The sequence below is a fragment of the Ranitomeya imitator genome, chromosome 3 (assembly GCF_032444005.1).
Source record: "Ranitomeya imitator isolate aRanImi1 chromosome 3, aRanImi1.pri, whole genome shotgun sequence".
In the NCBI taxonomy this organism is placed as follows: domain Eukaryota; kingdom Metazoa; phylum Chordata; class Amphibia; order Anura; family Dendrobatidae; genus Ranitomeya; species Ranitomeya imitator.
The window spans coordinates 224,604,197-224,748,375 of NC_091284.1; the positions used below are offsets into that span (position 1 = coordinate 224,604,197).

The window sequence follows — 144,179 nt, forward strand, 5'->3', positions numbered from 1 at the left end:
AAGCCATGGGACTTTATGAGTTGTCCTAGGCCAAGAGTATAGATGGGAAAAAAGTAGGGGCCCTAGGACAGAGCCCTGGGGACTCCAACAGAGAGAGGGCGTGATGAGGAGGTGGTGTGGGAGTGGGAAACGCTAAATGTGTGGTCGGAAAGGTATGAGGCAATCCAGGACAGGGCAAGGTCTTTGATGCCAAGGGAAGAAAGAATCTGTAGCAGTAGGCAGTGATCGACTGTGTCGAAAGCAGAGGACAGGTCAAGAAGGAGGAGGATGGAGAACTGTCTGTTAGCTTTGGCTGTGAGTAAGTCATTAGTAATTTTTGTCAGGGCAGTTTCGGTGGAGTGGTGGGGGCGGAAGCCAGATTGGAGGTTGTCAAGGAGAGAGTTAGATGATATGCCTTGTTAAGGACATATTTCGGATATCCTCTTTCTAGGAATCTTATCTGTAAATCTTTGGACTGTTCTTGAAAGGAACCCATATTAGAGCAATTTCTCCGCATTCTTAAATATTGGCCTTTTGGTATGCCTCTCTTGAGTGGGATGGGATGGTTATTTTCCCATCTCAAGAGGGAATTTGTTGCTGTGCTCTTTCTGTGGGTTCTAGTTGAAATGGCTCCATTCCCATCCTTTTCAATGCATATATCCAAAAAGGCCAATTTTGGAGGATTGGCTTCAAAAGTGAAGCACAGACCAATACAGTTCTGGTTCAAGCTATCAACAAATTGTTCAAAATCAGTGATATTGCTCTTCCAGATGACCAGAATATCATCTATGTATCTCAACCATAGAATTATTCTGTCATTGGTATATGGTGTAGAGTCCCCAAACACAATTGTCTCCTCCCACCAGCCCAGGAGCAGATTTGCATACGAGGGCGCACATGGCCTACCCATCACAGTGCCCCTGAGCTGGTGGTAGATTTTGTTGTCAAACAAAAAGATGTTTCTTGTAAGGCAAAACTCCAAACCCTTCATTATGAACTCCTTGTGTTTTGTGTATTGTATACCTCTGGTGTTCAGGTAATAGTTCACAGGCATCAAGCCCATGTCATGTGGAATAGAGGAGTATAACGCTTCCGCGTCTATACTCCCTATTATCATATCTAGGTCCAGGAAAACTCCATCCAATTTGCCCAGGAGGTCAGTGGTATCCCGCACAAATGAATTTAAAGACCCAACAAAAGGTTTAAGAATTTTGTCCACGTAAATCCCCAGTTTTTCAGTGAGACTACCATTACCAGACATAATGGGCCTCCCTTTTAGAGGGGTTGTACCCTTGTGAATTTTCAGACTCTGAAACGGGGGAGATACAATTACTCAGTAAGGGCTTATCATTTGTACCCACATCAGACATGGACACTTTTGAGACAATTAAAGATTTGAACCTCTTCATAAGATTGAAATGGAAAAAATTCTTCCCCAATAAGGGGAGGGGACTGGTACGAATTGATATTGCAGAAAGAGAGCAGATGGATTTTTATCCTAAGAACAGTACGACCAGAGGGGTTAAATGAACAGTTATCAAATAGCTGCTTTTTATAAGCCTCTCCCCCCCCTCCCCCTCACATATTTTTCTCTACCTACATAGGGCGACTATGGATAGGTCTTTAGGGATAGCCGCCGTTGAGTGGGGGCGCCTTTTGCGCAGGTTTTTTTAGGGTGCCAACCTCCACGCTAGGCAGGGGTATATAGGTACAGAATTACACTAGAAAATAACGTGGCTGAGCAGCGGCATCCCATTAACCTCTATGGCGGCATATATAATTCTCCCCATTTATCCACACAGCTTTTCTATTTATTATAGGGCTCTTCAGGGTCAGTTATATAGGGACAGCCGCCGTTGAGTGGGGGCGCCATTTGCGCAGGTCTTTAGGGTGCCAACCTCCACGCTATGTAGGTTCATGTGAGTATAGATTGATACTAGAGGACAGTGCAGCTCTTCCATAATGGGCAGTGAATTATAGAACACAATGCAACCAAGAATAATTAAAATAATAAAATAATAAATTATTATAATCTAAAATAAAGCGGTAATCAAAACCACCAAGGTGCGTTGTGAAAAAGTACAGTGAAGGGACCACTGTGAGGAAAGACTAACAACCAACGTAATGTATCATGGAACAAAGTATACAAAATTAATATCAAGGCAAGGGATATGGAAAATTATGGCTTTATTAACAGGGTGCCACTGATTACATATCAATCAAAACTTTGTATAATAGATATAAAAAATATTGTAAACAAAAGAATATTTTAATTATACAATAATAAAATACGAACACTGACAGATTATATATAAAAAAGGGGGGTTATATGTATATCTTTTTAGCAATAGAACCAACCAACAGGATATAATATATGTCTTGAAAGATTACATAAATATTTTATATTGCTGCACCAAAATTATAAAGGGGAAAAATAAAAAGAAAAAATGGACAAAGCATTATATATAGCACTAAGAATCTACAGGGACCCCTGACGAAGGAAGAATACACGTTCCGAAACGCGCGTCGGGTAGCGCGAACACTGGCAGAAGCACCCCAGGTATAGCGATTACAATTGTGGCACCATTTTATTTATAATTTTTTGATCATGGGTACTTGGTTAGGCTAATTATCATTTGCACAGGTGCACCTTATCTCTACTATCACCACCAATCACTATTATCGTCAGTTACTACCATATTTACTCCGGTTGGAGTCTTTTCCACCTACATAATTCTCCTTGGTAATTTATTCATAACCTTCGGTATCGATATAGATTTATCTTAGTCGGAGTGGCGGTATATAATTAATTAAATTCTTATTTTGGATTTTCTCCATTTTTTCCCGGTTTGCACTCTGTCACTTTAGTTTGCACATTGGATTGTGTGACATATATTTTTTACAAATTTGCTTTTTATTATTATATATATATATATATAAAAAAAAAATTTTCACCTTTGTTCACTTTAATATAGTTCTTTAGTAGTTTAATCAGTGGGATATTATAGCGAGATTGATACCAGCCAGTAATTTGATTATATTATTCAATACTCCTTTTTGCACCTGTCACTTTATTGAGTACTATTGCACATGAATATAGTTGTAATAATAACATTTTTGTTCAGGTATCAATACACAGAGTGCTACTTATGCAAACCATAAAATCTGATTGAGTACTCTTCCTCTACCTCTCCCTGTTGCACCAGCCACTTTATTTAGTAATTTGTTTGATTCAGGTGTGTGTACATTTTTAACCCCCCTCCCTCCCCCCTGTAGATTCTTAGTGCTATGTATAATACTTTGTCCATTTTTTCTTTTTATTTTTCCCCTTTATAATTTTGGTGCAGCAATATAAAATATTTATGTAATCTTTCAAGACATATATTATATCCTGTTGGTTGGTTCTATTGCTAAAAAGATACACATATAACCCCCCTTTTTTATATATAATCTGTCAGTGTTCGTATTTTATTATTGTATAATTAAAATATTCTTTTGTTTACAATATTTTTTATATCTATTATACAAAGTTTTGATTGATATGTAATCAGTGGCACCCTGTTAATAAAGCCATAATTTTCCATATCCCTTGCCTTGATATTAATTTTGTATACTTTGTTCCATGATACATTACGTTGGTTGTTAGTCATAATGGGCAGTGGTATCTCTCATTGACTTTTTAATGTGGCATTTATGATTTTTCATATTTGTATCCACTTCAACAATCAAACAATTTTTTCCTCGGGGGATGCATGGATGCTAAAGCATGCATGTGTGATATGCCGCTGGTAGTGCGATACCTGTCCTCTACGCAGGCGCACCACACGCTCTCCAAATACTATGAATGCGGTCCAGCTCTATGACATATCGCCAGCCCGGGATACTGCGCATGCGCACTATGTGCGTTCCATAGTTGTATGAATGTGGTCCAGGCATAGGAAGTGAGTCACACGCCATATGCAGCTGACAGTTGGCGTCTGGCGCACTTCCGGTTCCATAACTATCGCTTACACTCCCATGATGAATCCGTGAGAGAATGAAGCACGTCGGGAGACGCTATAGGGGCCCGAGATGACATAAAACCGACTGGCACATCCAAACTAGTGTGAATAGGTGCATACCAGGAGCAGCTACCTCCATACACAATATACAACAAAAGGTTGCACTCTATCGTGCCAAAGCATGGCTAATATGGAATACATGAAATCTGAATAGCAAAATGGCTTTTTAACATTAGGAAAATATTTGAGAGACGCTTTGCACAGAATTTGATCAAATAGTGTGAGCCCATCAACCATCGTCTAGTTGGTCTCATTAAAACTGATGGGTCCCTGACCTCCCTGTCCAAATGTGAACACTTACCGAAGGCCAATGTCTGTATGCCTGGGTGAATGTGGACACCTCTGTCAGAAAGGCCTACATATGGGTTGGCCGGAACCAAGTGTGAATAGATGTAATTAAAAACCACATGGTGATGGGAGTTATAGGGGCCCATCATCCGTTTCCTGTATTTGAAGGCGCATGCAATTTAAAGGAATATGGTACAGCCTCTTCAGGAAATGGGTGAGATCTAACCGTATCACCGCTTCAAATCGAATGTGACACAGGTTCTGGTGCTAATAAGGGATGTCTAACCCTATCTATGATACTGAAGCACATACAGTGGGGCAAAAAAGTATTTAGTCAGTCAGCAATAGTGCAAGTTCCACCACTTAAAAAGATGAGAGGCGTCTGTAATTTACATCATAGGTAGACCTCAACTATGGGAGACAAACTGAGAAAAAAAAATCCAGAAAATCACATTGTCTGTCTTTTTAACAATTTATTTGCATATTATGGTGGAAAATAAGTATTTGGTCAGAAACAAACAATCAAGATTTCTGGCTCTCACAGACCTGTAACTTCTTCTTTAAGAGTCTCCTCTTTCCTCCACTCATTACCTGTAGTAATGGCACCTGTTTAAACTTGTTATCAGTATAAAAAGACACCTGTGCACACCCTCAAACAGTCTGACTCCAAACTCCACTATGGTGAAGACCAAAGAGCTGTCAAAGGACACCAGAAACAAAATTGTAGCCCTGCACCAGGCTGGGAAGACTGAATCTGCAATAGCCAACCAGCTTGGAGTGAAGAAATCAACAGTGGGAGCAATAATTAGAAAATGGAAGACATACAAGACCACTGATAATCTCCCTCGATCTGGGGCTCCACGCAAAATCCCACCCCGTGGGGTCAGAATGATCACAAGAACGGTGAGCAAAAATCCCAGAACCACGCGGGGGGACCTAGTGAATGAACTGCAGAGAGCTGGGACCAATGTAACAAGGCCTACCATAAGTAACACACTACGCCACCATGGACTCAGATCCTGCAGTGCCAGACGTGTCCCTCTGCTTAAGCCAGTACATGTCCGGGCCCGTCTGAAGTTTGCTAGAGAGCATTTGGATGATCCAGAGGAGTTTTGGGAGAATGTCCTATGGTCTGATGAAACCAAACTGGAACTGTTTGGTAGAAACACAACTTGTCGTGTTTGGAGGAAAAAGAATACTGAGTTGCATCCATCAAACACCATAACTACTGTAAAGCATGGTGGTGGAAACATCATGCTTTGGGGCTGTTTCTCTGCAAAGGGGCCAGGACGACTGACCGGGTACATGAAAGAATGAATGGGGCCATGTATCGTGAGATTTTGAGTGGAAACCTCCTTCCATCAGCAAGGGCATTGAAGATGAAACGTGGCTGGGTCTTTCAACATGACAGTGATCCAAAGCACACCACCAGGGCAACGAAGGAGTGGCATCGTAAGAAGCATTTCAAGGTCCTGGAGTGGCCTAGCCAGTCTCCAGATCTCAACCCTATAGAAAACCTTTGGAGGGAGTTGAAAGTCCGTGTTGCCAAGCGAAAAGCCAAAAACATCACTGCTCTAGAAAAGATCTGCATGGAGGAATGGTCCAACATACCAACAACAGTGTGTGGCAACCTTGTGAAGACTTACAGAAAACGTTTGACCTCTGTCATTGCCAACAAAGGATATATTACAAAGTATTGAGATGAAATTTTGTTTCTGACCAAATACTTATTTTCCACCACAATATGCAAATAAATTGTTAAAAAAACAGACAATGTGATTTTCTGGATTTTTTTTTCTCAGTTTGTCTCCCATAGTTGAGGTCTACCTATGATGTAAATTACAGACGCCTCTCATCTTTTTAAATGGTGGAACTTGCACTATTGCTGACTGACTAAATACTTTTTTGCCCCACTGTATATGTGCTGTGGTCACACTTTCTTTGCAGGTGAAAACAATGTGGATCTTTGCATTACTATACAAGGCTTCCTACTGACAATGGACTAAGAGATGGGCATATAGCCTGTTACAAAGTAGGAGTCTTGGTTTGCTATTCATCATTTTGGGCCCTCTAGTTTACTACATATGCTGCAAAATTATATGCTGATGGACAATAGTGTGCCAAATATATATTCTTGTTACAATTTTGAGCATGGTAATATGATGGAGCGGTTTGTGCTTTTCGGAACACGGCTAAATAAATGATAGGGGCAAATTGTTATTACTATATAATGCCCAATAAGTACGGTGTGATATAAGACAAACGGCACGATTGTAAGCTCCTCAAGCTCATTTGCCTTTTGTGGCAGCCCTGATTATAATATGCTTAGTGTTGTGGTTCGTTCGTCTCTGAGTTGGAAAAATTATTTTCTTGAGACCTATCTGTAGACAAGTTTGAAAAGAGCCACTTTTTGGTACACTTTTGGTATAGGTGCCTATACAGGACTATCAGCCTCTTAACACCTTTTCCCCTTTTGTGTCTTGTAGTGTCATGTTCATTTTTTTTTCACTTAGATAGTTTGTTTGGCACTTTTTTGTTTGTATCTACTTTTGGAGATAATAAAAGTTACGTTTCAGGTCCATTGCTATATATATATATATATATATATATATATATATATATTGTGGATTATATTCTGCTTTATATAAAGTCACAGGAAACTTGGTCAAGGTTGTAGGAAATGTTAATTCAGTGTGTTATCAGCAAATCCTGGAGGCAAATTTGCACTCATCAGCCCGGAAGCTGCTCATGGGACATACTTGGATGTTCCAACATGACAACGACCCAAAACACAAGACCAAGTTCGCCTGTCATTGGCTACAGCAGAACAAAGTGAAGGTTCTGTAGTGGCCATTTCAGTCTCCTGACCTCAATATCATTGAGCCACTCTGGAGAGATCTCAAGCACGCAGTTCATGCTAAACAGCCCACTAATTTACAGGAACTGAAGGCATTTTGCATTTTGCTTTACTATCTGAGAAAATAAAGAACCTCATCCACAACTACCACTAAAGACTTCAAGCTGTCATTGATGTTAGAGGGGGCAAGACACGGTATTAAGAAATGGGGTATGTAAACTTTGGATCAGGGTCATTTGGATGTTTTGGGCTGTCATTATGATTTAAAAAGAGAAAACATAGTAGTTTGACAATAAATGGCATCACCCAACCACTAACCCAACCACTAACCATCAGTGGAGAAAAGGTTTTGGTGTTATCATTCATATTCTCTGATAAAAAGGCCAAGAAAGCAAAAAATCTGCCGGGGTATGTAAACTTTTGAGCACAACTGTATAGCGAAGCGTGGTGGCAGTGTCCTTATATGGGGCTGCATGAGTGCTTCTGGTGTCGGAAGCTACGTTTTATTGATCACATCATGAATTTACACATTGACTATTCTATACTGAAATAAGATGCTACCATCACTCCTTGTCCTTGGTACATATGCACTTTTTGCAATATGTCAATGATCAAAAACACATCTGTTTTATTTCTCAAGAACGGGATGAAAGTGATTTTGTGGGCAAGTATGTCTCCTGATCAGAATTTCCTATAAGTGATGATTTGAGTTCAGAAGAGACAAGTTGAGCATCATCCAGGCTCTAAAAGAAGTCACTCTTGAAGAATGGAAAAAGATAGATGTTGTTAAATGTTCTATGACACTCGGTCTTGTCAAAATGTTGGAAATTGTTCTGGTGTTCAGTGAGATATAGATTGAAATCTTAGTCGCATGTACACACACGTCCAGAACAGTTGGGCACTGAAACAAATTTTGGCGTTTTAGCAGTTTACCAAAACATATTCAAGATGCAGTTATATAATCAATATTGGCTTAAAGTTCAGACTCTCCGCTTTAACTGGAGGCTATTCACATTCTAATTAGAGTAAAGGTATGTTTCCACGTTCAGGAAACGCTGCTTGTTTGACGCTGCATAGACGCAGCGTCAAACACGCAGCATCCAGATGTTACAGCATAGCGGAGGGGATTTCATGAAATCCTGTCTCCACTATGCGTGGTAACACGCATGCGGCGGCCCTGCGATTCCGGACATGCGGCGCGTCTTTTTAGATCGCAGCATGCCCATTTACCTTGCGGCGACGCTGCGCCGCCGCCAGGTATAACACAGGGCCCTATGTGTGGGGTGCGAAGATACCGGATGTGTGCAATGAACACATTTGGCATCATCGCGTCTCCAGAAGGGGGTGGAGCTTTGGGCGGACTAAGTTTGCCGCTCCGTCAAAACCGCCGGCCATCCTGAACGTGGACACGTACCCTAAGGGTTTAGGAATTAAAGTGCTTAATCAATTAAGCAGGTAAAAGGTCTGGCACTCATTATAGGTATTGCATTTGGACGCTGTTCCTGTGAGCGTGGTCAAAGAAATTCTCAATGTAAGGCTAGGTTCACATTGCGTTGGTGCAATCTGTTTAGCGCATACGCTAATGGAATGCGCTAACGCAATGTCCAAAAAGGGATTGCGTTTGGCGATCCGGCTAGCGCAGATGCCCGATCTGCGCTAGCGAAGAACGGACCCAAAAACGCTGCAAGCAGCGTTCGAGGTCTGTCCGAAAATAACGGGACATCGCTGACGAATGCCAAAAAAGGCATACGTTAGCGATGCGTTAGCACATTGCAGTCAATGGGTGCGCTAACGGATCTGTTACATAGCGTTAATTGCGACAATTGCGCCATGTAACGGATTCCGTTAGCAGACACCCACTAACGCAATGTGAACCCAGCCTAAGACAAAGAGACAATCAGTACTCTGAAAAGAAAAATATCAATGAGAAAGCAGAAAGATTAAAAGTGGCAAAATCAACAGTTTTGCACACTCTACAGCAAAAAAAAAAGTGCACTGGTGAGCTTGGGAACTCAAAAAGGCCTGAATATTGTTGGAAGAAGACAGCGGTGGATGATCGCAGAATCCTTTCCATGGTGAAGAAAACCCTTTTCACAATATCCACCCAGGTGAAAAGCAACCCAAGAAGTAGGTGTTTCCATATCTAAGTCTAACATAAAGAGACCTCATGAGAACATATACAGAGAGTTCACCACAAGTTGCAAACCATTAATTAGCCTTAGAAATATGCCAAAATAGCCAAAACATTTAAAGAAGCCATCCCAGTTTTGTAAAATCATTCTGTAGACAGATGAAACAAAGATCAACCTGTATGAAAATGATGGGAAAAAGAAAACCTGGAGAAGGCATGGAACGGCTCATTATCCAGTGCACACCAAATCCTCTGTAAAACATAGTGGAGGCAGTGTGTAGGCATGGACATGCATGGCTTCCAATGACACTGGGTCACCAGTGTTTATTGATGATGTGACTGAAGACAGAAGCAGCTGGATGAATTCTGAAGTATACAGGGCAATAATTTCTGCTCAGATCAACCAAACGCAGCAAGGTTAATTTGACGATGCTTCACAGTTCAGAAGGACAATGACCCAAAACATACTCTGAATTTTTTTTAAGGCAAAGAAGTGGAATATTCTTCAGGAGCCAAGTCAATCACCAGATCTCAACCCCATCGAGCAGCATTTCACATGCTTAAGAGAAAAATGAAAGCGGAAAGACCAACAAACAGCCAACAACTGAAGTCAGCTGCAGTAAAGGCCTGGCAAAGCATCACAGAGGAGGAACCCAGCGTTTGGTGATGTCCATGGCTTTCAGACTTCAGGTAGTCATTGCCTGCAAAGCATTCTCTACAAAGTATTAACCCCTTAGTGACAGAGCCAATTTGGTACTTAATGACCAAGCCAATTTTTACAATTCTGACCACTGTCACTTTATGAGGTTATAACTCTGGAACATTTTAACGGATCCCGCTGATTCTGAGATTGTTTTTTCGTGACATATTGTACTTCATGTTAGTGGTAACATTTCTTCGATATTACTTGCGATTATTTATGAAAAAAACGGAAATATGGCGAAAATTTTTAAAATTTTGCAATTTTCAAACTTTGTATTTTTATGCCCTTAAATCAGAGAGATATGTCACTGTTTGGGCGCACGGCAGAGCTCGGAAGGGAAGAAGCGCCGTTTTGGAATGCAGACTTTGATAGAATGGTCTGCGGGCGTTATGTTGCGTTTGCAGAGCCCTGATGTACCTAAACAGTAGAAACCCCCCACAAGTGACCCTATTTTGAAAACTAGACCCCCCAAGGAACTTATCTAGATGTGTGGTGAGAACTTTGAATGCCCAAGTGCTTCACAGAAGTTTATAATGCAGAGTCGTGAAAATAAAAAATATTTTTTGCCACAAAAAAGATTTTTTAGCCCCCAAGTTTTTATTTTCAGAAGGGTAACAGGAGAAATTGGACCCCAAAAGTTGTTGTCCAATTTATCCCGAGTACGCTGATGCCCCATATGTGGGGGTAAACCACTGTTTGGGCGCACGGTAGAGCTCAGAAGGGAGGGAGCGCCATTTGACTTTTTGAGCACAAAATTGGCTGTCGTATTTGGAGACCACCTGATGTACCTAAACAGTGGAAACCCCCCAATTCTAACTCCAACCCTAACCCCAACACACCCCTAACCCTAATCCCAACCCGATGCATAATCCTAATCACAACCCTAACGATAATCACAACCCTAACCCCAAAACAACCCTAATCTCAACCCTAACCTCAAACCTAACCCTAATCCCAATACACCCCTAACCCTAATCCCAACCCTAACCTTAACCCTAATCCCAAACGTAACCCTAATGCCAACCCTAACCCTAATACCAACCCTAATCCCAATTCTAATCCTAAATTTAGCCACAATCCTAGCCCTAACTTTAGCCCCAACCCTAACTTTAGCCCTAACCCTAACTTTAGCCCCAACCCTAACCCTAATTTTAGCCCCAACCCTAGCCCTAAATTTAACCCTAGCCCTAACTTTAGCCCCAACCCTAACCCTAGCCCTAAGGCTACTTTCACACTTGCGTCCTGTGGCATCCGTCGCAATCCGTCGTTTTGGACATAAAACGGATCCTGCAAATGTGCCCGCAGGATGCCTTTTTTGCCCATAGATTTGTATTGCCGACGGATGGCCACACGTCGCGTCCATCGTGCACTGGATCCGTTGTGTTTTGGCGGACCATCATCACAAAAAAAACTTTCAATGTAACCTTTTTTTTTGTACGTCGCATCCGCCATTTCCGACCGCGTATGTGTGGCCGTAACTCTGCCCCCTCCTCCCCAGGACATAGACTGGGCAGCGGATGCGTTGAAAAACTGCATCCGCTGCCCACGTTGTGCACAATTTTCACAACGTGTGTCGGTACGTCGGGCCAACACTTTGCGACGGCCCCGTACTGACGCAAGTGTGAAAGAAGCCTAGCCCCAACGCTAACCCTAAATTTAGCCCCAACGCTAACCCTAAATTTAGCCCCAACCCTAACCCTAAATTTAGCCCTAACCCTAAATTTAGCCCCAACCCTAAATTTAGCCCCAACCCTAACCCTAAATTTAGCTCCAACCCTAGCCCTAACCCTAAATTTAGCCCTAACCCTAAATTTAGCCCCAACCCTAACCCTAATTTTAGCCCCAACTCCTCTCTCACTGCGCATGCGCCCGCCATTTTCTTTCCCAATGAATAAGCCGGAGGGCAGGAGGGGACGCAGGAGGACCCAGGGACACCGGTAAGTATGATAGGGTCCCCGAATCCCCCTATTTCTCTGTCCTCTGATGTGCAATCACATCAGAGGACAGAGAATGACAAAAAACCGACCCTGATCATGTTCTTTGGGGTCTCGGCTTCCCCCGGCAGCCGAGACCCCAAATAACCTCCGGGTGCCGGCCGGCGGGCGCACTGCACATGCGCCCGCTATTTTTTTGCCGGAAAAAGATGGCGGCGCCCATCGGGAGCCACGAGGAGCACCGGGGGAGACAGGTGAGTATCGGGGGGCTATCGGGGACCCCATTTCTCTGTCCTATGATGTGCGATCACATCGGTGGACAGAGAAATTAAAAGGGAAATCGCGTTTTGTTTTTTTTTGCGATCGCCAGTAAACGGATAATTACCGGCGATCGCAACCCGGGAGTCGGTAAAAAAACCCCGAATCATGTTCTCTGGGGTCTCGGCTACCCCCGGCATCCGAGACCCCAGAGAAAATCTGACTCTGGGGGGCGCTATTCACTTTTTCCACAGCGCCGTTAATTAACAGCGCTGTGGTTTTAGTACCCTTAACTGCCGCCGTTAAAAGGGGTATCGGCGGTCGTTAAGGGGTTACAAATGAACATTTTATTTATGGTAAAGGTAATTTGTCCAATTTTAAGACCCTGAAATTAATTGCAGAGCAATGATTGCAATTCCTAAACATTTCCCGGAATATTTTTGTTCAACCCCCTTTAATGAAACCTTAAAATCTACACTTCAATTGCATGTCAGTTGTTTCATTTTACATCCAAACTAGTGGCATAAAGAACACAAATCACAAAGATTCAATTTTTTAACTGTATATACTCTTCCCAGTATTGAAATTGCAAACCAAGAAGGAAAAGTGTTGGAGTTATTGAGATTACAGGATCAATAAACACGTTAGTAATATGCAAATGATGAAAAAGTGGAAACCAAAATGTCAAAACATCTCGATTTTTACAGTATAGAGTATGAGTGCCATACACAAAGACGTCTATTGCCTCCCCCAATGTTAAACCCCTAGCAACTCCTCTGATGGTTATAAACTGTGTTCCAAATTATTATGCAAATTGGATTTAAGTGTCTTAAAGATTTAATTGTTTTGTTTTTCAAATAAACTCATGGATGGTATTGTGTCGAAGGGCTCAATGGATCACTGAAATAAATCTTAAACACACGCGATATTTAGTTTTCCAGGTGATTCTAATTAAAGGAAAACTACTTAAAAATGATGTTCCACATTATTAAGCAGGCCACAGTTTTCAAGTAACATGGGAAAGGAAAAGGATCTCTCTGCTGCCGAAAAGAATCAGATATTGTAATGCCTTGGTCAAGGGATGAAAACATTAGATATTTCCCAAAAACTTAAGCGTGATCATCGTACTGTTAAGAGATTTGTGGCTGAATCTGAGCACAGATGTGTTTGTGCTGATAAAAGCATAATGAGGAAGGTTTCTGCCAGGCAAGTTAATCAGATTAAGAGAACAGCCGCTAAAAAGCCATTACAAACCAGCAAACATATTACATATTTGAAGCTGCTGGAGCTTCTGGAGTCCCTCAAACCTCAAGGTGTAGAATCCTTCAAAGGCTTGCTTTGGTTCATAAACCTACTTTGTGGCCACCCCTAAACAGTGTTGACAAGCAGAAACGGTTGCAGTGGGCTCAGACATACATGAAGACTAATTTTCAGTCTTGCTTACTAATGAGTGTCGAGCAACCCTGGATGGTCCAAATGGATGGAGTAGTGGATGGTTGGTGGATGGCCACCATGTCCCAACAAGGCTGCAACGTCAGCAAGGAGGTGGAGGAGTCATGTTTTGGGCCGGAATCATGGAGAAACAGCTTGTAGGGCCCTTTAAAGGGAACCTGTCACCTGAATTTGGCGGGACTGGTTTTGGGTCATATGGGCGGAGTTTTCGGGTGTTTAATTCACCCTTTCCTTACCCGCTGGCTGCATGCTGGCCAAAATATTGGATTGAAGTTCATTCTCTGTCCTCTGTAGTACACGTCTGTGCAAGGCAAGATTGCCTTGCGCAGGTGTGTACTACGGAGGACAGAGAATGAACTTCAATCAAATATTGCAGCCGGTGGGTAAGGAAAGGGTGAATCAAACACCCGAAAACTCCGCCCATATGACCCAAAACCAGTCCCGCCAAATTCAGGTGACAGGTTCCCTTTAAGGTTCCTGAAGGTGAGAAAATGACCTCTGCAAAGTATGAGTTTCTGACTGACAACTTTCTTCAATGGTATAAAAAGCAGAAACGTGCCTTCAGGAGCAAAATCATCTTCATGCATGACAATGCACCATCTCATGCTGCAAAGAATAACTCTGAGTCATTGGCTGCTATGGGCATAAATGGAGGTAAACTCATGGTGTGGCCACCATCTTCCCCTGACTTCAACCCTATAGAGAACCTTTGGAGTATCATCAAGCAAAAGATCTATGAGGGTGGGAGGCAGTTCGCATCAAAACAGCAGCTCTGGGAGGCGATTCTGACTTCATGCAAAGAAATACAAGCAGAAACTCTTCAAAAACTCACAAGTTCAATGGATGCAAGAATTGTGAAGGTGATATCAAAGAAGGGGTCCTATGTTAACATGTAACTTGGCCTGTTAGGATGTTTTGGAGTTAAATAGCTTTTTTTGTTCAGTGAATGTGACCTCCTAATACTGCAAATTTCACAAACGAGCATTTTCAGTTCTTTAAAACATCAAATGTTTAGAAATTCTACTGTGCCTAATAATTTGGAACAGTGCATTTTGAGTTTTTATTTATTTTGGAGATTATACTGTTATCATTGGGAGGTTTCTTCAATAAAAATTGATGTATGCTCTAACGGGTGATGACTTTTATTAGACTGACTGTCATTTGCCCCAACCATTTAGGAAAATCTGAGAAAAATATTATTTGCATAATAATTTGGAACTTGGTTATATGAAAAAGTTTGGGCACCCCTATTAATGTTAAGCTTAATGTTTTATAAAAATTGTTGTTTTTTTTGCAACAGCTATTTCAGTTTCATATCTTATATATTTTTGTCTAAGGCTATGTGCACACGTTCAGGATTTCTCGCAGAAAATTCCTAAGAAAAACCGGCCATTTTCTGCAAGAAATCCGCAAGAAAACCGCATGCGTTTTTGCCGTGGTTTTTTTCAGACATTTCCCTATGCATTTTGTAGTGGGAAATCTGCAAAAAACCCGCAAAATTAATGAACATGCTGTGGTTTTTACCGCGATTCATTTTTTTCGCGGAAAAAAACGCATCATGTGCACAAAACATGCGGAATTCATTCTAAATGATGGGATGCTTACTGTCTGCGTTTTTTTGCAGTTTTATAGCGTTTTTATTGGGAAAAACCGCAAAAAAAACGCAACATGTGCACACAGCCTAAGGGTCACTTCCGTCTGTCTGTACTTCTGTCACGATTATTCATTCGCTGATTGGTCTCGCGAGCTGCCTGTCATGGCTGCCGCGACCAATCAGCGACGTGCACAGTCCTGAAGAAAATGGCCGCTTCTTACTCCCCGCAGTCAGTGCCTGTCGCCCACATACTCCCCTCTGGTCGCCGCTAACACAGGTTAATGCCGGCAGTAACGGACCGCGTTATGCCACGGGTAACGCACTCCGTTACCGCCGCTATTAACCCTGTGTGTCCCCAACTTTTTACTATTGATGCTGCCTATGCGGCATCAATAGTAAAAAATGTAATGTTAAAAATAATAATAAAAAAAAAACCTGCTATACTCACCCTCCGTAGTCGCTCGCGCCGGCCGCCATCTTCCGTTGCAGGTTCCGGTGGCAAAGATGGTATGGCAGAAGGACCTGCCATGACGTCACGGTCATGTGACCGCGATGTCATCACAGGTCCTGCGCGCCTGCGCTTGAAAGACCTGCCATGACGTCACGGTCATGTGACCGCGACGTCATCACAGGTCCTGCGCTCATACCAACCCTGGGACCGGAAGCTGCCGTGGACTACAAGGGGCCCTCAGAAAGGTAAGTATATGTTTATTTTTTAACCTGTGACAAACCTGGCTGGGCAATATACTACGTGACTGGCCAATATACTACGTGGCTCTGTGCTGTATACTACGTCACTGGGCAATATACTACGTCACTGGGCAATATACTACGTAACTGGGCAATATACTACGTGGCTCTGTGCTGTATACTACGTCACTGGGCAATATACTACGTGACTGGGCAAAATACTACGTCACTGGGCAATATACTACATAGCTGGGCAATATACGTGTCTGGGCAATATACTACGACACTGGGCAATATACTACGTGACTGTGCAATATGCTACGTGGCTCTGTGCTGTATACTACGTGGCTGGGCAATATACTACATCGCTGGACATTATACTACGTGGCTGGGCAATATACTACATGGCTGGGCAATATACTACGTGGGCTGTGCAATATACTAAGTGGACATGCATATTATAGAATACCCGATGCGTTTGAATTGGGCCACCATCTAGTATCTAATAACTGTTGGACACAGTAATGTTTCTGCCTTGAAATGAGGTTTATTGTACTAACAGAAAATGTGCAATCTGCATTCAAACAAAATTTGACAGGTGCATAAGTATGGGCACCCTTATCATTCTCTTGTTTTAAATACTCCTACCTACTTTTTACTGACTTACTAAAGCACTTTTTTTGGTTTTCTAACCTCATTGAGCTTTGAACTTCATAGCCAGGTGTATGCAATCATGAGAAAAGCTACTTAAAGTGGCCACTTGCAAGTTGTTCTCCTGTTTGAATCTCCTCTGAAGAGTGGCATCATGGGCTCCTCAAAACAACTGTCTAATGATCTGAAAACAAAGATTATTCAACATAGTTGTTCAGGGGAAGGATACAAAAAGCTGTCTCAGAGATTTAACCTGTCAATTTCCATTGTGAGGAACATAGTAAGGAAATGGAAGAAAACAGGTACAGTTCTTGTTAAGGCCAGAAGTGGCAGGACAAGAAAAACTTCAGAAAGGCAGAGAAGAAGAATAGTGAGACCAGTCAAGGACAATCCTCAGACCACCTCCAGAGAGCTGCAGCATCAACTTGCTGCAGATGGTGTCACTGTGCATCGGTCAACTATACAACGCACTTTGCACAAGGAGAAGCTGTATGGGAGAGTGATGCGAAAGAAGCCGTTTCTGCAAGCACGCCACAAACAGAGTCGGCTGAGGTATGCAAAAGCACATTTGGAGAAGCCAATTTCTTTTTGGAAGAAGGTCCTGTGGACTGATGAAACCAAGATTGAGTTGTTTGGTCATACAAAAAGGCATTATGCATGGCGGCCAAAAAACACAGCATTCCAAGAAAAACGCATGCTACCCACAGTAAAATTTGGTGGAGGTTCCATCATGCTTTGGGGCTGTGTGGCCAATGCCGGCACCGGGAATCTTGTTAAAGTTGAGGGACGCATGGATTCCTCTCAGTATCAGCAGATTCTTTACTATAATGTTCATGAATCAGTGACAAAGTTGAAGTTACGCAGGAGATGGATCTTTCAGCAAGACAATGATCCAAAACACCGCTCCAAATCTACTCAGGCATTCATGCAGAGGAGCAATTACACTGTTCTGGATTGGCCATCCCAGTCCCCAGACCTGAATATCATTGAACATCTGTGGGATCATGTGAAGAGGGCTGTCCATACTCGGCGACCATCAAACTTAACTGAACTGGAATTGTTTTGTAAAGAGGAATGGACAAAAATACCTTCATCCAGGATCCAGGAACTCATTAAAAGCTACAGGAAGCGACTAGAGGCTGTTATTTTTTGCCAAATGAGGATCTACTAAATATTAATGTCACTTTTCTGGTGGGGTGCACATACTTATGCACCTGTCAAATTTTGTTTGAATGCAGATTGCACATTTTCTGTTAGTACAATAAACCTCATTTCAAGGCAGAAACATTACTGTGTCCAACAGTTATTAGATATATGAAACTGAAATAGCTGTTGCAAAAAAAAACAATTTTTATAAAACATTAAGCTTAAGATTAATAGGGGTGCCCAAACTTTTTCATATAACTGTAAATATACAAACTCTATACACATGCATATGTTAGGCACCCATCTATATATACACATACAACACATACTATTCACATGCATAAACACAGGATGAACTTGACACTTGGTCATGTCCCTGTCCACCATGCATTTGCCTCCTTGCCGTATTCTCAGCAGCCTCTGCCTCTTCCAATCAGTGGTGTAAGGCAGCATGGGGGCACATTTAAGGTCCTTGTTCACATTAGGCTGGGGTGAGAAGGATTTGGATTTCTGAATGTCTATAGGTGATCATTTTTGGTTCTGCAATGAGATAAACCACTGCCAAAGAAGACTGGCAGCAGCCGTCTAGAAAACAAATGTTCAGCCAAGCCGAATGTTCGTGTGTATGGGTGAGTCAGTAGAGCTGGCTGTTGGCCGACAGCTATCTCATTGGTTTGAGGGACTTTAATAATGGTGCAGCCATGTCTGTTTTCTGAAGGCATCTTTTGGTTTTAGTAGAAACTGTCCTAGACACATTATCTGAAGGAACTCTTCCTGTGCTTCCTGGACTTTGTTACGGACTTATCAAACAAATCATCTGATTTTGAGGACAATCTTCAGCTAAGTAAAATATTGATGTCAAATTACCTTATTTAACACTCCTGACGAACTTGTTAGTTAAAGGTGAAACGCGTTGAGTTATGTGATAGTGATAATGATATATGAGAGTCACGCGGTAAGAGAGTATTAATCATGTATGAGCAACATGTTAACAAGAGCATGAAAGTAATAAGTCTCTATGGTGAAATGCATTTATCATTTTGCCTGATTCCGGTAACAATGACGATATATTGACAAGAGCATTATGGTAACCAGCTTCAGATTATGATATGCGTTCTTTATATTTGATCTTTTTGCAATCTAATTCCCTATGGTCTTTTGTCAGACAATGTGTTTGCCAGCATTATTAGTATATGTATCTGCCACTTTCTGAGGTTTTTAAAAGTGGTATTGGCAGCTATAATATTACTTGAATAAGCACTTGGCACATTATCTGTTGGTACATTGGTTTGACATTGGGTAGCATATTATAGGTGTATCATTGACTCCATTTGTCCTTTCTGAATATGAGGACTTAGAAGGGCCAGGGGGTCAGTCGTCGGAGAGTGGGGGCGCCATTTGCACAAGGTGGTAGGATGCTGACCTCTCCTGCAAGGCAGGATTGTGGTAGTACCTCATTATGGCGAGACAGCCCCCTGCCATTCTTAATTTTGTTCGGATTTATATTTGACATAAATCAGCACGACCAGTTCATATATATTGATTTTGGAGATGGCATCCCTAAAGTTAAAGATGGTATCCTCATTATTAATTTTTTGGACTTGGCACTTTTTTAGTATACTAGTGTGTTATTTGGTATTTAGTATGAGTTTGTTGATTTTTACCCCAAGAATTGTGGCCAAGAGGGATAGCTGTCAGTGAACGAGGGCACATTTTGCTCAGTCCTTTAGAGTACAGACCTCTGTGTCAAGGCAGTGATTCAGCAGGGCGAGACATGGTCCCCCTGGTATTATTATCCTGGGCTAAGTTATTTGGGTATGGTTCTAATTTCTATTTTCTGTTTTTCAATTACTAATTAAAGTTATATTTTTAATATATCTTGCAAGTGCAGAGTTTACGGTGAAATAGAAACAGTCCTAGGGTAATTTGGGGTCGCAGAGGGAAAGCAGTGATGGATTAGTGAATGAACTTACTGCAGAACGTTCTGCCTCACACTTACTGATCTGTAGAAACTACTTTTCATCAGTCATTTCATTATCGCAGGATTAAAATTGTGAGATCACCTATAGATAACAAAGGAAAACATCATTCAGCATAATCACAACTCAACCTCTCTGCATAATGATCTCTGCACAGATCACAGGGCCTGCCTAGAAAACTCTTCATCAGAAGTAAATCTTCAGGCTACAGTTTCCCTTGTATAAAATAGTGTATCAGAATCTTATTTTAATTAGATAATGGGATTGTCCACTACTAGGTCAACCGCAATCCACTAAAAAATTGGACTGCACTCTGATCAATGTTGCTCATCTGTGTATTCGAAATCTGATGGGTGTGAGAAAAAAAACGGATGACATACAGTCCATCAGTATGGCATTTGATTTTTACTGATACATTGAGCATTGCGGTTTTAAGTCTCCTCATCACGGCATGCTTAACATGTCACTCTCCGCAACGAGAAACGATACTTCTTGGTTACTGATACATTGCAATTCTTTAAGATGGGAAACTGTAATTGTTCCATTCAATGATTAATACCTGCCGAGTAAAAAAAATGGTTTGCACACTGACAGCACATGGATGACCAGGGAGAAAAAAAATCGTCCTACTCTCCTGGACCGATCTTTTTTATACGCTAGTGTGAGTGAACCCTTGCACTCACCACCCATGCCTGCGCCAATTCAGTGATGTCTGCACTTGCATTCCTGGGACTTGTGCGGTTATGACATGTGAGCACTGCGCCCAATCACCGCTGGCGTCATTGTCACCTACTTCGGACATTTACGTAATCAAGAGGAAATGAGACCTGCAGCTGGCCACTCGCTTCTTCTTGATTACTAATATGTCTTAAGGCAGAGACTGACGCTGGTGACATTTAGGGGCAGGGCCCACATGTCTTAACAACCGCACCTGAGCCCTTGGAATGCAAATGCTGACACCATCAGAACAGCGCGGACATGGGGGTGAATATAAGCATTTTTATTTTATCGGTCTCAAACATGGGGATTGAGAAGGTGGGTTATCCAAAAAGTGGACAACGTCTTTCAGAAAAATCTAAAGGAATCAGAATCCAGTGGTTCAGGAGGCAGAGAGCCAGGTTGCTGAATGTGTGGGGTCCATGCACTATCAGACTGACTTATTTTGCTGCTTATTTGCCTATATCCCATGTGGATATAATAAAAATGGTGAAATCACTTCCCAATTATCTTTTCTTTTTTTACAGCATGACAACACAGTATTTATTCTTAACAAATTGTCCGCATGGCGTATTTTTCAGTAGGTCAAGACACATAAGCTATTGTTCATATGAGCCTGAAAGTTGACTCTTGAACTGATGTTTGTTGATTTGATGAATGCTTGTTGGCTGCCTATTGTATACATCCCTGCAGCTTATTTTTCTGCTATCCTTGGGGAAAAAAGGTGCAGGTTAGTTGAACAATCAATGTTTGTTAATATGTTAATTACCCATCGTATCAGTCCAAGAAGCTTGTTGTTCTGCAATATAGAAGGAAAAAATAATTAATGTTAATTGAACACTCAAACAATGAGATGACCGCCTCCTGCCTTCCTCCAATCCTGTGGAAAAATGTCTGAGTAGGAGCTGTGAACTATAAAAGGGGGATCTGCCTCTGTGTCCAAACACAGACTCTACATGACAGTAGTCAAGGCACCATGGCTCCATCCGGAGGAATACAGAATTGAGTCTTGGAACCCATGGAGATGTTTGGAGAACCGAGGTAACCACAATCAGGTCACCTGGCCACATACCTCAATGGACTCTGTCAGTTTCCTAAGCTTGCCGCTACCTTCTCTCTGTTGGTGCCCTCCAAAAGCGAGGTGCTTCTGGTTGGGTTGTTGGCCCTGGAAACCCAGAAGTCACAATGTTCTAATTCCCAGAGATCCACTACCTTGTGTACTTGCTGGGACTGTACTATGTCTACTTGACTGTTAATGATCCAATAAATTGTTACTGTAGTATGTTACACTAACCCTGTGTTGTCTGAGTAGAATTATGTCCACAGTGATGAAGTATGGGCAACTGAGTGGGATGAGCTCTGGTCCATGCGTTTTTTCTAAAGTCAACCAGGCCAGCGGATGAAAACACCCACTAAGCCTTGTGTCTCCACACTTGGTGGTAGCGGTGGGATACTACTCAGCCCAGTGGATCCGGGGAAGCAGCAGGAGACAGGTGTTCATAGACATCATCAAGGGCTGCACAACCAGTGAGGCAGATAGACTGACCATAGGTGAGGCACACATAGCAGGTCTCAGACACCACCATTTCCAACCCAACCAGCTCGGCCTTGAGAAGAGGAACAGTGGATATACAGCCTCAAAAGGAAATGGCAACTACAGGAGTTGTGCCATCTTCGACAGGGCTATTGACACTCTTTGTTGGGTTGATCCAGGAATTGGTCCTTTAGGATGACGAGAACATTGTGTTAGATGATGAGTTTGACCAAGAGGAATTGAACTGACTACCAAATCAAGAATACAGTGGCAGTTTGGGATCAAATACCAGTCTCCAGCAGCCTGAATCCCGGAGTTGTTGGTCGCATTGGGACCCGGAGCCTCAAGCTGGAGAATGAGCTGGAGAGATTATTCCATCGGTACTGGCAGATCCATTCCATCTTGCTGAAGAATCGCTGGGGAGGCGGTGCCACACTATTTGCCTTCAGCTTCCAGGAATCACGGGATGTGGAGGGTGCCATGTGTGGACACAATGGATAAGAGTTTGCCGACGGTCCAGGGGTAATCACAGTAAGAAGCACTTACTCTGGTTCAGGAAATGAATGGGAGCCCTGGGCGAATGGGGGTGGGATGCACAGTATGGGATCTGTGGGGTGGGAGACCCGATGCCAGCGCTGGCACGGGCCCCCTACAATACTCACCTCTCCTCATTCATGGCAGCTGCACTGTATTCAGTGCCCTCTGACTCTGCGCTGTCTCAGCATACAGGGCACGCTGGCGTCCTCACTGCGCACACAGCCTCTGTCCTGAGCACTGCAGAGTCGGGAGAGACGCTGAGTGTACCGGACCTGTGGCAGGAACAGGAGAGGTGAGTACTTGATTTTTTTTTTATGTATGCAGCATTACATGGGGCCCATGACGTGCTGCATGGAGGAGCATTACATGGGGCCCATAATACGGTATGGAGGAGCATGAGGCCCATAATACGGTATGGAGGAGCATGGGGCCCATAATACTGTATGGAGGAGCATGAGGCCCATAATACTGTATGGAGGAGCATTATATGGGGCCCATAATACTGTATGGAGGAGCATTATATGTGGCTCATAATACTGTATGCAGGAGCAGTATATGGGGCTCATAATACTATATGGAGTTGCATTATATGGGGCCGGACAGGCCATCTGGCAATTCTGGCAAATGCCAGAAGGGCCTGTCTGGTCGTGGGCTGTCTTATCCGCAGTGTTGTTAACAGAATCGGTGTTCTCAAGACACCCATACTGTTAAGAGTTGTGACAGAACACAAAGTCGCTAATTCTATCACTTACCCCAGCAGCAGTAATATTGGTCTTGTACTAAATCTTCCTTTCATCCATCCAGGGTAATATATCCCCATCTGGTACTTGAGGACAGGGATAACATGGGCCTGTGTGATTTCAAATGCCAGGACTAAATTTCAATCTCAGTCCGTACCTGTATGGGGCCCATAATACTGTATGGAGGAGCATGATATGGGGCCCATAATACTGTATGGAGGAGCATGATATGAGGCCCATAATACTGTATGGAGGAGCACTATATTGGGCCCATAATACTGTACGGAGGAGCATTATATGGGGCCCATAATACTGCATGGAGGAGCATTATATGGAGCTCATAATACTGTGGAGGAGCATGGGGCCCAAAATATTTGTTACACCCGGTCCGGTCTCTGTACCTTTGCGGGGTCAGGAATCCCGCTCTGTGCTGGCTCCAATCTGTCACGATGCAGTTTCCCCTCCTCCTCCCTCTCCTGCTTCCTGGCGTGCTTCCAGCAGATTCTCAGGCAGAGTGTTTAGGGCACGCGCTCGTTCCCAGTCTCTTAAAGAGACAGCGCGCATTTTTTAAAATATGCTTCTAGCCAATGGCGTGTTATCCTTTGCTATTTCTAGCTCCTCCACCATAGGGGGGGCGCCGGAGCAACAAGTATCCATTGTTGCTTACTTCCGGTTTCTGTCTGCATGTGCTCCTGTTTCTGAAGTGCTTTCGCTTGTTCTCCGCTTTTACTGTCTGTTTCCACAGATCTTCAGCTACCAGTTACCCGGCGATCCTGGACGACGACTGTTCTATCTACGCTATCCCGTCTCGTCCCGCCAATCCACCAACATCGTCTCCGGACAACGTCAGTTCCATTGGAACCAGCTTCTACCCGTACACACGGTATCACCTGGTTAGCTCCACGTCTCCCGCTAACCCTGCTTGTCCGATTGTCCCGCTGGGACAGCTGCCACGTGTTCGGGGTCTAACTGGAGGTAGCACCCGTGTCCTCCAGGCTTCCTACACTGTCTCTGTTCGAGGGGACTTACCACGGGTGTCTGGGGCATTACATGGGGCCCATAATGTTGTATGGAGGAGCATGGGTCCCATAATACTGTATGGAGGAGCATTATATGGGGCCCATAATACTGTATGGAGGAGCATTATATGTGGCTCATAATACTGTATGGAGGAGTATTATATGGGGCTCATAATACTGTAAGGAGCATTATATGAGACCCATAATACTGTATGGAGGAGCATTATATGGGGCCCATAATACTATATAGAGGTGCATGGGACCAATTATACTGTATGGAGGAGCATGATATGAGGCTCATAATACTGTATGGAGGAGCATTATATGGGGCCCATAATACTGTATGGTGGAGCATTATATGGAGCCCATAATACTGTATGGAGGAGCATTATATGGAGCCCATAATACTGTATGGAGGAGCATTACTTAGGGCCCATAATACTGTGTAGAGGAGCATTACATGGGGCCCATAATACTGTATGGAGAAGCATTACATTGGGCCCATAATATTGTATGGAAGAGCATTATATGGGGCCCATAATACTGTGTGGAGGAGCAATATATGGGGCCCATAATACTGTATGGAGGAGCAGGGTGCTCATAATACTATATGGACTAGCATTATATGGGACCCATAATACTGTAGGGAGGAGCATTACATGGGGCCCATAATACTGTATGGAGGAGCATTACATGGGGCCCATAATACTGTATGGAGAAGCATTACATGTGGCTCATAATACTGTATGGAGGAGCATTACATGTGGCTCAAAATACTGTATGGAGGAACATTACATGGGGCCCATAATACTGTATTGAGGAGCATGGGACCTATTATACTGTATGGAGGAGCATGGGGCCCATTATACTATATAGAGGAGCATTACATGGTGCCCATAATACTGTATGGAGGAGCATTATATGGGGCCCATAATACTGCATGGAGGAGCATGGGACCCATAATACTGTATGGACTAGCATTATATAGGGCCCATAATACTGTATGGAGGAGCATTACATGGGGCCCATAATACTGTATGGAGAAGCATTACATGTGGCTCATAATACTGTATGGAGGAGCATTACATGTGGCTCATAATACTATATGGAGGAGCATTACATGGGGCCCATAATACTGTATAGAGGAGCATGGGGCCCATTATACTGTATGGAACAGCATGGGGCCCATTATACTGTATGGAGGAGCATTATATGGGGCCCATAATACTGTATAGAGGAGCATGGGGCCCATAATACTGTACGGAGGAGCATTATATGGGGCCCATAATGCTGTATGGAGGAGCATTTTAAGGGGAACATAATACTGTATGGAGTAGCATTACATGGGGCCCATAATACTGTATGGAGGAGCATTATATGGGGCCCATAATACCGCATGGAGGAGCATGAAATGAGGCCCATAATACTGTATGGACTAACATTATATGGGGCCCATAATACTGCATGGAGGAGAATTACGTGGGGCCCATAATATTGCATGGAGGAGCATAGGGCCCATAATACTGTATGGAGGAGCACTATGTGGCTCATGATACTGTACGGAGGAGCATTATATGGGGCCTATAATATTGTATGGAGGAGCATTAAATGGGGCCCATAATACTGTATGGAGTGTATGGAGGAGCATTACATGGAGCCAATAATACTATATGGAGGTGCAGGGGCCCATTATACTGTATGAAAGAGCACTATATGGGGCCCATAATAATGTATGGAGGAGCATGATATGGGGCCCATAATACTGTATGGACTAGCAATATATGGGGCCCATAATACTTTATGGAGGAGCACTACATGGGGCCCATAATACTGTATAGAGAAGCATGGGGCCCATAATACTGTATGGAGGAGCATTATATGGGGCCCATAATACTATATGGAGGAGCATTACATGTGGCTCATAATACTGTATGGAGGAGCATTACATGGGGCCCATAATGTTGTATGGAGGAGCATGGGGCCCATAATACTGTATGGAGGAGCATTATATGGGGCCCATAATACTGTATGGAGGAGCATTATATGGGGCCCATAATACTGTATGGAGGAGCATTTTTTAGGGGCCTGTAATACTGTATGTAGGAGCTTTATATGGAGCCCATAATACTGTATGGAGGAGCATTACATGTGGCCCATAATACTTTATGGAGAAGCATTACATGTTGCTCATAATACTGTATGGAGGAGCATTAAATGTGGCTCATAATACTGTATGGAGGAGCATTACATGGGGCCCATAATACTGTATGGAGGAGCATTATATGGGGCCCATAATACAGTATGGAGGAGCATGGGGCCCATAGTACTGTATGGAGGAGCAGGGGGCCCATAATACTGTATGGAGGAGCATTACATGGGGCCGATAATACTGTATGGAGGAGAATTACATGGGGCCCATAATACTGTATGGAGGAGCATTATATGGGGCCCATAATACTGTATGGAGGAGCATGGGGCCCATAATACTGTATGGAGAAGCATTACATGGGGCCCATAATACTGTATGGAGGAGCATTATATGGGGCCATAATACTGTATGGAGGATCATGGGGCCCGTTATATTGTATGGAGGAGCATGGGGCCCATTATATTGTATGGAGGAGCATTACGCGGGTCCCATAATACTGTATATTGAAGCATGGGGCCCATAATACTGTATGGAGGAGCATTATATGGGGCCCATAATACTGTATGGATGAGCATTGGGCCCATAATACTGTATGGAGGAGCATTTTTGGGGACCATAATACTGTATGGAGTAGCATTAGATGGGGCCCATAATACTGTATGGAGGAGAATTACATGGGGCACATAATATTGTGTGGAGGAGCATTATGTGGTTCATAATACTGTACAGAGGAGCATTATATGGGGCCCATAATATTGTATGGAGGAGCATTACATGTGGCTCAAAATACTGTATGGAGGAGCACTACATGGGGCCCATAATACTGTATGGAGAAGCATTACATGGGGCCCATAATACTGTATGGAGAAGCATTACATGAGGTCCATAATACTGTATGAAGAAGCATGGGGTCCATAATACTGTATGGAGAAGCATTACATGGGGCCCATAATACTGTATGGAGAAGCATTACATGAGGCCCATAATACTGTATGGAGAAGCATGGGGCCCATAATACTGTATGGAGGAGCATTATATGGGATCCATAATACTGTATGGAGGAGCATAACATGTGGCTGATAATACTGTATGGAGGAGCATTACATTGGGCCCATAATACTGTGTGGAGGAGCGTTGCATGGGGCCCATAATACTGTATGGAGGAGCATGACATGGGGCCCATAATACTGGAGGGTGTCAACACTTTTGGTCATGACTGTATGTGCGAGAGAACTGTATTCAGATTTTGCTTGTATTCCTCTGGGCTTGCTGACCTGTCCATTGAAATGGTTATAGCACAACCGTGATGACACACCATATTATCTTAATAAACCAGACGTCTATTTTTTGCAAGCCAGGAGGAATAGATGTGTTATATGTTGACTTTTGAATTTGTGTTTCTTTCTAGTTGGTCAAGAAAACAGACTTTTGTTCGTATAAGCCTGTAATATTGACTTGTAAGTTGACATTTGATGTAACATATTGTGCTGTTATCCTGCATGACTAGTGATGTTTGCTGATTTGCTGATTACGCATTGTCCAAGCCAGCAAGATTGTTGACTTGCAAAAAAAGAAGAGGAAATCTATGCAACCAGAATGCATTATCAAACAATGCGAGTTGGTCTCATCACCATTCTTCCCCTTTACCTGTGAATCCTGACTTGAAGGATGTTTGTTAACTATAAAAAGGTAATATACTATAATATTACGCTTGTCATTACCTCCTCTCTGTGTGCGTGCCACAGGTGGAATAGTCGGCCCTGGAAGCTCTGAAGTCACAGCTACTCTTATCCTGGCGAGTCAGCGGAAGGGTGAGACTCTGTTATTGTGCACCATCTTGGGTAATGTGCTGGGACTGTTCTACCTATTATTTGCCTGTTTTGTGGTTCAATAAATTATTGCCACACTTTTTTACCCTCACCCTGTTTTGTCATAGTAGTGTTACGCCCACGGGGAAAGGAGAGCAGGTGTTCGGTGGTATGATCCAGTCCCTGGTCTGTTTGGTTTCGGCTAGTGAACCAAGGCACCCACTGACCACTGTTTCTCTACAACAACGTATTTAAGTTGCTATACCCACAAAGTGTTTAATTTTTTTTTTTTTTACAGTTGGTAGGAATTGTAATTGTAATTCAGCAGAGCCACTCTAAAAGGCGGTGTAGAGCTGCCTAAATGATTTTGTATGATAAATGTATGTGAATGACTTTACCAATGGGCAACAGACTATTTCTTGCTTCCAGAAATGTAAACTGTTGTGTTTTTTAGGAATATAAAGGTCCGTTTACAAAGACTGACCAGTGACATGATACGACAGCCAATCGGAGGGTGTTTGAATGCCTGTTTCTACAGTTAGACCAAAGTAAACAACGTGTACTGAGCAATCTTTGCACAGTCAAGAATGATGTTCATTTATGCTGTATAAAAGATCATTTTTAACAACACTCATTCACAATTATCTTGCAGTGTAAATGCCCCTTAGGCCGGGATCACACATGCGAGAAACACGTCCGTGTCTCGCATGTGAAATCCAAGCTCTGGCGCCGGCACTCCAGAGTGGAGCGTGCGGCCGCATAGCAACACATGGAGCTGCACGCTCTGCTCCGAAGTGCCGGCGCCACAGCTTGGATTTCACATGCGAGACACGGACGTGTTTCTCGCATGTGTGATCCCAGCCTTAAAGGGAATTTGTGATGTGAAAAAGCACAATTAACCTTCAGAGATGTGGTTAATCTACAGGTTGTTCTATAGCTGTGCGGCTGCTGCACTGAAAAAATGATTGCTGTGAGGAAATAAACTTAATTCCTAACGGCAGCCACCAGCTTTCAGTCATAGAGGTGCAGCTTCAGTTACTGTTCAGTACATAGTGAGTGGCGGCTCTAACCACATTCCGACAGCGACTGACCACCGGCTTCTGATGTACTGCTGAGCTGGCTGTCAGTTAGTGCCAGGTCGTGGTTACATCAGCCTCTTGCGGTGTACTGAGCGGTGACTGTAGATGCACCTCTACGACTGAAAGCCTGAGGCTCTTGGGAGGAATAAAGTTAATTTTCTGTCAGTAGCCCCACGTTCAGTACAGTGACTGGACATCATTGTAACTCTATTAATCTGCAGATTAAACTCATATCTAAACGTTTATGGAAAATGATAGGCTCCTTTAAGGGTGCATTCAGATGTCAGTGCAAATTCTTCTGAAATCGTTCTGCAATGCACGGAGTGGCCATGGATCTACCGACCCAAGCCTGACAGCTCATATATTTCTATGAAGCTGTCATGCTCAGGTCGGGAGACCCCCAGTCCGTGCACGGTGATCTGATCTCAGACTAATTTGCATGGACATCTTAATGTGTCTTAAGTATTATAGTATATTTGGCAGAAACTGGGCAATCTTTTGCCACTTTGTGCAAGCTCATTATGTTATTTTTAAATTGTGGAAAAAGGGCTATACACTTAAGTATTGCTTTATTTTACTGGTGGGTAGTCGAATGAAGTTAGGAAGCCCAATTGTGCTGCCAAACGGATTCCTGGGTGGTGTGGAGAAGAGGTGGCAATAAACCATTTGTGTATCCTAGAATTTGTATTCATCATCAGGATAAGAGTGCATTCACACAACTGGTTTTTACGGTCCATATTTGGGCCACAATACCCATTCCATTTGGCGGTCTTCTGACCTGAACTATCAGCCTCATATATACTTACTACAGTCATGGCCAAAAGTATTGACACCCCTGCAATTCTGTCAGATAATACTCAGTTTCTTCCTGAAAATGATTGCAAACACAAATTCTTTGGTATTATTATCTTCATTTAATTTGTCTTAAATGAAAAAACACAAAAGAGAATGAAGCAAAAAGCAAAACATTGATCATTTCACACAAAACTCCAAAAATGGGCCAGACAAAAGTATTGGCACCCTCAGCCTAATACTTGGTTGCACAACCTTTAGCCAAAATAACTGCGACCAACCACTTCCGGTAACCATCAATGAGTTTCTTACAATGCTCTGCTGGAATTTTAGACCATTCTTCTTTGGCAAACTGCTCCAGGTCCCTGATATTTGAAGGGTGCCTTCTCCAAACTGCCATTTTTAGATCTCTCCACAGGTGACCTATGGGATTCAGGTCTGGACTCATTGCTGGCCACCTTAGAAGTCTCCAGTGCTTTCTCTCAAACCATTTTTTAGTGCTTTTTGAAGTGTGTTTTGGGTCATTGTCCTGCTGGAAGACCCATGAACTCTGAGGGAGACCCAGCTTTTTCACACTGGGCCCTACATTATGCTGCAAAATTTGTTGGTAGTCTTCAGACTTCATAAGCCATGCACACGGTCAAGCAGTCCAGTGCCAGAGGCAGCAAAGCAGCCCCAAAACATCAGGGAACCTCCGCCATTTTTGACTGTAGGGACTGTGTTCAACCCGTACTATCTGAATGAAAAGGGACTGTATGGTAGGAGACCCAGGAAGACCCCACACTTCTTACCCCGAGACATAAAAAAGCCAGGCTGGAGTTTGCCAAAACTTACTTTAAAAAGCCTAAAGCGTTTTGGAAGAATGTTCTCTGGTCAGATGAGGCAAAAGTAGAGCTTTTTGGGCAAAGGCATCAACATAGAGTTTACAGGAGAAAAAAAGAGGCATTCAAAGAAAAGAACACGGTCCCTACAGTCAAACATGGCGGAGGTTCCCTGATGTTTTGGGGTTGCTTTGCTGCCTCTGGCACTGGACTGCTTGACCGTGTGCATGGCATTATGAAGTCTGAAGACTACCAACACATTTTACAGCATAATGTAGGGCCCAGTGTGAGAAAGCTGGGTCTCCCTCAGAGTTCATGGGTCTTCCAGCAGGACAATGACCCAAAAAAAACTTCAAAAAGCACTAGAAAATGGTTTGAGAGAAAGCATTGGAGACTTCTAAGTTGGCCAGTAATGAGTCCAGACCTGAATCCCATAGAACACCTGTGGAGAGATCTAAAAATGGCAGTTTGGAGAAGGCACCCTTCAAATATCAGGGACCTGGAGCAGTTTGCCAAAGAAGAATGGTCTAAAATTCCAGCAGAGCATTGTAAGAAACTCATTGATGGTTACTGGAAGCGGTTGGTCGCAGTTGTCAATACTTTTGGCCATGACTGTAGCTATTGAACCCGTTCTACGCCCGGGTGGCTAGCATCTATATTGGTATATGGTCTCCATCCTGGTATGTGCTGCTCCATCCTGCGTCCCCATCCTGTCATGAGCTGCTCCATCCTGCGTCCCCATCCTGACATGTGCTGCACCCATCCTGCACCCCCATTCTGACATGTGCTGCTCCCATCCTGCACCCCCATTCTGACATGTGCTGCTCCATCCTGCGTCCCCATCCTGTCATGTGCTGCACCCATCCTGCGCCCTCATTCTGCCATGTGTTGCACCCATCTTGCGCCCCCATTCTGTCATGTGTTGCACCCATCCTGCGCCCCATTCTGTCATGTGCTGCTTCCATCCTGCGCCCCCATTGTGACATGTGCTGCTCCCATCTTGCGCCCCCATTCTGACATGTTCTGCACCCATCCTGCGCCTCCATTCTGACATGTTCTGCTCCCATCTTGCGCCCCCATTCTGTCATGTGTTGCACCCATCCTGCGCCCCCATTCTGTCATGTGCTGCTCCCATCCTGCGCCCCCATTGTGACATGTGCTGCACCCATCCTGCGCCTCCATTCTGACATGTACTGCACCCATCCTGCGCCTCCATTCTGTCATTTGCTGCTCCCATCCTGTCATGTGCTGCTCCCATCCTGTGCCCCCGTTCTGTCATGTGCTGCTCCCATCCTGTGCCCCCGTTCTTTCATGTGCTGCTCCCATCCTGCACCCCTGTTCTGTCATGTGCTGCTCCCATCCTGCGCCCGTTCTGTCATGTGCTGCTGCCATCCTGCGCCCCCGTTCTGTCATGTGCTGCTCCCATCCTGCGCCCCCGTTCTGTCATGTGCTGCTCCCATCCTGCGCCCCCGTTCTGTCATGTGCTGCTCCCATCCTGTGCCCGTTCTGTCATGTGCTGCTGCCATCCTGCACCCCCGTTCTGCCATGTGCTGCTCCCATCCTGCGCCCGTTTTGTCATGTGCTGCTGCCATCGTGCGCCTGTTCTGTCATGTGCTGTTCCCATCCTGCGCCCCCGTTCTGTCATGTGCTGCTCCCATCCTGTGCCCCCGATCTTTCATGTGCTGCTCCCATCCTGCGCCCCTGTTCTCTCATGTGCTGCTGCCATCCTGTGCCCACGTTCTGTCATGTGCTGCTCCCATCTTGCGCCCCCATTCTGTCATGTGCTGCTCCCATCCTGCGCCCCCGTTCTGTCATGTGCTGCTCCCATCCTGTGCCCGTTTTGTCATGTGCTGCTGCCATCGTGCGCCCGTTCTGTCATGTGCTGCTCCCATCCTGCTCCCCCGTTCTGTCATGTGCTGCTGCCATCCTGTGCCCCCGTTCTGTCATGTGCTGCTCCCATCTTGCGCCCCCATTCTGTCATGTGCTGCTCCCATCCTGCGCCCTTGTTCTGTCATGTGCTGCTCCCATCTTGCGCCCCCATTCTGTCATGAGCTGCTGCCATCCTGCGCCCCCGTTCTGTCATGTGCTGCTCCCATCCTGCGCCCCCGTTCTGTCATGTGCTGCTCCCATCCTGCGCCCGTTCTGTCATGTGCTGCTGCCATCCTGCACCCCCGTTCTGCCATGTGCTGCTCCCATCCTGCGCCCGTTTTGTCATGTGCTGCTGCCATCGTGTGCCTGTTCTGTCATGTGCTGTTCCCATCCTGCGCCCCCGTTCTGTCATGTGCTGCTCCCATCCTGTGCCCCCGATCTTTCATGTGCTGCTCCCATCCTGCGCCCCTGTTCTCTCATGTGCTGCTGCCATCCTGTGCCCCCGTTCTGTCATGTGCTGCTCCCATCTTGCGCCCCCATTCTGTCATGTGCTGCTCCCATCCTGCGCCCCCGTTCTGTCATGTGCTGCTCCCATCCTGTGCCCGTTTTGTCATGTGCTGCTGCCATCGTGCGCCCGTTCTGTCATGTGCTGCTCCCATCCTGCTCCCCCGTTCTGTCATGTGCTGCTCCCATCCTGTGCCCCCGTTCTTTCATGTGCTGCTCCCATCCTGCGCCCCTGTTCTGTCATGTGCTGCTGCCATCCTGTGCCCCCGTTCTGTCATGTGCTGCTCCCATCTTGCGCCCCCATTCTGTCATGTGCTGCTCCCATCCTGCGCCCTTGTTCTGTCATGTGCTGCTCCCATCTTGCGCCCCCATTCTGTCATGAGCTGCTGCCATCCTGCGCCCCCGTTCTGTCATGTGCTGCTCCCATCCTGCGCCCCCGTTCTGTCATATGCTGCTCCCATCCTGTGCCTGTTTTGTCATGTGCTGCTGCCATCGTGCGCCCGTTCTGTCATGTGCTGCTCCCATCCTGCTCCCCCGTTCTGTCATGTGCTGCTCCCATCCTGTGCCCCCGTTCTGTCATGTGCTGCTCCCATCCTGCGCCCCCGTTCTGTCATGTGCTGCTCCCATCCTGCGCCCCCGTTCTGTCATGTGCTGCTCCCATCCTGCGCCCGTTCTGTCATGTGCTGCTGCCATCCTGCACCCCCGTTCTGCCATGTGCTGCTCCCATCCTGCGCCCGTTTTGTCATGTGCTGCTGCCATCGTGCGCCTGTTCTGTCATGTGCTGTTCCCATCCTGCGCCCCCGTTCTGTCATGTGCTGCTCCCATCCTGTGCCCCCGATCTTTCATGTGCTGCTCCCATCCTGCGCCCCTGTTCTCTCATGTGCTGCTGCCATCCTGTGCCCCCGTTCTGTCATGTGCTGCTCCCATCCTGTGCCCCCGTTCTTTCATGTGCTGCTCCCATCCTGCGCCCCTGTTCTGTCATGTGCTGCTGCCATCCTGTGCCCCCGTTCTGTCATGTGCTGCTCCCATCTTGCGCCCCCATTCTGTCATGTGCTGCTCCCATCCTGCGCCCTTGTTCTGTCATGTGCTGCTCCCATCTTGCGCCCCCATTCTGTCATGAGCTGCTGCCATCCTGCGCCCCCGTTCTGTCATGTGCTGCTCCCATCCTGCGCCCCCGTTCTGTCATGTGCTGCTCCCATCCTGTGCCCGTTTTGTCATGTGCTGCTGCCATCGTGCGCCCGTTCTGTCATGTGCTGCTCCCATCCTGCTCCCCCGTTCTGTCATGTGCTGCTCCCATCCTGTGCCCCCGTTCTGTCATGTGCTGCTCCCATCCTGCGCCCCCGTTCTGTCATGTGCTGCTCCCACACTGCGCCCCCGTTCTGTCATGTGCTGCTCCCATCCTGCGCCCGTTCTGTCATGTGCTGCTGCCATCCTGCACCCCCGTTCTGCCATGTGCTGCTCCCATCCTGCGCCCGTTTTGTCATGTGCTGCTGCCATCGTGCGCCTGTTCTGTCATGTGCTGTTCCCATCCTGCGCCCCCGTTCTGTCATGTGCTGCTCCCATCCTGTGCCCCCGATCTTTCATGTGCTGCTCCCATCCTGCGCCCCTGTTCTCTCATGTGCTGCTGCCATCCTGTGCCCCCGTTCTGTCATGTGCTGCTCCCATCTTGCGCCCCCATTCTGTCATGTGCTGCTCCCATCCTGCGCCCCCGTTCTGTCATGTACTGCTCCCATCCTGTGCCCGTTTTGTCATGTGCTGCTGCCATCGTGCGCCCGTTCTGTCATGTGCTGCTCCCATCCTGCTCCCCCGTTCTGTCATGTGCTGCTCCCATCCTGTGCCCCCGTTCTTTCATGTGCTGCTCCCATCCTGCGCCCCTGTTCTGTCATGTGCTGCTGCCATCCTGTGCCCCCGTTCTGTCATGTGCTGCTCCCATCTTGCGCCCCCATTCTGTCATGTGCTGCTCCCATCCTGCGCCCTTGTTCTGTCATGTGCTGCTCCCATCTTGCGCCCCCATTCTGTCATGAGCTGCTGCCATCCTGCGCCCCTGTTCTGTCATGTGCTGCTCCCATCCTGCGCCCCCGTTCTGTCATGTGCTGCTCCCATCCTGTGCCCGTTTTGTCATGTGCTGCTGCCATCGTGCGCCCGTTCTGTCATGTGCTGCTCCCATCCTGCTCCCCCGTTCTGTCATGTGCTGCTCCCATCCTGTGCCCCCGTTCTTTCATGTGCTGCTCCCATCCTGCGCCCCTGTTCTGTCATGTGCTGCTGCCATCCTGTGCCCCCGTTCTGTCATGTGCTGCTCCCATCTTGCGCCCCCATTCTGTCATGTGCTGCTCCCATCCTGCGCCCTTGTTCTGTCATGTGCTGCTCCCATCTTGCGCCCCCATTCTGTCATGAGCTGCTGCCATCCTGCGCCCCCGTTCTGTCATGTGCTGCTACCATCCTGCACCCGTTCTGTCATGTGCTGCTGCCATCCTGCGCCCGTTCTGTCATGTGCTGCTGCCATCCTGCGCCCATTCTGTCATGTGCTGCTGCCATCCTGCGCCCCCGTTCTGTCATGTGCTGCTCCCATCCTGCGCCACCATTGTATTATATGCCCCCCATAAGATGCTCCATTATATATGCCCCGTATGCTGCTGCCATACATAAAAGAAAAAAATACCATACTCACCTAGGGCGCCGAGTGCTGGGGGCCTGAGCAGGTGGGGACACCGGCGCGCTGTGGGGGTCAGGTGCCGCAGTCACCGCTAGCTCAGGCCCCCAGCACTTGCTATACTCACCTGTCTGTCCCGTTCCAGTGCTGCGTGCCATCTTCCGGCTCCTCTGGCTGTGACTGTTCAGTCAGAGGGCGGCGCCGGCGCGCATTAAGCGCGTCATCGCGCCCTCTGAACTGGGAACGTCACAGCAGAGGACCCGGGAGACGGAGCCGCACGCAGCGCTGGAACGGGGGACAGGTGAATATACCCTCCTGGCGGTCCCTGACTCTCCGGTGGAGATCGCGGTGTGCGTTCAGTGTTTACGCATACCGCGATCTCCTGGGAGCGTCACTCTGTGAGGCCCAGACTGCGCCGGCGCTTGCGCAGTCTATAAAGGCTTCGGACAGAGTGACGCTCCCAGCGTTATATTATAGACTAGATTGTGGCCCGATTCTAACGCATCGGGTATTCTAGAACATGCATGTCCCCGTAGTATATGGACAATGATGATTCCAGAATTCGCAGCAGACTGTGCCCGTCGCTGATTGGTCAAGGCAACCTTTATGACATCATCGTCGCCATGGCAACCATTATGACATCTACGTCGATACTGTGCCCGTCGCTGAATCAGAAACGCGGGATTTCTACGTCCTTTATGACATCATCCTCGCTGTGCCCGTCGCTGATTGGTCGAGGCCTGGTAACCATGGCAACCATTATGACATCTACGTCGATACTGTGCCCGTAGCTGAATCAGAAACGCGGGATTTCTACGTCCTTTATGACATCATCGTCGCTGTGCCCGTCGCTGATTGGTCGAGGCAACCTTTATGACATCATCGTCGCCATGGCAACCATTATGACATCATCGTCGCTGTGCCCGTCGCTGATTGGTCGAGGCAACCTTTATGACATCATCGTCGCCATGGCAACCATTATGACATCATCGTCGCTGTGCCCGTTGCTGATTGGTCGAGGCCGCCAGGATGTCTACGTCCTTTATGACATCATTGTCGCTGTGCCTGGCGGCCTCGACCAATCAGAGACGCGGGATTTCCAGGACAGACAGACAGACGGAAAAACCCTTAGACAATTATATATATAGACTAGATTGTGGCCCGATTCTAACGCATCGGGTATTCTAGAATATGCATGTCCCCGTAGTATATGGACAATGATGATTCCAGAATTCGCGGCAGACTGTGCCCGTCGCTGATTGGTCGAGGCAACCTTTATGACATCATCGTCGCCATGGCAACCATTATGACATCTACGTCGATACTGTGCCCGTCGCTGAATCAGAAACATGAGATGTCTACATCCTTTATGACATCATCGTCGCTGTGCCCGTTGCTGATTGGTCGAGGCCTGGCGGCCTCGACCAATCAGTGACGCAGGATGTCTACGTCCTTTATGACATCATCGTCGCTGTGCCCGTTGCTGATTGGTCGAGGCCTGGCGGCCTCGACCAATCAGAGACGCGGGATTTCTACGTCGATGCTGTGCCGGTCTCTGATTGGTCAAGGCCTGGCGGCCTCGACCAATCAGAGACGCGGGATTTCCAGGACAGACAGACAGACAGACGGAAAAACCCTTAGACAATTATATATATAGATGCTGCTGTTAGTTCAAGTTGGGAGACCAATGATCAGGTGATCGGGCCAGGCATTGTGGATGTCACATGGTCCATAAAATACAGTTGTGTGTATGCACCCTAATAAAGATAATTGAGGTGATGTAATATTCATAGGAAGCCCTGATTATTTATCTGTATGGGTCTGAAAAGTTCCAAATATCTGACCGGTAGACCCTGATGTATTCTGTAGGAAACGAGGTTCATCAGCAGAAATATTTAGTAGCTTAGAGTAATCCATAGTCAAAACTGAATTTTCAGGTTCTCAATGAAGTTTACACTTTTTATATTTCTGTCTTTATTATAGTAATAAAATAACTTTTCAGAGAACGCAAATTACAAATTATAAAGATATGTTCCCACGATGAGTTTGTGATGTTGCAGATTTTCTGGACCATTTCTGCACCTATTAAGTAAATTAGGTTATGTGCGTTTTTTCATTGTTTTTCTGAGTGTTTTTACATGCTTTTTTTAATTGTGTTTTACATGTTTTTTATTGTGGTTTTGCCACTATGGTTTTGTCTTTTTGGTATGTCAAGTTTTTGATCCTTCTTGGTATTTGGCTTTGATACATTCATGTGCGGGTTACATGCGTTTTTCATGCCTTTCCAAGGTGGAAATACACTAAAAACGCACTTGCGTTTTTTTACCTGCAAATTTTCTGCATCTAGCAAGTTGATAGGAAAAATCTGCACATAAAACTCTGCGTGCCTGAAAGAGAAATTGACCTGTTGCAGATTTGAAACGCGCCGCAAGTCAGTTTACCCTGAGTATAAAAAAATAGCACAGTGGGCAGGAGATTTCAATAAATCCCATCCACTCTGCTGGAACTGTAAGAGAAAATATGCAAAATCAAAAACTCATCGTGGGAACACAGCCTAACTCTTACCCTGTTAGAAATCAAATTCTATGAACCATTCTTTTTACTGCATAATAAGTACACCGGCAACATTTCAAACACAGCAGTCCAATTATTTTTGCTGCTTAGAGCTTTATTATAACAATCACGATTGTACATATTTGTTGGGAAAGGATTTAAAGAGGAGTCTTGTTGCCTTTGATTATAAAGTCCAAGATTCCTTTCCGATCCAGTGACCGTTAAAGCCAAGGTGACCCTACACCACCACCATTTTTTGGAATCAAATGGATTTGAAAGGTGGGGCACTGCCTTGCTTTTGAAATGTAGGTTTTTACTGTTTTTTTTTCTTCAAACAATTTTTAGTAGTTCTGCATGGGCTATAGTAAGACCGTTTGTACTCCAGTCATAGAAAACTAGCAAAATGATAACCCAGTGTTTGGTGGCCCTGATGCTTCAGGAGTCCAAGAAATGTGCTGGAAGTTCAAGTGTATGTATCCGCACAGCAACTGATTCACAGCATTGTGTAGCATTTACATAACTATACACCGTTTGTATCATTTTGTGATTTAACAAGATGTTAGGATTCTGCTTTCTTTTACAAAAATGCAATATGTGTATTAGCTGCAAGAGTGATATCTGTTGTATCTACTGATCGTGTCCTTCCATGCTTGTAAAATGTTTGTGTATGTTTGTTTTCTTAATTTTTTTATTACATCTTTTATTCTTTGCCGGTGTACATTGATTCTTCCTTCATTTGTGCAGCTACACATCTGTGTGAGTGTACACTGGGTTTTCAGGTTTCTTGGTACATAAATGTTCTTGAGTATTAGTCTGCACTTTTTTTCTACAAACATCTTTGTGCCCACATGTCAACTTTGTCTCTTTTGCTGTCTGCCTGTGTTCTTTAAGGCATTCTCTCACTTTTAGATTCCCTCCAAGGCACTACTCTTCAAAGTCTATGTGGGAAAGTCTCTGAAACAACTTAGGCAAAAGTTCATTAGCACAGAGGAGTAGCTGGCACATTAATGCCTGACAAAAGGTCTTCTTTTTTATTCTGGTTCCATTGGTATATAACTGGAGGGTGAATAACTCTGCCAGAGAGAGACCATGGCGAGGAAGGGTCTGATCTGCCACCTGGACGATATCGGGCAAGTAATCCAATCACGACCAGTAATGAGCAGAAAGCTAGTGCAGTTAATGCTTTTTGTCCTCTATGTTGGTAACCTGTGCCAGTTTCCCTAGTCCTGGCACTAGCACAAGCTGTTCTCACTCTGCCCCCAAGAATGGAAACACGTAGGCACACCCTGCATTCTTCTCCTGGAAGCAGTCTTGTGACATTGTAGGAGTTCAAGCCAACAGGAAGCCTTGCACGTTCCACACTGGCACCAGGTGTTAGGCAACTCCAGCGCAGGCTGCATCCAAGTGCATTAAGAGGTGGGACCCAAGACAGCAGTAAATGACGCTCACCTACTTCTCCAACATGAAGTTGGACAGGATCATCTCTAGCTGGGTATAGTTGGTTGACCATGAGGTGAACACTCTTGTAATCTGCTCCAACCAAATTCTGTGCTACACAGGTATATACACCAGCATGAGCGGATGACACCACCTCTATTTCAAGTGTTCCTTCTTCTTGTACTTTATAACCTCCCCAGTCTGCAGACACTCCTAGCCTCTCTCCAGAAGGGGTGACCCAATATATTTGTGGCTCTGGCTCTGCAACTGCTCGGCAGTGTAAGGTTATGCTTTGTCCACTCGATGCCCGAACACGGGGTGAAAAACTGGGTACTGGAATAAGGGGAAGACACCTGTCACTCATCTCACGAAAAGGGACTAATCTTAGCTGTGTGCGCCTTAATTCTGGTGGCTCAGCACATAGTGTTGATTGAGGTTCCATAAAACGGACATGTGAGGCTGTGGCATTGACCCAGCGGATAACACAATCACATCTCAGAGGATTTCCATGCATAGCAATTTCCTGCAAGTTTGGCAGTGACTCTACAGTTTCTCTGTGTAAAGAGCTCAGAGCATTGTTGTTCAGCATTAGTGTTTCCATGCGTGGCAGTTTCTGGAAAGCTCTGGGATGGATGAAAGAAAGCTTAGGATTGTTAGTGACTTCTAACTTGGTCAGTTCTGGCAGGTTCACTAATGCTAGCTCATCAATAGATACCAGCTCTTCCATGCTGTTTAATCCAAGTTCCTTTAACTGATCCATATTTTCAAAGTCTTTTTGTTGGATTCTACTGAGTGGATTTTTGTTCAAATCCAAAAACTTCAGGCTTGGCACCCTCTGCAAAGCACCTTTTGGTACTCTGATTAACCTGTTATCATACAAGCTAAGACTTTCCAAATTAAGTAATCCCTCTAATGCAAAGTCTGATATGTCCTTCAATGCCATACCTGCCAGAACAAGACTCCGTAAATTGGAAAGGGCCTTAAAGTTCATGTCTAGTATTGAACTAACCTTGTTGCCACCAACCATCAAGACTTCAAGGGATGGCATTTCTTTAAACCATTGGTTATTCAGTCTGGACAGTAGGTTTGAGTTCAGATGAAGACGAAGTAAACGTTGTAGACCAGAAAATGCTTGGGGAGATATGTAATTCAACTGATTGTGATTTAAGTACAATTCTTCAAGACTCTCAAGTCCAGAAAAGCTATGGTCTGGCAAGTTTTCCAATTGGTTTTCTTCAAGGTGGAGGCTTACAAGTTTCGGTAGGTGCCTAGCATTAAAGTCTCTAATATGGGAGAAACTATTCTGAGACAAATCCAGCTCTGTTAGGTTTTCCAAGTAACCTAATTCTTCTTGCTCCAGGCGTGCAATATTGTTGCTCTGCAGGAGAAGCGTATGAGTTCCTGCTGGTAGTGTATTTGGAACAGCAGTATCAAAAAGATCATTGCAGTCCACAGTATTGGCTTCTCTGTAAGCTGACCTTGGAGTGTACCAGGGTCGTATCTGACAGACACATTGTGATGGACACTGCACCTTCCAAGGCACAGCAGGGATGCCTGCTAGAGCTGAAGATGCCCAAAACAGGATCAATTTGACCACAAGAAGTCTCATCCTGCAGCCAGGAGAAGGATAATCAAAATTCATTTTCCACATAGATCAAGCGTACAAATTAAATTTGTTTACAGAAAGTGAGGCAGCAGATGCATCCGGAATACTTGAGTGCCAGCTAGGACCACCCATGAACACCAAGCTGCTGGGGTCTTCCTCTTGACAGTAAAAGCATCATTTAGACAATCCAACATTTGATAAGATCTGTGGAAACAAGAGATGGTTGTTAGAGCTGTACATGCAGAAATCAGATTCAGCACATTGTATGCTTTGTTACATTACTGACCATCTTTTCTCTTGGCAATGGTCGCCTTTTTCACCACCTGCCCGTTGCCTATTCACACACCTCTTTACTTTTATGTGTTTTCCCCTCTTCTATCTCCCTCCTTCCCTAGTGTTTTTTTTGTGTTCTCCATCTCCTCTTCCCTTTGCATCGCCCCCACAAGCTGAGCCTTTTCTTCCATGGCCCTTCTCTTTGCGGAGAGCCTCTTGCTTGTCACCATGGTGATGGACCAGCAAGTATTAGACACGTTCACTTTGGCCCGATATTGTGCTGGCCTCAAAAGGAAAGTGCTGAGAGAAAAAGGAGTTTGTGAGATCTGGAAATGGCTGAAATAAGGGTTTATTATTTTAGTTGCTGCTTTATACAAAATGTATAATGCTGATAGATTATTTCGGCTTCTAGATTATTCTAACTGAATATCCCCACATCCTTAGGTTTTAAATGTCCATCCAATTATCCATTAGCGACATACTCCACAGTGGTGATAAATAGCACCAGAAAAATAACCCCTGTGTAAATAACAAAATATTCTCAGAGAAACTCATCATACATGTGAACAGTTTAACAAAATTACATTTTAAACTCTGAGAAAGAGGGACAAATGATCAATTCATGGGTCTTTGGTCCAGCGTTCAAGTCAATGGTACCTGTCAGCTGGATGGAGGCCACAAATCTTTTACCTTCCGGCGTCCTTGGCGTGGCTTTTTATTAGCCAGTGCCGGCACCGTCATCTGTGCGTCCTGCTCATCTCTAGTTGAGACCTGTGGATTTATTTTTGTCCCTTCATTCACCTTCAAAGCCACCAGAACTTTCTCATCTGTATGTAGCTTCACTATATGACATTTGGCTTTTATGTCTGTAAGGTCGTGATCACACGTTGCAGAAATACTGTGTTTTTTTGTTTTATGCAGAATCCACACCAAGCTCCACAATAAAAATCTTCTCTAATTATTGCTGCATTTTTTAGACCTACATGTGAACACTGTCTCAATGTCTAAGCAAAGTGGATGTGATTTCATGGAATCTTGGCTCTCCAGGCATCTAAAGATGAACTAACTTGCATTTTTAAGTGCAGAATCAAAACTTTTCTGTAGTAATAAAAAGTGTTAAAAACTCTGCTTCATATCTGCACAAAAATGACATCAAATAAGGAGGAAAATGCATAAAAGAAAAGCAGCAAACACGCAATATTCAGAGAAGATTGTTATTGCGTTGTGGGGTGCAGATACCTGCAGAAAATGTGCAGGAAAAAAGCAGTAGAGAAAACATAGCATTTATGCTACATGTGAATATAGCCTCAGTTACATTATCAATATTTTTTTATGGGTTTAATAAAGAAAAAATATCAATCACACCATTTTTTACGCCATTTACCACTCCCTTAAAATAAGCTGATTGTTGGGTTCTGTGATTACAGAGGCACCAAATATGTCCATTTTATTTGCTGATTTGTGTTATTCATTATTTTTTAAAAAGCACATTAAAAATAAAAATATGTTAAGTGTTTTGCACTATTTTGCAGTAATTTTATAGGAAGCAAAAAAACTTTTATTCTTCCTCTAGAATACAATTTTTTATTTTATTTTCATAGGAACACAAAATCTGACTTTTTTCACCTTAGTATACAAGTACAAAGAAGTACACTGCTGCATATGTGGCGCCCCAGGGTCCTGGTCGTAACAGTAGCATTGCTTCCCTCACGGGGAGGTGATGTTACGTTTGGAGGCAAGAAGGGATAACTGTCACCAGGTAAACACAAGCATGCAACACATTCATACTCCAGGCCACCAGGGGGAGCTTTTGATCCTATTTACTTGGTGACTCTCCATATATATGGTAGTTTTGGAGGGAAAGAGGGAGAACAGTTCTTGCTAGGAAACAGACTGGATCAGTCTGAGGCAGAGGAGGGTTTACGGAGCTGTGTAGCCACAGTGCTGCAGCTCCTGGAAAGAGACTTACAGAAAGCCGAATATATTGCAGTGAGCGTGTAGGAGAGCGAAGTACATGACGGGATTCCATTGGGAGACCAGCCACGAGCAGGCTGCCTTCTTCTGAGGCGCAGAGACCGGTAGCCAGAACACCGAGGTTGTAAGGGCCTCTACGACTTACATCAGAGACCGGCAGGACAGCTGAACTTCAAGTTATCTGTCCACCTTAATACCCAGGAGACACGGTGACACCTTTAGAGCCCGGGGCGTGCTAGAGTCCCTATAAACAGACTCAAGTCACCAGTCATACAGGTTATGTCCTATCCTATATGGGGGACAGAGAGAGAGAGAGAACATCTGTGAGGACCTTATCTGAAGCCATAAGCAGTAAGGGACTACAACACCACGGCGCTAGAGGAAGGCTTTGATTTCCACCTGGAAAAGGGGACTCCTAACTTGCCTCCAAGCCGGCCGGACCCTGCCTGCCCTGTGATCTGGTGCCTTGGACGGTGGCTGCCTGAAGTCTTTAGTAAACAAGGTAAAGATGGAGCGCCCCTGTGGGCAATGGGGTACTCGGTACCGGGTCCTTCGGTTCTCAGGGGGATGTCACGGTGGCTGACCCAGTCCGTGGCCCTCGGGACATTCGTTGTAAAAGGGAAAGGTCTTTGAAAGGATATGTTCGTGACGCCACCTGTGGTACTCGGTCAGGATGACCGACGCTGCTTTAAGGGGTCTGCTGGGGTGATGTTATGGCAGCTAGATGGTATACCTTCCCACAGGTGAAGTATGTCCCCAGGGCTTCCCAGTGTGTAGATGGTGGATGGTGAGAGGCGCAGTGAAGAACGACGACACAAGGTTGCAGTCTCTTTACCTTTTACTGAAGGCTTCAGCATCCACAGTCCAGAGCACCGGATCACAGGGCAGGCAGAGTCCGGCCAGTTTGGAGGCAAATGCAGAGTCCCCTTATCCAGGTGGAAATCAGTAGCCTTCCTCTAGCGCCTTGGTGCTGTAGTACCTTACTGCTAAGCCTCTCATAAGGTCCTCACAGATGTTGCAGATGTTATTGTTAAATCTCTCTCTCTCTCTGTCCCCCAGATGGATAGGACAACCCGTATGACCGGTGGCGTGAGGCTTTTTACAGGGACTCTATCACGCCCCGGCCTCTTGTGGGTGCCACCTTGCCTCCTGGGTATGGGGCGGATCAGTAACTTGCAATTAGCTGTCCTGCCGGTCTCTGGAGCAAGGCATAAGGGACTGTTGCTCCCTCGGTGTTCCGGCTACCGGGATCCTGCGCCTCAGAAGGAGGCAGCCTGTGCAGGGCAGAACTCCTTCTGGTATCCACTCCTTTGCTATGACTTCTTCTCACTCTCTACAATACAGTTCTCTGTTCGTGTCCTTTCTTAGGAACTGCAGCACGTGGGGCAGGCGCAGCTGCGTGACCTTCCATCTAGGCCTCTGACAGGCTCCCATCCCTGTCAGGGACCAACTACCCAAGCAAAGCTCAGACAGCAACTGCCACTTTCTCTCCAGGCCACCAGTTTTACCTAAGTGTGAAGAGTGCCCTAATAAATAGGAGCATAGTGGACTGAAGTATGAAATGTGTTGTATGCTTGTGTTACCTGGTAAAGAGATCTCCTTCATTGCTTCCAAACGTAACATCACTCCCCCCTAGAAGAGAATTATATTACTGCAATGACCAGGACCATGGGGCGCTGCAAAGAGACTGCAAACTTGTGTCCTCGTTCTTTGCTGCGCCATTCACCATCTTCCATTTACACACTTGGAGCCCTGGGGATACACTTCACCTGTGGGAAGTTATACCATCTAGCTGCCATAACATCACCCCAGAGGACCCCTTAAAGCAGGGTCGGTCCTCACTGACCGAATACCACAGGTGGCGTCAGGAACATAAACTTTATTCCCTTTAAAGACCTTTCCCTTTTACATGGGTGCCCAGGGCCACAGACCGGGTCGCCACCGTGACATCCCCCTGTGAACTCAGGACCCGGTACCGAGTACCCCACGGTCCAGGCGGGGTGACTCATATACAATGTACATGTATCTGCTACTGGGTTCACACATGCAATACTGGTCAATATTACCGAAATCTCCAATATTTAACATTGAATTGTGGCTGGTAGCTGAAGCCGCTGCTTGCAAACATAGCAAAGTGAGTCCTGAAGGCTGAGAAGTGAATACATTAAATTTAATTTATGCACTGAGCAGAGAGAAGTGGCCCGCCTCCGCCAAGGTGTGTATAGAAGCTGGGACAAACCAATGAGTTGCCAGGACAGTCCAGCTGAATCTGGGATGGTTGGGAGCTATGATAAGGGCTGTGGTGTTGTGCCTTTGGGTCTTGTATCTCAGACCCAAAGAGGTCTAGTCTGGAACATAGGTAATGGTGGCATACTCTCGGTCTAAGCAGCGTTATGGTAATATATCCCATAATTGGGTCTTGTACCAAATTTTTAGAGTAAGAATTTTCAAGTTATCATTGACAATCTATAATAATTGACTTTTTCACTATCTGGAAATTACCACCATCAACAATTGTGCAGAGTGTCAGTCATGAAAGTGTGTGTGAGGGGCACCTATCAGTCTCATTGTAAGACCAAGCCACCCATCAGTAGTGTGGGAGTCTTGATAACCAAGCCATCCATGAGTGGCATCAATCTACCCATCATTGACATGGAGTGGTGACTGGGGGTGAGTGGCACATATAAACTGCCCAGGGCCCTGGATACTCGTAACCCGCCCTCGACTACTTTTATTTATCCCACACAAACATGATAGAAATTTGAAAATGGACTAAATAATGAAAGCCAAGAACTGGTTCTCACACTTCTTTATTTATTTTACCCTCTTATTTAGCGCCATTAATTCCACAGCGCTTTTCAAACATTATCGGCACTATCCCCATTTGGGCTAGTATATTTTATATACCTGCAGTCATCACTAATGGGAGTGGGTTACATTTCTGCCTTAATGGGGTTGTCCGGTGAAAACAAGTTATAACCTAGCCACAGGATAAATGATAACTGATTGATTGGTGAATGTCTTATTGCTGAGTTTCTGATTGCTGGGACCCACACTGATAGGCAGAACAGGGAACTTTAATCCCCAATGGGGCACTAGTATTTCCATTAGTATGGAGATTTTTTTGCACATCCTTGACCGTCACTCCATTCATTCCCTATGGGGCTGTCAAGGGCTACACTCAGCTTTTTCTGGCAGCCCCATAGAGAAAAAATGGAATGGAGGTTAGGCATCCAACCTGCAGCTTAATTTTGTAATGTTGATAAATGTGCCCCGATGAGTTAACAATTGCCCATTCTGCCGATTGGTGCAGGACCAAGTGCTCAGATCACACTGATTAGTAAGTTATCGTGTATTTACTGGATAGGTAACAAATTATTTTTACTGGACAATCCATTTAAGGCTTATATCCAGTTTAGAGGTATTGTCAAGGATTTTCTTTTTTAAAATGAGTGAACTCAATTACTCATGATATATCCAATCTGCTCAAGTGTTACTATACTGGTAATCCCCGGATGTCTTTGTTTTCTTTGCTGTAGTGAACATGTGTCAAAATCTCAATGGTCCAATTACAGTGGGGAAAATAAGTATTTGATCCCTTGCTGATTTTATAAGTTTGCCCACTGACAAAGACTATAATTTTAAAGGGACTCTGTCACCTGAATTTGGCGGGACTGGTTTTGGGTCATATGGGCGGAGTTTTCGGGTGTTTGATTCACCCTTTCCTTACCCGCTGGCTGCATGCTGGCTGCAATATTGGATTGAAGTTCATTCTCTGTCCTCCATAGTACACGCCTGTGCAAGGCAATCTTGCCTTGTGCAGACGTGTACTATGGAGGACAGAGAATGAACTTCAATCCAATATTGCAGCCAGCATGCAGCCAGCGGGTAAGGAAAGGGTGAATCAAACACCCGAAAACTCCGCCCATATGACCCAAAACCAGTCCCGCCAAATTCAGGTGACAGGTTCCCTTTAAGGGTAGGTTAATTTTAACATTGAGAGATAGAATATCAAAAATAAAATCCGGAAAATCACATTGTATAAATTATATAAATTTATTCCCCCACTGTACATCCAAATCTCAGTGGTCCAAAATGGATGTTCTCCAACACTAAAAAAAATAGTTACAACTTAGCCTTTAACCATATTGGATAAAAAAAGTTCAGAGAATATGCACATAGTAAAAAAAAGTCATAACGCTAACGTGTTTCAGGTAGAAAAAACCCACGCAATAAGGAAGTAAGGAGACTGCAGAACTGTGAGCTGCTCAAGAGACAAGAATACCCCTTTGATGTACCATATATACTTGTGTATAAACTGAGTTTTTCAGCACATTTTTTTGTGTTGAAAATGCCCCCCTGTGGCTTATACACGAATCATTGTCCCAGAAAATGGTGGGGGAGGTGGACCAGCAGGTGACAGGAGGCGGAAGCCGGCTGCTGCGGCTAAAGCCTGTGCCCGCTGCTAAAAATAAATGAATATTCATTGCACTTGCAGTGAACATTCATTTCTCTTCTAGCACGCGCACAGTGTCAGCAGCAGTCTCCAGCTTCAAAGCAGCTGCATATAGCTATTACGGGTGCCCGCTCATTAAGGTAATAAATATTCACCTCTCTCCACTCCCAGGAGCTGCTGGCATCGGAACGAGATGCTGCGAGGGTGCGCAGGGAAGTTAAGTAGAATGATTATTTTTTTATGCTTTTCTCACGGGGATCATAGATACAAGGATGGGGATGAGGAACCATGCAGACAAGGATGGGAATAAGGAGTCATGCATACAAGGATGGGTATGAGGAACCATGGATACCAGAATAGGGATTAGGGGACAATGCATACAAGGATGGGGATGAGGAACCATGCATACCAGAATAGGGATCAGAGGACAATGCATACAAGGATGGGGATGAGGAACCATGCATACCAGAATAGGGATCAGAGGACAATGCATACAAGGATGGGGATGAGGAACCATGCATACCAGAATAGGGATTAGGGGACAATGCATACCTGGCTTATACTAGAGTCAATAAGTTTTCCCAGTTTTTCGAGGCCAAATAAGGTGCCTCGGCTTATACTTTCATCGGATTATACACGAGTATATACGGTAAGTAGTAAACATTTCTATTGGCAGCTGCTGGTAGTTAGTAAGATAGAATTTGAATTTATATCTAAAAGGGGCTTTGAAGCTCCGCTTCAAAAGATGGTGCTGCAACCACTGCAAAGATGTTAGAATATGAATCAGTACAGAATTGTATACATAAAAATACAAAAAGGTATCCATGGGTAGACATTGGCAAGCAGCAACTTAAGAGATTGACAGTAGTATCATAACACTGATCATCCAACCTCCAGAAAAAAATGAGATGGCCCCAGGGTTGCCAACCTACTATTCAAGTTTTCCTGGACAACTGGACCAAAATTCACGGGTGGTCCATTTTATTATGGATATTTACTAGTGATGAGCGAATATACTCGTTACTCGAGATTTCTCAAGCATGCTCGGGGGTCCTCCAAGTGTTTTTTAGTGCTCGGAGATTTAGTTTTTCTTTCCGCAGCTGAATGATTTACATCTGTTAGCCACCATAAGTACATGTGGAGATTTCCCAGCAACCAGGCAACCCCCACATTTAATTATGCTGGCTAACAGATGTAAATCATTCAGCTGCGGCAAGAAAAACTAAATCTCCGAGCACTAAAAAATACTCGGAGGACACCCAAGCGTGCTCGAGAAATCTTGAGTAATGAGTACATTCGCTCATCACTAATATTTACCACTCCCCTTAATAAAACCACACCCCCTCAATAAAACCACACCCACTGATAAAACCACACCCACTGAGCTGTCCAAAATAATACTGAGTAACAGCAAATTGAGAATTACACCCAGCATAAAGGATAGAAATGCCAATGTGCAGTGTATATATACAGAATAATACAGATACTGAGAATGACATCCAGTATCCAGTGCAGGAGAAGTGGTACTGTGCAGTGTATATACTGTATACAGAATAATGCAGATATTGAGATCTACACCCAATTTACAGGACAGGAGAAATTGTACTGTGCAGAGTATATATACAGAATAATACAGATACACGGAGAATTACACCTAGTATACAGGAAAGGAGGAGTGGTACTGTGCAGTGTATATATACAGGACAGGAGAAGTGATACTGTGCAGTGTATATATACAGGACAGGAGGAGTGGTACTGTGCAGTATATATATATACAGGACAGGAGGAGTGGTACTGTGCAGTGTATATATACAGGACAGGAGAAGTGGTACTGTGCAGTGTATATATACAGGACAGGAGGAGTGATACTGTGCAGTGTATATATACAGGACAGGAGGAGTGGTACTGTGCAGTGTATATATACAGGACAGGCGGAGTGGTACTGTGCAGTGTATATATACAGGACAGGAGGAGTGGTACTGTTCAGTGTATATATACAGGAAAGGAGGAGTGGTACTGTGCAGTGTATATATACAGGACAGGAGAAGTGATACTGTGCAGTGTATATATACAGGACAGGAGGAGTGGTACTGTGCAGTATATATATACAGGACAGGAGGAGTGGTACTGTGCAGTGTATATATACAGGACAGGAGAAGTGGTACTGTGCAGTGTATATATACAGGACAGGAGGAGTGATACTGTGCAGTGTATATATACAGGACAGGAGGAGTGGTACTGTGCAGTGTATATATACAGGACAGGCGGAGTGGTACTGTGCAGTGTATATATACAGGACAGGAGGAGTGGTACCGTTCAGTGTATATATACAGGAAAGGAGGAGTGGTACTGTGCAGTGTATATATACAGGACAGGAGAAGTGATACTGTGCAGTGTATATATACAGGACAGGAGGAGTGGTACTGTGCAGTATATATATACAGGACAGGAGGAGTGGTACTGTGCAGTGTATATATACAGGACAGGAGAAGTGGTACTGTGCAGTGTATATATACAGGACAGGAGGAGTGATACTGTGCAGTGTATATATATAGGACAGGAGGAGTGGTACTGTGCAGTGTATATATACAGGACAGGCGGAGTGGTACTGTGCAGTGTATATATACAGGACAGGAGGAGTGGTACTGTGCAGTGTATATATACAGGACAGGAGAAGCTGTACTGTGCAGTGTATATATACAGGACAGGAGGAGTGGTACTGTGCAGTGTATATATACAGGACAGGAGAAGTGGTACTGTGCAGTGTATATATACAGGGCAGTAGAAGTGGTACTGTGCAGTGTATATATACAGGACAGGAGGAGTGGTACTGTGCAGTGTATATATACAGGACAGGAGAAGTGGTACTGTGCAGTGTATATATACAGGACAGGAGGAGTGGTACTGTGCAGTGTATATATACAGGACAGGAGAAGTGGTACTGTGCAGTGTATATATACAGGACAGGAGGAGTGGTACTGTGCAGTGTATATATACAGGAGAAGTGGTTCTGTGCAGTGTATATATACAAGACAGGAGGAGTGGTACTGTGCAGTGTATATATACAGGAGAAGTGGTTCTGTGCAGTGTATATATACAAGACAGGAGGAGTGGTACTGTGCAGTGTGTATATACAGGACAGGAGGAGTGGTACTGTGCAGTGTATATATATACAGGACAGGAGAAATGGTACTTTACAATGTATATATACAGGACAGGAGGAGTGGTACTGTGCAGTGTATATATACAGGGCAGGAGAAGTGGTACTGTGCAGTGTATATATATACAGGAGAAAAGGTATTGTGAAGTGTGTATACATACAGGACAGGAGAAGTGGTACTGTACAGTGTATATATACAGGACAGGAGAAGTGGTACTGTGCAGTGTATATATAAAAGACAGGAGAAGTGGTACTGTGCAGTGTATATATAGAGGGCAGTAGAAGTGGTACTGTGCAGTGTATATATACAGGACAGGAGGAGTGGTACTGTGCAGTGTATATATACAGGACAGGAGGAGTGGTACTGTGCAGTGTATATATACAGGAGAAGTGGTTCTGTGCAGTGTATATATACAGGACAGGAGGAGTGGTTCTGTGCAGTGTATATATACAGGACAGGAGAAATGGTACTGTACAGTGTATATATACAGGACAGGAGGAGTGGTACTGTGCAGTGTACATATACAGGACAGGAGGAGTGGTACTGTGCAGTGTATATATACAGGACAGGAGGAGTGGTACTGTGCAGTGTATATATACAGGAGAAGTGGTTCTGTGCAGTGTATATATACAGGACAGGAGGAGTGGTACTGTACAGTGTATATATACAGGACAGGAGGAGTGGTACTGTACAGTGTATATATACAGGACAGGAGGAGTGGTACTGTGCAGTGTATATATACAGGACAGGAGGAGTGGTACTGTGCAGTGTATATATACAGGACAGGAGGAGTGGTACTGTACAGTGTATATATACAGGACAGGAGGAGTGGTACTGTACAGTGTATATATACAGGACAGGAGGAGTGGTAATGTGCAGTGTATATATACAGGACAGGGGGAGTGGTACTGTACAGTGTATATATACAGGACAGGAGGAGTGGTACTGTACAGTGAATATATACAGGACAGGAGGAGTGGTACTGTGCAGTGTATATATACAGGACAGGAGAAGTGGTACTGTGCAGTGTATATATACAGGACAGGAGGAGTGGTACTGTACAGTGAATATATACAGGACAGGAGGAGTGGTACTGTGCAGTGTATGTATATAGGACAGGAGGAGTGGTACTGTACAGTGTAAATATACAGGACAGGAGGAGTGGTACTGTGCAGTGTATATATACAGGACAGGAGAAGTGGTACTGTGCAGTGTATATATACAGGACAGGAGGTGTGGTACTGTGCAGTGTATATATACAGGACAGGAGGAGTGGTACTGTACAGTGTATATATACAGGACAGGAGGAGTGGTACTGTGCAGTGTATATATACAGGACAGGAGGAGTGGTACTGAGCAGTGTATATATACAGGACAGGAGGAGTGGTACTGTGCAGTGTATATATACAGGAGGAGTGGTACTGTGCAGTGTATATATACAGGACAGGAGGAGTGGTACTGTAGTGTATATATACAGGACAGGAGAAATGGTACTGAGCAGTGTATATATACAAGACAGGAGGAGTGGTACTGTGCAGTGTATATATACAAGACAGGAGGAGTGGTACTGTGCAGTGTATATATACAAGACAGGAGGAGTGGTACTGTGCAGTGTATATATACAAGACAGGAGGAGTGGTACTGTGCAGTGTGTATATACAGGACAGGAGGAGTGGTACTGTGCAGTGTGTATATACAGACTAATATAGATACTGAGAATTACATCAGGTATGCAAGAGAGGATGGCTGCGTATATACTGTATAATATAGAGGATGCTGGCTGCGTATATATTATATAGAGAATGCTGGCTGCTTATAGTGCATACACAGCACTATACTGTACACACAGATCCACACTATATACATAGCATATACATACATACTGTAACACAGAATGTTGTGCACCTGTGTATACAGTATGGTGCCGTGTATGAGCCGGAAACAGGAACGGAAGACAGATACACAGAGTTAGACTATGTGCCCGCGTTGCAGAAATGTCGACAGCATTTCCTTAACTCCCTGCCGCTGGTAAAACGCATGCAGAGTTCACATGCGTTTTCCCTCAAAACATAAACATTTTGCAAGCATTTTTAGCTTGCAGAATGCTTGCATTTTCCACGCAATTTGAAGCATTGCTTGGAAAAGTGATTGACAGGTTGGTCACAAGCATAGTGCTTGACAAGTCTGACCAACTTTTTTTTACTATTGATGCTGCCTATGCAGCATCAATAGTAAAAGATAGAATGTTAAAAATAATAATAAAAAAAAATATATATTGTTATTCTCACCTTCCGGTGGCCCCGATCTCCTGAGCGGTACACGCGACGGCTTCCGTTCCCAGGAGTGCTTTGCGCAAAAGATCTTTGTGACGTCACGGTCATGTGACCGCCATGTCATCTCAGGTGATTCGCGCAATGCATCCCTGGGAACGGAAGCCGCCGCGTGCACCGCTGGGAGGCGGGAGGACTCCGGGGGCCATCAGAAGGTAAGTATATCCCTATTTTTTATTTTAATTCTTTTTTTTTATACATGAATATGGATCGCAGGGCCTGGAGGAGAGTCTCCTCTCCTCCAGACTGGGTACCATCCGCACATGAAGCGATCACTTTACGTATGGTGGGTATAGCCACATGCGTAAAGTGAGCATTTCAATGCAATCCTATGGCGGTGGTTTCGCCGTGATTCCACAGAACTAATGAACATGCTGCGGATTTTACCACTATGTGATTCCGCAGCAGGAAAATCCACAGCATGGGCACCGCAACTGCGGAATCCCATAGGATTGCATGGGAATGTGTTTTTTAAGCGTTTTTGGTGCTTTTTGGATGGTGCTTTTTAACGACGGACAGCAGATAAAAGCGCTGGGTTTTTACGGACTGTCCATAAACTTACAGACGGTTGGCGACCCAGGATGGTCCCCCAGCCCACGATTATGGCTATAGTTATGCCCATTCAATAACATGAAACTCATCTCTACAAAGCCGCACTGTCACCTATGATTATCACATCAGACTAGAAAATGCTCAGCGTTTGCTCAACTCTGGGGAGAGCAGAACGGGGGGATTTTATTTCGAATACAGGAAATACCAGAAATATTGGAATAATTTATTACTGTAGTTGAGTAGAAGTTTGAATAAAACGGAGCAGGACCACAAAATACTGCTGCAGATTCAGAAAATCTAGGTCGGTAATCTCAATAATGTGTACATATTTTCTGTTTTTTTCTGCACTTCCCAAAAAAAAAATATCTAAAAGATTATTAAATAATTTACCAATAAATTCATGGAAAATAAATTGCAGAGTTCCAAGTTGCATATTTTCTGAACATATACTCAAAGCTCTGAAGTCTACCACAGTCCAGACCATTAAATCAGCCTGGTGTAATCTGCTGGTGTGGAAGCCTTTACAATTGTATTGTCTTGTAAAAAGGAGGCATCTGCATGAGAAGCCACCTGCTTCTCTAGACTGAGCATAATTTATAACCCCTGCAGTGTCAGCATCAGCACTTAATACCCAGCAATGAGGGGGGAAGGAGTATCACAGACGAAATATGGATGTTCTAAGAAGACAATAAAAAAGCTAGGTAGAAAATAAATGAACATTGCATAAAGGAAAAGGAAGGGAAATAACAAATATGAAGTAGCCTTAGCAAGGTAAAATATGGAAGGAATATCTAGAGATTGCACATTGTGAAGTACAGATGTACTAGGATTACAATATAAGCCAAGACGGAGCTAGGCTGAATAAAGCTAAATAAAGGCACTTTCGTAAATCATTTAGCTATTCCTATATATACATGATTCAATTTGTGGATTTATTTTAACAACTTCTAAACTTAATTAAAAATTTTTGACCTGCGGTTTGGTGGAGGTCCAACCGTGGACCCCCTAACAATCCTAAGAAAATGACTCTGAAACGTGGCACAGTGTTCACATTTCTTCCAGCAGTCCCATAGAGACTGAGTGGGATGGTGGCACGGATGCTACATTTTGTAGCGCCTGTTCTTGGAATTGGTGGTGAGTCTCGACAGTCAAATAAACACCGATCTACATGTTATTATTAGTGATAAGCTAACATGCTGGGATAAGGTGTTATCCTAGCATGCTCGTGTGCTAACAAAGTGTCTTAGGTGTGCTTGAAAAATATGTATATATTTTTTATATAAAAATATATACATATATAAAATAAATATGCCTCACAGCTGGGGGCAAGGATGGGCAAAATTGGGGCCAGGATGGACATATGGGAGCCAGGATGGACGGGGGACATATGGGGGCCAGGATTGACATATAGGTTGCAAGCTGGACAAGGGACATAAGGGCCCAAGATGGGACATATTTTTAAATAAAGGAGGCCGCGCCCCACTTTTCAGTTTTTGAATTTCCGCAAAAATTTAAAGGTTGAAAAGTTCCAGGGGGCCGAATACTTTCGCAAGGCACTGTAGGTGATCTGGTGTTCGATGGGAACTGTTAATGTGTGATTGGTGAGGATGTAGTGCAGAAGTGGAAAAGTCTCAATGGGGCCTGAAAATTTTGACATTATGGGGCCCTGAAATTCCTGGTGGCAGCACTGCTTACAGGGGTTGTACGGTGAAAAAAAGTAATCACCTCTTCACAGGATAAGTGATAACTTATTGATTGGTGGGGGTCTAACTGCTGGGACCAGCACCAATTGACAGAATGTGGAACTTACAGTATATCACCATGAGGCTGCCGTCACACTCGCAGTATTTGGTCAGTATTTTACATCAGTATTTGTAAGCCAAAACCAGGAGTGGAACAATTAGAGGAAAAGTATAATAGAAACATATGCACCACTTCTGTATTTATCACCCACTCCCGGTTTTGGCTTACAAATACTGATGTAAAATACTGACCAAATACTGCTAGTGTGACGGCAGCCTTAGACTGGAGCTGCATGTACAACTCAGCCACTGATCTATTCATTCCCTCAGTAGCTGTGCGTGCTACTCTTGTTTTTTCTCGAAGCCCCAAAGAGAATGAATGTGGCTGCGTTCAGAAATCCCAATTGCTGCTCTATTATAAAATGTCTATAAAACTGCCCTGTCAGACATAAAACTTCCCCATTCTTCCTATCGGTGAGTTTTCCAAAGGGTGGATCCCACCGATCACCTATCCTGTGGAACCCATGGATCAGTGATAATTTGTTTCAACCAAGGAAGCTCTTTAATGCAACCTACCATAATTGTACATCCCAGTTATGGTGGTGTACAGTAAATGAGCAGGAGTCTCCTGTGTTTTACAGTCGATACTCCACTATAAGGCTGGTATCACACTAGCAATTTTAAAATTGGTCCCATTTTCATCCTGCAAAGTCGGAAAAGTGTAATGCAAGTGTCATGTGTTTTTCATGCGCGTACAAACCAATTTTTCACATCTATCATCCGATTTATATCCGAATGCAATGCGATTTTAACATGAGCTTTTACATAGAGTAATTCTGTCATTTACACATCATTTTCAAAGGAAATATCCTTCAAAACACACACATATCTATAATATAACGCTGGGAGCGTCACTCTGTCCGAAGCCTCTATAGACTGCGCAAGCGCAAGCGCCGGCGCAGTCTGGGCCTCACAGAGCGACGCTCCCGGGAGATCGCGGTGTGCATTCACACTGAACACACACCGCGATCTCAACCGCAGAAGCAGGGACCGCCAGGAGGGTGAGTATCGGCCTATATTCACCTGTCCCCGTTCCATCGCTGAGCGGCGCCATCTTCCCGGTCTTCGGTCTGTGGCCTTCAGTTCAGAGGGCGCGATGACGCGCTTAATGCGCGCCGGTGCCGCCCTCTGACTGAACAGTCACAGCCAGGAGACCGGGAAGATGGCGGTGCTCAGCGATGGAACGCCGGACAGGTGAGTATAGTAAGTGCTGGGGGGGCCTGAGCTGGCGGCGATACCGGCACCTGACCCCCACAGCGCGCCGGTGTCCCCGCCTGCTCAGGCCCCCCAGCACTCGGCGCCGAGCGGGTCAGAGGCAGTATGGGGACCCAGGATGGAGCAGCACATAAGGATGGGGACGCAGGATGGAGCAGCACATAAGGATGGGGACGCAGGATGGAGCAGCACATAAGGATGGGGACGCAGGATGCAGCAGCACATAAGGATGGGGACGCAGGATGGAGCAGCACATAAGGATGGGGACGCAGGATGCAGCAGCACATAAGGATGGGGACGCAGGATGGAGCAGCACATAACAGTATGGGGACGCAGGATGGAGCAGGACATAAGGATGGGGACGCAGGATGGAGCAGCACATAAGGATGGGGACGCAGGATGCAGCAGCACATAAGGATGGGGACGCAGGATGGAGCAGCACATAACAGTATGGGGACGCAGGATGGAGCATGAACATAAGGATGGGCACGCAGGATGCAGCATGAACATAAGGATGGGGACGCAGGATGCAGCAGCACATAAGGATGGGGACGCAGGATGCAGCATGAACATAAGGATGGGGACGCAGGATGGGAGCAGCACATAAGGATGGGGACGCAGGATGCAGCAGAACATAAGGATGGGGACGCAGGATGCAGCATGAACATAAGGATGGGGACGCAGGATGGGAGCAGCACATAAGGATGGGGACGCAGGATGCAGCAGCACATAAGGATGGGGACGCAGGATGGAGCAGCACATAAGGATGGGGACGCAGGATGGAGCAGCACATAAGGATGGGGACGCAGGATGCAGCATGAACATAAGGATGGGGACGCAAGATGCAGCATGAACATAAGGATGGAGACGCAGGATGCAGCAGCACATAAGGATGGGGACGCAGGATGCAGCAGTACATAAGGATGGGGACGCAGGATGCAGCAGCACATAAGGATGGGGACGCACGATGGAACAGCACATAAGGATGGGGACGCAGGATGCAGCAGCACATAAGGATGGGGACGCAGGATGCAGCAGCACATAAGGATGGGGACGCAGGATGCAGCATGAACATAAGGATGGGGACGCAGGATGCAGCAGCACATAAGGATGGGGACGCAGGATGCAGCAGTACATAAGGATGGGGACGCAGGATGGAGCAGCACATAAGGATGGGGACGCAGGATGCAGCAGCACATAAGGATGGGGACGCAGGATGCAGCAGCACATAAGGATGGGGACGCAGGATGCAGCAGCACATAAGGATGGGGACGCAGGATGCAGCAGCACATAAGGATGGGGACGCAGGATGGAGCAGCACATAAGGATGGGGACGCAGGATGGGAGCAGCACATAAGGATGGGGACGCAGGATGGAGCAGCACATAAGGATGGGGATGCAGGATGCAGCAGCACATAAGGATGGGGACGCAGGATGCAGCAGCACATAAGGATGGGAACGCAGGATGCAGCAGCACATAAGGATGGGGACGCAGGATGGAGCAGCGCATGACAGGATGGGGACGCATGATGGAGCAGCGTATGACAGGATGGGGACGCAGGATGGAGCAGCACATGACAGGATGGGGACGCAGGATGGGAGCAGCGCATCACAGGATGGGAGCAGCGCATCACAGGATGGGGACGCAGGATGGGAGCAGCGCATGACAGGATGGGGACGCAGGATGGAGCAGCACATGACAGGATGGGGACGCAGGATGGAGCAGCGCATGACAGGATGGGGACGCAGGATGGAGCAGCACATGACAGGATGGGGACGCAGGATGGAGCAGCGCATGACAGGATGGGGACGCAGGATGGAGCAGCACATACCATGATGGAGACAATATACCAATATAAATGCTCGCCACCCGGGCGTAGAACGGGTTCAATAGCTAGTATATATATATATATATATATATATATATACACTGCTCAAAAAAATAAAGGGAACACTTAAACAGAATATAACTCCAAGTAAATCAAACTTCTGTGAAATCAAACTGTTCACTTAGGAAGCAACACTGCTTGACAATCAAATTCACATGCTGTTGTGCAAATGGAATAGACAACAGATGGAAATTATTGGCAATTATCAAGACACACTCAATAAAGGAGTGATTCTGCAGGTGGGGACCACAGACCACATCTCAGTACCAATGCTTTCTGGCTGATGTTTTGGTCACTTTTGATTTTTGGTTGTGCTTTCACACTCGTGGTAGCATAAGACGGACTCTACAACCCACACAAGTGGCTCAGGTAGTGCAGCTCATCCAGGATGACACATCAATGCGAGCTGTGTCAACAAAGGTTTGCTGTGTCTGTCAGCGTAGTGTCCAGAGGCTGGAGGTGCTACCAGGAGATAGGCCAGCACACCAGGAGATGTGGAGGGGGCCATAGGAGGGCAACAACCCAGTAGCAGGACCGCTACCTCAGCCTTTGTGCAAGGAGGAACATGAGGAGCACTGCCAAAACACTGCAAAATGACCTCCAGCAGGCCACAAATGCGCATGTGTCTGCACAAATGTTTAGAAACCGACTCCATGAGGATGGTCTGAGTGCCCTACGTTCACAGATGGGGTTGTGCTCACAGCCCAACACCGTGCAGGACGCTTGGCATTTGCCACAGAACACCAGGATTGGCAAATTCCCCAAGGGCACCCTGTGTTCTTCACAGATGAAAGCAGGTTCACACTGAGCACATGTGACAGAGTCTGGAGACGCCGTGGAGAGCGATCTGCCTGCAACATCCTTCAGCATGACCAGTTTGGCAGTGGGTCAGTAATAGTGTGGGGTGGCATTTCTTTGGAGGGCCACACAGCCCTCCATGTGCTCGCCAGAGGTAGCCTGACTGCCATTAGGTACCAAGATGAGATCCTCAGACCCCTTATAACACCATATGTGTTGTGAATTCAGCTTTTGGGCTCCCTCCGGTGGTTGTAGAGGGTAATCCAGTTGTGCCTGGACTGCAGGAGTGGACAGGTGTATCTACTAATTGCAAAACTGACTGGGGTATATAGCTTTGCTGGATCCTTTGGTCAGTGCCAGTTGTCCATTGTTCTTGAAGGATTCACTTCCCTGCTGGTCTCTCCAGTTTGCTGTGTTTTTCTACAAAGATAAGTCCTGGCTTTGTTTTTGCTGTCCACCTGCAGTGGACCTTATAGTTCTGTGCATTTTCATGTTTTTGTCTTGTCCAGCTTGGTCTGTGAAGGATTTTTTGCAGCCTAGCTATTTCTCTGGAGATGCAGATATACCCCCCATGTCTTTAGTCAGATGTGGTGATCCGTATTTTCTGCGGTGGATATTTTCTAGTGTTTTTATACTGACCGCATAGTACTCTGTTCTATCCTTTTTTTTTAGCTAGTATGGCCTCCTATGCTAAAATCTGATTTCATATCTGCGTATGTTATTTCCCTCTCCTCTCACAGTCAATATTTGTGGAGGGCTATCTATCCTTTGGGGATTTTCTCTGAAGCAAGATAGGTTTCCTGTTTCTGTCTTTAGGGGAAGTTAGATCTTAGGCTGTGTCGAGGGGTCTAGGGAGTGTTAGGTACCCCCAACGGCTATTTTTAGTTGCGCTGCTAGGTTCAGGGTTTGCGGTCAGTACAGGGACCTCCTTCTCCAGAGTACGTCTCATGCTGCTCCAAGGCCACCAGATCATAACAGTACAACTGGCCCACAATGAGTTAATTGCATCTCAGAAGAAGGGTGGAAAGATTTTGAGCCATTTTTTTTTCCTTAGCCTGTTTGGTCTTTTCCTCCATCTTTACCTCTGGGTGGCTACGGAGTCTTGTATTAACATGAATGTTCAGGAGTTAGTTTCTCGGGTGGATCAGCTTGCTGCTAGGGTACAGGGTATTTCAGATTTCATTGTGCAGACTCCTGCCTTAGAACCTAAGATTCCCACTCCTGATTTATTCTTTGGTGACAGATCCAAATTTTTGAGTTTCAAAAATAACTGTAAACTGTTTTTTGCATTAAGACCCCGGTCTTCTGGTGATCCAGGTTAAAATCATCACATCTCTGCTGCGTGGTGACGCACAGGATTGGGCATTTTCCCTGGAATCTGGCAATCCTGCTTTGCTTAATGTTGATTCGTTCTTTCAGGCATTGGGGTTGTTGTATGATGAGCCTAATTCTGTGGATTAGGCTGAGAAAATCTTGTTAGCCCTGTGTCAAGGTCAAGAAGCGGCAGAATTGTATTGCCAGAAATTTAGAAAATGGTCTGTACTGACTAAATGGAATGAGGATGCCTTGGCGGCAATTTTCAGAAAGGGTCTTTCTGAATCCGTCAAAGATGTTATGGTGGGGTTCCCCACGCCTGCTGGTCTGAGTGATTCTATGTCTCTGGCCATTCAGATTGACCGGCGCTTGTGCGAGCGCAGAATTGTGCACACTGTGGCAATATTGGCAATATGTGGTGCCAATATTCAAAAAGGGCTCTAAAAGTGAACCTGGAAATTATAGGCCAGTAAGTCTAACCTCTATTGTTGGTAAAATATTTGAAGGGTTTCTGAGGGATGTTATTCTGGATTATCTCAATGAGAATAACTGTTTAACTCCATATCAGCATGGGTTTATGAGAAATCGCTCCTGTCAAACCAATCTAATCAGTTTTTATGAAGAGGTAAGCTATAGACTGGACCACGGTGAGTCATTGGACGTGGTATATCTCGATTTTTCCAAAGCGTTTGATACCGTGCCGCACAAGAGGTTGGTACACAAAATGAGAATGCTTGGTCTGGGGGAAAATGTGTGTAAATGGGTTAGTAACTGGCTTAGTGATAGAAAGCAGAGGGTGGTTATAAATGGTATAGTCTCTAACTGGGTCGCTGTGACCAGTGGGGTACCGCAGGGGTCAGTATTGGGACCTGTTCTCTTCAACATATTCATTAATGATCTGGTAGAAGGTTTACACAGTAAAATATCGATATTTGCAGATGATACAAAACTATGTAAAGCAGTTAATACAAGAGAAGATAGTATTCTGCTACAGATGGATCTGGATAAGTTGGAAACTTGGGCTGAAAGGTGGCAGATGAGGTTTAACAATGATAAATGTAAGGTTATACACATGGGAAGAGGGAATCAATATCACCATTACACACTGAACGGGAAACCACTGGGTAAATCTGACAGGGAGAAGGACTTGGGGATCCTAGTTAATGATAAACTTACCTGGAGCAGCCAGTGCCAGGCAGCAGCTGCCAAGGCAAACAGGATCATGGGGTGCATTAAAAGAGGTCTGGATACACATGATGAGAGCATTATACTGCCTCTGTACAAATCCCTAGTTAGACCGCACATGGAGTACTGGGTCCAGTTTTGGGCACCGGTGCTCAGGAAGGATATAATGGAACTAGAGAGAGTACAAAGGAGGGCAACAAAATTAATAAAGGGGATGGGAGAACTACAATACCCAGATAGATTAGCGAAATTAGGATTATTTAGTCTAGAAAAAAGACGACTGAGGGGCGATCTAATAACCATGTATAAGTATATAAGGGGACAATACAAATATCTCGCTGAGGATCTGTTTATACCAAGGAAGGTGACGGGCACAAGGGGGCATTCTTTGCGTCTGGAGGAGAGAAGGTTTTTCCACCAACATAGAAGAGGATTCTTTACTGTTAGGGCAGTGAGAATCTGGAATTGCTTGCCTGAGGAGGTGGTGATGGCGAACTCAGTCGAGGGGTTCAAGAGAGGCCTGGATGTCTTCCTGGAGCAGAACAATATTGTATCATACAATTATTAGGTTCTGTAGAAGGACGTAGATCTGGGGATTTATTATGATGGAATATAGGCTGAACTGGATGGACAAATGTCTTTTTTCGGCCTTACTAACTATGTTACTATGTTATGTTACTATGTTGTCCTCTGAGCGGAGCCCTGAGCCTATGCAGTGTGAAAGGATTTTGTCTAGAGCTGAACGTCAAACATTCAGGCGTCAGAATAGGTTGTGCGGCGATTCTGCTCATGTTATTTCTGATTGCCCTAAGCGTACTAAGAGAATCGCTAGTTCTGTTTCCATCAGTACTATACAACCTAAATTTCTGTTATCTGTGACCTTGATCTGCTCATTATCATCATTTTCTGTCATGGCATTTGTGGATTCAAGCGCCGCTCTGAACTTAATGGACTTAGAATTTGCCAGACGTTGGGGTTTTCCCTTGCAGCCTTTGCAGAACCCTATTCCTTTGAGGGGCATTGATGCTACACCGTTGGCTAAAAATAAACCTCAGTTTTGGACACAGCTGACCATGCGCATGGCGCCAGCCCATCAGGAAGATTGTCGTTTTCTGGTGTTGCATAATTTGCATGATGATATTGTGCTGGGTTTTCCATGGTTGCAGCTACATAATCCGGTGTTAGATTGGAAATCCATGTCTGTGACTAGTTGGGGTTGTCAGGGGGTTCATGATCAGGTTCCTTTGATGTCAATCTCCTTTTCCCCCTCTTCTGAAGTTCTTGAGTTTTTGTCTGACTTCCAGGATGTATTCGATGACCCCAAATCCAGTTCCCTTCCACCGCATAGGGACTGTGATTGTGCTATTGATTTGATTCCAGGTTGTAAGTTCCCTAAGGGCCGACTTTTCAACCTGTCTGTGCCTGAACATACCGCCATGCGGAGCTATATTAAGGAGTTTTTGGAGAAAGGGCATATTCAGCCATCTTCTTCACCGTTGGGAGCGGGGTTCTTTTTTGTTGCCAAGAAGGATGGCTCCTTGAGACCCTGTATTGATTATCGCCTCTTGAATAAGATCATGGTTAAATTTCAATACCCCTTGCCTTTGCTTACTGATTTGTTTGCTAGGATTAAGGGGTCTAGCTGGTTTACTAAGATTGACCTTCGAGGGGCATATAATCTTATTCGTATCAAGCAGGGTGACGAATGGAAAACCGCATTTAATACGCCCGAAGGCCATTTTGAATACCTTGTGATGCCATTCGGACTCTCTAATGCCCCATCTGTGTTCCAACCCTTCATGCATGATATCTTTCGGAGTTATCTTGATAAATTCATGGTTGTATATTTGGATGATATTTTGATTTTTTCCAATGATTGGGAGTCTCATGTGAAACAGGTCAGGATGGTATTTCAGATCCTCCGTAATAATGCTTTGTTTGTGAAGGGGTCAAAGTGCCTCTTTGGAGTGCAGAAGGTTTCTTTTTTGGGTTTCATTTTTTCTCCCTCATCTATAGAAATGCATCCGGTTAAGGTTCAGGCCATTCATGATTGGATTCAGCCCACATCTGTGAAGAGCCTTCAGAAATTCTTGGGCTTTGCTAATTTTTATCGTCGTTTCATTGCCAACTTCTCCAGTGTGGTTAAACCTCTAACCGATTTGACCAAGAAAGGCGCTGATGTGACGAATTGGTCCTCCGCGGCTGTTTCTGCCTTTCAGGAGCTTAAACGCCGATTTACTTCTGCCCCTGTGTTGCGTCAGCCAGATGTTTCTCTTCCATTTCAGGTTGAGGTTGACGCGTCTGAGATTGGGGCAGGGGCCGTTTTGTCTCAGAGGAATTCTGATGGTTCCTTGATGAAACCGTGTGCCTTCTTTTCTCGGACGTTTTCGCCTGCGGAACGCAATTATGATGTCGGCAATCGGGAGTTGTTGGCTATGAAGTGGGCATTTGAGGAGTGGCGACATTGGCTTGAGGGGGCCAAGCACCGTATTGTGGTCCTGACCGATCATAAGAATCTGATTTACCTCGAGTCTGCCAAACGGCTGAATCCTGGACAGGCTCAATGGTCCCTGTTTTTCTCCCGTTTTGATTTTGTGGTCTCGTACATTCCTGGTACTAAGAATGTTATGGCGGATGCCCTCTCTAGGAGTTTTTTTCCTGATTCCCCTGGGGTTCTTGAGACGGTCGGCATTTTGAAGGAAGGGGTGATTCTTTCTGCCATCTCCCCTGATTTGCGACGGGTTCTTCAGGAATTTCAGGCTGATAAGCCTGACCGCTATCCTGTGGGGAAACTGTTTGTTCCTGATAGATAGACTAGTAAAGTGATTTCTGAGGTTCATTGTTCTGTGTTAGCTGGCCATCCTGGGATTTTTGGTACCAGAGATTTGGTTGGTAGGTCCTTTTGGTGGCCTTCTTTGTCACGGGATGTGCGTTCTTTTGTGCAGTCATGTGGGATTTGTGCGCGGGCTAAGCCTTGCTGTTCCCGCGCTAGTGGGTTGCTTTTGCCATTGCCGGTCCCTGAGAGACCTTGGACGCATATTTCTATGGATTTTATTTCCGATCTTCCTGTTTCCCAAAGAATGTCGGTTATCTGGGTTGTCTGTGACCGATTTTCTAAGATGGTTCATTTGGTGCCTTTGCCTAAATTGCCTTCTTCTTCTGATTTGGTTCCGTTGTTTTTTCAGCATGTAGTACGTTTGCATGGTATTCCGGAGAATATTGTGTCCGACAGAGGTTCCCAGTTTGTTTCTAGGTTTTGGTGGGCCTTTTGTGCCAAGCTGGGCATTGATTTGTCTTTTTCCTCTGCATTTCATCCTCAGACAAATGGCCAGCCTGAGCGAACTAATCAGACCTTGGAGACCTATTTGAGATGCTTTGTGTCTGCTGATCAGGATGATTGGGTGGCTTTTTTGCCATTGGCCGAGTTTGCCCTTAATAATCGGGCTAGTTCGGCTACTTTGGTTTCGCCTTTTTTTTGTAATTTTGGTTTTCATCCTCGTTTTTCTTCTGGGCAGGTTGAGCCTTCTGACCTTCCTGGTGTGGATTCTGTGGTCGACAGGTTGCAGCAGATTTGGGCTTATGTGGTGGACAATTTGGTGCTGTCTCAGGAGGAGGCTCAGCGTTTTGCTAACCGTTGTCGGTGTGTTGGTTCCCGGCTTCGGGTTGGTGATCTGGTTTGGTTATCTTCCCGTCATGTTCCTATGAAGGTTTCTTCCCCTAAGTTTAAGCCTCGATTTATTGGTCCTTATAGGATTTCTGAGATTATTAATCCGGTGTCCTTTCGCCTGGCGCTTCCGGCCTCTTTTGCTATTCATAATGTCTTCCATAGATCTTTGTTGCGGAAATATGTGGAGCCCGTTGTTCCCTCTGTTGATCCTCTGGCCCCTGTATTGGTCGATGGGGAGTTGGAATATGTTGTTGAGAAGATTTTGGATTCCCGTTTTTCGAGGCGGAAGCTTCAGTACCTTGTCAAGTGGAAGGGTTATGGCCAGGAGGATAATTCTTGGGTTTTTGCCTCTGATGTCCATGCCGTTGATTTGGTTCGTGCCTTTCATCGGGCTCATCCTGATCGGCCTGGGGGCTCTGGTGAGGATTAGGTGACCCCTCCTCAAGGGGGGGGTACTGTTGTGAATTCAGCTTTTGGGCTCCCTCCGGTGGTTGTAGAGGGTAATGCAGTTGTGCCTGGACTGCAGGAGTGGACAGGTGTATCTACTAATTGCAAAACTGACTGGGGTATATAGCTTTGCTGGATCCTTTGGTCAGTGCCAGTTGTCCATTGTTCTTGAAGGATTCACTTCCCTGCTGGTCTCTCCAGTTTGCTGTGTTTTTCTACAAAGATAAGTCCTGGCTTTGTTTTTGCTGTCCACCTGCAGTGGACCTTATAGTTCTGTGCATTTTCATGTTTTTGTCTTGTCCAGCTTGGTCTGTGAAGGATTATTTGCAGCCTAGCTATTTCTCTGGAGATGCAGATATACCCCCCATGTTTTTAGTCAGATGTGGTGATCCGTATTTTCTGCGGTGGATATTTTCTAGTGTTTTTATACTGACCGCATAGTACTCTGTTCTATCCTTTCTTTTTAGCTAGTATGGCCTCCTATGCTAAAATCTGATTTCATATCTGCACATGTTATTTCCCTCTCCTCTCACAGTCAATATTTGTGGGGGGCTATCTATCCTTTGGGGATTTTCTCTGAGGCAAGATAGGTTTCCTGTTTCTGTCTTTAGGGAAGTTAGATCTTAGGCTGTGTCGAGGGGTCTAGGGAGTGTTAGGTACCCCCCACGGCTATTTTTAGTTGCGCTGCTAGGTTCAGGGTTTGCTGTCAGTACAGGGACCACCTTCTCCAGAGTACGTCTCATGCTGCTCCAAGGCCACCAGATATAACACATATCCTGGTGCAGTTGGCCATGGCTTCCTCCTAATGCAGGACAATGCCAGACCTCATGTGGCTGGAGTGTGTCAGCAGTTCCTGCAAGATGAAAGCTTTGAAGCTATGGACTGGCCCGCCCATTCCCCAGACCTGAATCCGTTTGAACACATCTGGGACATCATGTCGCGCTCGATCCGCCAACGTCACATTGCACTGCAGACTGTCCAGGAGTTGGCGGATGCTTTAGTTCAGGTCTGGGAGGAGATCCCTCAGGAAACCATCCTTTGCCTCATCAGGAGCATGCCCAGGCATTGTATGGAGATCATACAGGCACATGGAGGCCATACACACACACTACTGAGCATCATTTCCTTGTTTTGAGGCAATTCCACTGAAGTTGGATCAGCCTGTAATTTGATTTTCCACTTTGATTTTGAATATCGTTCCAAATCCAGACCTCCATTGGTTAATAAATTTGATTTCCATTGATGATTGTTGTGTGATTTTGTTGTCAGCACATTCAACTTTGTACAGAACAAAGTTTTCAATGAGAATATTTCATTCATTCAGATCTAGGATGTGTTATTTGAGTGTTCCCTTTATTTTTTTGAGCAGTGTATATATAATAGACAGATAGATTCATCTGCCGTGTACAGTAAAATCATAGCGTGACAGCTTAGAATAGAATAGATCTATAAACATAGAATAGATAGATATAAAGATGTCCCTGATAGGTAGAATAAAAGCCGGCAATTCAGCAGCCGTGTACCGTAAAATACAGCAGGAGCCGACAGGATAGAATAGATGGATTACCTACAGTAAATACACATAGAATAGATGTCAGTGACATATACAATTAGTGCATTGTGTATGCAGCTTACTGTACATGTATTTAATTAATAAAAGATTATGTTTCTGAAAAAAAAATGGCTCGTGCTGACGTCATATAGGTGAAGTGAGTTCATTGGCTGTGAATTCCCAGGACCTTTCTGACGGCACCACAAGCAAGAGAACTTTCTCACGCTCGTGGTGCCGTCAGATGGGTAATAGGAGTTCACAGGGAGACACGGAGCACACGCAGCTCAGTTTCTCTGCTGCATGACAGGCTGTATTGTAGCATCATGCAACCATGCAGCCTGCCATCTAGCTGTAGCACAGCTGGACCCGTCGTGAGACAAATGGATTATCATCATCTCTGTGGAAAGGTGAGGAATATTGTTTTTTTTTTTTGGTGGTTGGATGTTATTTAATTATCACCAATATATAATGGAATGGTAAATTACGCGATTCTCTTTTAACCCCTTCCTGAGCTGCCGTATATTTACAATTGCCCTTCCTGTGGCAATTCTGGCTTTAAGAGATGCTAAGATATGGCCGTAACTAGCAGCCTCTGGTCCGGGTGCCTTCATCAGGAGCTTATTGGTTCATGTCCTAATGATGTTATCAGCACCACAGGCCATTTATTACAGTCAGACTTGTTCTCCCTTACACTGCCGAAAGGCTGCGATTGCCAGGTTCCGACTGCACAGCATCAACCAGGTCTCACCGTTCCATCCATTCTCTGGTCAAAGCACCATCATCAGGAATTGAACCTATCGCGGTCCTAATGCCAGCACATGGACCCAAAAACTGCCCGCTGCTGTCAGACATAAACACCTCCCTGCCACAGAAATTGTGGGTTCTAACAGCATGGCAGAGCTCAAGTCAGACAGTAATTACCAATCTTTGGTCTGTGTGTTCTGTCATCATGAAATGAACCAATCACTCGCAAATGATTTGCATAAATTTTCTATTCTTATTAACATAGAATTAGTAATAAAGACACTGAATAAAAAGTTTGGGCATCAAGTGCTCAGAGAATATGTTACACACAGAATGTTCATTACATCGAACATTCAATCATTACCTCCCTGCCACCAATTCTTGGCTGTTGTATCAAGGTCCTAGCTGTTTTTGCACCTACACTAAAAAAATGATAATGTGGCCATATTTCTCCGTATTTTCTTTATATTTTTCAATGCTGTTGAAAAGATTGGAGTATTATGTTGTGTTGATTGCTATTCTATGCTCTCCTTCTCTCCTTTGTTAAATACTGTAATTAAAAAATGTATTCCTATAGGCAACATGTATAGATGACAATATTGCTTACACCTACTGTTACAAAGCTCATTAAAGGGAATCTGTCAACAGATTTTTGCTAACCCATCTGAGAACAGCATAATGTAGGGGCAGAGATCCTGATTCCAGCGATGTATCAATTTCTGGGCTGCTTGCTGTCATTTTGACAAAATCTCTGTTTTCTCTGCTTCAGATCTAGCAGTTATCTAAATGTTAAGCCTTGTATAACCCCGCCCATACCACTGCATTGTATATAGGCAGAAAGCTGTCAATCAGTGATGGGGCGGGGTTATACAGAACTCATGAATATGAAGGACTACCTGGCAACAGGTTTATTAGTCTTCTAATGATAATCTCCTACTGATAAAATAATGATTTTATCAAAGCTACACTAGACAGCCCAGTAAGTGACACATCAATGAAATTAGTGTCTCTGTTTCTACATTATGCTGTTGCAGCGCCCCAGAGATCTGGTCATTGCAGTATGACACTCTGCCACTAAGGGGAGTGATGGTACGTCTGATGGCACTGAAGGAATTCTGACCAGGTATCACCAGCACACATTACACTTCACACTCCGGCCACTAGGGGGAGCAAAAGGCTTTATTTATTGGGTCCCTCCTCGCACTGGTAAAACTAGGGGTTGGATAGAAAGTTAGTCAGAAGCTGACTGGGTTGGATTCAGGCAACATCCCGTGGCAGGGGGTGTTGCAGGGAGAAGACACAGGGGGGTCCCTGTCAGGTGTGGGAACCTGGCAGGTGCCTAGCGAACAGAACAGAACGTTACGGAACCGCGCCTGCACTACCTTGCGGCGGTATCCTAAGAAAGAGACAAGAAAGGAAGGATATTGTGGGACAGTGTAAACGAGATCAAGCAAAAAGGAGAACCAGTAGGAGTCGTGCCGTGAGACCGAGGCAACATCCTACTGAGGCGCGTAGCCGGTGGCCGGAACACCGCGGGAGTAACTGACTTCAGGCCTTACTTCAAACTCCGCAGGACAGTTAATTATAGGTTGGCTGTCTACCTTAAATTTCCTAAGAAGACATAGGGGGCAACATTGGGAGAGGGGCGTCTCTAGGGTCCCGGAAGACCTCCAAGCCTTCCCGTCATACGGGTGCGTCCTAGCCAAAACATACTGGGGGACGAGAAACTAGTAACATCTGGAACTAAAGAGAGAGAGATGTAGAGAACGAACGAACGAGAACAGCAGTTGTGAGGACTATTCCGAATGCTCAGCAGGGTTACATAGTTATTAAGGTCGAAGGAAGACTATAAGTCCATCTAGTTCAACCCATAGCCTAACCTAACATGCCCTAACATGTTGATCCAGAGGAAGGCAAAAAAAACCCATGTGGCAAAGAGTAAGCTCCACATTGGGGAAAAAAATTCCTTTCCGACTCCACATACGGCAATCAGACTAGTTCCCTGGATCAACGCCCTATCCAGGAATCTAGTGTATATACCCTGTAACATTATACTTTTCCAGAAAGGTATCCAGTCCCCTCTTAAATTTAAGTAATGAATCACTCATTACAACATCATACGGCAGAGAGTTCCATAGTCTCACTGCTCTTACAGTAAAGAATCCACGTCTGTTATTATGCTTAAACCTTTTTTCCTCCAAACGCAGAGGATGCCCCCTTGTCCCTGTTTCAGGTCTATGATTAAAAGATCATCAGAAAGGTCTTTGTACTGTCCCCTCATATATTTATACATTAAAATAAGATCACCCCTTAGTCTTCGTTTTTCCAAACTAAATAGCCCCAAGTGTAATAACCTATCTTGGTATTGCAGACCCCCCAGTCCTCTAATAACCTTGGTCGCTCTTCTCTGCACCCGCTGTAGTTCAGCTATGTCTTTCTTATACACCGGAGACCAGAACTGTGCACAGTATTCTAAGTGTGGTCGAACTAGTGACTTGTATAGAGGCAAAATTATGTTCTCCTCATGAGCATCTATGCCTCTTTTAATGCATCCCATTATTTTATTTGCCTTTGTAGCAGCTGCCTGACACTGGCCACTGAATATGAGTTTGTCATCCACCCATACACCCAGGTCTTTTTCATTGACGGTTTTGCCCAGAGTTTAAGAATTAAGCACATAATTATACATCTTATTACTTCTACTACTTCTAAGTGCATGACCTTACATTTATCCCCATTAAAGCTCATTTGCCATTTATCAGCCCAAGCTTCTAGTTTACATAAATCATCCTGTAATATAAAATTGTCCTCCTCTGTATTGATTACCCTGCAGAGTTTAGTGTCATCTGCAAATATTGAAATTCTACTCTGAATGCCCCCTACAAGGTCATTAATAAATATGTTAAAAAGAAGAGGGCCCAATACTGACCCCTGTGGTACCCCACTGCTAACCGCTACCCAGTCCAAGTGTTCTCCATTAATAACCACCCTTTGTTTCCTATCCCTGAGCCAGCTCTCAACCCACTTACACATATTTTCCCCTATCCCCATTATTCTCATTTTATGTATCAACCTTTTGTGTGGCACCGTATCAAAAGCTTTTGAAAAGTCCATATACACTACATCCACTGGGTTCCCTTGGTCCAATCCGAAACTTACCTCGTCATAGAAACTGATCAAATTAGTCTGACATGAACGGTCCCTAGTAAACCCGTGCTGATACTGGGTCATCAGGTTATTCCTCTTCAGATACTCCAGTATAGCATCCCTTAGAATGCCCTCCAGGATTTTACCCACAGTAGAGGTTAAGCTTACTGGCCAATAATTTCCGAGTTCAGTTTTTGTCCCCTTTTTGAATATTGGCACCACATTTGCTATACGCCAGTCCTGTGGTACAGACCCTGTTATTATGGAGTCTCTAAAGATTAAAAATAATGGTCTATCAATAACTGTACTTAATTCCTGCAGTACTCGAGGGTGTATCGCATCCGGGCCCAGAGATTTGTCAATTTTAGTGATTTTTAGACGCCGCCGCACTTCCTGCTGGGTTAAGCCGGTGACATTTAATTGGGAATTTTTATCACTAGTCAATTTGTCTGCCATGGGATTTTCTTGTGTAAATACTGATGAGGGTAGGACTACAACACACAGGCGCTAGTGGTGGGCAACGATTTCCATCTGCGAGGGAAACTCTGGAAGTGCCCATCAGACCGGCCTGTCTCTGATAGACCTGTTAAACGTGCTCTGGATTGAGGATCCTGAAGTCTTCAGTAAAGAGGTAGAGAGACTGCAACCTTGTGTCCTCGTTATTGACTGCACCTCACACCATCACCATCTACCTTACTGGGAAGCCCTGGGGACATACTTCACCTGTGGGAAGGTATATCATCCAGCTGCCATTCCATCACCCCAGCGGACCCCACAGCAGCGTCAGTCACCCTGACTGAAGACACCACAGGTGGCGTCACAAATCCCTGACAGACTGTACCACCTTTATTGGACGCCCCTTAGCAGGGTCGCGGACCGGGTCTAGCCACCGTGACAGCCTCAGAACCGAACCAGAGAGGCCCAGTACCGAAACGCGTGGCCCTGTGTCTGGGGGCGATCCACTGTTCTCAGATTAGTTGGCAAAAACCTAATGACAGTTTCCCTTTAATGACAAAGGCATTTAAAATATATAAATGACTAAATATGACTAGTAAGTTCAATCTAGCCTTTAAAAACTACAAAGCTCAATATAATCTGCAAAAAATGGAAGACAGATCCCAAGGTATTCTTTAAATATACAGTTAGGTCCATATATATTTGGACAGAGACAACATTTTTCTAATTTTGGTTATAGACATTACCACAATGAATTTTAAGCAAAACAATTCAGATGCAGTTGAAGTTCAGACTTTCAGCTTTCATTTGAGGGTATCCACATTAAAATTGGATGAAGGGTTTAGGAGATTCAGCTCCTTAACATGTGCCACCCTGTTTTTAAAGGGACCAAAAGTAATTGGACAGATTCAATAATTTTAAATAAAATGTTCATTTTTAGTACTTGGTTGAAAACCCTTTGTGGGCAATGACTGCCTGAAGTCTTGGAATCATGGACATCACCAGACGCTGTGTTTCCTCCTTTTTGATGCTCTGCCAGGCCTTCACTGCAGTGGTTTTCAGTTGCTGTTTGTTTGTGGTCCTTTCTGTCTGAAGTTTAGTCTTTAACAAGTGAAATGCATGCTCAATTGGGTTGAGATCAGGTGATTGACTTGGCCATTCAAGAATATTCCACTTCTTTGCTTTAATAAACTCCTGGGTTGCTTTGGCTTTATGTTTTGGGTCATGGTCCATCTGTAGTATGAAACGACGACCAATCAGTTTGGCTGCATTTGGCTGGATCTGAGCACACAATATGGCTCTGAATACCTCAGAATTCATTTGGCTGCTTCTGTCCTGTGTCACATCATCAATAAATACTAGTGACCCAGTGCCACTGGCAGCCATGCATGCCCAAGCCATCACACTGCCTCTGCCGTGTTTTACAGATGATGTGGTATGCTTTGGATCATGAGCTGTACCACGCCTTCGCCATACTTTTCTCTTTCCATCATTCTGGTAGAGGTTGATCTTGGTTTCATCTGTCCAAAGAATGTTCTTCCAGAACTGTGCTGGCTTTTTTAGATGTTTTTTTGTAAAGTTCAGTCTAGCCTTTTTATTCTTGATGCTTATGAGTGGCTTGCACCGTGCAGTGAACCCTCTGTATTTACTTTCATGCAGTCTTCTCTTTATGGTAGATTTGGATATTGATATGCCGACCTCCTGGATTGTGTTGTTCACTTGGTTGGCTGTTGTGAAGGGGTTTCTCTTCACCATGGAGATTATTCTGCTATCATCCACCACTGTTGTCTTCCGTGGGCGACCAGGTCTTTTTGCATTGATGAGTTCACCAGTGCTTTCTTTCTTTCTCAGGATGAACCAAACTGTAGATTTTGCCACTCCTAATATTGTAGCAATTTCTCGGATGTTTTTTTTTCTGTTTTTGCAGCTTAAGGATGGCTTGTTTCACCTGCATGGAGAGCTCCTTTGACCGCATGTTTACTTCACAGCAAAACCTTCCAAATGCAAGCACCACACCTCAAATCAACTCCAGGCTTTTATCTGCTTAATTGAGAATGACATAATGAAGGGATTGCCCACACCTGTCCATGAAATAGCCTTGGAGTCAATTGTCCAATTACTTTTGGTCCCTTTAAAAACAGGGTGGCACATGTTAAGGAGCTGAAACTCCTAAACCCTTCATCCAATTTTAATGTGGATACCCTCAAATGAAAGCTGAAAGTCTGAACTTCAACTGCATCTGAATTGTTTTGTTTAAAATTCATTGTGGTAATGTCTATAACCAAAATTAGAAAAATGTTGTCTCTGTCCAAATATATATGGACCTAACTGTATACCTGTAAATACAAGTTCCACACAAGTGGGTCCCTAAATGATGACAATAAGGAGTTGGTCACTGAGGATCAAGAGAAGGTAGAATTGCTAAATGGGTTCTTTACCTATCTCAATGAAGAGAGAGTGACTAATATAGTCAATTCCAATCTTAATATGGCTCCAAGCTAAATAAAATCAATGTGAACCAGGCACGGGGATCACAAGGGTAGAACCCAAGAGTTTTTAAGGAACTTGGCTGAAGTATTGCTCAGCGACTGGGACAAGGCTAATGGGGTGCCCATTTTTAAAAAGGGCTCTAGGTCTTTCTTGGTGATTATAGACCATTAAGCTTAACATCCATTAAAGGAAAAATGTTTAAAGGGCTTGTAAGGGACTATATGCAGGAGTATGTGATAGAACATAACATTAGAAGTGAACGCCAGCATGGTATTAGTAAGGACAGAAGTTATCAAAATACCCTGATAGTTTTTAGGAAGAAAGTAGAAGCCTGGAGAAAGGGGGCAGCTTTGGTTGTAGTGTTCTTGGACTTTGCAAAGATGTTTGACACTTTCCCCCATAGACACCTAATGGGCAAATTAATGTCTTTACAAGGTTAGAAAGTAAGATTTGTCGTTGGATCGAAATCTGGGTAGATGTTCATAAATAACAAGCTGACTTGATCAAACTGAGTGTTTGGGCATCTACATAACAGATGAGGTTCAATGTGGGGAAAAATGAAGTTATGAATCTAAGTACAACTAATATTTTAGAATCATATGTTCTAGTAAGAGTAAAACTAGGAGAGTCACTTGCAGAGAAGAATCTGGGTGTACGTATACATCACAGGCTAAATAACACAATACAATTTCAATCTAAGGCCAGCAGGATATTGTCATGTATTAAATGAGGCATGGACTAGCGGGACTGGGACGTAATACTACCATTTTGCAAAGCCTTAGTTTGGCCTCATCTGGAATATTAGTTAAATTCTGAGCACCAGTTTGTAGAATCAGATGCTTCAGACTTAGAGAAAGTACAAAGAAGAACCACAACATGTCTATTGAGAATGGAGAATCTTAGGTATTAAGAGCATTACATTTACCATATTTAGTTTTCAAAAGACTCATCTAAGGGGGAAATAATTAACTTGTACACGTATATAAATGGACCATTAAAAAATATGGTCAAAAGTTATATCAAATAAAACTCACTCAAAAGAATAGATGACACTTCCTTTGTCTGGCCCAGAAAAAAGTTAAAATCTCTAGAAGAAACAAGCATTCTTTACCATGAGAACTATTAATCTATTGAACAGTCGATTGTGATCACAGTAGGAACACTTAATTATGGTTTAAAAAAAAGGGCTTAGATGCTTTTTGAAGAAGAAGATAAAATAAATACTTATCTAAGTGTGCAAAATGTTTTGTAAATGTTGATAGCGGATTGACACTTTGGATAAAGAAAAATCAGCAAAATAGCAAACTGGATCATATATTGTGGCTGTATTTATACTCCATTCCATTTATCTTTTCCCATCCCTTGGTGAACATGACATACAAATCTATGTAACGATGGGAAATCTGTGTGTCTCCAGGGCGCTGGTGTCTTTATTAGCTCCTATATAAGCTCAGCTTATATCCTGCACTTATTTCCTCTGTATTGGCTTTCTCTTCTTTACAGAGCAATCTAAATAAAATCAATAATTGGTCAGAGCACCCTTTGTCTTCAAGACATCTTTAGCACATCAAATCTTCCAGGTGCTCTTTCCTCACACAGTTTTTGAAGGAACTTGGCAGGGAGGTTGAAGAACCACAGCTCTATTGATGTAGGCTTGTGCAAATACGTCTGTCTCTTCATGTAATCCCAGACAGAGATTTTGAGATCAGTTCTCTGTGCAGCCATATCATCCCTTTGATGACTCCTTGTTTTTCTTTATGCTGATAATAGTTCTTAAAGTGGCTGCCCACTAAATTCTATATTCCTGAAATCATTTTAAATCAGTCAAACAAGAATTTCTTGTATTTCTTCTTTTTCTCATTGTTGCCACTGACTGGCGCTATCCCTCCACTCTCCGTGCCAATCACATGACCCCAGATGCAGCCTGTGCTCATATCCTGTGATGTCACGTCAACTTCCGGGCTCTGGAAGTTGACGTTGCATCCTAAACATGTGACCCAAACACTCACTGCGGCCCCTCACCCTGATTGACTGGGCTGTGGGTGTTGTTTCATCACACATAACAGCTCGGTAGCTAGTGTGAGCTGGGAAAGGTAGAGAGGTCACACCAGTGGAGTTGGAGAGGGAGATGATGTCCCATGAGGGGACTGGGCCTCCTCCTGCAGTGAAGAGCTGTGTCCAGGGATCAGCATCCGGCAGTGGCTACTGGAGATGGGAAAACTCATGGAGACCAGAACTTGTGAGGACTGAGGGGCTGAACTATGGAGCTGTGTGGACATGGGGATGAGGAGGGTTCTTTTTATTCATGGAACTAAGTGTGAGTGAGGATATATTTTGGGGTTAAAGAAACATGGATGATATTAATACATGGGACTGCATGTTGGAGGTTGCTTATTGGGGTGGGGACCGTTCACAGGAAAGGGGTTGATGGTACATGAGTGGGGCGGCATGGTAGAGGGCTGTACGGACAAGAGGGTGATGCTGCATGCTGTGGAGGGCTGTTCGGGGAAGGGTATGGTGTTGCGTGCTGGGCAGCTGTGCAAAGAAGTGATAATGCTTCATGCTGGGGGGGAAGTGCCAAGAAGGGGATGATACTGCATGCCGGGGGGTTGTGTAGAGATGGGGATGATACTGCATGCCAGGGGGGCTATGTGGAGATGGGGATGATGTTGCATGCTGGGGTCCTGTTCGAGGAGTGGGATGATGCTTCATGATGGGGTGCTGCATGAAGCTGTATGCTTTGGGGTTGTGCAGGGAGGGGAATGGTGTCACTCGCATGGTGCTGCATGTTGTGGGTCTGCGTGGCGAAGGGGGTTAATATCACTGACGTGGAGTTACATGCTGGCGGTTGTGGGGGGAGGGGTGATGTGACTCGTGTGCTATTTTCTCTCATTGTCACTTATCTGCAACATGGCTGAATTCTACATATTGATATGTAAAGTTCATTGTTCTACATTTGTATGTATAAATATATTGCTATATTTCTCCTCTTAAAGCACTACTTTAGAGGTTTTTTTTTGTTATTGCAGTGCAGGAGTGGTGCTTCTAATCTAAGTTCCCTGGCCCTACTCCTACCTACCCATTACCGTCTTCACATTCTATCACCACTGCTCCCATCGGTCTCCAGCAGTTTGTGACCTGCCGGATCGCTCCAGTGTTTGCTGGGTGAGCCGGAGGGCACTTTACAATGCAAGTCTTATGATAGCCTCATTCTGGTTCTCATAGATTTGCACTGAGCACTTTTGACCCTTACTTCTAACTTCTATCCAGTTAGCAATTGCGATTGTAAGATGGCGGGTAAGTGTAAGTCTACAGTCAGGAACCTTACATTAGTAGCACCACTCCAGCGCTGAAAAAACCCACAAAAATGCTGAAGTGGTGCTTTGGATAAAAAAAATAAATAAAAACATGATACTTGCTTATACAACCAATTTATTAGGTCCCAGAAGTGTTTCTTGGTGTATTCCGGCCTTCTGTGGCAACCTGGCTTTCCAAGTGGCCCACACAGCCTGATTGGGTGTAGAGGTCATATGGGATGAAACACTTTTTTATTGTTTTTTTTTTTAAAGGGACATAAGTTACTGAGGGTATGACTGCCGGTGCCACCACTGTTCCATAGGATACACTCTGCCAGAGATCACACTACATATTTTACAGAGTGGTAAAAATACTCATCTTAGCAATTTTAAAGTGTACTTTTAGCTGAAAAGGAATACATACATTTCAGTAAGTCAGATCTATAATACATAGATGGGTGTACAGCTACATACATATATCAGACCTGGGCAAAGTGCTACCCGTGGGCCACAACCTTGTAGACCGAAGCAGCCAAAGGACTGGGTGGGCACACAGGTGTCAGTGCATCAGACATGTTTAGCATGTGGACAACAGAAAGCAGAGTCACTAGGAGCCAGAGGCAGGCACTTAGGGGCAAACTAAAAAATTTTAATAAAGTCCTAGAAGCCACAGAAAAGCAGTTGGGATGCTGAAAACTGCAGGCAAGTTGGAAATATCAAGGAGACCGCAGGCAAGTAAGCAAGATGCTGGAAACTGCTGGCAGGTGGGAGACTTCCAAGAGATCACAGGCAAGCAGGCGGGATTCTGGAAACCGCTGGCAAGTGGGAGATATCCAGGAGACCACAGGCAAGCAGTCAGAATACTGGAAACCGGTGGCAGACATCCAGAAGACCACAGGCAAGCAAGCAGGATGCTGGAATCTGCTGGCAGGTGGGGAATGTCCAGGAAATCACAGGTAGCAGACAGAATTTCCTACCAACATAAAAGTTTAGGACCATGAACGCTGCACACAGCCAGGAAAAAGTCTTGAAAATCGCAGGCGGACATGTAGAAAAGGTATTGGAAGACCAGGGACAAGTAGCAGAATCTAGAAAGTATGAATACTATGGAAGCCACAGATAGCCAGGAAGACACCCTGAAAACTGCATGCAAGTTGCGATATGAACACCGCAGGAAAGTAGGTAGCGATACTGGAAACCACAGACACGTTGGTGAGCAAGGTTACTGGAAACTGAAGACAAAATGTCTCCATTGTGTCACGGTGCAGCAGTCAAACTGCACTCTGAATTTGTCCGAGTTCAGTCCATTTATTTCCAGGTCTTTATTGACTTGTATGGCCAAGTGCCATTCTACTATGGGTTTAAACTCAGACATGTAGCAATTTGTTTTTCCACGAAGCAACTCTGTCTGAGGAAAAAAAATTGGACACGTGCATGGCCCATTAGAATAACATTGGTCCGAGTGCGATCCAATGTTTTATTGGGAACGATAGTACAGTGGTGTGAACAAGCCCTTATGATAAGCTATCTGATTGAAAAGAGCCCATATATTGTTCTTGCAATATACATGCATACATGTATATGTAGAAGTACATATATACACAGACATAGAGTGGATTGCAAAAGTATTCACTCCATTGGCTTTTTACCTATTTTGTTACATTACAACCTGTGTTTAAATATTTTTGTGTTTGATTTGTGTGTGATGCATCAGCACTAAATAGTCTAAGTTGATGAAGTGAGCAAAAAATAGGCATAAATTAAATTTATGGGATCAAATAACTAAAATTGGCATGGTCATATGCATTCACCTCTTTTTGCTATGAAGCACCCAAAAATTTCTGGTGCAAGCAATTTCCTTCATAAGTGATAGGCTTTGTGAAAGGAAGTCAACCTGTGTGCAATCTAAGAGTCACATGGTCTGTCAGTATATACACGCTTTTTCTGAAAGGCCATTGAGATGGCAACACCTTAAAGGGAACCTGTCACCCCGAAAATCGCGGGTGAGGTAAGCCCACCGGCATCAGGGGCTTATCTGCAGCATTCTGTAATGCTGTAGATAAGCCCCCGATGTTACCTGAAAAAGGAGAAAAAGACGTTATATTATACTCAACCAGGGGCGGTCCCGCTGCTGGTCAGGTCGGATGGGCGTCTCTGGTCCGCTCCGGCGCCTCCCATCTTCATTACAAGACGTCCTCTTCTGATCTTCAGCCACGGCTCCGGCGCAGGCGTACTTTGCTCTGCCCTCTTGAGGGCAGAGGATAGTACTGCAGTGCGCAGGCGCCGGAAAGGTCAGAGGCCCGGCGCCTGCGCACTGCAGTACTTTGTCTGCCCTCAACAGTGCAGAGCAAAGTACGCCTGCGCCGGAGCCGTGGCTGAAGATCAGAAGAGGACGTCTTGTAATGAAGATGTGAGGCGCCGCAGCGGACCAGAGACGCCCATCCGACCTGACCAGCAGCGGGACCGCCCCTGGGTGAGTATAATATAACGTCTTTTTCTCCTTTTTCAGGTAACATCGGGGGCTTATCTACAGCATTACAGAATGCTGCAGATAAGCCCCTGATGCCGGTGGGCTTACCTCACCCGCGATTTTCGGGGTGACAGGTTCCCTTTAAGCAAGAGGCACTACTAACCAAACAGTACCATGAAGACCAAGGAGATCCCTAACAAGGCAGGTACAAAGTTGTTGAGAAGTACAAGTCAGGGTTGGAAAATAAAAAATAAAAAATCCCAATCCTTGATGATCCTCAAGAGGACCATCAAATACATTACAGTGCCTTGCAAAAGTATTCGGCCCCCTGGAACTTTTCAACCATTTCCCACATATCATGCTTCAAAGATACCAAATGTACATTTTTGGTGAAGAATCAACAACAAGTGGAACACAATTGTGAAGTTGAACTAAACTTATTGGTTATTTTAAATTTTTGTGGAAATTCAAAAACTGAAAAGTGGGGCGTGCAATATTATTCGGCCCCTTTAACTTAATACTTTGTTGCTCCACCTGTTGCTGCGATTACAGCTGCAAGTCGCTTGGGGTATGTCTCTATCAGTTTTGTACATTGAGAGACTGAAATTCTTGCCCATTCTTCCTTGGCAAACAGCTCGAGCTCAGTGAGGTTGGATGGAGATCGTTTGTGAACAGCAGTTTTCAGCTCTTTCCACAGATTCTCGATTGGATTGAGGTCTGGACTTTGACTTGGCCATTCTAACACTTGAATATGTTTATTTGTGAACCATTCCATTGTAGATTTTTGGTTTATGTTTGGGATCATTGTCTTGTTGGAAGACAAATCTCTGTCCCAGCCTCAGGTGTTTTGCAGACTCCAACAGGTTTTCTTCAAGAATGGTCCTGTATTTGGCTCCATCCATCTTCCCATCAATATTAACCATCTTCCCTGTCCCTGCTGAAGAAAAGCAGGCCCAAACCATGATGCCGCCACCACCATGTTTGACAGTGGGGATGGTGTGTTCAGGGTGATGAGCTGTGTTGCCTTTACGCCAAACATATCACTTGGCATTGTTGCCAAAAAGTTCGATTTTGGTTTCATCTGACCAGAGCACCTTATTCCACATGTTTGGTGTTTCTCCCAGGTGGCTTGTTGCAAACTTTAAACAACACTTTTTATCGATATCTTTTAGAAATGGCTTTCTTCTGCCACTCCTCCATAAAGGCCAGATTTTTTGCAGTGTATGACTGATTGCTGTCCTATGGACAGACTGTCCCACCTCAGGTGTAGATCTCTGCAGTTCTTCCAGAGTGATCATGGGCCTCTTGGCTGCATCTCTGATCAGTCTTCTCCTTGTTTGAGATGAAAGTTTAGAGGGACGGCTAGGTCTTGATAGATTTGCAGTGGTATGATACTCCTTCCATTTCAATATGATCACTTGCACAGTGCTCCTTGGGATGTTTAAAGTTTTGGAAATCATTTTATATCCAAATTCGACTTTAAACTTCTCCACAACAGTATCACGGACATGCCTGTTGGGTTCCTTGGTCTTCATGATGCTCTCTGTGCTTCAAACAGAACTTTGAGACTATCACAGAGCAGGTGCATTTATACGGAGACTTGATTACAAATAGGTGGATTATATTTATCATCATTAGGCATTTAGGACAATATTGAATCATTCAGAAATCCACAATGAACTTCTGGAGTGAGTTTGCTGCACTGAAAGTAAAGGGGACGAATAATTTTGTACGTCCCACTTTTCAGTTTTTGAATTTCCACAAAAATTTTAAATAGCAAATAAATTTTGTTCAACTTCACAATTGTGTTCCACTTGTTGTTGATTCTTCACCAAAAATTTACATTTGGTATCTTTATGTTTGAAGCATGATATGTGGGAAAAGGTTAAAAAGTTCCAGCAGGCCGAATACTTTCGCAAGGTACTGTATTATCAAACTGAAACAACATGGTACTACAACAAACCTGCCAAGAGGGTCGCCCAACAAGACTGTCATCCCGGGCAAGGAGGGCATTAATCAGAGAGAAAACACATAGAGGAAAGATAACCCTGAAGGAGCTGCAGAGTTCTCAAGCAGAAACTGGAGTATCTGTCCACACGACCACAATAAGCCGTACACTCCATAGAGGTGGCCTTTATAGAAGAGTGGACAGAAAAAGCCTTTACTTAAGCAAAAAATAAATTGAAAGACTCATTTTGAGCTTGCCAAAATACATGTGAAAGACTTTGACTTTCCAAATGTATGGAGGAAGTTGCTGTGGTCAGATGAGACCAAAATTATTCGTTTTGGCCACCAAGATAAATGCTATGTCTGGCGTCAAACAAACAAAACTCATCACTCTAAGAACACCATCCCCACAGTGAAACGTGGCAGCATCGTATTGTGGGGTTGTTTTTTTGGCAGCAGGCACAGGAAGAATGGTCCAAATCAAGGGGAAGATGGATGTTGAGAAATTCTTGAGTAAAACCTGTTTCAGACTGTCAGTGCTTTGAGACTGGGACTAAGGTTCACCTTCCAACAAAACAATGATCCAAAGCATACTGCTAAGGCAACACTTGAGTGGTTTAAAGAGAAATGTGTAAATGTGTAAGGAGGTGGCCGGTCCTCTCAGTTGCGCCCTCTCCTCCTTTCATATGACCCCCCCTGCACTGTATTGTAAGTGTTACTGTGTTAATGTAATACATGTTGCTATGGTGTTCTCCTTTAATGTACTGTGTCTGCCATGTCTGTAATGTACTTAATAGAGGCAGGGACAGAAGCAGTTAACAGATGTGGGCTGGACTTGCAGTGTGGTGAAGGGAAGCTTCAGTTTCCCTCCAGAATTGCCTGGGACTCTGGGCAGGGCAGACTTATGTGATCCAAAATGTGAAAAATTTGGCTGTAACAGAAGGAAGTATGTTTGCTTGAGGGATGGAAAGTGGAATAATAATGAGTGTCTGCAGGCAAAAGTGAAGGATTCTTGCAAGTTTGTGGCTTCGTTTCAGCAAATAAAAGTTGAAGAGTTAATCAGGATTAATGTTATCGTCAATGCTGAGAAATACTTAGCCATTATGCATTACCATTAAGGAGACATTTGATTGGCTGCAAATTTATTCTGCAGCAGGACAACCACCCCAAACATTCAGCCAATGTCATTGAAAACTATGTTCAGCATAAAGGAGAACAATGAGTCCTGTAATTGATTATGTGTCCCCCACAAAGCCCAGATCTTACCACCATGGAGTCTGTGATTACATGACAAGACAGAAGAATTTGGGAATACCGACAGCCACAAAAGATCTGTGATTAGTTCTCCAAGATGTTTAGAACCGACTCCCTGCTGAGCTTGTTCAAAAACTCTGTGCAAGTAGACCTAAAAGAATTGATGCTTTGATTTTTGTTTTCAAGGGAAAGATTGGTCACACCAAATATTGATTTATTTAGATATCTGTTTTTGATCATTCACTTTACATTTTGTTAGTTGAAAAAAATAAACCATTAAAGGGAAACTGTCATCATTTTTTGCTACCTCATCTGAGAGCAGCGTATTGTAGGAAAAGAGATCCTGAGGAAGCTAACCCCAGCTACACCAGGCTCACCAGGCTCTGTATGTAAATACTCTAAAGACAGTGAGCTGCTTATCACAGAAGGGGGCGGATAGGGCCACAATCAGGGCGTTACTGCCTTTACTGCTCAAAAGGGCTCCCCTCTTGTGCTTCTCACCGGGCCTCAGGTTGTAATAAAGTGCTGTGTGCCGCACACCTCGGCTCTGGAAGCTTTCCTGGAGCTCCATGGCCGTCTAACCTGAACGGCTGCGCAGCTCAAGCTTCCTCCGCCTTCTCTGGACGTTTGGTCAGGTGATGGCATGTACGCGATGAAGTGAGGGGAGCTGCAAATAATGTCGTGAGAGGGGACTGCAAATAATGAAATGAGGGGGGACTGTAAACGATGAAGTGAGGGGGGACTGCAAATGATGAAGTGAAGCCGGGAGGGGGATTGGATATGACGAAGTGAGGAGAGGAAGGGAACTGCAAATGATGAACTGAGAAAGTGAGGGGAGGGGGACTGAAAATTATGAAGTGAGGGGAGGGAGGGCGACTGGAAATAATGAAGTTAGGGGGACTGCAAATGATGTACTGAGGGTGGGGGATTGCAAATGAAATGAAGTGAGGAAGAAATGGGGGACTGCAAATGATGAATTGAGGGTGGGAACAGCAATTGAATCCAAGGCGGGGGTGAATTGAACATGAGGGTGGAGAGAGCAAATGATGAATTGAAGGTGGGGGGTGGGGAGAGCATATGATGACTTGGAAGCTGAGGGGAGGGCAAATAATGATGAATTTTGAGGGTGGGGAGAGTAAATGATGTATTGAATGTGGGGAAGAGCAGTTGATAATGAATTGAAGGTGGTAGTGGGAGACAGAAGACATGACATAATGAATTAGGGAGGAAGGGGCATAGAGTGGGGGGCATTGAGGATGCAGAACTGTAACTAGTATTGAATTGGGGAAAGAGTACAAGTGCTAATTAATTTATATATTTATTAGATGGGGAAAGTGGCTATTTATAGTTAGTGGGGGCACAGGGGTGGATTACAATTTATATTTGGAATAGTGGGTTGCATAATAACTAATTATGTATTAATGGTGGGTGCACGTCTATATTCAGTGTAGTGTAGAAGAAAGGGAAAAAGTGGAGAATGTGCTCTGGAAGCGGTGATTTACATAATTGTGTTACTTCCTGCAGAGATGAGTCCTGGCTGGAAGTGATGGAGGTCTGTACTGACTGAAAAAGAAAAGCAAAGATGAAGCACTTCAACTAGAGGCATCACCAGTGACTCATTGTGTTACCTGTAGACTGACACTATGTACTGTATACTATGTAAACATCTTTTGTGTATAATGTCACTGGTGATCACTGTATTACCTTTACACTATATACAGAGTTCCTGTGTATTAGGTCATTGGTGATCATTGTGTTACCTGTACACTGACACTATATACAGAGTTCCTGTGTATAATGTCACTGGTGATCACTGTATTACCTGTACACTGAAGCTAAATACAGAGATACTGTGTATAAAGGCACTTATGGTAATATTAGTATTGTTTTTTAATTATCAGTATTGTAGTATTCGATCACTATGTGGTGGTAATATGTGGTCTGGTCATGGTATGGCGGTATTTGTTCATTGTATGCAGGGTCGGACTGGCCCACCAGGACACCGGTGAAATGCCCGGTGGGCCCTGCCCCAGGGAGGATGAGGAGGAAGAAAAAAAAGCGGGCCCTTTAAATCTCGTGGCGGCGCCGACCACCGCCACGGCCCCCCCGGTGCCAGCACTGGCATCGGGCCCCCCTTCTAATACTCACCTCTCCTCGTTTCGGAGGCAGCTGCAATGTCTTCAGCGCCCTCTGACTCTGCGACGTCTCAGGGCAGAGGGTGCGATGACGTCATCACTCCGCGCTCAGCCTCTCTGTCCTGAGCGTTGGAGAGACGCTGAGTGTACCGGACCTGCGGTGGGAATGGGAGAGGTGAGGATTTTACTTTTTTTTTCTTTATGAATGGGGCCCATAGTAATGTATGGAGGAGGGGGGGAGGCATAATACTGTGGGGGGCATAATACTGTGCGGGGGGGCATAATACTATGTGGAGGAGCTGGGGGGCATAATACTGTGTGGAGGAGCAGGGGCCCATAATACTGTATGGAGGAGCGGGGGGGGGGCCCATAATACTGTGTGGAGGAGCGGGGGACCCATAATACTGTATGGAGGAGCGGTGGGCATAATACTGTATGGAGGAGCTGTGTCCCATAATACTGTGTGGAGGAGCTGGGGGGCATAATACTGTGTGGAGGAGCTGGGGGGGCGTAATACTGTGTGGAGGAGCGGGGGGCCCATAACACTGTGTGGAGGAGTGGGGGGGCATAATACTGTGTGGAGGAGCGGCGTCCCATAATACTGTATGGGGGAGCGGGGGCCCATGATACTGTGTGGAGGAGTGGGATCCCATGATACTGTATTGAGGAGCGGGGGCATAATACTGTGTGAAGGAGCGGGGGGGGGGTCTCATAATACTGTATGGAGGAGCAGGATGCATAATACTGTATGGAGGAGCGGGGGGCATAATACTGTGTGGAGGAACGGGGTCTCATAATACTGTATGGAGGATCGGGGATGCATAATACTGTATGGAGAAGCGGGGTCCCATAATACTGTGTGGAGGAGCTGGGGGGCATAATACTGTGTGGAGAAGCACAGGGCCCACAATACTGTATGTAGGAGCAGGGGGCCCATGATGTGCAGTATGGAGGAGCATTATAAGGGGCCCATAATACTTTATGGAAGACTTTGTAGTTGGCCATAATACTGTATGGAGGACTATGAGGTGCCCATAATACTATATGAAGGAGCATTATATGGGGCCAATAATACTGTATGGAGGAGCATTATATGGGGCAATAATACTGTATGGAGGACTATGAGGTGCCCATAATACTATATGAAGGAGCATTATATGGGGCCAATAATACTGTATGGAGGAGCATTATATGGGGCAATAATACTGTATGGTGGACTATGTGGTTGGCCATAATACTGTATGGAGGACTATGAAGTGCCCATAATACTGTATGGAGGAGCATTATATGGGGCCAATAATACTGTATGGAGGAGCATTATATGGGGCCAATAATACTGTATGGAGGAGCATTATATGGGGCCAATAATACTGTATGGCGGACTATGTGGTTGGCCATATTACTGTATGGAGGACTATGAGGTGCCCATAATGCTGTATGGAGGAGCATTATATGGGGCCAATAATACTGTATGGAGGAGCATTATATGGGGCCAATAATGCTGTATGGAGGAGCATTATATGGGGCCAATAATACTGTATGGAGGACTATGTGGTTGCCCATAATACTGTATGGCGGACTATGTGGTTGTCCATAATACTGTATGGAGGACTATGAGGTGCCCGTAATACTGTATGGAGCACTATATGGTTGCCCATAATACTGTATGGAGGACTATGAGGTGCCCGTAATACTGTATGGAGCACTATGTGTTGACCATAATACTGTATGGAGGACTATGAGGTGCCTGTAATACTGTATGGAGCACTATGTGTTGACCATAATACTGTATTGCGCACTGTGTGGTGCTTATATATTGTACTATATCTGTTTTTTTATCTGTGCATCAGGAATCGTGGCATGTGTTAAAGGGGCCCACTGATACTCTTTCGCCTGAGGCCCATGAAAACCTGGAGCCGACCCTGGCGACAACGCACATCAAGATGAATGCCGGCTGCACCTGTGACAGGGTGCTCTGCTCTGTGACAGGCCATGTGTTGAAGCCACATAGCAGTTTTGTTAAATGACTCCTGCAGTCTTTGATAGGCCGGCGGCCTTTCAATGTTACTGCTATGAGATGTCACCGTGCGGCCTATTACAGAGCTGAGCGCCCTGTCACAGCTGCAGTCGGCAGCCATTGTAATGACCATGCCGAATATGAAGCCACAAGAGGATGCCGGGGAGCGCAAGAAGGTGAGAAGAATCCCCCCTCTGTAGTTGGGCAAGGTAGTGGCCATATGGATGGACATAGGGGCCCAGGGAGGGTACATTAAATAAAGGGGCCCAGGAAGAGGACATTATTACTGGAAGGGACCCAGGATAGGGACCTTATTAAGGTGAACATTGGCGTCCAAGATGGAGACATTAAATAAAGGGGCCAAGGATCTTGGACCTTATTAAATAAAGGGGTGACATAATTACTGTATTGAGGTCAGGATGAGGAACATACATTATTGGTTTATGGTGGCAAGTGGGGACATAATTACTGTAGGGGCCAATCATGGGACATTATTACTGCTGTAATTTACTTTTGAGCTTACTGTCTTCCATGGGGAGAACAAAAGGGGTCCTGCTACTGTGCAGGGTGGCACTATGTCTTTTTTTTCTTCATCTGACATAGTATAGAAGTCGAGGAAAATAGTGGGGAATGTGCTCTGGAAGCGATCAGCTATAGCTAACTGTGTTATTTTCTGCAGAGACGAGTCTTCGCTGGAAGAAGTAATGGCGGTCTGTACTGGATGAAGAAAAAAGACTTCAACTACAGATGTCACTGGTAAGTCAGTGTATTGCTTGTACACTTACACTCTATACTGTGTACAAAGCTCCTATGTATAATGTCACTGGTGATCACTGTATTACCCGTACACTATACACGATATAGAGAGCTCCTGTGTATAATGTCACCGGTGATCACTGTATTACCTGTATACTATACACCATATACAGAGCTCCTGTGTATAATGTCACTGGTGATCACTGTATTATGTGTACACTGACACTATATACAGAGCTCCTGTGTATAATGTCACCGGTGATCCCTGTATTACCTGTACACTATACACCATATACAGAGCTCCTGTGTATAATGTCACTGGTGATCACTGTATTACCTGTACACTGACACTATATACAGAGCTCCTGTGTATAATGATGGTGATCACTGTATTACATGTACACTATATACAGAGCTCCTGTGTATAATGTCACTGGTGGTCACTGTATTACCTGTATACTGACACTATATACAGATCTCCTGTGTTTTATGTCACCTGTGATCACTGTATTACCTGTACACTGACACTATATACAGAGGCACTGTGTATATTGTCACTGGTGATAATAACAGTGTTGTTAGTATTGTGGTTTGTATTCATCATCAATATTGTAGTATTCGGGCACTATGTGTTGGTAATTTGTGGTTTGGTCACGGCGTGGCAGTATTTCTCCTTATATGTGGTATCATTTGGTCCCTATATGCTGGTAATATTTATTTTTATTCATTTATATAGCGCTATTAATATCACAGTGCTTTACAGACATTATTGCCACTGTCTCTGATGGGGCTCACAATCTAGATTCTGTTGTGAATTCTGTGGTCAAGCTCCCTCCTGTGGTCATGAGTGGTACTTCGGCTGGTTCTGTCTATGAGCTTCCTCTGGTGGATGTGAGTGGGGCTGCGGCCTCTGAGTTTCCTTCCTCAGGTGACGAGGTTAAGTCGTTAGGTGCTGCTCTATTTAACTCCACCTAGTTCTTTGTTCCTGGCCTCCAGTCAATGTTCCAGTATTGGTCTAGCTCTCTCCTGGATCGTCCTTGTGGCCTGTCTGCCCTGCATAAGCTAAGTTTTGCTTGTGTTACTTTTGTTTGCTATATTTTCTGTCCAGCTTGCTATATTGGTTTTTCTTGCTTGCTGGAAGCTCCGAGACGCAGAGGGAGCACCTCCGTACCGTTAGTCGGTGCGGAGGGTCTTTTTACCCCCTCTGCGTGGTTGTTTGTAGGTTTTTGTGCTGACCGCAAAGCTATCTTTCCTATCCTCGGTCTATTCAGTAAGTCGGGCCTCACTTTGCTAAAATCTATTTCATCTCTGTGTTTGTATTTTCATCTTACTCACAGTCATTATATGTGGGGGGCTGCCTTTTCCTTTGGGGAATTTCTCTGAGGCAAGGTAGGCTTATTTTTCTATCTTCAGGGCTAGCTAGTTTCTCAGGCTGTGCCCGAGGCGCCTAGGTTTTTGTCAGGAGCGCTCCACGGCTACCTCTAGTGTGGTTTGATAGGATTAGGGATTGCGGTCAGCAGAGTTTCCACGTCTCAGAGCTCGTCCTATGTTAGTAACTATCAGGTCACTTTGTGTGCTCTTAACCACTAGGTCCATTGTGGTTCTGAATCACCTGTTCATAACAAGATTTCCTAGCAGTATGTCTTTGTAAATGTGGGAGGAAATCAGAGTACCTGGAGGAAACCCACGCAAATACAGGGAGAACATACATTGCAGATGTTGTCCTTGGTGGGATTTGAACCCAGGACCCCAGTGCTGCAAGGCTGCAGTGCTAACCTCTGAACCGTGCTGCCCTAATATGTCATATTATTCGGTCACTATGTGGTGCTAATATGTGATCTGGTCATGGAGTGGCGGTATTTGTCCCTTGTATGTAGTATTATTCGGTCACTATGTGGTCTGGTCATGGTGTGGTGGTATTTCTTCCCTGTATGTGGTAATATTGGTCTTGGTATAGTGGATTGTGTTGTGTATGGCGGTCATTTGTTTTCTCTGATATCAATTAGGAGAAGGTTCTTTATTTCCATTAGAGTTTTAATGCTTTGTACACCGCGGCGGAGATGCACTTACAGGGGTTTCCTGTGGAAAAAAGTAATCACCTCTCTACAGGATAAGTGATAACATATTGATTGGTGGGGGTCTGACTGTTTGGACCCATTCAGCAAAATGTGGAGCTTTTTATCCCCTTTAAGATACCGTCACATTAAGCGACACTGCAGCGATATTGACAACGAGCCGATCGCTGCAGCGTCGCTGTTTATGTCGCTAGGAGACGTCAAACACGGCAACAGCAGAACGAGGCAGGAGCGATCCAGTGACGTACTTATCGCTCTCGCTGGTTGTTCGCTCCATGAAAAAACATAGCAGGCATCGTTGCTTTTGCTGTCAAATATGACGAATCACGCCGACCTGACGACCAAATAAAGTTCCGGACTTCTAGCTATGACCAGCGATGTCACAGCGTGAACCTGATCGCTGCTGCATGTCAAACACAACGAGATCGCTATCCAGGACGCTGCAACGTCACGGATCATTGTTGTTCTCGTTGGAAAGTTGCTCAGTGTGAAGGTACCTTTAGACTGGAGTGGCATGTCCGACTAGATCACTGATTCATTCATTCCCTCAGTGGCTGCACTTGTTTTTTTCTGGAAGCCCCAAAGAGAATGAATGGAGCTGCGGTCAGACATCCCACCTTCTGCTGCATTTTAAAATAGGGATATAAGTGTCCTGTCAGGGATAAAACTTCCCCAATCTTCCAATTGATGCAGTTTCTAATAGTCGGACCTAAGCGATCACCTATCCTGTGGAGTCCACGGATGGGTGATAACTTGTTTTAACCAAGAACCCCATTAATGTAAACTACCGTGATTATACAGGTCCTTCTCAAAAAATTAGCATATAGTGTTAAATTTCATTATTTACCATAATGTAATGATTACAATTAAACTTTCATATATTATAGATTCATTATCCACCAACTGAAATTTGTCAGGTCTTTTATTGTTTTAATACTGATGATTTTGGCATACAACTCCTGATAACCCAAAAAACCTGTCTCAATAAATTAGCATATTTCACCCATCCAATCAAATAAAAGTGTTTTTTAATAACAAACAAAAAAAACAACAAATAATAATGTTCAGTTATGCACTCAATACTTGGTCGGGAATCCTTTGGCAGAAATGACTGCTTCAATGCGGCGTGGCATGGAGGCAATCAGCCTGTGACACTGCTGAGATGTTATGAAGGCCCAGGATGCTTCAATAGCGGCCTTAAGCTCATCCAGAGTGTTGGGTCTTGCGTCTCTCAACTTTCTCTTCACAATATCCCACAGATTCTCTATGGGGTTCAGGTCAGGAGAGTTGGCAGGCCAATTGAGCACAGTAATACCATGGTCAGTAAACCATTTACCAGTGGTTTTGGCACTGTGAGCAGGTGCCAGGTCGTGCTGAAAAATGAAATCTTCATCTCCATAAAGCATTTCAGCCGATGGAAGCATGAAGTGCTCCAAAATCTCCTGATAGCTAGCTGCATTGACCCTGCCCTTGATGAAACACAGTGGACCAACACCAGCAGCTGACATGGCACCCCACACCATCACTGACTGTGGGTACTTGACACTGGACTTCAGGCATTTTGGCATTTCCTTCTCCCCAGTCTTCCTCCAGACTCTGGCACCTTGATTTCCGAATGACATGCAAAATTTGCTTTCATCAGAAAAAAGTACTTGGGACCACTTAGCAACAGTCCAGTGCTGCTTCTCTGTAGCCCAGGTCAGGCGCCTCTGCCGCTGTTTATGGTTCAAAAGTGGCTTTACCTGGGGAATGCGGCACCTGTAGCCCATTTCCTGCACACGCCTGTGCACGGTGGCTCTGGATGTTTCCACACCAGACTCAGTCCACTGCTTCCTCAGGTTCCCCAAGGTCTGGAATTGGTCCTTCTCCACAATCTTCCTCAGGGTCCGGTCTCCTCTTCTCGTTGTACAGCGTTTTCTGCCACATTGTTTCCTTCCAACAGACTTACCATTGAGGTGCCTTGATACAGCACTCTGGGAACAGCCTATTTGTTGAGAAATTTCTTTCTGGGTCTTACCCTCTTGCTTGAGGGTGTCAATGATGGCCTTCTTGACATCTGTCAGGTCGCTAGTCTTACCCATGATGGGGGTTTTGAGTAATGAACCAGGCAGGGAGTTTATAAAAGCCTCAGGTATCTTTTGCATGTGTTTAGAGTTAATTAGTTGATTCAGAAGATTAGGGTAATAGGTCGTTTAGAGAACCTTTTCTTGATATGCTAATTTATTGAGACAGGTTTTTTGGGTTATCAGGAGTTGTATGCCAAAATCATCAGTATTTAAACAATAAAAGACCTGACAAATTTCAGTTGGTGGATAATGAATCTATAATATATGAAAGTTTAATTGTAATCATTACATTATGGTAAATAATGAAATTTAACACTATATGCTAATTTTTTGAGAAGGACCTGTACATCCCAGTTATTGGGGCGCACAGTAGATGTGCAGCAGCCACCTGTGTTTTACATCTGATGCTCCGCTATAATGACAGATATTTGCATATAGCTGTAGGGTGGGCCTCTGGAGTCCATTCCCCTGGTGGGCCCCAGACACCCCAGTCCGACCCTGCTTGTATGTGGTAGTATTCAGTTACTATGTGATAGTAATATGTGATCTGGTCATAGTGTGGGGATATTTGTTCCTTGTATGTTTTGATTCCTTGTATTCAGTCACTATGTGGTGGTAATATGTGGTCTGGCCATGGCGTGACGATATTTGTCCTTTGTATGTGGTATTAATGGTCATTTTAAACAATGTATGTGACTTATTCCCTTAAAGAAAAATAAGTAAAACATAAATAAAAATATACCTAAGAAGAGAAGAGGATATTTTAAGAAATGTTTGATAGGTTAAAGTAGAGTAGGGCTCGGCCAAAAGAGTCTATCTTGTTGTACAGAACAGGAAAAAAAAAATCCAGCTTTCCCCACAGCACATGCCTAACAGGTGAGCTGGTTTCACCCTTTTTTTTTTTCTATCTTGTTGTGGTTGCAGCGTAAAAAATCTTTTGGCCAAAACAAAAGTTGCTGGCTATGTATGTCTTCTGGTGATCGATGGGAACTGTTAATGTAACAGTTAATACAAGAGAAGATAGTATTCTGCTACAGATGGATCTGGATAAGTTGGAAACTTGGGCTGAAAGGTGGCAGATGAGGTTTAACAATGATAAATGTAAGGTTATACACATGGGAAGAAGGAATCAATATCACCATTACACACTGAACGGGAAACCACTGGGTAACTCTGACAGGGAGAAGGACTTGGGGATCCTAGTTAATGATAAACTTACCTGGAGCAGCCAGTGCCAGGCAGCAGCTGCCAAGGCAAACAGGATCATGGGGTGCATTAAAAGAGGTCTGGATACACATGATGAGAGCATTATACTGCCTCTGTACAAATCCCTAGTTAGACCGCACATGGAGTACTGTGTCCAGTTTTGGGCACCGGTGCTCAGGAAGGATATAATGGAACTAGAGAGAGTACAAAGGAGGGCAACAAAATTAATAAAGGGGATGGGAGAACTACAATACCCAGATAGATTAGCGAAATTAGGATTATTTAGTCTAGAAAAAAGACGACTGAGGGGCGATCTAATAACCATGTATAAGTATATAAGGGGACAATACAAATATCTCGCTGAGGATCTGTTTATACCAAGGAAGGTGACGGGCACAAGGGGGGCATTCTTTGCGTCTGGAGGAGAGAAGGTTTTTCCACCAACATAGAAGAGGATTCTTTACTGTTAGGGCAGTGAGAATCTGGAATTGCTTGCCTGAGGAGGTGGTGATGGCGAACTCAGTCGAGGGGTTCAAGAGAGGCCTGGATGTCTTCCTGGAGCAGAACAATATTGTATCATACAATTATTAGGTTCTGTAGAAGGACGTAGATCTGGGGATTTATTATGATGGAATATAGGCTGAACTGGATGGACAAATGTCTTTTTTCGGCCTTACTATGTTACTATGTAATGTGTGATTGGTGAGGATGTGGTGCAAAAGTGGAGGTTTTCCAAGAGTGGGCAGGGGGACTGTAGAATATTAGAGGAGTGGAGGTGGAGCTGGGTGGAGCCTGGGCAGAATCTCAAGGGGGCCAAATTTTTTTGCCTGTATGGGGCCTTGAAATTCCTGATGGCAGCCCTGGCAGCAGAGTCAGACCAGTGTCACTTTCCAGCTAGTCACATCAGTGATAATGTCCTGGTGAAAAAAACGTAGTAAGTAAACAACAGCACACATCCTGATAAGTGACACATCGCTGAATTCAGCATTTAAACCCTACCTCTTGCTGTACTCAGATTACATAGCAAAAACCTGCTGACAGATTCCCTTCTTTTATTTTTTTTGGAAGCATTCTTACTTAGCAGCGTTTTTTCCACACCTGCCTATATCTTTTGCACAGTACTATACATACAACATAATAAGCAGTAAGTCTACATTTAGTAGTCTTGCGTTACGACCTATATTGTAGTCCAGTGCTGTAGTCATCTCATGTTGGCTATACAACTCTTTTAATATGCAATGATCTTGAGAGCATTGCATTTTTCAAAGCTCATTATTGTTACACCAGATTAATGAGCATTTCTGGTGTAAAGACTTGTCTTATCAGCTCGCAAGAAATCAGAGTAATCTCTGTGCTACCATTATGCCAGCGGAGAAATAACCCAGAACTATATAAAAGCATGACAGCCTGCAGAACTCTGAATTCAGCTGTAAGTGAACATACACAATACATAGGGTCTTGAGGCCCATAGAAGCAACAAGGTTTTGGTCCACATTCTTCATCTACATCCTCTATAGTTACTCCCCGTGCTGTAAATCTGTAAATATATCCAGTGATTCGTTTAATTAAAATTATTTCAATCACATAAGTACTGTAACTATTTGGCTCAAATAGATATTGTTCAATAGTAATGTATGCTATCATTATATGTACTGGTCAAGTGACATGTCAACTCCTCTGTTACTGGCTTTTAAGGGCTATTTCTGCTATAAGCAGTTTTCATTCTACAAATATTTGGAAATGGAAGGCTGAGTAAATGATTATGAATTACACCTGGGAAATATGTGCAAATGTCAGAATCAGATTAATTATTTTCCTGAGCTCTGCTTCTAATCATGAGCACTAATTTACGCAGCATATGGATCAATGGCCCCTATGGACAGATGAACACCATATTGCCAGATGCACTAACCTTTAGCACATGACTGAAATTGGCTCAGAGGATGCATGAAGTGGAATGACATAGTGCCATGATAGCTAGCTTATTACAGCTGTTGGCCAGATCAGCATTTTATTTCCAAAGTAACATTTGTTTCATCCATTTATTAATAGAATTCCACTCTACTAGACACTAAAAAGAAGCACCTCCTCCTCCCATAAACATTTTTAGCCTCTTAACATATTGCAATCATCATATTATATAGCACTGTGTACTTACAATTGCTCATTTTGACTTTCTACCCAGCTAATTCTCTTTTCCATTAGGTCTATAACCTAATATCATGTGATTAAAAACTGACTATTTCTATGTAGAAATAGGAGGTCAGTTTTCCCTCTATGACTCATCAGTCACTGCAAAAGTCCCTATGGGGGAGAAGAGAACAGCTGGGTCAGGAGTTGAGGGGGAATGAGTTATGCAGGGAAAAGAGGCTTCCTGTGTCTATATAGAGCAGAGAAAAGAGAAGAACTAGCTGGGTAGAAGGGCAAAGTAAGCAATTGTAAGTGCACAGCGCTATATAATATGATGATAGCAATATAAAGAGGATAAAACATTTTATGGAAGTGTGTCTTTAACAAGAAATATTTTTTATGGCATTAGCATAGCTAATATATGGTTATTAGGCCTCCCTGTTAAAAGGCATTATAGTTTTAAATGCAACAATTTTCTAAAGCAACTCAATCTTTATACTTGCCTTCTTAAACAAGGAGTACATGGGAAAGATTTGTCCCCTTAACTTTAAGGCTGTGTTCACACGTTGCGGTTTTTTCGCGTTTTTTCCACGGTTTTTCCCGATAAAAATGCTATAAAACCGCAAAAAAACCGCATACAATAAGCATCCCATCATTTAGAATGAATTCCGGATGTTTTGTGCACATGATGCGTTTTTTTCCGCAAAAAAAACGCATACCGCACAAAATCCGGACATGCTCTATCTTTTTGCGTTTTTTTTGCGGATTTCCCACTCCAAAATGCATTGGGAAGTGTCCGGAAAAAAACGCGTCAAAAACGCGTCAAAACCGTGGCAAAAACGCGTCAAAACCGCGGCAAAAACGCATGCGGTTTTCTTGCGGATTTCATGCAGAAAATGTCCGGAATTCTCAGGAATTTTCTGCATGAATTCCTGAACGTGTGCACATAGCCTAAAAGTTAAGGTTCAAGATAGAGTGGAATAAAATGTGTTGTCTGTTGACAAATTGTAAGTTGTGACTAAATGGTCCAATTTTATCCATCGTGTAGGCTGTCCCAACTATTATATACCAATTAATGTTCTTTTCTGTCATAGTGAGAATGTGGCATGCAGGAGAAACATGCTTTCTTGGATGGTAAAAAAACAATTAATTTATTCATACACCCTGAAAGGTCCTGTTCAGTTGGATTTTATATGTCATGAGGGCTGGACTGGCCATCTGGCATTTCTGGCAAATGCCAGAAGGGCCTGTCTGGTCGTGGGCTGCCTTGTCTGCTACGTTGTTAACAGAATCGGTGTTCTGAAAACACCCATACTGTTAAGAGATGTGACGGACCACAAAGTCACTGACTCCGTCAGTGACTCCAGCAGGCCACGGGTATGGGGATTTTATATGCCAGGGCTAAATTTCAGTCCCAGTCCATACCTGGTCATCTGTAAAATGGTGCTCAAACATGCAAGATGTACAAGCTAAATGCTGATATATACTACAATTAAAACTAAAAGTGAGAAATAGCCACAGTTGGTATAGCTTTTTGAGATTACGCACTAAGCCTGTATATTTTAATATCTAACAAAAAGCATTGGACAATGCCATATTTTATATATACTGAAGTTTGTTGAATCATAACTGTGAAAAATTTGGATCATAACAGTGAAGGAACCTATTTAAGGCCCAGTTCTATGCTCGGTCATTCCTTTTTATACTGAACTACGTTTGTCCTCATATAACCAATTCCTGTAGGAACGAGGTTTGGCATAATACTTTGACCATTTTTCCTTTTATTGATAGCATCACAATACTTTTCAATACTTTGATAAAACTCGAGAATTGCACATGCAGCACCCCAGGTAACTGGTGGCTGCAGTGATGTTGCTTTTCCTTCGGGGAAGGTAATGTCATGTTCAGAGGCAATGGAATTCTCTTCCCCAGGTAAGGCAGACACATGCACCACATTCTGAATCCAGGCCAGGAGGGGGAGCTCAAGACCCGGATTCAGGTGAGCTTCCTTATGCTTTATGTATCCTGGCCTGGAGGAGGAGTTAGTTAGTTGTTCAGAGACACAGAAGTAGAAGGAGGTCTGAGACTGAGTGCAGACAGAGAGGCCTGGCAGCCACGAGGGAGCCGCAGCCTCTGGGAAGGAGTAACCTGTTGGGCTGCATGTGGAGCAGCCAGAAGGGAAGGATCACAGGAGAGAGGCAGAGCTCAGAGGGGAACTGTGTCAGGGCACCCTCGGAGCTGATGCGCAAGAATCTGGGTATCGGGAGCCCGAGGCTTTCGTGGACTCTAGGACACGGAGCAGAACCGGGGGCACTACACTATACATCACCTGCCCGCACCATGCCTGAGACGCAGCAGCACCTGAGGAGCCTGGGGCATCTGAGAGTCCCTGTAAAAAGGCTCAAGCTGCCCGTCGTGCAGGTACCTGTCCCAGGACAGGGGGTGAACTGGAGGACCTTGCAGGAAGCTTAAAGCAGCAGGGACCTCACTTAGAAAGGCGCAAGTAGGAAAGGATCATGGACCTCTACTGGGAAAGGAGAGCTTCTGAGTCGGCCAGACCACCATCTTCCGTGCCTGGTACCCTGGACTGTGGCCTGTCACCCACAAGTAAACCAGGTAAAGACTTACAACCCGTCTCCTCCATTTATTCACGACTTTACCATCTACACCACACACCATAGGACCCCTGGGGACTCCGCTTCACCTGTGGGAAGTGTAACATCTGGGCTGCCGCAACATCCCCCAGGGGACCCCTCTAATGCAGTGTCGGTCCCACTATTGACTGAACTCCACAGGTGGCGTCACGACAACCTTTTGAACATTTAACCCCCTTTAACGCTGATGCCCAGGGCCACGGACCGGGTCGCAGCCACCTCGACATCCCCCTTTGCGACCAGACCCGGTACCGAGAACCCCACTGCCCTGTGGGCGCGTCACACAGGTCCTAGGTCAAGACACCTGACACTTGAGGTATCTTGACATTGAGTTTTTACAGATCAATAATCGGTGGGGTGGCATTGTGGTACCAAAGGGGCTAATTCTAATTGAGGTGCAAAATTTCAGCCCCCGACCCCACTGTCCAGTTCATTGTGCAGTGCTGTCAAAAGCCACATGCTTTTGGAGTCCCCACTGGGTGTCCTGTAACCCCTACAAGTAAAGCAACCAGCAGCTGCTTTGTCATCTTGGATGCGGCCACCAGTTCATAAGAATGCAGCAGTGAGATAAGTTTGTCAGCAGCTGCCGCGCTATACATAGGAGTAGGATAACGAAGACAACCCTCTGCATATGCAGCAGCCGAGATGATGGAGGATGAGTAGCTGACAGAGTTAAGAGTAGGGATAGGTCTAGGGTTAGTTTTAGGGCTTGGTTGATTAAATAGTTCTATATAAAAAGAGAAAGTAATAAAAAAAGGTAAAAGAATGAAAAATATATATATAGTGATGCATAATAGTGATGAGCACACGTGTTTGGATAAGGTGTTATCTGAGCATGCTCGGGAGCTGAGTGTCTTCGGCGTGCTTGAAAAGTATGTTTGAGTCCCCGCAACACATGCATGGATTGCCTGTTTGTTAGGCAATCCCTCTATGTGTTGCGGCTGTTGAACAGCTGTGAGACATGCAGCCGCGGGGACTCAAACATATTATTGGAGCACGACGAAGACACTCAGCATCCGAGCATGCTCAGATAACACCTTATCCAAACACGTGTGCTCATCACTATTATGCATCACTATATATATATATTTTTAATTCTTGTACCTTTTTTTATTACTTTCTCTTTATATAGAACTATTTAATCAACCAAGCCCTAAAACTAACCCTAGACCTATCCCTAATCTTAACTCTGTCAGCTACTCATCCTCCATCTTCTCGGCTGCTGCCTATGCAGAGGGTTGTCTTCGTTTGTCACTAATGCACTAATGCATAACTATTTTTAAAATTATATGTCAGATATTTGCAAAATAGTTGTCTTGCCCCTGGTGCTAGCAACCCATGCTACGGCACTACCAATAATGAGAACTTGCAGATCATATCTTGACTGATAAGCTAGTAACATTCATATCAATAAGGCCTCATTCATGCATGTGTGAATATCAGTCCAAAAGGTTTAGTGATACCGAGCATGATATGACTGTCATAATAATTGTAATAATGTCCTTTCCCTAATATATAATATAGCATGTATTAAGTATAGTATGACATTTCACCTAGACTTAGCACAATATTCAGTCGAAGTATTGTGCAAACTAGATACGTGTGTTAACTTTTGTGTTTTTTAGCTAGTTTTCCTAAACTAACATAGAAACAAAGTTGTCTTTGCTTGCTTTTCCTAGTATCGTAGATAACAGGATACTTGCACGGTCAAGCTATATGACCAATATACAGGTGCATCTCACAAAATTAGAATATCATCAAAAAGTTAATTTATTTCAGTTCTTCAATACAAAAATTGAATCTCATATATTATATGGAGTCATTACACACAGAGTGATCTATTTCAAGTGTTTATTTCAGTTAATGTTGATAATTATGGCTTACAGTCAATGAAAACCCAAAAGTCATTATCTCAGTAAATTAGAATACTTTATAACACCAGCTTGAAAAAATGATTTTAAAATCCGAAATGTTGGCCTACTGAAATGTATGTTCAGTAAATGCGCACTGAATACTTGGTCAGGCCTCCTTTGGCATCGATTACTGCATCAATGCGGCGTGGCATGGAGGCGATCAGCCTGTGTCACTGCTGAGAGGTTATGGAAGCCCATGTTGCTTTGATAGCAGCCTTCTGCTCGTTTGCATTGTTGGGTCTGGTGTCTCATCTTCTTGACAACACCCCATAGATTCTCTATGGGGTTAAGGTCAGACGAGTTTGCTGGCCAATCAATCACAGTGATACTATTGTTTTTAAACCAGGTATTGGTCTACCAGGACATTTTAGAGCACTTCATGCTTCCCTCTACTGACAAGCTTTTGGAGATCGAAATTTAATTCTCCAGCAGGACTTGTCACCTGTCCACACTGCCAAAAGTACCAATACCTGGTTTACAAACAACAGTATCACTGTGCTTGATTGGCCAGTAAACTTGCCTCATCTTAACCCCATAGGGGTATTGTCAAGAGGAAGATGAGAGACACCAGACCCAACAATGCAGACGAGCTGAAGGCTTCTATTAAAGCAACCTGGGCTTCCATAACACCTCAGCAGTGCCACAGACTGATCGCCTCCATGCATTGATGCAGTAATTGATGCCAAAGGAGGCCCGATCAAGTATTGAGTGCATTTACTGAACATACATTCAATAGGCCAACATTTCGGATTTTGAAATAATTTTTTCAAGCTGGTGTTTTAAAGTATTCTAATTTACTGAGATAATGACTTTTGGGTTTTCATTGGCTGTAAGCCATAATCATTAACATTAACAGAAATAAACACTTGAAATACATCACTCTGTTTGTAATGACTATATAATATATGAGTTTCACTTTTTGTATTGAAGAACTGAAATAAATTAACTTTTTGATGATTTTCTAATTTTGTGAGGTGCACCTGTATGTGCAATTACATTTTTATCTCTGCATCTCTGTCCTTTCCAAGCTAAGGTATTTGTTAGGAAACGCCTTTATGTTTTTATTTTTAATCTTGAAGAAGTTGTATGGAAGCAGACAGGAGATCTTGCTAACATCTTTGCTCTTCCGTCATTCTGTCTCCATGCTAGCATGATCAATAAATAACAAATTATCTTACAAATTCAGGCCTGGACCATTTCTAATTGGGAAAAGACTAAACTCCACTGACAATGACACTGTATTATGCACCATATTGTGGGCAGGGTGATTTGCATGGGTGCCATATTTTGCACTCTATTTCAAATGAGAAGCAGCTGCTATATAGCTCCTGTGGGGAAATAGGTTGTATAACCCGTATCCAACGAAAAATACGTAATGTGCAGAAAAACATCCATATGGGCAACGTTTCAAGCAAAACACAAAAGTGTGAGCGAGATAACAAAACTTTAATACCAGTAATGTTCCCGTGAAAATGGCGGCTTCCATGTCTCAGTGCGTGAGGGCCAGATGGCGCTACATCATACATTTCCGTTCACTCTGATCTGTAACTTGGAGCCATTCACAACTTTGTATTTGCTGAAAGGACAATTAGTAGATGATTTTTAATAAACCACCTGCCGTTCTGCACGATAGCGGATGCTTCATGTAAGGCGACCCCGCCATGTGTGGCTAAGACCTGACTGTATGTGTGAGTCACATCCGTCCTGTGCCCACTTCCATTACAGCCCACACAGACAGACATTTGTTGATTATTTCTATGCATTTATAAAATGATGAAATAATGATGAGACCTGGCTGTGTTAGCGTCCTGCCATTTACCTGCCGTTCCTTCCATTGCTGTCATAATGGTATGCATAGCTCCCAGTATTCGCTGCTGCAGTACCTCCCATTGCTTTCTGGATTACTGTTGTTTTTCCCTTAATGTTGGTAAAATTACCCCTTAGATAATGTGTGTGTTGGATGGAATGAGCCAGAGCGAGTGTAGAAGCAATAAAAACAGATGAAGAGAGGAGGCAGACACATTAGTAGTGAGAAAAAGGCACAGCGGTCTGATCATGAGAATGGAGGAGGAGGGTGGCTCCATCTTGTGCTGAATGCTTCTCACGCTGAAGCGAGGAACCATCAGACCTGTCACCCAAATCCCAGAGAGAAAATGTGCCGTTTCCATAGAAACAAGCATCAAATGAGGCCTGCCATAAAGCCAACACACCAGACCACTGTGGGAATGAAGATACACTTGTGCTAGATCCAGTACATCGCCTATACAGACACATAGGGGAATAGGTGGTGTGCCTAGTAGTTATGGATGACTGAAAGAGCGAATGTATGGTCTCTTATATGGTGACCTGAGAGGAAAGCCAAAGCAATTGTAATCTAATGTATGGTACATAAGAATAGATTGCTCTGAGACAAGGAAGCGCGGATTCAGATTTACAGGGAAAGAAAATGTATTCGCCATATTCGGACATACACAAAAATAAGATACATGGATATGTTTTCATCGACATAATCGTGGTCTAGCAGTAGATAAGTACTATATACACAGTTGTTTGTATTTATGTATACATACACATTAGTATATAACACACACACATATCCGTATATAACACACATCAGTATATACACATATAAACATCCGTATATACCACACATCAGTATAGGACACACACACATATCATAGTAACATATGTCACACATATATCAGTATATAACACATATACTAATGTGTGTTATATATTGATGTTTATATGTGTTATATACAGATATATTTGTGACATATGTTACTATGATATATGTGTGTTCTATACTGATGGGTAGTATATACTGATGTTTATATGTGTATATACTGATGTGTTATATACTAATGTGTGTTATATATTGATGTTTATATGTGTTATATACTGATATATGTGTGACATATGTTACTATGATATATGTGTGTGTGTTCTATACTGATGTGTGGTATATACTGATGTTTATATGTGTATATACTGATGTGTGTTATATACTATATGTGTGTTATATACTAATGTGTGTTACATATTGATGTTTATATAACACACATCAGTATATACACATATAAACATCAGTATATACTACCCATCAGTATAGAACACACATATATCATAGTAACATATGCCACACATATATCAGTATATAACACATATAAACATCAGTATATAACACACACATAAGTATATAACACACAAACATCACTATATAACACGCATAAAGATCACTATATAACACACACGCACTCACACATCAGTATATAACACATATAAACATCAGTATGTAACACACATAAACATCACTATATAACACACACATCAGTATATAACACATAAACATCAGTATATAACACACAAAAATCAGTATATAACACACATATATCAGTATATAACACATATAAACATCAGTATATAACACACACATCAGTATATAACACACACATTAGTATATATATAACACACACATCAGTATATAACACACACATCAATATATAATACACAAACATCACCATACAACACACATAAACATCAGTATATAACACACACACACATAAGTATATAACACACATAAACATCAGTATATAACACATAAACTTTGCTCTATAAAACACACACCCACACATCAGTATATAACACACATAAACATCAGTATATAACACATATAAACATCAGTATATAACATACAAACATCAGAATATAACACACAAATATATCAGTATATAACACATAAACATCAGTATATAACACACACATCAGTATATAATACACATAAACATCAGTATATAACACACACATCAGTATGTAACACACACACACACACCAATATGTTATACACAAATCAGTATATAGCATTTAATACACAAATCAGAATACATAACACACACACACATAAGTATGTATCACACACACCAGTATGTAACACACAAATCAGTATACACCATAGAACACACATCTGTATAAAACACACACCACTATATAACTCACTAACACATCAGTATGTAACACACACATTGTATATATATATATATATATATATATATATATATATATATACACGCTCTATATATATATACACATACTTATTTTCTGATGGTCAGTAACTAATCTGTTATCTCTGTAATGGAAATCTTTGGAAATCTTATGAATATTCTCTTAGCTGTTTTAAATTCATGCGGCTCCTGTGAACTATTCAGCTTGGAACGAGTGAGGCCTGCAACATGTGGCACCCCATCATGTCACATACACAAGCATATTCAGCGGCAAATGACTAGATCAAATAACTGGTCAGGGAAAAAGATATGAATGTATAGATGAAGAATGATTTTCCACTAATGTGTATTTGTCAAAGCGAATGCATTCAGAATGATTGCACAGTAAAAATTTTAGATTTTGCATAGGACTGACATGCGAAAATGTGTTACTTGGCAAAAATGTATTAGGAGTAATCATCACAACAATAGTAACATGATGAAATATACCATATAACCTGTGACCAGCCATCTTGGCCGGACACCAGCTTACAGTTCCATGCACATTTTGTGCTTACAGACGCCGTGACTACATAAGAGCAAGAATAGTGCTAGGCTTTCTATGGGAAATTGGTGACAATTGCATTCTTACACGAAGGGGGATGATAAAATAAGGAATTATAAAAAAAAACCTGTTTCCATTAACACCAGAATAAAAAACACATTTTTTGATATGGAGGCTAATGCTTTGCTTTCCAACAAAGCTACAATGTTTTCCTATGAGGATCGCAGACACATCTAGTATATTTGCACATATGATGACATGGAAGTATAGGGGATGGGGCAGATAGACATTGTATGATCTCTCCAATGGACATTTCTTATGATGGTAAGTTAGTGATGTCCCAAATCTATTAGTATTTTTTGGTGTAGAGGATATTTACCTTTAGGACACTCTTTGCAGCTGCTGCCACTCTGTACCTTTTGCTCCTCACATAGGAATGATCTGTCAAATGTCTGGGCGGATGGGTAAAATGCTTTTCACCATCCAACCTAACATCTCCTGATGCCAAGTCCAGTCCTCCAGTGACACCCACACTGCCCTTTTTCTTTGGCACTGCAGACTGTATTCTCTCTCTCTCCTCTCTGGATGATGTGAGTGGGATGCAGAAGAAGGGATGGAGGGGGGAGAGCAGGATGGGAGGAGGGACAGCTTCAATCTCCAAGCCCACTGATTTGCAATCATACCCACAAACGCAGGGTAAAGGTAGGGGGCAATGCCAACCAGTGGCAAGCAGTCACCACTGCATATCTGTCCATGTACATAAAACATCTGATGCCAACCTGTGGCTTGGATTTTGGATGGCATAGCTGGAAATATGACTATACACTACAGAAATGGCTGATTGTGATCATTTTATTCCTTCTTATCATTGTGGCTGGTTTATTTTACCTATGGTAGAATATAAATCATATAAATAGAAATAAAGCCTTGCTTTCATCCGGTTACTTCACGAAAATCTGCAGCTCAAGATCCAAATAGCGTTGCTAAGGCCATAGAGCCTTGTAAATGTTATACCACTCATAGGTAAATCTCCATATTCCTTCTCATCAATCATACGCAGGTAGTTTCCGCCTAATCCCCTCACCCCAACCTCTCTCTGTGCAACTGTTGCTAGGATACTAAGCTATAATTTGTGGGTGAGGGATGATACCAGATCTGTAGAAAGCTTGACATTGACAGACAGCAGGCTAACCATTTATTATCCTCATATGGATTTTCAACCCTCTGCTTTGCACCTGTGCAAACCAACATCTCGATGGCTCATGTGGCCTGTTGGATCAGTATAATAACGGAAAGTTGTGATAGGTTTTGGATACTATATTCTGGTCCTCAGCATGGAAGATGATGAAAGAGGTCATCTAATGAGAAAAAGGGTCTCTAAAGAGAAATTGAACATTACTGAGATGCCATGATCACAAGTGATGCCAAAACTGATGCAAATATGCAACAGTTGTTACTAGGCGTTCTAAAATGGGATGGAACCGCGGCTGGGAGCCGGGTCAGAAACATTCTGCACAAATATTGTGATCTGGTCACTGGATTGGCACTTAGATCTGCATGGGAGAGGTAGAAAAGCAAGACCCATTATACAGTATGTGCATGGGGCCTTAAATAACAAAAAAATATGTTGATAACACATCATGCGACTTTTTGGATGGGAAAATCAAGTTATAAAAAATCTGGGTTGCACATACAGGTCCTTCTCAAAAAATTAGCATATAGTGTTAAATTTCATTATTTACCATAATGTAATGATTACAATTAAACTTTCATATATTATAGATTCATTATCCACCAACTGAAATTTGTCAGGTCTTTTATTGTTTTAATACTGATGATTTTGGCATACAACTCCTGATAACCCAAAAAACCTGTCTCAATAAATTAGCATATCAAGAAAAGGTTCTCTAAACGACCTATTACCCTAATCTTCTGAATCAACTAATTAACTCTAAACACATGCAAAAGATACCTGAGGCTTTTATAAACTCCCTGCCTGGTTCATTACTCAAAACCCCCATCATGGGTAAGACTAGCGACCTGACAGAGGTCAAGAAGGCCATCATTGACACCCTCAAGCAAGAGGATAAGACCCAGAAAGAAATTTCTCAACAAATAGGCTGTTCCCAGAGTGCTGTATCAAGGCACCTCAATGGTAAGTCTGTTGGAAGGAAACAATGTGGCAGAAAACGCTGTACAACGAGAAGAGGAGACCGGACCCTGAGGAAGATTGTGGAGAAGGACCGATTCCAGACCTTGGGGAACCTGAGGAAGCAGTGGACTGAGTCTGGTGTGGAAACATCCAGAGCCACCGTGCACAGGCGTGTGCAGGAAATGGGCTACAGGTGCCGCATTCCCCAGGTAAAGCCACTTTTGAGCTACAGAGAAGCAGCACTGGACTGTTGCTAAGTGGTCCCAAGTACTTTTTTCTGATGAAAGCAAATTTTGCATGTCATTCGGAAATCAAGGTGCCAGAGTCTGGAGGAAGACTGGGGAGAAGGAAATGCCAAAATGCCTGAAGTCCAGTGTCAAGTACCCACAGTCTGTGATGGTGTGGGGTGCCATGTCAGCTGCTGGTGTTGGTCCACTGTGTTTCATCAAGGGCAGGGTCAATGCAGCTAGCTATCAGGAGATTTTGGAGCACTTCATGCTTCCATCGGCTGAAATGCTTTATGGAGATGAAGATTTCATTTTTCAGCACGACCTGGCACCTGCTCACAGTGCCAAAACCACTGGTAAATGGTTTACTGACCATGGTATTACTGTGCTCAATTGGCCTGCCAACTCTCCTGACCTGAACCCCATAGAGAATCTGTGGGATATTGTGAAGAGAAAGTTGAGAGACGCAAGACCCAACACTCTGGATGAGCTTAAGGCCGCTATTGAAGCATCCTGGGCCTCCATAACATCTCAGCAGTGTCACAGGCTGATTGCCTCCATGCCACGCCGCATTGAAGCAGTCATTTCTGCCAAAGGATTCCCGACCAAGTATTGAGTGCATAACTGAACATTATTATTTGTTGGTTTTTTTGTTTGTTATTAAAAAACACTTTTATTTGATTGGATGGGTGAAATATGCTAATTTATTGAGACAGGTTTTTTGGGTTATCAGGAGTTGTATGCCAAAATCATCAGTATTAAAACAATAAAAGACCTGACAAATTTCAGTTGGTGGATAATGAATCTATAATATATGAAAGTTTAATTGTAATCATTACATTATGGTAAATAATGAAATTTAACACTATATGCTAATTTTTTGAGAAGGACCTGTATATACTGAAATGAATAGATGCATGCTGCTATAAGGGGAACATGTTTCACTGCCTCAAAATTGGCGTAACACAATTTAAATCATCGTATACTATCTATACTTCGAAAGAAAAGAAATCTCTAATAGAATATATATGTACACACTTAAAGGAAAAATACACAACTAGTAGTAGTTAGAAGCAATTTTTGCAAAACAAGCATTCTATCAGACTTTTGATTTGCTCCTTTGGGTTGCTCTCCCATTCAGACTGGTAAGCAGTATATAGGGCATAAAAGGGTTATCCAACTTCCAAACAAGCAAATGGTATAAAGTAACAAAATAAATGTTATTTAACTCTAATTTCCCCAGCATTGATGCACTGGCGTGACTTCAGGTTATTGTTTATTAGTGGCAACTTGTGACTTTGTAAGAGCAAGCGATGGTACCCCTGAAGAGCCCCTGCTTGGTGTGGCATTAGTGAGGAAAGAATGCCATCTGCAGGCCAGACAAAATCAAGTGGAACCAATTGACACCAATGGAGTTGCAGGGGGAACAAGTTCCTTTGCGGGACCTATTCAGGTCCCTTGCATGACAGAGTTCCTGGATATAAAAGCCCTGCATGCAAAACATCAGGAGCATTTGGTGCCAAGGAGAAGAGCAGAGCCGATGCAGACCAGAGACGGTGCTGAGGCCAGCTTAACAGGCCGAAGTGGAAAGCAGACGCCACCAAGGTGCCGGACATCGCCAGACAAGGTCCAGACGATGTCTGGTGAGACCCAGAGACCTGACTACATCAGTCAAGCCCGGGAGTACCTAACTATGCCAGTCAAGCACCAGAGTTCAGACAGCACCGGTCAAGACCAGACCCATCTCCCTTTGCTGGTCAAGTCCCAGAGGTCAGATTACACCCGTCGGGACTCAGTCTTTTCCTCCCCAAGCCTAGGAGACATAAGCCGACAGTCAAGCATCGAAGAGTCACAAGGCAATGACGATCAGAGGAGCACGCATGCAGTTACAGAGGAATGGCACGAGTGAGCAGGGCCGTCACTTCCAGAAACAACGTACGGTACCAGGTTTGGCTTGGCTTAGGACAACAGGTGGGAGGGGGCTGGTTGGTGCACGGAATCCTCAATGCTCACTGATAGACTTTATCCGAAGGACTTGCTGTCTAGAGGGAAATCCCGGTGACCCCCGCTAGGGCCAGGATTTCTGGAACTAACGTGGTAGCTCCCATACCACTCTTGTAAGGAGGACATTAGTATAATAGAATGAGAAGCTTTCCCTGTTATTACAATTGTATTGTTGCATGGTCCATTGTTAATTTGCATTTTTTATAATATTAACTGTTTCTTAATTACTGTAAATTCCTGCTGCATTTGAAAGAATTAAATTGTTCATTTACTGTTGCTGCCTCGCGTCTCCTGTGAGTTGCATTAGGTCCCCTGCATTACATTTGGCATAGTTGGCAGTATACAACATTGAAACATGGAGAAAGCAGACCAGTCAGTGACCGAGACATTAACCTTCCTAAGTTCACGGGAACCGTGTATCACTGTAGGATTGGGTAGAAAGACTGAAGAGCATGCTGCACATGCACCACGTGGCCCCCTCCGTTCAAGATGAGCTAGCCCTCTTGACCCTTGAAGGGGAAGCACCGGGAGATCATGACACTGTGGACAAAGGTACAAAAATCTTAAAGGACATGCGCGGTGATACTATGGACACCTTCGCATGAATTTGTTCCAACAGGTCCAAGGGAAAAGTGACACTGTAGCTCAGTATATTAATGAATTGTAGGAAGTGATGGCCCATATCACCAAGAAGACCCAAGACAGGCTCAGAGCACTGGGTCCATTGGATGAAGTGCTATGGGACAAATTAGTTGCTGGACTGAGGGACTCATTGAAGGATGTGTCTGTACGTGAATCCAGATCTGGGTTTCTTGAAGATGGAGCCAAAGCTCGGGTCCTAGAATGAGAAGCCCCTGTTCTAATGGGTGCGGTATGGAGCCATAAAGTGGCCACCCCTGGACCAACACAGAAGGAGCCTGAGTGTCATGGCTCTGGACTGGAATTCCTTTCCCCATCCTGGGCTGTACGGAGTTAACTTTGCTGGCCTCCTTTTGGTTTTGGGAAGGTTATATTAACCCGCTCTCCTGTGGTGGGTTTGTCAATGATAGTTCTGTCCTCGGCTGAGCAGCTGACCTTGCTATACCTGTGTATACCGTTTGTTCCTGAGTGCTTGTCTAGTGTATGCTCTGGCTTGTCCATCGTTTTGTGTCTGCGCTCTGATTCTGTACCTCTGCTAATTCTCTAGCTCTGATCTCTGGCTTGCTCTCTTTGTGCCCTTGGTTACTGCGTTCCTGTCTGGCTTTTCTGACTTCGGCTTATATTTGACCATTCTTTAGTCTGTGCCCTTGGATACTGTGTTGCCCTCTGGCTATTGTACCTAGCTTGTCTTACCACTCTCCCCCTTGCATGGAACTTAGGCTACGTTCACATTAGCGTCATGCGACGCTGCGTCGTCGACGCACGACAACGCATGCGTCATGCGCCCCTATCTTTATCATTGGGGACGCATGCGTTGCGTTGTCGTGCGTTTTCGGTAAAACGCACAACGCATGCGTCGTTTCACCGCACCTGGGTGGCGTCGGAGACGCTACATGTTGCATTTTTGTAGCGTCAAAAAAACGCATGCGTCGCACTTGCGTCGCTCGTGCGTCGTCACTGCGTTACAATTTCCCATTGAAACCTATTGACAACGCACTTGCGTCGCGTGTGTGCGTCGTGCGTGCGTTGTGCGACGCATGCGTCGTTAGATAAAATTAAACAAAAAAGTGTCTAGACAGTGTCTAGACAGTGCAAACAGTGATAAAAACATCCCCCATATATAAAGAAAATGTTGGATTGCTTGTCACTTCTGCTGCAGCATCTAGAGGCAAGACATCACACCAGACGACTTCATCCGCTGTTCAGAGATGTAAGTATAGAATGATTCTGTGCATTTTCTACATGTTTTTTAAAATTGTTTTTGCAAGTTGTGTATTATATTCTGCACTGTGGTTGTTTAAAGATATTTTTGTATTTTTAGTCTGGTTGTGATGTATGGCGTTGTATAGGATGGCGTTTCATTGTCTGCGGCCTTGATTATTGTTCTTTCCAGGATAGATTTTTCTTTTCCATTTTTTGGATTGGTGGTGTTTTTTGTATTCACTTGTGATGTTTTATTCTTGCGTTATATGATGGCGTTTAATAGTCTCCGGCCCTGTCGGTTTTATTGTAAAGTATGGTAGTATAGAATGATTCTGCGCCCTTTTATTAAATGCAATAATTTTTATAGCAAGTTGTGTATTATGTTCAGCACTGTGGTTGTGTAAAGACATTGTTGTATGTTTCTGGTTGCGATGTATGGCGTTGTATGGCCTTTTATTGTATCCGTCCCTGTCGGTTTTATTGTAAAGTATGGTGTGTTATTGCCGTTTCTGCCCTTAATTTTTGGGTGTTGTTAATTTTTTCCTTTCAAAAATCTATTGTGTTTTTTGGGTTGCTCCATGCATACTGTACTTTTAAAAAAACAACAACTCTCTTTTGGGATTACTACATAGGGTCTGTTGTAGATTAAGGCGCCGTCACACATAGCGACGCTGCAGCGATACCGACAACGATCCGGATCGCTGCAGCGTCGCTGTTTGATCGCTGGAGAGCTGTCACACAGACAGCTCTCCAGCGACCAACGATCCCGAGGTCCCCGGTAACCAGGGTAAACATCAGGTAACTAAGCGCAGGGCCGCGCTTAGTAACCCGATGTTTACCCTGGTTACCATCGTTAAAGTAAAAAAAAACAAATGCTACATACTTACCTACCGCTGTCTGTCCCCGGCGCTCTGCTTCTCTGGTCTGGCTGTGAGCACAGCGGCCGGAAAGCAGAGCGGTGACGTCACCGCTCTGCTTTCCGGCTGCCCGGCGCTCACAGCCAGACCAGAGAAGCAGAGCGCCGGGGACAGACAGCGGTAGGTAAGTATGTAGCGTTTGTTTTTTTTTACTTTAACGATGGTAACCAGGGTAAACATTGGGTTACTAAGCGCGGCCCTGCGCTTAGTTACCCGATGTTTACCCTGGTTACCAGCGAAGACATCGCTGAATCGGCGTCACACACGCCGATTCAGCGATGTCAGCGGGACCTCAACGATCAAAAAATGGCCCAGGCCATTCCGACACGACCAGCGATCTCACAGCAGGGGCCTGATCACTGGTACGTGTCACACATAGCGAGATCGCTACTGAGATCGCTGTTGCGTCACAAAACTTGTGACTCAGCAGCGATCTCGCTAGCGATCTCGCTATGTGTAACGGGGCCTTTAGTTTTATTATCTTTAGGCTTTTGTTTACTCTGGCATTGGGTTGTCTCTGCCATTGTTTCTTTTAATCAATGTGGCAGTGTTGTTTGCTCAGCATTAGTTCAGTTGGAGTGCAATGTTCTTTGTGGTTGAAATGAAAATGTTTTTTTTTTTTTTTTATATTGCTGGATTGTGAATAGGAGCATAGGATCAATGTTATTTTGTTCTTTTTTTCAGAATCAGAATTGCATTATGGCCAGCGATTCCAGCAACACCCCACCGCTGAGGAGTCCGGTGAGTACATGATCTACTATTGATTACTATATTCGCTGTCATTTGTAGATGGGTCACTCAAATTTTTGGTAAACTATTTTGCAGGCTTCTTCAAGTGAGGAGGAGAACCAGGAGGAACAGAGGGAGCAGGAGCAGAGACCACGGGGCCAAGCTGTGGTTGCAGGAGGGAGAGTAAGTTTTTATTTCAAACCTATTCCTTTTTTTTCGTTAATTTTTTTGTTTTTGCGGGTATGGGGGGTGGTGGGAGGGGGTGGTGGTGTGTGTGGTAGGTGGCGGTGGAGGAGGTAGGGACATTTTTCTATCTTGCAAACATTAATATTTTCCATTTATTCTAGGTTTCACAACGGGCCCTGGATGACCCACTGGATATCGATATGATGGTGGCATCCATAGAAGCACGGGGCCCGTTGTGGGACAGCCGTGACCCCCGGCACGCGGACCAGGGCATATTGCGCCGTTTGTGGATAGAGGTGGCACAATCGCTGTGGGATGGCTTCGACAGCGCTCCCCCCAAGGGCAAAGCTAGTTTTCGTAAGTATTTCCAAAATGCTGCTGTGACCCATCATGCCAGGATTACACAACCGTCTGTGATGTCTTCTATTGGGATTGCACACGGTTGCGTAATCGTTTTCAATATATTCTCTAAAACCTTTTTTATTTTTTTAATTTATACACAGTTAAACAATTGAAGACCAGATGGCGCTCCATGAAGGACCGTTTCAGGAGGGGCCTGAAAAAGGAGGGACAGACCCGTAGTGGTGCTGCAGCTTCAAGGACCTCTGTGTACAAATACAACCGTATATTGCAGTTCTTGCGACTGGTCCTTGAAAGCAGAGAGTAAGTATAGTACCTATGCACACACCTAGTTTTTACAACATGCATATTCACCTACTATATTCCAGCCACGTAGCTTATTGCCCAGCCATTTATTTTGGCAAGTACAAAGTATAGAAATGAAGAAAAAAAGGCAAGCTCACCGAGGCGTGAAAAGTAAAAAATACATACTTTTATCCTCTTCAATCATAAGCAGAGGATGAAACATCAGCACAATACAATAGACACTATCTACGTGTTTCAGGTGACAGGGAACATCAGACCTGAAACGCGTAGATAGTGTTTTTATTGTATTGTGCAGATGTTTCATCCTCTGCTTCTGATTGAAGTGAATAAAGTATTTAGTTTTTACTTTTCACGCCTCGTTGACCTCAAATTTTTTATTCATTTCTGGTCTTCTCACACTTGACACAGCAGCTCCCTTCTGGGATTACTACAATGGTGAGCTTGACTTAGTAGTTATTTCCCTGAAATCAGAAGTATACAGAACACAGAAAGATAGTAGATTGGCCATGCCCAGGCAATATTTCATAGTGGAGTAGTATAGTGCCCATCCAGGTGTATCCCAGTTTTTTTATACACAAAGAATTAAAATATAATAGACACGGCATACCTTCTACTGCAAGGCAGGTTATGTTCCCATGGTTGCTCAGCTCGCAGGACCTGTGATGACGTCTCGGTCACATGACCGTGACGTCATGGCAGTTCCAACGTAAGCATAATTGTCTGGCGTTACAAACCGCAACCATGGGTGACTATTTTGAATTAAATAAATGCTTTTTTTTTTAATATTGATGGTGCATATGCAGTGTCAATATTAAAAATAGGTTAATATTAACGGCGGCAATGGATACCGGCGGTAAAGTTAATTAATGACGCATGTGAAATGTTATATTTAGTATACTAATGGTTTCCTTATGTTTTCACAGAACACACAGCAGCACCCGCGAGACTGTCCGACCCTCTGGAGCGGTCCTTTGTGAAGCGCCATCTGAACTGTCGCAGCCATCCCACAGCGAGAGCAGGTCTGCACCACCACAATCTGGCGAACCGGCAGCCGGTCCATCAGATGTTCCCCTGGCCGAGGCCTCTGGCGCTCCTTCCTTCGGGTCTTCCCGACAGCGTCAGCGGGCCTCGGACAGGGCGGTCATGCCCGAATTTTTACATTTGAGCACCGTATTTCAGAATGGTTTCAAGGCGCTGTGCGATAAAATGTCCAATATCGACCGGCATCTTGAAAACATCGAATCGGAGCTCTCGAGGCCGGCCAAACATTTTTTTAGTGCCATTCACAAGGGCATGGTTGAACATCTTACGCCGGAACTCCAGATTTCGGTCATGCAGGGCTGCAACAACGCATATGTCACTGCTCTGCAGCAGGCTCGGGTCATGCAGTCAGCGACAAATGTGCCCGCAGTACCATCGCTGGCTGCCATGACTCCGACTCCTGCTGCAGAGCACCACCACAGAGCTCCGCGTGCCGAGGGCCACCGCCACCGCCACCACAGAACAGAGCCCCAAAGTTATGATCATGCCAGGCCTTCAAGGGCACACAGACGGGAAGCCGACCCACACCCAGAGGGAGAGAGGAGGAAAAAAAAGAAGAAGACGACGACGACAAGCACTACAACCTTGGCTATGGCTGCTCCCAAAACAACCACCACTACACAGCCTGGGTCGACCCGGAGCACTCCAAGTACCCAGCCTGGGTCTACACGGAGTACACCCAGTACCCAGCCTGGGTCTACAAGGACTACACCGAGTACACAGCCTGGGTCTACCCAGAGCCGGAGCAGCCAGCCAAGGACACTGGTCGTCCCTCCTCCTCCCTCACCTCCTGCTTTGGCAGGATCGCCACCGTCAACTGGCTGGATTGATGTCGGCATCCCGTCTAGTGTCATAGACTATGCTGCTTCCTCCCCCTCGTCCTCCTCCTCGGTCTCCTCAACACCCCCCAAAAGTGGGGGATATCAATCCCCCTTAATTGCTGATATCGATACCCCCTAACATTTCCCATTTCTTTTTTTTTGTGTCCCTAATAAAATTGTTATTTTTTTAAAAAAAATTTATTTTTTATTGTCTCAAATAAAGTTTGCACCAAATCACACCGTGCGCCGTATACACAAATCTTGTCTTTGTAACAACTGATGTGCAATGTCTGACAATATTTTATACAATTTTTTTTTTCAATTTTTTATAGGGCTGTCGTTCATTGTACTATGAGATGTTACAAACACAAACAGCATTGCTCAATATGTCAAGTTTAAAATGTACCATCACACAACGATTTCAGTAACGATATAGTTGCTTTTTGTGTGTAACCAACATTATCTTTTCTGAAATCGTACAACGATTAGGCCCCTGCTGTGAGATTTTTGGTGTCAGCGAATGATTAGGAATTTCTTGGGGTAACTGATCACACGCTGTCATTGTTGGATCGGCGTGTTTGACACCGATCCAGCAATGTCTTTGTTTTAAACAAGGGAATATTGGGTTACTAGCGCAGTGTTTTAAACACTCAAATAAGTGAACAATACCCCCCCCCCCAAAAAAAAAGGTGTCAACCACGTCCCTCGCCGTCATCTTTCCGCAGTCACTGACACTGTTTCCCGCCCGGAAAGCAGAGCACACCGTTGACTTAAACGCTGTGCTTTGCTTTAGGGCTGGCACAGTACGGAAAGCTGACGGCGATGGACGTGTCACACACTGTAATGAAAGGATTTTTCTATTTTTTTATATTACATTTACAATGGTAAACAGGGAAAACATCGTGAGCGCGGCCATGCGCTTCATAACATTACCCAGATTACACGAGGACTTGCTCTTTTTTGGTCGCTGGAGAGCTGTCTGTGTGACAGCTCTCCAGCAACCACGCGACGACTAAACAACGGTCACGGTCCGGTGGTATCACTGGTCGGTATCGTTGGATAATAGTTTTATTAATGTACCTTAAGATTATTGGTCAGGTGAGGTGGTAGCAATGTTCACAGTGTCGCCACTATTTGACTCTGGACGTATTCCAGCATCCTGAGTGCAATAGTGTTATCTGTAGAGTTTTGCAAACATGATCGTCTCCCTCCTTGTCAAGCCAGGTTCCATATGCAAATAGTCTGCAGGATTAAAAATGGTTGACAAGGTGGGAGCCGATTATGTTATACGTCAAAACTATGGAACACACGGCTGCAATATTTTTTTGTTTTGTCACAGTCCATTTGGGTACTGGTGCTCACATAAATTTTGTGGGACACACATTACTTTACATAACATTGGATTATACAATTTGATTTCTATGGAAAAACATATGGGAGATTTTTTTTGTGAAAACGGAAAGGCACAAGAACTTTATTTCAAAACACAACGCATTAGAAATTCAGGGGACATTATTACAATAACCTTACATAGGATGGTTAAATGACATGGACTCCACAGTGTTTACATGACATCATAATAACAAGATGAATTAAACCATTTGATCTTGCCATGAAACACGGCCAACATCAGAAACAAAGTATGCAGCAAATTGGTCCCTCATATGAGCAATCTCCACAGTTATCCGCAGAGGATGATCTTGATAATCAGGCAATGGATTTGGTATGGGTTCATCGAGTTCCACGTTGACTCTCTCTTTATCAATAATAAAATTGTGGAGAACCACACACGCCTTCACCACCTCATCCACTGTCTCAATTTTCAAATTTATAGCGGATCCTAAGATACGCCATTTGGAGACAAGGATACCAAAGGCGCACTCCACAGTTCTTCTGGCCCTGGACAGTCTATAATTAAATATACTTTTGGTGCGGTCCAACCCCCGACTGGAGTACGGTTTAAGTAGGTTGCCACTCATTTGAAAAGCCTCATCCCCAACAACAACAAATGGCAGGGCCGGGCCTTCGGTGTTGGGAAGAGGTCGTGGATGGGGGAAATTAAAATTGTTATCGTACAATCTTCGGCCCATATCAGACTCCTTAAATGTCCGTGAATCATTTGCACGGCCAAACGCTCCATTGTCCACAGCGAGAAACCTGCAGTCCGCACCTGCAATTGCCATCAGCACGGTGAAAAAGTATTTTTTATAATTAAAAAACAGAGATCCACTTCTGGAAGGCTTGGTAATCCTAATGTGCTTCCCATCCACGGCTCCAATACAGTTAGGGAAAGAACACACTTGTTCGAATTTTTGGGCATTGGCCTGCCATAATTCTCTTGTAGGGATAGGTAAAAATTCCTCCCGGAGGTTGTCCCACAATGCGCGGCATGTGTCGGCAATGATACCAGACAGTGTGGAGACTCCAATCCGAAACTGGAAATGCAGTGATCTCAAGGTCTCTCCAGTAGCAAGGAAACTGACAAGAAGAAAAATAAATAAATGAAATTAATTAAATTGTTATGAAAGAATTTTTCATTCTTAATTACAATCCCCCATCCCACAAAACCAAAACACGTTAGTTACTTGAAAAAATGGCAAGAACATATAAATCCTTCACATTGCATTACGTACCGTAGAGTCACCAGCAGACGTTCCTCGGGGGAAATCGATTTACGGAGCTGCGTGTCCTGCCTGGCAATGGTTCCTTCCACCAGACGCAGCAGATATCGGAAGCTGTTTTGTGACATCCTGGTGTACTCAAAGTATTTCTCCTGGTTGTCGTTTAACTCGCCAAACAGACAATGGTAGGCTCCACGATTCTCTCGGACTTCCACTATAGGGTGTAGCCAAAAACGCCGACGACTCCTTCTCCGTAGTTTGTCTCTTTTCCTCTGTTCATGACAGGCAATAGCATAAGCAATAGCAAGGGCTAATTCCAGCTCAAAATTGAGGTAGATACTCTCCATGGGACGATCCATCTTGATGCTGTATGGTTGGAAATAATCTATGCCGGGGTATATATACCACTATTACATTAATACCCACCCTCATCTACCCATTGGTGGCATTATCTATTGTCTAGACACCAGACCCACCCTCTTCTATTCATTGGTGGTGTTATCTAGTGTCTAGACACTAAATTGTGTGTAAAGATATAATCATTGTTTGACAACGCATGCGTCGTAAAACGCTGCGTTTTTTGTAAAAACGCAACAAAAACACACAAAAAACGCTGCGTTTCACGACGCATCCGTCCGACGCTTGCGTCAAAAAAGGTGCGTTTTTGCGTGCGTTTCCGATCCGTCGTGCGTTGCGTCGGCGACGCAGCGTCGCATGACGCTAATGTGAACGTAGCCTTAGCTCCTTCTTCAGCCACTCCCCCTGTGATCACGTGTCTCAGGTCCTGTTAGTACAGCTCGCTCTCTGCAGCAGCTATACACTTCTGTTAGTTACTGCTGACTCCCAATTCACTCCCCCTAGTGTTCATTCCCTGGACACAATCTGTATGTCCATCACAACACACACCATGTGTCATTACACTGAATAAAAATCAGTGGCAGCGAAAGTAGCAGTCACTAGGGAGCACCAGGAAAGCGGTGAATGAGATAACTTAAATTAATGAACGGTACAATGCAGCTCCAGACGTAAACCTCCAATGGAGGATAGTATCTGAGACAATGTAGAAAACGGTCAAAGGAGCACAAAGAACACAAGGACAAGGTAGTAATTTCTTAAGCCCACAATGCGTTTCGACTGTAAACTGTCATTCATCAGGTGGAATTGCCACCTGATGAAGACGGTTTACCCTCGAAACGCGTTGTGGTCTTAAGAAATTACTACCTTGTCCTTGTTTTCTTTGCGCTCCTTTGACCGTTTTCTACATTGTCCCATTACACTGAGTAAGCTCGGGAGCTGCGTCAGGAAATAGGAGATATCTGAGGTGAGTTGTTCAGTATCAAGGAGACCCCCGCTAATGTCCTCCCACCTGTTCTCACAGCCCAAAGTATAAGAAGGTCAGAGTGGGAAAGTCATCTCCCACCAGTCCCAACATATCTTGTCTGCAGTCCATCAATGGAATGCGTGCCAGAATGCTGGACCTTCAGTGGAAGGGGATATATATTGAGAAACTGTCCAAACCGAGAAAGGAGGGGAAGGGGGAATGTGTTAAACTAATGTGCCCCACAGTGGAGGACAATACCATGGAATTCGGAACCGCAGAGGGGAAGTCTCTGAAGATATTGTCTCTGAATTCAGTGAACAGCGCATCCGTTGCTTGATGGACACAGGATCCCAAGTGACCATGCCTGAAGAATATTTTCAAATTCACTTTCCCATAGTTGCCCGCTCCAGAAAGGAACACACTATCTGACTAGTGGTGGCCAACCAACTGCCTATCCCAGTGGCTGAAGTAGTATGGATCTCTGTATGGGTGTGCAGGGAAGATATGGGTGGAAAAAGGCATAATGCTGGTGAAAGGGTCTGGAGGAAGCAGGTCCATTGTAACCCTGGGGATGAATGTGTTAAAAGAAGTGGGGCAGTTCTTGGCCATCGGCCCAGACAGAAACAATTGGATCCATGCCACTCATGACCCAGCCAGCAGGAAGGTGTTCCAACAGCTTGTGCGAGTCAGCCAAATCCAGAAGTTACCTGCTTCCTCCTAGTGCCTTCCCAAAGTTCTGGTATGCTCAGAAGCCACTGTGACACTGCCAGTGAGGCAGACTGTACTTAATATGTCAGTACTGGCTCATGTATCTTTAGAAGGTGTGTATGTCCAAATTGAGCAGATAGAGGAGAAGAAGCAATTTCTGGACAGGGGCGTGTGCCCATGCGTTGTATAAACTTAAGCAGAGCAAGTTTGCAGTTGGCGCCCCAACTAGAAATAGCCCAGATTTGCATAATGCCAGAAAATTTCACCAGAGCTGATGCTATAGAACTAACACCTGTAGGAGGAAACCTGTGGACCTTGGCGGTGTCACTCAGTGGTCAAAAGGACAAAAGTGAGCCACTAGCCGGACGTCATATCTGGGAGCAAATGGAGGCTAATCTCAAAGAATTCTCCTCAAAATAAGTTAAACAGCTGCTGCAGCGATACCGAGGAGTGTTTGCATGACATGAAGACAACTTTGGGTGTACCCAGGCTATATAGAAGTGTTGTCGCACATGCTGCGCAATGGAGTGATCTGCGAAAGCCAGAGTCCCTGGGCTGTGCCTATTGTGGTACTTCGGAAAAAAAGATGGTATGATGAGGTTCTGTGTGGACTACCGATGGCTAAAAGCCTGCACTTTGAGGATTCCTATCCCCTACCCAGGATCGAAAAATTCCTGTCTGCTTTGGGAAAGGCCAAGTACTTCTCCTCTCTTGACCTGGCCAGCAGCTACTGGTATGTCCCGGTGGCCGTGGAAGATCGTTCAAAGATGACCTTCGTCCTACCTATGGGCCTATTTTAACTTAACTGGATGCCTTTTGGGCTGACAAATGTACCAGGGACATTCCAACTTCTGATGGAAAGACGCTTGGGGAATCTGAACTTTGAAGAAATGCTGATATATCTTGATGACATCAACATCTATTCCTCTACGTTCGAAGACCACCCTTTACTGGGGGGGGGGGGGAGCAAGTATTGAAGTGGCTTCAAAGACATGGGTTACAAGTCAAACCCTGGAAGCGTCACTTGTTTAAGTGGGAAATTGAATATCTGGGACACACTGTTTTCAGCGTGGGAGTATGCCCCACCACAGAGAAGGTAGTTGCAGTGCAGAAGAGATCCACTCCTACCAATTTGAGAGAGCTAAGAGTGTTCCTGGGGCTATCCGGATACTACCCAAGATCCCCAAAAGACTTTGCCAAGATCGCAGCACCACTTAACGAGTTGTTATGAGGAAAGACAGGGGGAACCAAGCGTCTGTCAATTCAGTGGGGTCCAAGGCAAGAGGAAGGTTTCCAAGCATTAAAAATGGTGCTGACGAATGCTCCCATATTGGCCTCTGCTGATTTCTCTAAGCCCTTCATGTTGTACACTGATGGAAGCCTGTATGGGTTGGGAATGATACTGGGCCCAGGTACGAGAAAGAAGAGAAAGAGTGATCGCGTATGCCAATTGGTTGCTAGGAGAGACTGAAAAGAACCCGGACAAGTATAGTTTGTTTAAACTGGAGTTGTTGGCACTGGTCTGGTGTGGGCTATGACAGGAAAATTTGCAGAATATTTGTCGGGGTCAGAAATACATGTGTGGATGGATAGCAATCTTCCAGCTCACCTGGAGAAAGCAAAGCTAGGCGCCTGGAACAGAGGTGGGTCACAATGTTGTCTAAATATCAGTATAAGATCTCCTACCATTCTAAGTCTGAGAATATGCATGCAGATGTGCTGTCTCGAGTCACCCAAGTGTGCCCAAAGAAAGATGTGGAGAAAGAGCTTGAAGGTGACGAGATTATGGACTTTAAGTGGTTTGCTGAGGCCGTGATAACCGCTCAAGAGTCTAGAGAAGGAGTCCAAACTCACCAAGATTCTGGGCCATTCTAGAGATGAATGGATACACCTGCAGCAGTCTGATCCCGAGCTGGTGAAACTGAGGAAGTGGGTCGCTGTAAGTCAAAGGCCCGATCAGGAGGCTAAGACTGCTTTACCAGCAAACACCCTGCAGAACTGTTACGCTTCTAGATGGCGCACATGGTTCGTGGACCTACTGTGCCACAGACCAGACTTACTCTGGAGGGGGCGTGACTAAGCAGATACCTTGGTGTTCGCTAGAGCCTTTAGTTATGAGGTCAGACTTGTACAGCAGGTAGCTGCGAGGTGCCACTCCAGGCCAAAGTTCGGCAGTAGCTACTGACCTCAACGGGCAGATATGCTACTTCAGATTCTCAGAAAAAACAAGACAGTCACTTAGGACAAGTTCAGACAGGATGACCTCTTGGGACAATTTTGGATAGAACGGCTACTTGGGACAAGTTCACAGTGTACGGACAGGACAGCCACTGGGAAAGGTTCTCCCTGTGCAGACAGGGCAGCCACAGGGGCAGATTCACACAGTGCAGAATGGCCGGCCACAGAAGTAAGTTCTCAGTTCCGGCGTGGGTTTTCAGCCCCCAGAGTGACAAAAAGTTACCGTCGATGCGGCCATGGAGTACAGGTACCACAGACGCGGTTTAGGGATTCAGACACCATCAAAGTTGTGAAAGGGAACAAGGACTAACTATGAACTAGGGAAGGGGGATCTGGCAACATATAGTTGCACACCAAACCATCTAACAGAACTATACGGGTTGCTCAGGCACCTCCCAGTAGGGGAGGGTGCCTTTTCCATAAGATGTCTACCAGCAATAGGCTGGGAAACACCTTGCAGGTGTATGCACATTAACCCTGCTGTTCTGTTGGTCAAAAATGACCGACTTTGAACTTCAATATTCTTTAAAATATTCAAGATGCGGCTCTGAAACCCGTGGCCGACCGACCCATCCTCATTTAAGTAAATCAACCACAAGTTTCAGAACCGCATCTTGAACACCCCAAAAAATACCAAAGTTCAAAATAGGTCTCCCCAGACCGAACAGAACAGCAGGGTTAAACTAAATGTCTCCCAGCGGTTGCTGGGAGGATTTACCAAGTGCGCACTGTCCCTTTAAGAACAGGAGAGTGCACACACCACCGACCTTGGCACGCCGGCAAGACACAGTGTGGCATACACAGAAGATGAAGGAGGCAGTAACAGGAGCACGTTGGAGATTGTGTCGCATGCCAGGGTGCTGAGTAAACCTGCGTCCTCGCATGGTGGCTGAATGAGACACCATGCAGGGGCACCAGGAATAGTGTTACAGTACCCCCCTTTATGCCTCCTCTTTTTCAGGTTACTCTAGATGAAGCCACAACTTCTCATCTCAGAAAGGTAATATCTCCCACCTTCTTCTTGACCATAATGTCTGTCACCGATTGGACTTCAATGGAGCGGCTTTGGAAATGGGAACTGTCATGATCTGTACTTTTTTCCCTGTCCTGTATTTTGTATAATATGTCATGATGTGATGCGACTTCTCTTTCGTTGTATTTACTGTACATTTTGCAATGTCATGGGGTGTATGTAACTAACCTGTCTCCTTCCCCCAATACTTGCAGCCCTGAGCTATAATGTAATTAAGCTTTGCCCACACCACTAGGGAAGGAATAGCCATTCTTCCTCACAGCAGGTGGCTAGTCAAATGCACACAATGAATAGACTAAGTGGAGCCACCAGTCTAGAATCTTCTGGTGGACCCAACCATTGAATAGAAGGTGTGACCTCTACCCCCCTTCTTGGGCGGATCCCTGGAGCTCAGACAATCCATTCTTATTTTGAGATCAGATGTGAGTTGATCCTTGAAGGAGAAGGAGTGGGGATTCTTAGCTGAGGCAAGACCCCATGTCCATCTGTGACTACGGAAGCGAATGGGGCGAGACTTGAGCTGAGGACATATCTCGTCGCTCGTGGGATTGTTTTGGGATCCTTTGGACTCGTGTGGACTATTGCTTTGTTAGCTGGCACAAGGATTATCTGGAGGTGCCCCCGAACCTGTTCTGTTGGACTAATTGTGGACTCTGTAGATCTACCTGCATGTGTTGTTCCAGCGTTCTTGATAATAAATCTGTTGAATCATCCCTCGGCCTGTTGTCCCTTCTTGCTCTGCCGTACACCCCGTCACAAACTGGTGGCAAGCAGTGGGACCAGAGCAGAAGGAATGGAGGACAACGGCCCATCAACATTGAGAACCAGCGCCGCAGAGTACAAGAACTGGAGTTTGGGGAGCCTACAATCAAAGGCCCGGGAAGTAGGAGTCCGTTTTAAAGGACTCTCCAAGGAGCAGCTTATTGAGGCTTTGGAAGGAGTTCGCCTGCAAGATGACACTGAGGAAGGATCCTCACAGCAAATGGAGGAAAGAAGGCAGCTGGAGGTAAATACCCAAAAAAGTCAGTGGGTTGTGTGGTACGAGGAGGAGTTGGCATTGCTGGGAGAAGAGGCCACCATAGACTATAAGATGGAGGCCATTCACAGAGCTCAGGAGAGGGAGAGGGAGGCCATTCACAGAACCGAGGACAGAGCTCAGGAGATATATAATAATAATAATAATAATTTTTATTTATATAGCGCCAACATATTCCGCAGCGCTTTACAAATTATAGAGGGGACTTGTACAGACAATAGACATTACAGCATAACAGAAATACAGTTCAAAACAGATACCAGGAGGAATGAGGGCCCTGCTCGCAAGCTTACAAACTATGAGGAAAAGGGGAGACACGAGAGGTGGATGGTAACAATTGCTTTAGTTATTCGGACCGGCCATAGTGTAAAGCTCGGGTGTTCATGTAAAGCTGCATGAACCAGTTAACTGCCTAAGTATGTAGCAGTACAGACACAGTGGGCTATTAACTGCATAAAGTGAATGAGAACATGATGCGAGGAACCTGATAGTCTTTTAGTTTTTTTGTTTTTTTTTATAAATAGGCCACACAGGAGATGGCATTGCTGGAGAGGCAGATCGCTTTGGAAGCAGCTAGAAGCTCCAGACAGACTCTAACCCCAGCACCCACCATGAGGGAACTCCCCAGAGTGTCCCGCAAAGACTTCAAGCCCTTTAATGAGGCTGCAGGCGACATTGAGGGCTTCTTCCAGGACTTTGAGCATCAGTGTCGATTAATGGAAGTCTCGGAAAGGGAGCGAGTCCGACATCTGGTGGGGCTCTTAGAGGGTGGAGCTGCCGCAGCCTATAGAGCTATGGACCCTCGGGGGAACTGTGAGTATGCGGAGATTAAACGGACTATTCTAGAACATTATGCTGTTACCCCAGACACTTACAGGACTCAGTTCCATACTTTAGCCTGTGATGAGGAAGTGGCTTTCAAGATGTATGCCCACAGACTCAAACAAATATGTCATCGCTGGCTGGAGGCAGAGGAGGCCTTAACCTGGGAGACCTTCCTCCAGGTTATCCTAAAAGAGCAGTTTTACTTCAAGTGCCCTGCTGAGATCCGGGAATGGGTGCGTGAGAGGAGACCAGCCACTGTGGAGGAAGCTGCAGCTCTAGCTGATGAGGCTCTCACCATCAAGCCTCAGTGGAGGGTTCTGTTGGAGGATGGAGAGAGGCCTACCAGCTCCACAACACCGGTGGCCCCCTGTTCTTCTGTCCCCATTGTTCCCCATTCCTCTAAGCCACCACCTCATGCTGATACCCGTGTAAATGTGCCTCCAGTTGCTTCTACTGCGTTTTCTGGAATACGACGAGGAGAGGAAGTAGCAGAGCGCAGGTGTTATGGTTGTGGGCATCTGGGGCATCTGCAGGCCTCATGCCCAGCCAGCTCATGGAGAAGTCGTCCTCAAACCCCTACAGCACCTTCAGGTGGCACAAGGATTATCTGGAGGTGCCCCCGAACCTGTTCTGTTGGACTAATTGTGGACTCTGTAGATCTACCTGCATGTGTTGTTCCAGCGTTCTTGATAATAAATCTGTTGAATCATTCCTCGGCCTGTTGTCCCTTCTTGCTCTGCTGTACACCCCGTCACAGGAACCTTAATTTACTCACTCTTGAGCCGGCAGGAATAACTGTTCCCTTGGAAGAAACGGAGATGGACTGGGACTCCTTCTCCTGGTTAGTGGACAATAGTGACTCAGATGATACCTATGCCTTGATGTTGTCATCCCACGACCACCTGGAACTAGAAGATACCTCTGCAGGATCGAATTTCACAATGGTCACATCCGGGATACGTTCTTCAGGGAGTAGGTCTTTAGGAAACTGGCCATTGGAATTATCGCCTGCCGGAGAGGATGGCAAAACTGACGATCCAGCTGGAAGCACAGGAACCAGACACTTCTCGTGGCATAGTAACATAGTAACATAGTTAGTAAGGCCAAAAAAAGACATTTGTCCATCCAGTTCAGCCTATATTCCATCATAATAAATCCCCAGATCTACGTCCTTCTACAGAACCTAATAATTGTATGATACAATATTGTTCTGCTCCAGGAAGACATCCAGGCCTCTCTTGAACCCCTCGACTGAGTTCGCCATCACCACCTCCTCAGGCAAGCAATTCCAGATTCTCACTGCCCTAACAGTAAAGAATCCTCTTCTATGTTGGTGGAAAAACCTTCTCTCCTCCAGACGCAAAGAATGCCCCCTTGTGCCCGTCACCTTCCTTGGTATAAACAGATCCTCAGCGAGATATTTGTATTGTCCCCTTATATACTTATACATGGTTATTAGATCGCCCCTCAGTCGTCTTTTTTCTAGACTAAATAATCCTAATTTCGCTAATCTATCTGGGTATTGTAGTTCTCCCATCCCCTTTATTAATTTTGTTGCCCTCCTTTGTACTCTCTCTAGTTCCATTATATCCTTCCTGAGCACCGGTGCCCAAAACTGGACACAGTACTCCATGTGCGGTCTAACTAGGGATTTGTACAGAGGCAGTATAATGCTCTCATCATGTGTATCCAGACCTCTTTTAATGCACCCCATGATCCTGTTTGCCTTGGCAGCTGCTGCCTGGCACTGGCTGCTCCAGGTAAGTTTATCATTAACTAGGATCCCCAAGTCCTTCTCCCTGTCAGATTTACCCAGTGGTTTCCCATTCAGTGTGTAATGGTGACATTGATTCCTTCTTCCCATGTGTATAACCTTACATTTATCATTGTTAAACCTCATCTGCCACCTTTCAGCCCAAGTTTCCAACTTATCCAGATCCATCTGTAGCAGAATACTATCTTCTCTTGTATTAACTGCTTTACATAGTTTTGTATCATCTGCAAATATCGATATTTTACTGTGTAAACCTTCTACCAGATCATTAATGAATATGTTGAAGAGAACAGGTCCCAATACCGACCCCTGCGGTACCCCACTGGTCACAGCGACCCAGTTAGAGACTATACCATTTATAACCACCCTCTGCTTTCTATCACTAAGCCAGTTACTAACCCATTTACACACATTTTCCCCCAGACCAAGCATTCTCATTTTGTGTACCAACCTCTTGTGCGGCACGGTATCAAACGCTTTGGAAAAATCGAGATATACCACGTCCAATGACTCACCGTTGTCCAGCCTATAGCTTACCTCTTCATAAAAACTGATTAGATTGGTTTGACAGGAGCGATTTCTCATAAACCCATGCTGATATGGAGTTAAACAGTTATTCTCATTGAGATAATCCAGAATAACATCCCTCAGAAACCCTTCAAATATTTTACCAACAATAGAGGTTAAACTTACTGGCCTATAATTTCCAGGTTCACTTTTAGAGCCCTTTTTGAATATTGGCACCACATTTGCTATGCGCCAATCCTGCGGAACAGACCCTGTCGCTATAGAGTCCCTAAAAATAAGAAATAATGGTTTATCTATTACATTACTTAGTTCTCGTAGTACTCGTGGGTGTATGCCATCCGGACCCGGAGATTTATCTATTTTAATCTTATTTAGCCGGTTTCGCACCTCTTCTTGGGTTAGATTGGTGACCCTTAATATAGGGTTTTCATTGTTTCTTGGGATTTCACCTAGCATTTCATTTTCCACCGTGAATACCGTGGAGAAGAAGGTGTTTAATATGTTAGCTTTTTCCTCGTCATCTACAACCATTCTTTCCTCACTATTTTTTAAGGGGCCTACATTTTCAGTTTTTATTCTTTTACTATTGATATAGTTGAAGAACAGTTTGGGATTAGTTTTACTCTCCTTAGCAATGTGCTTCTCTGTTTCCTTTTTGGCAGCTTTAATTAGTTTTTTAGATAAAGTATTTTTCTCCCTATAGTTTTTTAGAGCTTCAATGGTGCCATCCTGCTTTAGTAGTGCAAATGCTTTCTTTTTACTGTTAATTGCCTGTCTTACTTCTTTGTTTAGCCACATTGGGTTTTTCCTATTTCTAGTCCTTTTATTCCCACAAGGTATAAACCGCTTACACTGCCTATTTAGGATGTTCTTAAACATTTCCCATTTATTATCTGTATTCTTATTTCTGAGGATATTGTCCCAGTCTACCAGATTAAGGGCATCTCTAAGCTGGTCAAACTTTGCCTTCCTAAAGTTCAGTGTTTTTGTGACTCCCTGACAAGTCCCCCTAGTGAAAGACAGGTGAAACTGTACAATATTGTGGTCGCTATTTCCTAGATGCCCGACCACCTGCAGATTTGTTATTCTGTCAGGTCTATTAGATAGTATTAGGTCTAAAAGTGCTGCTCCTCTGGTTGGATTCTGCACCAATTGTGAAAGATAATTGTTCTTGGTTATTAGCAGAAACCTGTTGCCTTTATGGGTTTCACAGGTTTCTGTTTCCCAGTTAATATCCGGGTAGTTAAAGTCCCCCATAACCAGGACCTCATTATGGGTTGCAGCTTCATCTATCTGCTTTAGAAGTAGACTTTCCATGGTTTCTGTTATATTTGGGGGTTTGTAACAGACCCCAATGAGAATTTTGTTACCATTTTTCCCTCCATGAATTTCGACCCATATGGACTCGACATCCTCATTTCCTTCGCTAATATCCTCCCTTAAAGTGGACTTTAGACAAGACTTTACATAGAGACAAACCCCTCCTCTCCGATTTTTACGATCCTTTCTAAACAGACTGTAACCCTGTAAGTTAACTGCCCAGTCATAGCTTTCATCTAACCATGTTTCGGTTATTCCCACTATGTCAAAGTTACCTGTAGATATTTCTGCTTCTAGTTCTTCCATCTTGTTTGTCAGGCTTCTGGCGTTTGCGAGCATGCAGTTTAGAGGATTTTGTTTTGTTCCAATCTCCTCGCTGTGGATTGTTTTAGAAATGTTCTTACCTCCCTTCTGAGTATGTTTTCCTGGATCTTCTTTGTTCAAGTCTAATGTTTTTCTTCCCGTCCCCTCTTCTTCTAGTTTAACGCCCTCCTGATGAGTGCCTTTCCCCATTGAAGTACTTCAAAGGACTTCCAATCTAGCACAGGTTCTTGAGCTCTCAGCAATGGAAGACCTAAGATAAGGGGTTGAAAAATGTCAGCAAGCACAAAAAAAGAATTTTCTAAGAATGAAGTGCTCCAATCTGTAGCTCCACTGTATTTGTGATGACTTGAACAATTTCAGAGAGGTCCTTCCCTTCAACAGATTACATTGTCAGCGGGCTCTACAGGCATTGGACGGGAACATGATACCGATTCACCATGTCTTGCTGTAAAAAACTTCCCGACGAACCAGAGTCAAGGAAGGCTATTTCGTAAAAGCGAACTCCTCCACAGGACACAGAAACATTCAAAGTCAGTGGTGAAGAACCTCCTTTCTCACCTAGGGAAGCTTCACCCACCAGCCCTAGGTTTTGGAGTTTCGACCTTTTAGAAAAGTCACGAATAAAGTGCTACTGCAGCCGAAGCATGCTCCCTTGGCACGACCACTCTCTAGCTGCCGCTCTGCCAGTCTAACACGATCGACCTGCATGGGTTCGGCCATAATGGATGTTTCAGCAGGCTGAGGAAAGAGTCGTTTTTGGAAGGCGGAACTAGATGTGCCAGTATCCTCTCACGAGTCACGTCTTTGCTTTGCTCTTGAAACCGGAGGTTGATTCAGATTACCAGGAAGATTAATTTGTCTAAAGAGGTCAGAATGTCCTGTCTAGCCAACTCATCCTTGATCCTTCCGCATAGTCTATCCCAGAAGGCAGCTACCAAAGCTTCGTCATTCCATCCCAGTCCAGATGACAATGTGTGGTACCAGACAGCACACTGGCTGACAAACAATTCAAACCCCAGGTAAGTAGGTAAAAAACACACGGTCAGGAGATTGGTAATTATAATCAAATAGATTTGGGTTAAATCATAATTAGTTATGATGGAAATCACACCTAAGTGAATAGAAGTAAATCCTCTGTTTCCCTTCCTAGCAGCAGAGGTTGGCTCAGTATGGGGAACGTAGTGGTTCCCCCGCCCTACGTTGGTAAACCTTACCTGACCCTGAAAGGAATTATCTCACCATGCCATCACCAACACCCATTAAAGTGCTTAAGCGCATTGCATCTTAGAAACCGGACACTGTCGTCTATAGATGGTAACTCAGTGAGTGCTCCTTATTACACATGTCATTTAAAAAGTGCTCACTGCCTTAGTCTCAATATCAAAAGCTGACACGCTATATACAGTTGTGCTCAAAAGTTTACATACCCCGGCCGAATTTTTGCTTTCTTGGCCTTTTTTCAGAGAATATGAATGTTAACACCAAAACTTTTTCTACAATCATGATTAGTGGTTGGGTGAAGCCATTGTCAAACTACTGTGTTTTCTCTTTTTAAATCATAATGACAACCCAAAACATCCAAATGACCCTCAACAAAAGTTTATATACCCCATTTCTTAACACCGTGAATATTCTCTTAGATATTTTACTTCTTCTCTGTGTGACAACCCCAAGTCTCTAGTAACATTTTGGAAAGAAACTCTCCAGGTCCTGCTTTGGTTACCTGGTAAGTGTCAGGGTTGTCATCAGCAGAGATGTCTTGCATGTTGCTTTCACGTTTATAACTGCCTTGGATTCACGTTCCATGTTGGATCCTGTTTGTCTCACCAGAGATATTGTGTTCTTGTTTAGGTGCTGGCTCAGGATTGCAGTTCGAATTGGGCAGCTTGTTAATGTACTGTGATGTGCTGCATTGAGACGTAAGTTCTCAATTTGCAACCTCTCTCTTTATCAGCTTTCTCTATCTACAGTTGCATTTCGTGTTTTGGCGACTTCAGCTTTTGCACGGGCAATGGTGTCGGTGTTGCTAATAGACAATGCTTTTGAGGAGATAGAAGCTATAGATCTCGTTTTATATGAAGATTTTTTGAACATGGTGCTTTTAAGGGAATGCTTGACTGTGCAGAGATTGCTGCAGCTGTAAAAAGTCTCTGTATAGTTGGTGTTCAGAATCCCAGAGACTGGATAGCTACTGTTTTACTGTTCTGTCCTCACTAAGCCTGATGTTTGTGTGTAGTCTGACAGGCAGTCGGTAGTAAATACATTTGGTGAAACTAAGAGCAAGGAAATAAAGAGGTATCAGCACATGTATAGAGGTAACACAGAAATGCATGAGGCAAATGGCTGAACAGTTTATAAACACCACGTGTTAAACCTGCCTGCTATCCAGTCACATAAGTGCAACTGACTAATGCAGGAGTGGGAATCTTAGGTATCTGGTGACATGTACCACGTAATCCTTCTTAACAGCGATGCTATCACTAAGGGGAATAAAATGGCGGGTGCCTTCTGAACACCAGTCTGTGAGGTAATGAGCTCCTTTTTCCCACAATGCACCACTACAGAGCAAGCAGAGGGACAAAAAGCTAGTCACCAGAGTGATCCTGTGTACTGCAAACAAACTCAACAATGAAACTTAGTACTGAAGGTATGACACCATCTACTCTCCCTTTAGGAACACCGACATCATGCGGCACTGCTCACATCAGACCTTAGGTCTTCTTTCTACACAGTATGTTCCCTTCCTGACAGGGACTGTCTCTTGTCCCTTTCAGCCTGGCCTCTACCACTCTGGGCTAGTCCCAATCATGAATTCTTACTTTCCCTACAGTGAAACAACTCACATTATTAACGTAAACCATAATTCACATTACACAACATATTGTCACTGAGGCAACTAGCGTGTACTCTCATGCCCCCCACTCACTGTATTCAGCCTCCCGTTAACGAACTTGCCTGTTTACCCATCCAGCCTGTTCTCTCTGTTCCTGATCCTATGCTGCCTGCCCTGACCTTAGATCATCTGGCCACGTCTTATCTTTGCCCTCTGTATCACGTACCCATGCCTCTGACCCTTCAGTCAGCTGCCGTAGTTCCAGGGACTTTCCAGAAGTGGCACCTGACAACTAACTGCGGCCATGCCTAACCTCACCACCAGAGGCATTAGTTAACAGCAGATAGTAGCTTTGTCACACCCCGCTAAGGTAAGCCGAGCCCGTGGATCCGCACCAATCATTACACATATAATGTAAGTAGGGTATTCGTGATTCCCGTGAGCTTCACCCCTTTTCAAACTCCTCCATACCAGTTCATCCCACCAACTCTAATTCCATATCCCATGAATATTGACTCATCATACATTTTTTGGATAAATTGGCCACAGCAACCTTTTATCAACATTTAACATAACATTTTTAAAAATTTTCACAAAGGGGGGATGGTCCTCGGAGCCCCAAATTATGATAGCCACAGGTCAATATCCAACCTTGGCACCAGGCCGAGTCCTGCCTCTAGCCGCTAAACACCAGCTCAGAGACGCCAAAAGACTCGACTTACCAGTATCCGCCACTAATAACGGATTCCATTTTATCCTTTCCTTGTGACCAACACGTTCCGGTCCACTTAGTCCACCTAAGAGGGAGTCCAGGACCTCTTGAGGTCCCCCCCTCTGAACCACTATTTAACTGGCACCACCAACTTCGAGGACCTCCCCCCACGCCACCAACATAAATGTTCTGACCCGCTCAAACATTAATGTCCCTCCACACATTCAAGTTTTTCTCAATACCCTCCTGAACTGCTAAACATCTCCCGCCCAACACCTTCCCAACCTTTTTTCCAACCTTTCACCACTTGAAGAACCAAAAATGACTTTGTCAAATCCTGTAACCCCCTGAATTTAAAACCGAAAGCTAAACCTGACAAAAAGGTACTAGGTTTTGGGACCGACCAACCGGCCTCCCAGTAGTGCCCAAGTAACAATAATAATCTGCTCTGCTGTCCCAATTCCCCCCCCGAACTTTGCCTTCCAATCTTCCCACATACTCCATGCCCTGGTACAATGTGCCCGTGTCCCAGCTGCCAATGATCTGGATAACAGATCTCTTACTGCTCCAACGGGAGGTTCCATAATTCCTCTGGGCACACCAGCCCCGTGGATTCCGCTTGAGATGACAACTCCCGAACACGATCCCACTGTGAACAAGAAAGAGCTTCAAGAATAAGGTCATTTACCTTGGGTACCAATGACGCCGTAACCCACAAGTTAAAACTCAAACCAGCCCACACCAGATGCTGTAAAACTTTCAGTACTGCTTGATCAGGCAATGACAACGAATTTATGGCTTTTACCGCCCCTGCTGATTCACAACCAAACAAATTTTCCTGTTTTGAAAACTCCCGCCCCATAATGATAATGCCACCACAATGGGGAACATCTTCTGTAGCACCCGGTTAGTCGATAAACCCTTATCCTTCCAGATTTGTGGCCACTGCTCTACCAACCACGCGCCATGGAAAAACAAACTGAAACTCTGCCGACACCACTGGCGTGATCCAAATCGACCTCCCATTGTAGGAATCCAAGAACATTGCCCAAACCTTCAAATCGACCTTCAACTCTTTCCTGAGCCTGATAAAATAGACTGCAGACCCATCCCACCTCCGATCTCAAATCCAATAATTTGTCCTCAGGTAATCTGTACTCCATCGCGACTGAATCAATTTCGATACCCAAAAAACTCAACGAAAGTTCCCCGGCCCACCGTTTTTTCAGCTGCCAAAGGTACCCCGAATTTGCTAGCTACCCCTTCTATTGTATGAAGTAACACCGAACAGTCATGTGACTGCGCTGAACCAATAAACAAAAAATCATCCAAATAGTGAATACATGAACTTAGCCCAGACACCTCCTTAACCGTCCATTCCAAAAACATGCTGAACATTTAAAAATATGCGCAAGATAGCGAACACCCTACAGGCAAACAATGATCCACAAAAAAAAAAAAAACAAAAACACCCCAACAAATGCACGCTATCGGGGTGACCTGGTAACAAGCGAAAAGCCGCCTCGATATCTCTTTGCCTTCTTTGCCCCTTTCCACATTCCTGAACGAACACTATGGCAGCATCGAAAGATGTGTACAAAACAGAACATAACTGGGGGTCAATCTTGTCATTAACCGACAAACCTTTTGGAAGTGGAAGGTAATGAATCAACCTGAATTTATTAGGCTCTTTTTTTGTCACTACCCCCAATGGCAAGACCCTCAAATTACTGATGGGAGCCAACTCAAATGGTCCAGCCATTCTACCCAAGGCCACTTCCTTTCCCAATTTCTCCATGACCACTTCTGGGAATTCCATGGCTGACTTCAAATTCTTGGATGATAACTTCACCTTAACATCTACAAATGGAATTGTAAACCCATCTCTGATACCTGCTGTCAGTAACGTTGCCGCTACCCTGTCCAGGTATTTATTTAGAAATCGCTCCTTCTCTCAAAGACGTCTTGGTGTCATTCCTCTTTTGAGTACCCTCTGTCCCCTTTTGTCTCCCTCCCCTAAAACATTTTGATGCCCCATGGCTACATCCACAGGAAGAACATTCCTGCTTAAATTTATTTTTGGCCCCAAATCTACATGCACCTTCATTAAATGAAAAGCACAGTCCCTTCTGCAAAGCCACCAAGTGCCCTGACTGTCCTGGATCCCCGGTGCCCCCATGAAACGACTGAGTCCCTTGTCCTGATCTAACCTGCGCCATCACTTTCATCCATAAAGCTATATCCTTATGATCCCAACGGATGCTGGGCCGTACTGCTTTCCGTTGGCAGAATTGCTCGTCATATCTGAGCCATCCTTGCCCCCCATAGACTCTATAAGCTTCCCGAACTGCATCCATGTAACAAAAGAGGGCTGAACAATTCTCTGGAAACTTTTCTCCAAAGACGCTGGCCAATATAGCAAAAGCCTGCAACCAAATAGCGAACGTGTGGGGAATTAACCAAAAACCTCCTCTTATCCTCATCCTCTTTCTTAAACTCATCTCTTCTTACCCTATCCGAATTAAAACGTTCTACAGGAAGCAAAAAAAGTCCACGTATTCCCCTTTCCATATCCTTCCTCTCACGTCCTGTTTCAAATGTGCTCCCAATGGCCCCTCAAAGCAGACATAAACCTCACCCTTAGCGGCATCGTCCAGCCGCACTGTCTCATCCTTATCTTTTTCCCCCAAAGAAGACCCCTGCCCCGTCAGCTCACCTTCAACCGCAGGTACCACCTCGACATTTGCCAAACCCCCTATCGTTGCACCTGTTACCAAGCTAGATGGACCCGCCACCCCGCTACTACCTGGAAGCTCTTCCCTCGCAGTACCTATCCATGCTGACAACGGCGAAGACTCACCTTGACCCATACCAAATTCCCACTGCCTAACTAACTCCCTTAGACCTTGCAATACAACACCCATGCCGACACCAGCCCCCCATAAACATACCCCCGCTCATATGCACAGTAGAAGCTAGTGACGGTTGAAAAGAAACCAGTGTATCTCTCTTACCTGGCTGCCTGGGTGCTGTGTTCCCAGCAGCTTCCAATCCAGAATCCCGAAGCATCCGATCCATACTTGGCTCCATAATATTTTGCTGACTCGCCGCTCCTTCAGACCCATACAGCCAGCCTCCATAGTCCACTGAGTCATCTTTAAGTGTGCTGCTCCTTCGTGACGCACTCTGTGTGCCTGTGATGTCTGGGCCAGCTGGCCACTGCCCTTGGTGTTCATATCTCTCATCTCCCTCCCCCCATAATGCCAAATTATTCCCAACCCCTATTCCTGGGAGATCCCCATGCAGCTGTCTCCTTCTACTCCCCCTCCCCTCTGCTGTCGCTGTTACAGCAAAGCATTGCCCGCCATTATTTTGAATTTTGGCAGCAGCCAATGAGTGGGCAGAGCCATCATGCCGCCACTCACCGGCCACTCCGTGTCTTGCGCCCTGTACCGCCTGCCCCAATCGGGTTCCAGCATGTCGCCGAGCAGAGGCCTGTTCATGGGGAGCCCCTGGTGCACCTGAGCCTTGATCCTGCTCCAATGCCTCCGCTGGTGAGTGGGCAGAGCCACCTTGCTGGGTCCCCAATGAAGGCACCTGCACTGCAGGCCCCTATACCAACGTCTGAGCCTCCTGCTGCTGCCGAACGGACCTGTTCCTGGCTGAGCTCTCGCCATACCCAGTCCTGAATCCTGGCCCGCCAGCACCGTACTTGTCGAGGGGGAGGCCGACACTCCCTCTGCTGCAGGTCCCGCCATGTTGCTGGATTCCTCCCGGCTCTGGAACAGCATGCCCTCGGCCTTCGGCACATGGCCCCCACCGGAGGGTCCCTTGAGGGGCTCCTTACATGGTGCCGGACCCGGGGGGTAGCCTTAAGGCCCCTTCACATTAAGCGACGCTGCAGCGATACCGACAACGATCCGGATCGCTGCAATGTCGCTGTTTGGTCGTTGGAGAGCTGTCACACAGACAGTTCTCCAGCGACCAACGATCCCGAAGTCCCCGGGTAACCAGGGTAAACATCGGGTTACTAAGCGCAGGGCCGCGCTTAGTAACCCGATGTTTACCCTGGTTACCAGCGTAAAAGTAAATAAAAACAAACAGTACATACTTACCTACCGCTGTCTGTCCCCGGCGCTCTGCTTCTCTGCACTCCTCCTGTACTGGCTGTGAGCACAGCGGCCGGAAAGCAGAGCGGTGATGTCACCGCTCTGCTTTCCGGCTGACCGACGCTCACAGCCAGTACAGGAGGAGTGCAGAGAAGCAGAGCGCCGGGGACAGACAGCGGTAGGTAAGTATGTAGTGTTTGTTTTTTTTTACTTTTACGCTGGTAACCAGGGTAAACATCGGGTTACTAAACGCGGCCCTGCGCTTAGTTACCCGATGTTTACCCTGGTTACCAGTGAAGACATCGCTGGATCGGTGTCACACACGCCGATCCAGTGATGTCCACGGGAGATCCAGCGACGAAATAAAGTTCTGGACTTTGTTCAGCGACCAACGATCTCCCAGCAGGGGCCTGATCGTTGGTCGCTGTCACACATAACGATTTCCTTAACGATATCGTTGCTACGTCACAAAAAGCAACGATATCGTTAATGATATCGTTATGTGTGAAGGTACCTTTAGGACTGAGGTGCTCCAGAGTCCTGGTTCTCCGAGGCCGTCGTCCTTCACGTTAGGCCTGAGGGTGCCCGGCCCGCCCTCCTTGCAGCAGGCCCTGGATGGATGCCTGCAGCCAGCCTGCGCCCCTGGAATCCGCAGCTTCCCTCAATTGCTGAAGGATCGTCTCGACCTCCATCGCCAAGGTACAGTGCTTGTAGCTTGTTTCAGCTGTACTGGTGGCCCCTTAAATGGTTGCCCAACTAACATGGCCACCCCTTTTATATTAATCCCCTTAACTCCTGTTGTGAATTCAGCTTTTGGGCTCCCTCCGGTGGTTGTAGAGGGTAATGCAGTTGTGCCTGGACTGCAGGATTGGACAGGTGTATCTACTAATTGCAAAACTGACTGGGGTATATAGCTTTGCAGGACTCTTTAGTCCCTGCCAGTTGTCCATTGTTTTTGGAGGATTCACAACCCTTCTGGTCTCTCCTGTTCGCTGTGCTTTTCTTCAAAGATAAGTCCTGGCTTTGTTTTTGCTGTCCACCTGCTGTGGACCTTATAGTTCTGTGCATTTTCATGTTTTGTCTTGTCCAGCTTTGTCTGTGAAGTATTTTTTGCAGCCTTGCTGAGTCTCTGGAGATGCAGATATACCCTCCATGTCTTTAGTCATATGTGGTGTTTTGTATTTTCTGTGGTGGATATTTTCTAGTGTTTTAATACTGACCGCATAGTACTCTGTTCTATTCTTTCTATTTAGCTAGTATGGCCTCCTATGCTAAATCCTGATTTCATGTCTGCGTGTGTTTTTTCCCTCTCCTCTCACAGTTAATATTTGTGGGGGGCTGTCTGTCCTTTGGGGATTTTCTCTGAGGCAAGATAGGTTTCCTGTTTCTGTCTTTAGGGGTAGTTAGTTTCTTAGGCTGTGTCGAGGGGTCTAGGGAGAGTTAGGTACCCCCCACGGCTACTTCTAGTTGCGCTGCTAAGTTCAGGGTTTGCGGTCAGTACAGGGGCCACCTTCTCCAGAGTACGTCTCATGCTGCTCCAAGGCCACCAGATCATAACAAACTCCATTTCAAAAGCCCTCCTACTCCTCAGAGCCCTATCCCGGACCTATTATTATTCAAATCCCTCAACCCTTAACACACTGCCCATATCACCATAACTAGCTCCCTATAGGCCCCCTTAACCCAGTCCTCCCTTGAAAGGCCTGTGGCCCAGTACTTTACACTTCTTCTTCAAGGGGGGAACATTGGGTAATATGTCCATCTCCTTATAGGACAATATTGCTTCCCCAAATTCCAGTACCTGGTCTCCTCACATCCCAGATGTTTACAGACTGTTGTAAAAGGAAGAGAGGATGCTAGACAATAGTGGAGATGGCCCTGTTCCAATATGTTTGAAGATGCTGCTATATATATTACATTATGTCATTGATATACAGTGGGGCAAAAAAGTATTTAGTCAGTCAGCAATAGTGCAAGTTCCACCACTTAAAAAGATGAGAGGCGTCTGTAATTTACATCATAGGTAGACCTCAACTATGGGAGGCAAACTGAGAAAAAAAAAATCCAGAAAATCACATTGTCTGTTTTTTTAACATTTTATTTGCATATTATGGTGGAAAATAAGTATTTGGTCAGAAACAAAATTTCATCTCAATACTTTGTAATATATCCTTTGTTGGCAATGACAGAGGTCAAACGTTTTCTGTAAGTCTTCACAAGGTTGCCACACACTGTTGTTGGTATGTTGGCCCATTCCTCCATGCAGATCTCCTCTAGAGCAGTGATGTTTTTGGCTTTTTGCTTGGCAACACTGACTTTCAACTCCCTCCAAAGGTTTTCTATAGGGTTGAGATCTGGAGACTGGCTAGGCCACTCCAGGACCTTGAAATGCTTCTTACGAAGCCACTCCTTCGTTGCCCTGGCGGTGTGCTTTGGATCATTGTCATGTTGAAAGACCCAGCCACGTTTCATCTTCAATGCCCTTGCTGATGGAAGGAGGTTTGCACTCAAAATCTCACGATACATGGCCCCATTCATTCTTTCATGTACCCGGATCAGTCGTCCTGGCCCCTTTGCAGAGAAACAGCCCCAAAGTATGATGTTTCCACCACCATGCTTTACAGTAGGTATGGTGTTTGATGGATGCAACTCAGTATTCTTTTTCCTCCAAACACGACAAGTTGTGTTTCTACCAAACAGTTCCAGTTTGGTTTCATCAGACCATAGGACATTCTCCCAAAACTCCTCTGGATCATCCAAATGCTCTCTAGCAAACTTCAGACGGGCCCGGACATGTACTGGCTTAAGCAGTGGGACACGTCTGGCACTGCAGGATCTGAGTCCATGGTGGCGTAGTGTGTTACTTATGGTAGGCCTTGTTACATTGGTCCCAGCTCTCTGCAGTTCATTCACTAGGTCCCCCCGTGTGGTTCTGGGATTTTTGCTCACCGTTCTTGTGATCATTCTGACCCCACAGGGTGGGATTTTGCGTGGAGCCCCAGATTGAGGGAGATTATCAGTGGTCTTGTATGTCTTCCATTTTCTAATTATTGCTCCCACTGTTGATTTCTTCACTCCAAGCTGGTTGGCTATTGCAGATTCAGTCTTCCCAGCCTGGTGCAGGGCTACAATTTTGTTTCTGGTATCCTTTGACAGCTCTTTGGTCTTCACCATAGTGGAGTTTGGAGTCAGACTGTTTGAGGGTGTGCACAGGTGTCTTTTTATACTGATAACAAGTTTTAACAGGTGCCATTACTACAGGTAATGAGTGGAGGAAAGAGGAGACTCTTAAAGAAGAAGTTACAGGTCTGTGAGAGCCAGAAATCTTGATTGTTTGTTTCTGACCAAATACTTATTTTCCACCATAATATGCAAAAAAAATGATAAAAAAACAGACAATGTGATTTTCTGGATTTTTTTCTCTCCGTTTGTCTCCCATAGTTGAGGTCTACCTATGATGTAAATTACAGACACCTCTCATCTTTTTAAGTGGTGGAACTTGCACTATTGCTGACTGACTAAATACTTTTTTGCCCCACTGTAAATGAGATTCTGGCAACACAGGAAATGAAGTCTTCATTAGTAAAAACCATATAAATGGGGCAAGAAGAAATCAACATGGCAGACAACCCATTCATGGCACAGATATACACAAGGAAGGCATACTTAAAAATCTCTAAATTATCTTGTAATAATGGCCTATGCTGCACTTTATAAGGAAAACTTAAATCAGCTGGCGTGCTTCTTTAAATGCTTCTAGCATTTGATCATTGATCTTAACCTCATAATGACCAAGCACATTAAATTTACGACAGTTGCTGATTGGCTTTAATCCAGTACCTTTTTATTATTATGTAGGCTTAAAGCTACTGCAATCTAGCAGTAGCAAGTTGAGTCCAAAGCTGTCAGATAAAGCTGAGGAACCCGAAAAGAAACATCACTTCCGCGTTCTCTTTTGCCACCGATCTATACAACTTTCAATGGATGCTATTTATTAAATTCTGATGCTTCTATTGGATCTAGCTGTAACACCCCTTTAGGGCTACCACGGTACACTGGGTGTTATGGGGGGTCTCACCTCTCCAGGGCGCAGTGCCTCCACCCGAATCTTGATTGGAGTTCTCTCTCTGGGACTGCAGAAGGGCTATTATCTTCTGCCAGGGGCTGATTCGGGAAACCCCTGCCACTCTCAGTACACACTCACAGGGATCAGGAGTAAAACAGTTTAACAGGTTTATTGCTATGCAGCATAAATTAGATGGATTTAAAAGAATAACATGAAATACAAATAACTGTGCTCTGTCAAGGTCATATACACATCTCACTCTAATTCTACTTCAACCCTGCAAGTATAACGTAGTAGGGTTTTTTGTTTGTTTCTTCTAGTTTAACTCAGTCCAAACGTTGGGGCCCAGTTGCCGCGGATGCAGGCGCGCAAATTAAAACAGTTGGTGCACTTAGACGAATATAACTGGCAATAGTCTGAGCTGTAATGTACTCACTGTAAATAACGCTGGTAGGACCACAAGTCTCAGAAAGTCACTCACGGCACGTCTCTAACGGTCGGATGGTTCTCTGGACACCAGCTGGGGCCGGCCGGATTCAGTCCTTTATACGGTGGGAGTGCAGGCAGAAATCTCCAAGTTTTTGATGCAACTTGCTCCAGAGGGTAACACAAAGTCGCACTCTCTCCAGCAACACAAGTATATCCGGGAGGACAGCAACCGTGCAGCATGGGGCCAGGCAAGTCCCCCGTGCTCCGTCTCTCCCAACAAGATACCACGCTCTTTTCTTCCTGTGAATTCTTAGTTTCACTTTCTCCCCAGCTCCTGCCTCCAAGTCCCTCCTCCTCCAATCCAAGCTGTGTCATCTGACTCAAACAAGGATCCCTGGGAATTGTAGTCCACTGCAGCTCAGAGGAAAATCTGCTAATGTCTGTAGGTCCTGGTATAACAGCAGCTGCAAAGCTCTTCTTAGTGTCTGTAAATCCCAGTATACCAGTAGCTGCCCTAACAGTTCCCAGTGCAGGTGTTACACTCTCCCCCTGGTGAGTCATTGAAAGTGTCCCATCACGACATGAGGACTCACCACCTGAAACATGAATGGGGGTTAAAGCATCCTGACTAACACCAAATTTACATGCACGCAAACCACCTCCTGGACACATAGGAGATACTGGGAAATAAGGCCAAACAGATTTTGAACTAAAGTGTATCAGCCGGGGGACCTCAGTGGTATGTCCCATTCTATCATAGGTCAGCATCATGGGTGGCCTAGTGTCCCGTTTGGGCCCCCTCCTCAGCTCCTGACTCTTGTCGGTCAAGAACGGGCTCCTCCAGGTGGATCTCTTCATTTAATAAATGTCCCTCTTCTGAACTCTCCCCCAATGGTGGGCAGAGCGCACTCGCCTCCTGACGAATGTCCTTTTTTTGTGCTTCCATGTCAGAAGTCTGGTTTTCAGGGCCCCCCCCTATGGGGCATGGGTCCTCAGTCCACCTGTAGCTCCATTGACCTTCAGATCCCCATTCATCCCCAGACTCGCTGTCACTTCCTCCTGAAGCAACTCCAGGCTGGGGTGGTTGTTGACACCTACGACTTCTCCTATTGCATGGAAGGTTTGTATGACCTCCTTGGGTTGGCAATGGCGGTAACAGGATGTTTTTTCCCACAGGCAACAAATGGTGTCGATGATAGGTTTTGACAGCTCCACTCCCTTTCTCGGGCTTCACTCTGTAGGCCGGGACACCAGGCAGCTTCTCCATCACCACATAAGGGTCAGTACACCACCGATCAGCAAGCTTATGCTTCCCAGGAAGACCTAGAAGTTGGATAAGAACTCTATCTCCAGGCAGTAAAACTTGTTTCCGAACTCTACAGTCGTAGCGAGTCTTATTGCGCTTCCCTGACCGACCAGAGGCCTGCTCTGCCAATCTGTACGCTTTTTCCAAATCTTCTTTTAGCTGGGACACATATTTTAAATAGGTCTTCCCATTAGAATTTTCAAAGGATGTCCCAAAACTAATATCCACTGGTAGCCGAGCTTTTCTTCCAAACATGAGAAAATAGGGCGAGTATCCCGTTGACTCATCTGTGGTGCAATTGTAGGCATGAACCAACTGACTCACATGCCTGCTCCATTGTCCCTTCTTCCTGGGATCCAAAGTGCCTAACATGTTCAGAAGGGTACGGTTGAACCTCTCAGGTTGAGGGTCCCCTTGGGGGTGATACGGGGTGGTTCTGGATTTCTTGATCCCACAGATAGCGCATAGCTCCTTGATTAGTCTACTTTCAAAATCTCTTCCTTGATCGGTATGGATGCGGGCAGGCAGCCCATAATGCACAAAGAACTTTTTCCATAGTGTTTTTGCTACAGTAGTTGCCCTTTGATCTTTGGTGGGGTAGGCTTGGGCATATCGGGTGAAATGGTCAGTGACCACTAACACATTACTGACATTGCTTTCATCAGGCTCGATGTAGAGGAAATCAATGCACACTAGCTCAAGTGGGCCATCACTGGTAATGTTCACAAGGGGGGCTGTTCTCAAAGGCAAGGTTTTTCTCAACACACATCGGGAGCATGATTTGCAGTAGTCTTCAATATCCGCTTCCATCCGAGGCCAGTAAAATCGGTCAGCCACAAGACTCGTAGTCTTTTCGATGCCAAGATGTCCATGGTCATCATGCAGGGACTTCATGACCATCCTCCGGAATCGGGTGGGTAACACCAGCTGTCGGTGGACTCCTTCCTTCTGGCGCTT

General features: G+C 44.6%; 1 protein-coding gene across 1 annotated transcript; it reads right to left on the bottom strand.

Annotated features, from left to right (window-relative positions):
• Nucleotides 1-38,589: 38,589 nt before the first annotated feature.
• Nucleotides 38,590-106,055, bottom strand: LRRN2 (leucine rich repeat neuronal 2). Its single transcript, XM_069756195.1, has 2 exons — nucleotides 105,834-106,055; nucleotides 38,590-41,742 (listed from the first exon to the last, which is right to left on the bottom strand). Exon 2 carries the CDS (start codon nucleotides 41,581-41,583, stop codon nucleotides 39,475-39,477), a length of 2,109 nt encoding a protein of 702 aa, XP_069612296.1. The 5' UTR covers nucleotides 41,584-41,742; nucleotides 105,834-106,055; the 3' UTR covers nucleotides 38,590-39,474.
• Nucleotides 106,056-144,179: the final 38,124 nt, after the last annotated feature.

Excerpts from the sequence above, each read along its gene's own strand:
- LRRN2 (XM_069756195.1), bottom strand. The coding sequence starts at position 41,583 with ATGTGGAAAATGAATTTTGATTATCCTTCTCCTGGCTGCAGGATGAGA.